At 33.8% G+C, this 128,183-nt stretch overlaps 5 protein-coding genes across 7 annotated transcripts in view; 3 read left to right on the forward strand and 2 right to left on the reverse strand.

Annotated features, from left to right (window-relative positions):
• Window positions 1-5,884: 5,884 nt before the first annotated feature.
• Window positions 5,885-7,391, reverse strand: LOC142973408 (SET domain-containing protein 4). The gene has a single exon (XM_076115078.1). The coding sequence runs from the start codon at window positions 7,267-7,269 to the stop codon at window positions 5,896-5,898; it is 1,374 nt and encodes a 457-aa protein (XP_075971193.1). The 5' UTR covers window positions 7,270-7,391; the 3' UTR covers window positions 5,885-5,895.
• A 464-nt stretch (window positions 7,392-7,855) lies between these two features.
• mad2 (mitotic arrest deficient 2) lies at window positions 7,856-10,283 on the forward strand. The gene is made up of 3 exons (XM_076115079.1): window positions 7,856-8,027; window positions 8,178-8,324; window positions 8,663-10,283. The coding sequence occupies exons 1-3, from the start codon at window positions 7,958-7,960 to the stop codon at window positions 9,067-9,069; spliced, it is 624 nt and encodes a 207-aa protein (XP_075971194.1). The 5' UTR covers window positions 7,856-7,957; the 3' UTR covers window positions 9,070-10,283.
• A 3,616-nt stretch (window positions 10,284-13,899) lies between these two features.
• vn (membrane-bound neuregulin protein vein) lies at window positions 13,900-80,670 on the reverse strand. The gene is made up of 5 exons (XM_076114850.1): window positions 80,124-80,670; window positions 18,826-18,994; window positions 17,348-17,493; window positions 16,345-16,444; window positions 13,900-16,179 (listed from the first exon to the last, which is right to left on the reverse strand). The coding sequence occupies exons 1-5, from the start codon at window positions 80,542-80,544 to the stop codon at window positions 16,065-16,067; spliced, it is 951 nt and encodes a 316-aa protein (XP_075970965.1). The 5' UTR covers window positions 80,545-80,670; the 3' UTR covers window positions 13,900-16,064.
• A 27,036-nt stretch (window positions 80,671-107,706) lies between these two features.
• On the forward strand, window positions 107,707-118,667 carry ABCB7 (ATP binding cassette subfamily B member 7). Of its 3 annotated transcripts, none has more exons than XM_076114851.1 (14): window positions 107,707-107,877; window positions 107,984-108,089; window positions 109,104-109,234; window positions 110,348-110,552; window positions 110,984-111,150; window positions 111,738-111,867; window positions 112,292-112,440; window positions 112,931-113,105; window positions 113,677-113,834; window positions 114,297-114,460; window positions 114,875-115,004; window positions 115,487-115,615; window positions 116,226-116,372; window positions 116,733-118,667. In XM_076114851.1, the coding sequence occupies exons 1-14, from the start codon at window positions 107,722-107,724 to the stop codon at window positions 116,961-116,963; spliced, it is 2,178 nt and encodes a 725-aa protein (XP_075970966.1). In that variant the 5' UTR covers window positions 107,707-107,721; the 3' UTR covers window positions 116,964-118,667. The 3 variants fall into 3 exon arrangements, with proteins under 3 accessions (XP_075970966.1, XP_075970967.1, XP_075970969.1); XM_076114852.1 differs by having other exon boundaries at window positions 109,134-109,234; XM_076114854.1 differs by having other exon boundaries at window positions 109,158-109,234.
• A 682-nt stretch (window positions 118,668-119,349) lies between these two features.
• Window positions 119,350-128,183, forward strand: part of LOC142973410 (uncharacterized) — an 8,911-nt gene continuing 77 nt past the window's right edge. Inside the window, exons 1-7 of the mRNA XM_076115080.1 lie at window positions 119,350-119,492; window positions 120,020-120,233; window positions 120,803-120,867; window positions 121,028-121,219; window positions 121,996-122,215; window positions 124,046-124,207; window positions 125,016-128,183. The exon at window positions 125,016-128,183 is cut by the window's right edge and continues 77 nt beyond it. Coding sequence (XP_075971195.1) covers window positions 119,443-119,492; window positions 120,020-120,233; window positions 120,803-120,867; window positions 121,028-121,219; window positions 121,996-122,215; window positions 124,046-124,207; window positions 125,016-125,951 — 1,839 coding nt within the window. The 5' untranslated portion in view covers window positions 119,350-119,442 and the 3' untranslated portion in view covers window positions 125,952-128,183. The remainder of the gene's footprint in view (window positions 119,493-120,019; window positions 120,234-120,802; window positions 120,868-121,027; window positions 121,220-121,995; window positions 122,216-124,045; window positions 124,208-125,015) is intronic.

Here is a 128,183-nt window from a genome sequence, read left to right on the forward strand (position 1 = left end):
AATATTATATATACTATATATACTAATATACTTAATACTTAATCTATACTATATTATATTATTTATTATTATTATTAATATTATAAAGCTGAAGAGTTTGTTTGTTTGTTTGTTTGTTTGAACGCGCTAATCTCGGGAACTACTGGTCCGATTTGAAAAATTCTTTCAGTGTTAGATAGCCCATTTATCGAGGAAGGCTATATATCATCGCGCTACGACCAATAGGAGCAGAGTACCCGTGAAAAATGTAACAAAAACGGGGAAAATTATGACCCATTCTCTCTTATGTGACGCAAGCGAAGTTGCGCGGGTCAGCTAGTATTCTATTTAGCTTTTTGTTAAATAGGTGTGTTTTCACCTAGAAAGCGTTTAATTCCGCTCGTCGCTGGTTTAGGATTCACACACCATTTCTCAGTTATCTAGCTTGTTGGTTAATTGAAACAGTTCAGGCCTGATTCCACTCTGCTATAAAATTAAATATCTACACTTTTAAAATTGACATTTAGAAGTTACACTATTTAAATGAAATAATTCCAAAGTGCTAGAAAAATAGCTTTCCAAGTATTTGAAAACAGTAAACTGAATATTTTTAAAGTTTATAATTCTTTTTTAATGTAAATTTTGACTTTATAAACGATTTTTTCCCTATTTGTTTACTACAAATGTAAGGATTTCGTTAAACCATTTCCTAACAAGATAGACAAGAAAATAGCATGCAATGTAGATGCAACACCGAAACGAAAGGTTCATGTATCTGTTTTAAACCATCCGCAAATAATTGTCCAATATGCTATATTTCCAACAGAAACCATTAATTATAATCTTAATTAAAACTAAACCAAACAGCAATAAACCCATTCATTTACAATACCAATAACAGTTAAAATTAAACTAAAAAATGAGAAAACACGAGATATAATAAGCAGGAAGTGATAAAAGTTTTGTGTTAAAGGTCCCTGCAGGCAATATCACATTTATAGTTAGAAACAGTTCCCCCAGGGAGGTTATAACTGGCCAATGATTATTTTGTATCGAGGGGGTATTCTGTTAGGGTACTATGGTAGTAGTGGATTGAGTTGAGACTGTTTTTTGTTAAAAAAAAAAAAATGTTATTCGTTATTATACTGCTATTAAATCAATTTATAAGTAGGTATTATTATTAGGAAGTTAAAGATGCTGTTTTTTTGTTATTTGTAATTCTAGTTGTCATTTTTTTATAATTCTAAAGTACCAGTAGCGTCATAGCCTATATCACATAATTTTTATGTATTTTTCATACTTTTTACCCATGTGTATACAAATTCAAGCCAATAGGAACTATACCAATCCTTTAAATTCGAAAGTGTCGTGGTGATTTGCTTCTCACGTCAAAAGCACAGTGATAATTTGAACAAATTTCCCAAGAATTTTTGTTCGGATGAAAAACATACAGATAATCATTAAATAAATAAGTCTTATCCAAAGACAATTCAAAATCAACATCATCTGTAGCAGAATACTCCCTCAATTCCACCCCTCTTAAGATGCTCATAAACATGTTTTTCTCGCAATAAAAATGATAAATCATCCGCTTTTTTATATGGTCAATCAGTAGATACTGTGTTTTTCTATTGACAGATAAAATCTATGTGATCACAGTTATGTGAGGAAACTCATGGGAATGATGGATGATGTTTTGATATGATACCGTTAATGTTTTTTTATTAGAAAACAGGATGATTGGAGTGCGATTTGAGTGGGAGTACAGAGGGGTCCGATTTTTAGGTATTGGAAGATGTTTTACTTATTGTGTGGTCAAAGCTATATGGACCTCAATGTCAAAAAAGATAACTACTATGCGACAGCTGCAAATGACGTTATGAAATAATCGGTAGAAAAAAGGTAAAGTTTCGAAAAAATAACTCGGTCTCAAGAGCACCTTTAGGTAGGTACTTTGTTTCCAACAACTGTACCTTTAATTTATTTAGTAAACTAGGAACTAGGAGATGAAGAAGTCATGTAAAGATACGTATATTATTATCTTTAACTCTTGAATTACAGATAGCAAGTGGCAATAGGTATATAAATAAATAATAATAATATCTTTAGGAAGTAAGCATTACAACTCCAAAATAATCCTACTATTTTTACCATTCATAGTCATAGATATCTTCACGCACTAAATAATACCCATTTTTTCATTCTAACTGCCTTATTTTCAGGCAATAATAGATTACTTATGATTATTATAAATTATGAGGGCTATTCTGCTAGCAAAGCTTACGTTATGCCTTATTGAGTATGCGACGAAAACAGTCGATGAATTATTGCAGAATACGACCGCAAAATAAGCCTTATATCATATTTTCTTTATTAATATCATGAATATATTTGCTCAACTTTGTTTTTGGGTAAAACTTTGATAATAATTGGATATGTCTATATTATTTTTATGTGGATATGATATACGATTGGTTTATGATGCAGTAAACAAATCGTGAGACTGAGTAGTAAGACTTGTTAAATATCTTTGGAACAATGTTTTCTGAGAGTAAATTGTATGAAGAACATGTCATTGTGCAGTTTTATCGTGTTTTTTACAACTCGAGAAAGAGGAGCTACCACAATATTTTTTGTCTTGCCTCATCGCACTTTAGTTTAAATTTCTACTGTTTTACTGTAACACAAACGGACTGATCGAAATCACACTTTTTCTTGCCTAGGCAATGTTTAGAAGCTTAGTGAAGTGTAGAATAAAATGCCTTCCGGATACATTTAAACTTTCGCGTCGCATGATAATTATAATATCTTAATTATATATATTAATAAAAGAATACGGGAATGCAAACACTTATTTTCCTTTGGAATACTGAAAGTTGTTTAAAGAATGTTGAAAATTACCTGACGCTTCGAAAACCTTTACAAATTCTCGGTCACAAGACTCAAAATACAGCCAAAACAAAAAAATACATTAGGTAGGTATACAACAAAATTGTCAGCCCCACATTTCATTGCCTACAAACAAACCAACTAAACTCCGTAAAATAATAGCTGGAAAAACAGAATTTTGTTTACACCCACCATAACCCGGCCATGTTTTTTCCAACCATACTAAAAATATATTTGCGTTCCAAACAAAAACTAGTTAAACAAAACGATACAATAAGTCTGAACAATAAACACCAACAAAAATTAACTGTACATCCCTTTATTATTTATCCGCTATTTTGTTTTCCAAATACCGACTCTGTGTTTCACTGTGTCAAAAGATTGTTCGACATTTTCGAATAGGCACTGACACTGTGTTTATGAATTTGTTGTGTGTGTTGATAGGAAGCGTTTACATTATGGTGTTGAATTCGGCGCCAAGTTTTGATGATCATGGTTTTATTAACCAATATTGGTTGACGGAATTTTGCAGGGGACGGGTTTTCAAATTTCGTAGCTTAGCTCTACGTTGTAGATGTTTGTTGATTTGACACCTTACAATACGCTAAAAATTTTCACTTCTCTTTATATGTCTTTATTTTAAGAACTTACCTAAAAACTTAACTTGAAAATTGCCTGTCATTTATTTGATAGACTCCTCTAAATAGTTACAAATTCACCGGGAAACAAAATCGGATTCATTTCGAAGAATCGTAAGCATAATCAACACATACTGTTCACCGTTTTTCTCAACTAAAAATCCTTCCTTACCAATTACTAATATATTGAAACGTAGCGTTACAAGTCTACTTCTATGTTTAAACTCCGTTTAATTTAAATCAAACCTTACAATGGTGTGACTACCCATCATAAGGTTCCCAAGAGAGCGGCAGTTAGTCGCGGCGTCGCCTCTTGATTGGGATCGTCGTAAACCGATCCGCAACTATAGCTGTAGGGATTTTAACTATTACATGTTGTTTTAAACTTGTCGATGAAACTCATTTTAAATTATAAACTTTAATGTAATTTGCCAGTCGACAATTTTAAAATATGGAGCATCAGGCGCGTCAGTTGAAAAGCGCGGTATCTAATGTTGATGATTAACAGTACGGAATAAAAAAATAAAATCGACACGAAGATCTATTAAAATAATATGTATGATTACATGAAATCATCTCAGTGATGGAATAAAACATAACTTACTATAAATAGAGAACTAATAAGGTATGTTAATATTGAAATAGGTTCTAATTGGATATTAAAATTATATTATAATAAAAAATTGCAGGTATTAGAGAATTTCGATAGGTGTCGAATATGTTTTCAATATTTTTAAGCACTATAGGTACATGCCTAATGTTACACGACCGCCAAATTACCAGGAAATGTCTGTCATCCTCTTTCTAAGTAAAAAACCACAGAAAATTATTCAAGAACTGAAGTATCTACAGTTTCCTTAGCGAATGAATTCGCATGTAAAATCTAGTTAATTATAAAAACATCGACTCACCACCCAACACTATTCACAGCTTGAACCGAGGTAGACATTTTTTACTATTTACACTGCGCGATGTTCGAGATCTCGCTGCAATTATTAGTTTCTGCTTTATCACTGTTTTTTGTTTCTCGTTATCAAGTTGGATGTCTAGCTGTTGTATAGATGAATGGGAATATTTTTAGTCTATTTTTAATCTAGACTGTTAAGCAGCTAGTTTTGCAATGTACAACAACAATTATATCTAAGTATTGAGCTCGATTAAGTACATTTTCCATTATTTAAACTTAAAGTCTACCTTGTTGGCCAAGTATGGGTTGACTACTTCACATTCGATGTAGAACCTAGTCACTCAGCAGTCGTCTTTATTCCTCATACACATATTATGAGTAGGTTAAAGGTGTTAAAAAGAGCGAGAAGAATAGTAGATGGACTACTGGAAGCCTGATTTGGCATTATCTGTAACACTTCTATGGGTTTGCCCATGACCACGGCCGGTGTAACTCGGCCGACACGTCGGGTATCAAGAAAGGTACCGTAATTTTTAATCGTGTACTGGACCCGTTCAAAGTATAACTATTTTATTTTAAACCGTATCCTAGTCGTTTCCGTATCGTCACCAAACACACTAAAAACCCAATTCCTACCAGTGAATATTCAAAACAACCTATGTGTTTTGTTTGACAACTTATTGGCGCAGAAACTGTTGTGTTCGTTATTTGTGGCTCTTGTTTTGTTCCAAGTAAACGATTATTACCACTGTAGGTAAACAAGTTGGTTTATTTAAGGGGTGTAAAAGTGTTGATTACGGGGCTATATTTTGCTTGTGTAAAGTTCTCGTTTTAGTCGCTTTTGTTAGTTAGATTTTAAAGACTTATTTTGGTACCTACAGGAACAACGTTAGTCCGCACGACTTCAATCTAATAATGTAGGGACTAATAATATTACGACTTCCAAGTCCTACTGATTTAACTATTAGAGAAATTAATGACTTTGAGCCGCTTTAAGAAAAAGGTAATAAGTATGATCATAGGCAACAAACAGAACTAATACGCTCCTTAAAAAATACTGTTTTTGGTAACGGACAACGAACTTAAAAATTGTAAGCGCAGAGCTGCTTCTGTTCTTTTGGGTATAATACTGAACTGCTGTCAGTAGCTCACTCTATCGGTAACTAATACAAGTACTTTAAAATTCTGTAAATACTGCCATCTACATTAGTCTTCAGCATCCAGTCATAATTTGGGAGATCTTAATCGCTGATAACACAAGTTTACTAGCAAAGGGATAGATGGCGTTGTACTCAAATATTTTTCTTGACAATAGCTGCTATTGTCAAGAAAAATATTTGACTGCTGCAGTCAATTAGTTCAAGCACATTTTCGTTGATTATAACTCTCTTTACATAATTATCTAAAGAGTAAATAAAAATATTCCAAACGTGAATAAAACGTCTTGGATTTAGAAAATAAAACAAGCAAACACATTTATATCTAACATTTAATAAATTTCTCCAATATTCTAACATACTGACACATAAGTGCTACACAATTATTTAAAATAACACACTGATTCTCATTGCTTAATTTGTTTAAAGACTCTTTTATACTGACTAGTTTATCATTAACCATTGGTGTTATTATTTCATTCAAATTTCTATCATTTGAACAAATTGCTGCAGAATATATCAACCGACTCACATCTGTACTATGATCGTAGTAATATTTGACAACCATCAATAGACCGTAAAAGTTAAAACTTAGGCCTTTACAATCAATATACAAATCTTTATTCAAACCATGACTGTTTATAAAAGAAATCTGCTCCTGGGATAGTTTCATAGATTTCTTTGTCAAGAATAAGTCGACATCTTCAAACGTAAATGATACATAGTCTAAATCATTCGCTGGTAAGAAGAAACCATACTCTGTGATCAATTTCAAATTATGACTATCACCATAACATATGAATACTTGTGTATAAGGATCAAAATCATTTTTAGTGTATATGGAAAAGTTGACATCACAAAATAAGTCTTTATTTAATCTATTCACATTAATATTTTCTATATTTCTGCTAACCAAAAGCTTGGTCTCATTCCTTGCGTTTGGACTGTGGTTAATCATATCTAAGTACGGACATAATGATATTTTTGTATTATCACATATAAGGTTAATAATTGAATCGTCAATATTATTTAAATCAATTACTTTGGATAAATCCATAAACACACATCTTGTGTTTACAGTGAAGTAGGCCCACTCGTATACACCCAATGAGAAATACTTCCTAAACTCTATAATAGTTACATCTTTGCTCAAATTATTGCTTAAAATATTTTCAAAAACACTGTAAGAAGAATCTATGATATCTTTTTGCTTAGAAACTACAGACAGGATATCCTCATCAATATTTTGTTTTAATTCATTTGGCAAAAAGTACGGAACAGTGTACTCCTTTGGCAAACTTTCTAAGTAAATAAACCATTTGGTTTTTTCCTTCTGGTGCCTCAAAAATGTTAAGTAAAACGCCATCAAGGACTGAAATGACACAGATTGCTTATATTCTACCAAGCATCGTTTGGAATTCTCTAAAAATACATTAGAAAATAATTTGTCCATCAAAATTGTAGTTACATTAATAGTAAGGTTTAAAGGTAAATTTATAAGTTCCTCGCCGCTTTGGATCTTCCTCTTTGTCAATACTCCACGGCCGGTGTCGTCGAATACAGCTAGAACTAGCTTATCGTTGCGACGCATACCGTTTTCAGCAAGCCATGAGTTTAATAAAACAATTTCTTCCTTCTCATCACAAGTGCAAAAGTCGCGCGCTTTTCTTAAGCTCCGTTTCCGCCGAGTACGGCCCATTATTGTTTTCGATGCTTAGGGCAACATGGTTCATTCAAACGACACCAATGTCATATCCATTCTGCTACAAACCAATTTTTATAAATTATTTTGTACAAATTAGCCCAAAATGTTTGTTGACATGTCAAATAAATTGTTTTTAATAATTTAGCATGCCAACGTTTTGTTAACAGTTGCTGCTTTTACATTTTGACTTAAAGTCGTATAAAAAGTTAATTTATATGTCTTTTGTCTGACCCATATTGTTATTGCGAAAAACAGATTTTTGTATTATTTTTGTTGACTGAATTAAAATGGTGAAAGTATTACAATCCTCACATCAAACATAGCAGCTACAAAACGTGAAAATCAATAAAATATTCGTTCAAAAACGTATGAAATTTGTTGCATGAACGTAAATAATTTATCAATAACTTAAATTATATAATCCTTAGTATTAATTCATAAAATTCCTTAAATCTCTCCAGAAAAAATAAAAGATTTGTGAATAAACTATTGATATTGATTTACGATAACAATAATAAAGCCATTTTTTTCGTTTTTTCGTTCAACAATTGATATTACATTGTGTTTCAAACTCCAACAGTTCAACAGTCAAACGGTTTTCGAAGTACTTGTCGTAACTTGATAGTTATTATTTACCGGCTCGATTTTTTGTAATAAATCGATTAATATTAATTAATCAGCTATGTCTCAACAGCAAACAAAGAACTGCATAACGCTGCGTGGCTCTGCGCAGATTATTTGTGAATATTTGAGTAAGTTTGGAACATCGTTAGACTGCGATCATCATGTTTATAAACTTTTATTTCATGTTTCGGCGTGGTTTTCCTTATTATTCATACACTGTGTATATTAATATAAAGATAAACTTGCTCGTTTGTAACAAAAGCTGTTATATTTTTCAGAATTTGCTATAAATTCAGTTCTATTTCAAAGAGGATTATACCCACCAGAGAATTTCAAGGCAGAACAACAATACGGTATCACATTACTGATGTCAGAAGATCCACAGATAAAAAGCTTTTTAACTAATCTACTGAAACAGAGTGAAGGTAATAATTGATTATTCTTAATAATCTTCTTAGTACCTATATTACTGATAAAACTAGTCTCAAACATTTATTAATGTTAAGATAATTACTTACATGCAGCATCATAATATTTATAATAATATAAAGGTGCCCTGCCAGAACATAGTGTTATTCAATTTAATCATTTGTTGAAAATCTCTAGCTTAATCCAAAATAAATTTCATATTTTTCTTGTACTATTCATGCCATTTAGTTAAATTTTTTGTGTTAATGTTTATTAATCTGTAATTTCATCAGGTTTGTGCCTATAATCGAAGATGCGAATATTACATTGCTCAAACCCCAATTTAAATTTTCAGAATGGATAGTCAACAAAAAAGTAAGCAAACTCTCACTCGTAATCCTAAATGTCGCAAACAAAGAAGTCCTTGAATGTTGGGACTTCAACGTGCAATATGAAGATGGAGACGCAGCACTATCAAAAGAAAAAAACGAAACCGTTGGCAGTAAAGACTTGAAGAAAATCCAGCAAGAAATTAGAGACGTTATGTTGCAGGTAGCGGCTACAATATCGTACTTACCATTCTTAGATTGTAGATGTTCATTTGACGTACTAGTTCACGCTAAGACTGACTGCGATGTGCCTGAAAAATGGGCTGAAGCGGAACCAATTGCTATAGCCAACGCACAAAACGTTCAGTTGAAATCATTCTCCACTAGTCTACATAAAATGGAAACGGTTGTTAGTTATAAGCTTGCGGATTAGTGTTGTGATATTATGTTAAGTTGTGTTTAAGTAATTTTTCAGTTTTGGTATGAAGTATAAATACTGGTTTGTTCTTTAGATGGGTTTTGGATAGTGTATGAAATTATTCTCAGTCTAATATTATGATAAACTACTTCCTAGAAAGCTTTGTCATGAGCAGTTTATCTTATAAGATTGAGTGAGTTACTGATATGTTTAGTTATGAAATTGAGTTCTATAACACTAACTTACTTTATAAAATAGAGCATGATGTTGCATTCATATTATCTATTTGTCAAATAGCCTATCCAATTCTTATCTAGAAGTAATGAATCTAGTTTCATGGTGGCCTACAAAGTATTAAGTAATACATTTTTGTATCTTGGTGTGTAAAATTATTTAGTTTTGCTAGATATGTGTCTCTGCACCCTTGTTTCCATGATCTATTTGTTTGCCAGGTTTCTTTAATTTACAATACTGATACATATTTTGGTCACACTACTTTGAGCATCTGTGAAAGTACATTTAAAGATCCAATAGTCAAAATGTTTGTGCTTAAAAGTCATTCAGTGATAGTCGTTTCATTATTTAATTATTTGGATTCAATATTGGAATTTTTAAAATAAAATCTCAGAAAACGATATTGTGATTGTATGTAAATAAAATAGTAACAATCAAATGTGGCAACTTTTAGAAACTAATTGGACCAAAGCTTTGATAGTTTTACTCTTAAGTTTATATTGGTCTTCAGCTCTACTCTACTCTCATCCAGTGACATACCTTTATTAAGCTAAAAAAATCTAAGCATACCACAAAAAATCCAAATGAAATGTAAAAATTTTGCTAAGTATGGGTTTTGTCATTAAATAGTAAATAACATTACTGTCATAATTTCTCTACAGCTAACTTTTATCCAAGGTTGGACTTATTTGCTTTAAATTGTAGCTTATCTAAATTTCAGACTGTAATTTTTCATTTTGATAGGAAAAGTAAAATATATTTTTACTTATTTTAAAGGGTTGTTACTCCTTATCAGTTGTATCTAAACATTCCATTGAGGACAGATGACCTATTCAATACAGGTCCTTAGAATAATGTGCCTTGTTTATAGGTCTCACTAAACCATAGTTTTAAGTTTAGTTTTACTAAAGTAACTGTAGTTTTAGTAATAAGTAATTAGCTTTTGTAATGTACATTTTTGGTGTAGTTTTGTTTTAATATAAATCATAGACTTGATCAAAGATTTTAATTTAGAAACCTTATTTAGAATTTAAACTCTCGACACTTACCCAAACTATTTTCTTCACAACCCTTGCTGTTTGCTTAGGTATAAGTACACACTAGTACAAAATTCGATTACCGATGAGAGTATTGACGGCCGCCCTAGCCCAGTGGTTAAGGCATCGCCACGCTACCGCGTTGGAGGTCGTGGGTTCGATTACCACTCGGGACAATAATTAGTGCGATCCACAGACCCCCATGCAGTGTTGGGCAAAATTTAGTTTGATCGATGATTAAGATTAAATTATTTATTCATGCCTAATGAATAATGACTAAAAAAATTCAATCATGAGTCGTGATTGATGATTAATTAGTGTTAGTGTTAGTTATTCAATCATGACTAAAATTTTTATGACTGAAAATAGTAGTTAAATAAAATAAAGCTTTTCAAGTCTAGGTTCCATAAATGTTGATTTGTTAATCACAGGTTTTTAATTAAAGCTAGTTTTACAACAGAATCAGTTTTTTTTTAATTTACACAGGTACACATTTGCAAAAATAAGTTTGGGCTAATTTAGTTTCAAATAATTTAAATTGCTTTTTAAAACCTCGCGGTTTTCAAATTGTTCATCAGACAATCTATGTGATTTAGGTAGGCTGGTCATTGTTGCGTATGAAAACATACTTTCTACAGGACCAGAAGATGGCATGGGTATATTATACTTCAAAAATATTTTCTATTATAATATTTACAATAGAAGTAAGTATAATCTAATAAAAAGATAAAGAAAATCAAATTTTATAAATAATGGAATTATCTTCTTTCAGTCAACTTAAGGTGGTGATCAGTTATAGTTTTATAGATGTGTTGAATTAAACTAAAATTAAGTCACCTGACTTATTTTTTTTAGTTTAATCATCATACAAAATACAATAAATTAGTCATCAGTCATTTAATCATTATATGACTGATGACTAATTTATTTAATCATGATTATGATTATTATTTTTACTCATGATTGATTCAATCATGACTAAAAAATTCATGACTAAATTAGTCATGAATAATCAATTGATTGAAAAAATTAGTTGATTGACCCAACACTGCCTCCATGATAATGTATGGCATTTTAGGGCGATGGTGTCTTTGGCATTGTAGATGTGTTTGGCAAGAATTCGTACAAGAATTGAGCAACATTTGCTGTTGTGATAATATTCAAGTTCAAGTTCTAAGGTAAAAATAAAATCCATGACTATATTCACATTTCATTTATTATATAACAAAGCACTTACAATTAGCAGTTACAAGCTACAATAAATAACACCTATTCAGCAAATAATACTGTACATGACTGTTAATATAACTTAACATTCTTAACTAAATAATGTCACAACTAAGGAATATCAGATCTATTGACAAATTATAATTCTAAGTAGTACACGTGAGGTGATTGAAAACACAATAAAAAGATAAAAGAGACCGTTTTTAACCTTTCGACAATTTTGTATGGAGAATATGTCAGCGCCCCTAGTGTGGTTTTATAGAACTAAATGTTGAAAAGTCCTGATAATAGTCTGAAGGTGTCTTCAGGCTACTTTAATGAGTTAATCTAAACGTCGACATATTTAATGTTCAGAATCAAATAAAAATGAAATAGACGTTGATAAATACTAAGTACAAAAAGATAACTTGAGCGTGTAACGATTTTGCGGTCGCATTTATATGTGTAAATGATCCTATCTCATAAATCTTATAGTCGCCTCACGTGCTAGTTGGTACTAGTGGGTAGTAACTAAATTCACGTGAAATATTTTAATTAACCGTTTTAAATCAAAGTAGAAATTATATTAAACTTCCGGCTGTTATTTCAGCAACTTGTTTTAACCTTTAAGTTCTGGATAGCGTATTCCATAAATAGATAGAAAGACAGAAAATATCAGTAGCAAATACCTTCTGTTAAGCTAACCGATAGGTACCTATCTGAAGGTCATAAAAAAGCAGTTTAAATTCGATGGATAAGTAAATCTCAAACAAGCATTCTTGTACCTATACTGTGTCCTATCTTAAGCATTTTGTTAATTCGTTTTATTGGAAATTGTTAAGTCTTTTACCTACTTAGTATCTTATTATTAACTATTGTCACTTTGTTTCTGTCAGTCTTCATTTTCAATTTGCTTGACACCATTCGTTTAATGTTCATGAAAACAAGAAAAAAATTGTACTAGTTTCAAATCTGCTTTTGTAGTAATAATTTAAAATAGAAATTCGTGTGAAACCAGTTTGGAGATGAGAGGATAAATATGTAGGTATCTAATACCTCCTAGACATGTCTGCTTAGGACAATCTGCATAAAATTACGTAAAATTTCATATTAATAGTTCATTCAAATTTAAACAAATTTCGCCAAACAATATTGAAAAGAAGTGTTTGTCTTACGTAGCTAAGCGTTACCATTCAAAATATAGGAACATAGAATGGAATAATTTTGTCAATAAGTCACCGTTTTCTCAAGCACCACGAATATCTAATCCTATATTATTATACAATGAAAATATTGGTATAAATACAAAAGTAAGCCTATCTAAAGCGTTTTAACGGCTTGGACACGATACTTTTAAAACTTAATTATATTACAGATATTCTGGTTTTGAGAGTTGTTAAATTACACTTTATATCCAGTGTAAAAGGTTTAGAGTTAAAACCATTTGAAATACTTTTAAGTACACCCTGTTTAGTAGAGTCATATAACATAATCAATTTGTCAAGAAAATCTTGTTTTTCGGTACTAAATATCTTTTTTTAAACATTACCTATTATGTAAATTTTAAACTATGTGTGCCCAAGCCGTTCTTTATAATAACTATAATGTATAAAGAGTATTTTGTTACAAAAATGTATAAAATGTCTAACATATTTGTCTTAGCCGATAAATACGATGACATAAAACATTTTTTATTAATAATTTTATCAAATTTCATACAAGTGATTGAATGTTTATTCCCTCCCGTTTACTTAGGATATTCCCATTAGTGCCCTCTGGCACTGTCCAACAGGGTGACAACTGGGAATTTTCTTAGTAGGTATACTTTCCCAACTGTCACCCACGCGACAAAATTTCCCAAATGTTTTCTTCCCATTTGTGCAAAAGAAGACTACTAGGTATATACCGTTCATTCGCTAACTCATTTATTTTACATTTATTTGATAAAATTATTACATTGGCAGTAAAAGTTAATATTTTTCTTCCCATAATATTTATAGGCATAACTATCAACAATCGCGAATTGCCTACATCTGATTACATAAAAATGCAGGAATGCTTTTTACTACAAAAATATCAAACTTGGCGTTTGCTTGCCCCTAAAATGGTTAAAGCATGGCCGTACAAAATATACAACAGAATTTTAGTACAATTCTGATTTAGGCCACAGATTGATAGTATACTAATGCTCAGATTCCCATTAATGCTTTCCAATATGCTTCTCAACCCGGTGACGAACAGTCTGCGTAGAAATTGTAGACAATTTTCTTCAGTTCACAAGAATTTTTGACCAAAATCTTTGAACCTACACGCCCAGGCCGTTGCTCCTGTTTTGTCACCAAAGCGGCTCGCCTTTACCTACCAACAGAAAGAAAGGTTATTTTCAAATTTAACGTTTAATATCCACATGCAATGTTATATTCCTACGTTATTGTTATCTCACAACAAATAGTAAGTAGTGAAGAAGTTTTAGATTATTATTTAGATACATGCGTACAGCATGCTTATACCCTTCTATATTAGTACCCACGTACATAAAAAGCATTAGTAAGACTAAGAATTTTGAATGAAAAAATGTAACGAAACCAAGGAAAAATACAAATAAAACGCAAACAGTTACATTTTTTCATTTCTCTAAAATGAGTGCGGATTGTTAAACGAGTGCACGACATAAAATAAATTTCGAATATACATACCATTTCTGATTTTCGAATTTTCCACGTTCGTTGTCGTTAAAGGATTTAAGGAATATGCAAATGAATAAAAAAATAAAAACAGAACGTTGTCGCCTTTCTGTTAATTCCAACACTCATTCTTTTATTGTGATTTTGGTATATTCCATTACATTGACTTAACATGATGTTCGCGCCTTAATATTTGTTGTGAGAATACAAAACTCAAGTAAAAAATGCCATGACGTCATTCAAAGAAAATACTGACACTGTCCATCGTACAAGTGCACTAACAATATGGTATTTATTCAATTAAAAAGCTTTTAAGTACTTGAATTTTATTAACTTTAGCGAATGTTTGGTGACGAGTTCGGAATTTTCGCGAACGACGTCATTTCACCTTAACGTATAAATGCCCTAAAATCCTCAAAATTTTATTAAAAATAAATAGTCAGTTTTCTACTTTAATTACATAATATAAATAGTGAACTTAAATTCGTAAGAACTTTATACAAAATGAAAAGAAAAACAACAAAAAATAACTATTGTAAGTTTCGGTCCCATATAGCGAGTTAGGTGAAAAAAAAACAGAAATAAAAAAAAATGTTATCGCTATATCCACAACCATCCGTCCGATTAGCCACACTCGTAAATTATATATAAATTAATTAATTTATTTCTACCTAGCTATAGTTAAAACTGGTATTTGACTAGGTGATGTATCGGACCGGCGAAAATATGGGAAATGCCTTTTTAATTATATTTTTGGCTTTACCTGCTGTGCTTTCAAATCTCAGTCCTAATGAAAAAGGATGCTCAACAAATTGGTCTCACTACTACGATTTTCTAAGGTATTTTTTCTACCTAAAATTGTTAGCACAGCAAGCAAGCGATGCTATTTTTAATTGTATTTTTGTAAAAACCCTTACCCTAATAGATATGTACATAAGTTGCAAGTCTCTTTATCATAATATTACATACTAGTAGTTATCAAACCTTACAGTTAATAATAACAATAATAAATTGCAAATATTACAAATATGTTTAAAATATTTACATCTTCAATAATAGAAGAAAAAAAAATGGATTGCAAATTAAGGTTATCGCTCAAGTTTTATAAGTTAGAGAAATAGCATTATTTGCAATAATATATAAAACGGAATTCATCATAATTCGGCTATCACCAATAAAATTTCGATAAAATTCGTGAAAAGGAAAACTCAGTTCGTTTAGAATTATAATTAATATAATTTTGGAACTGTTGAATGGAAAGACTTAAAAGTTTATTATAATCTCACTGGGCTATTAACATAAATAATTTAATAATAATTTAAAGCTCCGTGAAGTTTAAATGTTACCGATTTATAGTGATATATAACTACATAAAAGCGATAGATAGCGTCGAGTAAAATCAAGTTAGAACCTGAGGATTGAAGTTCAGGTTCGAGATTCGTAATCATATAAAAATATTTACAAACGCCATGCACGAGGCTGGCAACTAAAAACCTAAGTATTCAGTATTGACTGTTGCAACATTTGCAACAGTTCGTTATTTGCAATATATTCTCGTAATTTTCCTACAAGCGTCCGCGACCGAACCACTGCTTCTTAGTCTGTGAAAACTATAAAAACGTCCATAAAACAAATTGAAGAATACCGAATGAAACGCGGTGGTATCAGCATAAATTATAAAAACGTATAAAAAACATTGATAATGTTAAGAAATATGTAATTTAAAAAGTCTACAAATAGATGGAAATAAAAAATGAAGTTTTCACAGAGCAGCCAGTCGCGAGTCGCGAGCTAAAAATTTTAAATTTATAATTGGAACGAGGTGGGTTAAGCGCCGGCGCATCTCTGGCTAGCAGTAGTATGAATTCGAGAGGCCCAGTTTACACGTGTAGGAATGGGACATACTGCTTCGATTTGAAATATCCTTGTTCTCGCAACGCTGTCCGTTGAAGCCTTCCGGACATCTGGAAGAAAAAGAAAAGTAGAGTTAAAACACTAAAATATGTAACATTTATGCTACTGCATTAACGAATAGAAGTCCAATCGCAAAAAATCATCAGGACTAACTATTTCAATTAAAGATAACTTTGATATTTCACGAGGTTAAGATAATGGGGTATGAAACTTACTTGCACGCTTGCTCCTGAACAATTTCGAAGAACAAGCAGGTGCCTCCATTGAGGCAGTAGGACGAGGGGTCGGGCATCGGACATGGCGAGCCCAACGATGCTGTGAAGAAAAATAATAAAAAATTAAGTCCAAGATAAGTAAAGATTTATCAGAAGTCTTCGACCAGCTTGAACAAATATTTTCAAGAAGTACGATATCGTGTGTATAATATGCGTTAAACTCTAATCAAACGATTAAATGAAAGAATGGATACAGACTGAATGAACAAGAAAATGAAAAACAAAACTGCAACATTGAATATACAACAGCCTAGATCCACAAACGCTTTTCAAAGCAAAGTAACCCAAACAAAAGTGTATCACAATCGGTTTCAGTAACTGATTCAATCACAAAAACGGATGATTGAACAAACAACTCATTATACAATGTAACCGATCACCCTATTGGCCTGTATAAACACATTGTTTTATACTTCGACGAACCACCAGTAAAAGTTTCCCAAGTTACCGTACAGTGTGACGGTAAACATGACACGGTTCTTCTTGTTTAGACTTACTGTTGCTATAGCAGTTTGCAGAAAATTTGCATTTCAATGTTCCGTTCAAACATCAGGAACATCTAAGCGATTGTTCCTTTTGAGGACTGCGGCTGCAACCAGGTTGCAGCTAGTCGTTATAGTCCGTTATGTAGAAAAACTTTTCTCAGAGGCAACTGGCACTTGGATAAATAAAAGCCTCTATTGGAGTACATTTGGGCATTATTTTTCTATTTCCTTAGTTGGTTGACAAGAAAACCTAAAGATTTCTGAGGACACTAGTAAATCGTAACGAAGATCGTTCTGGGATTGGGAACGCTTTGGAAAAATCTACAGCGACTTTGTATCCAAAATCTCTACTGAAATTAGTTGTAGCAAACAAATCAAGTTTCTTTAATATTATATTGAAGCTGGGAATGGAAAGATTATGTAGCATTTATGTCAGAAGAATAGACCAGGCTGCTTACAGTCATCATTCGTGTTTGTGACTGGAGGTAGAACGCTGACGTTGGCGCTGGCTATCGCCGGGGGACCGACGGCACCTTGCGCTCTGCATTCGTACGACGCCGAGTCTTCACTCCGTGCGTGCCTTATCACTAATACCGAGCGCCTCCTGAAACACACCAGAAAAAAATATGAATTACAGAACGTTAGAATGGTACCCGTTTTGAAGCATTTGTGTTAAAACTTTGCTAGACCATTTTCATTTTGCCATGCTTGTAATCCCCAACAACAAAATTCCAAAATTTTATCTCAGTCATAGACTCTTATATAAAACGTTTTAAAGCGTAGCTACTCCCCGATGTTATAGTAACGCGTCATTTAAATATAATTTATATCGGCGAGTCTAAATAATCTAACAAATCATCTAAAATACGTAGATCTAATGCTTCAATAACAATTCCCGTACTATTTCCAGCCGTTTGATTCATTTGGCAAACGTTCGCGTCTTGTGCAAAATATCTAAATCATCATCAAATACCCAACGACCCGTGAAATTGTCCGCCCGCTCAATCATAATAATAATTACTTCATACAATTGCATTTTAACCTTGGTAACGAGATACGTGAGGTATCTATTGCAACGGATTAAGGTTTAGATTTGAGTGTTTGGGGTGTAAAATGTTTTGGAGAAGTATCTGCAGGTCAATGACTGTCGCTTGCAATTGAGATTAGTGCAGTAATCGTCGCGCTATGCACATTAATGCTCGCACCATACGTTCGCAAGCCTCATTTGATAGCAAACAACATTGTTACTATTGCATTCATAACATGATCTAGTTTTGGATCAAGATCAACATTGCTGGTACCAGTCAACTGGGTCATTATGATATCATTGGAAGATATGTTGCACAAGCGCCCGATAATTATTTATAATTAATGTGTATCATTACGCTGCCGTTAATGAATCACATTTGTATTAAATAAATTCGTGGTAATGTTTGGTTATTTATCAAATTATCCACATCTTGCGGTTTTGTAAATATCTGAGTTACCTGAGTTTTAATTGATAAGTAGCTCTTGTGTTAATATATGGCATTCTCTAAGCTAATGGTACGACGATACACGTACTAGCAATGGTTAGAAATGTAGAGCTTAAAGTTAAACTTAGCGGTGTGCTATTAAAGACCTTTGTCTAACAGGGAATAGAAGGACACCCAATTTCATTTGAAATCGGCCACGGTGCAGGACTTTGTTTGTAGTATCCAGGTGCTCTCCGAATCCCAGAGACTTTTTGGCCCAACCCAGGACTCAAACCCGTGACGTCTGCGCGGTTCATTGAAACCGGCCAACGGTGCAGGACTTTGTAGTATTCAGGTGCTCTCCGATGCAGAGACTTTTTGGCCTAACTCAGGATTCAGACCCGTAACATCTGCTCGGCAGTCGCATACTACGGCTGCGCCACAGAAGAGTTTAGACTAATATGTGAATGATAAAACCTTACCTAAAATTCTGCACCCGGAATCTCCTCAACGCGATATCAGCGACGGGCTTTCCGTCCTTGTACCACGATATGCGTGGCGGCGGTCGGGCGCTCGCTTTGCATTCGAGACGCACCCTGTTGCCACGTGTCGTCCGCACAGACTGCATTGGTTCCACGCGCGCTGGGCTACCTGGGTACAGGGGGATATTAGTTAGATAAGTTTGTTAGCACTTACATAATAATATACTGAAAAACTTAAATTAATGAATAAATCTTAACTGAATGAAGAGAATTCTGTAAGGTAGCTTTTTCATAAATTACTACGAGACTATTTGTCACAACTATGACGTCAACACTTCGTAAGCCCGTAATCCCTTCGGCCATTAACGTCGAAAAGAGCATTAGGTATGAAAAACTAAAATGAACTACAATTATAATCGTAAAACGGCTTTTAAATTTTTACAACTTCTAAGAAAATTAATAAGAAAAACTGAGACAACGAATCCAGATTTATATACCGTCGTTAATTCTACTTCCAGTGCTCTAGTGTCCCAGATTCTACCACATCAAAAATAAGACGGGCATGTATTAATTGCAAGCCGTGACTGAAGATCACGAGAAAATCGGAAAACTCCCTATATCTGGTGGCACATCACAAACACTTAAACAAGTCGCCTTCAAAAGTCCCGGACTAAAAATAAGCCGCTGTCATTAGGCCAATGGCCTTATTATTTTGTGTGACGAGTAACATATGTAAGAACCGAAATAAACTCGTATTATCTAAACGGGAGTCATTCGTTTGGACAACATCCCATCCACGGGCGACGGAAAAAAATTGGCCGTGTTTCAGTGTGTAAAGTGTAAAAAAACGAAGAGTATCGGTAGTAAAGCATTAACTATGTCTTTAGGATGTGTCATCCTTAATGTCTGGTAGGAATAGGTTGCGTTGCGAAAGCTCCAACATGTTTTATGTTGGACATATATTTTTATATTAATTCGACTTCCATGGTCCCGATGAAATCTTTATAACACAAGATATTGTAAATTTTGACCAAACGTTAACAAAATTTGGCACTGAGCCGCATTACGTGGAGTTTTGTAACAGGTGCATACGTTATTAAAGAAGCCGCAATTAGATTTAATTCTAGACTATAATAAAATACTTAAAGATAGACCTTCAATGAGAGAGCGCTAATAGATAGAATCAATGTCAGTATCGTGGCTATTAGACTCCTACAAGACTGTTGATATGACGTAAATATCTCCACTTTCATGAGGGTACTTAAGTCTGAATGGGCTGAGGAAACAAAGCCTATTATGATAGGCATTATAGCTAATAGCACTTACCACCGCCTACGTCCATGACAGATGGGTAGTGTATTTCATCGAACCCCTACAAACCATGAGCTCATGTTGACGTCATCCATTCAACCTTCCACCCACTCACTATTTCATTCATAACTTTGACGCCTCAGATTTATGATGGCGATTCTTTGATCGCTCTTTTATCAAAATCGTTTTTGCGTATAGCGTTGAGATGTTTATTTCGATTCGAGGAATACATTATGTGATCTTTTGTGTCATTTTCGACATTGGAAATGGCACAGGAAGAAGTCATTTCAATGCTTTAATGTTAAACTGTTTCGATTCTTCGTATTGATAAGATTGAACTTTTTTTCGCCGCTAGACCTGTTTCTTAGTGAGTCAAGGTTATTTCATAAATAATGTCAGATGTTTATGTAGATACTACCACAGAAACAGTTTTCTCACGGAGTCAAATACCTACCTGTAGATGTTTTTCAAAACTTTCAGATAAAAAATGCTGTTTAAATATGGCATCAGATAGAATATAACGTCACGGCAGTTTTCGAGACGTTTTTAAACTTCACGTGACATCAAGAAATACTAATTGAAACACCACTTGTCAACACTTAGAAATGCGTATTTGCATCCTAGTTCAAATTCCCGAAAAAGCTTCCTCACGTCACATGTTTGTCAAAAAAACGCGTAGGCGGTACAATTCACTTAAGGTTCAGTGGCATGTCTGTAATGGCATATGAATGGAGCTAAAGCGATGCCAATTCCATTACGTCTAGAGTATAGTGACGTCAGAAGGAACTAACCAGGAGTTTTGGATTTATGAATGGATGAGTGAGTTCCATTGACGAAAGAATCTTTATTACTAGACGTCATTGCCGAGGGAAGAAATGAAGTAGGTCCAGCCTATGCTTCATACAAAAATGAGAAGGCACATAGCTTTTGAAATGAATACGATAATCTAAAGACAGTTGATGCAGAATGTTGATACACATTGCTTATAGCTACTGAAAACATGAAACATAAATGTGTCAATAACACGAAACTGGGACTTGTTTTAATAATATTGTGATTCTTAAGAAAACATTAATCTTTGAAACTTGTAACAGTTGAACAAGTTGGTTATAATTTGTTTTGAGATGATGCAACGAACTGCAATTTTAGTTGAAGGTTATTGACTGGAGATGGCTGGGCTATCACTGTTTAAGCAAAATACTTAGCTGTTTCAAGAAGGAAAACATCGAATAAATAAATGGTTTCAAATTACAGAAAAATACAATAAAAGTTTCCAAAACTCCTATGACGCTTACATCACCCTCCAACAATACAGACACTGAAAAAAATTAGTCTACGAGCGTAGACCGTGGCTAATCAAATACATCGTCACCTAATATAAATAGTCTCGGAGCTTGGGACCACATCCTGAACGGAAGCTGAATTGGAACATCACAGGTGAGGTGAACTGGCCACCAGCCAACTGACTCACTCCACGGTGTCTTTGGCGACGCTTGAGTGACAAACAATTGTCCAATAATGTGAGGAGGCTCGAGGTCGCCGAATTCATTACCTGTAACGACTTTGTACCCGTTAATTGATATTGCAGAGCTGAAAGGCATTTGGCAATACCTGAAGGGCTATTGTGATACTTCGACGACTGTTTAAAGAGTATTATCTAGATTTATTGATATTCTTACCAGAATTACTTGCCACAATATTGCAAGGTGAACGAAAGTGCAATGATTTCATTTTTACGCGCTCAAAATTTGCGATCACGTTTTCATAATGCACGATTCTTACGTGGAAAAATCCAAAGGTGTATATTGTTTGGAATACTGAATGGTTTACGATGAAAAGTATTATAAACTAAATCGTATTATGAAACTGAAAGATCATGCAAACCATTTTCGCGATTGCTTCAATTCGATAAAAGATGTCGTAAGCATTATTGAATCTGTTCTCGAAGAAGCGATAATCAAAAGCTTTTCTGAAGAGAGTATGATAGATTGATATGTTATTCGTATCAGAAGTGACTATAAAACAATTTGTTTATCCAGTAATGAAAATAAGGGGCGTTAGTGTGCTTAACGCCTGATATAAATAACCAACAGTAATTAAAGACACGCAGACGGGCCGACGGATTGAAAATAAACTACTTTTTTATTTTTAACCCTGCGCCACAATAGATGCAGCTTAGCCAGAGTGTTTGTACGTCTTATTTGTTTGATGGTTATTTGTTTATTTTAGTACTCATGTGTTTCAGTGCAGATAACGTGATGGAGTGGCGACATCAAAGATTGTGTTAGTTATTAAGTTTTGAACTTTGACTTTTCGTTTTTTGTCTGGAGAAAATTTTATTGATTGTTTGGACATTGATACTTCAGAATCTCTTAATCTGAAACGTAAATATTTCGGAACTATCAAAGTATTTAGTAATACATACATTTTAACGTCTTATTCAATAAATCAAATTGCATTTGAAAAAAAGATACTTATCCATCTTCTACAGGTGTCAGGGTATGTTTTTCTTTTAGGAAGCTGTGTCAAGAAAAGATTTTCTTCAGATTTTCCTTAAACAAGATTTAATTATTTCGCCCCAGTTGTATGAGTACTTCTGCGAATCATTAACCTTTTTATAAGAAAAAGCTAAGTTGTCTCAAACGCCATCTTTACAAGTCACGTCTTCAATAATTAGATTAAGACGTATAAGGTAACGATTACAAACAAACACGGAACTTCTATGAGTACTATCTTATTAGTAAGCTGTAATGATTCCATGAACCATTCATCAATTTACCTAATTGATGCACATAATGTTTCACCGAGACTTAGTTTAATTCTTAGGACACTCAGCTCTGTCACTTAAAAAGATTAAGTTAAAGGAAGATATCCTAAACACTTTGAAATAAATTACCATATTTTCACTTTTTTTCATGTCCAATGGGTTTATCTATGAGCTAAACAGCTTGATTTAATTCTGTGTAATATTTAGGGGCAGAGTTTTCGTCTATAAAAGACTTGATTCGAAGTATATTTTAAACTGTAACTGAAAATCGAAAGTTAACTAAAAGTAATAGAAAGTCAAAATCTAAAACAATAACATTTCGCCATAAACGCTACCATCAGAGGTGCGGCGTATATTTTTTACTAAGTAATATAAAATTGATAGCAATTTTACTCGGGGTCTGAACCAATCTCACGTCGCATCGTGTGTGTTCCTACAAGAAATCTCGTTACAATTCCCATAAAAACATGTGTTTATATCTTCATCCCGGGTATACCTCATTTTATTGCTAATTCATAGTTTCGAGTAGTTTTGTTTGCGGGTTCACTTTTCTTTTAATACCTCTATTAAATCAATAACTATTATTTTCAATTGTCGACTTTTGAGTTCGTTTCATTTTGGTCAAATAAATCCTTATCTTATGTATAAAAGCGGAGTTTATTTTATTAGTTATGCTAAACAAATGACAGTTACATATGTCAAAGTTTTTAAACTATCCCGGTTTGTACTTACACGTAATACAAAATTGCAAACGGATTTTAGCGAGAAAACTGGCTACTCACAATAAAAGAAAATTGTAAGAAATATTACGAAGAGTTAGGCTGTACTGTTGTTAAATAATGACACTTGATATCTCAATTTTGGTTAATAATATTGACTTATGCATGTTCCATTGTGTTGAAAACTGCATAAACCAGACGTTTTCCGTCACTGACACTTTATTAAACATAATTTTCGTACCAATTGTTTAAACAAACTTATACAATAACAATGGCGAACCTTTAACTCATCGACAGACGCTACGTCTCCATATAAAATACGTCGGTGGTCGCTCCAGAGGACTCGTAATAAAAATTTAAGTGCTTTCGTAATAATTCCATAATAAAACACATCATTCAATCATGGACCAACACCGGCTTTTTCATTATACTTATATTTATTTTTAAATGAAAAATGGCCATAAAATTCAGGTGGATATGTACCACTAATTTTATTATACCGCTCCCTTGATATACGATTATTTGTTTGTATTTGGAAAGAAAACTAATAGTGCTATTAATTTTATAACCCCATTGTTCTGCAAAACTCTTGTGTTTTTCGAATTCTTGCCAAGAAATGTTGAAAACGCCATTGCCATTCTGAGAGTTACCCTTTTCTGTTACGGCGAAAGATTCTACTTTAAATGTTTTACTAAGTAAAAATGGTTTAACTTATTTGTGATTTCGGTATTTCTCAATAATTTTGTATTCTGAATACGCGTAATTATAGTGACCGATTGCTGTGAGAGTGTTGGCCCAATTTTTTACATTTCAAAATAGTTCACCCACTATAGGTAGCGTGTCACGACAACAGAGTGTAGCGTGCGTAAATTTAAAACGTAACGATCTCAACAATAAAATACATTTGTGTGAGTCACATCTTTCCTTGAAATCGTTCGATGCATGCTATATTTTTTCTTGAATATACACGAATAAGCTGGATTTTCCCTTGAATTTTCTCGGCGGTGCAATGTTTCCAGAATATTTGTTTTTCATCAGAATTATGCAACCAGTGTACCTACAAAATGAAAATATAGTAGCTGTAGGTAGAATTTTCCACTACCTATTTTCAGATGACTACTGATTTTCTTTATTTACCTGGGATAGCCGGTGACTTGAACACAAAAACAAGCAGCACAAATCCAAATATACGGCTACCCATCTATAGAGTAACCACACCTGCGATTTCGTGACACGTCATCGTTTTACTAAAAACCGAGTGCGAGAGTAATAGATATCTAACACACATTTTTATCCACCGAACTTGACTCCAACAGAAAAATATATTTCATAACAAACATAAATTCTTTTCCAACGAAAATATTTTCGTGACACGAAAATGATGTGCAGCTAAACTATAAAGTGTAGTCACCGAGTATTTTGTAACGTCAATTTATGACTGTCAGCACCTGGATTAAGGATTGTTTTCACAAAATGTTTAAGGTTAGTGCACTTTCACACCCACGGGAAAAAATCTTATCAACAAGTCTTTAAAAAGCGTTTAAAATGTTGGCAGTATCGCAACCCTATTAATTATGTTGGGATCATCGAATTCGGTTTCAATTTCGGTATTTATTATTAAAAGGGCAGATAAAATGTCGGATAAGTTTTATTGCACAACATCGAGACTAATTTGCTGACTGACTCACTGTTTTAGTATTCTCTCATTAAATGCTTTAAGTTGTGTGCTCTACAATATATGCATGCCTGCGGTCGTGAAATTAGGTAAAGACAACATAACGCCACTTACTACGATTTATACGTACTTATTTTGCTTCGTCCACATTCACACACGATCGCCATTTGCAGACTCTACTATGCGTGTTTTGAGTAAAGTTGTAAAAAAACAAAAATTGTGAAGCTACACTTCAAAATACTAATTATTTTGTTACTCTTTAAGCATATATTTAATCAGAACTACCCGAAAAAGCTCTGTTGCTACAAAACATAAAATAAATAAATAAAACAAAAAACTAATTTTGTTTTAAATTTGCTTCAATCTAAAGTCATAAAATTATGCAAAATTTTCCAGAAAGTTTTCTTAAAAAAGCTACTACAAACCATACGGCAAGCGCAGTTGCGTTCGCTTTGTTTACGCTGCGCGAGAGACGGCGAAAAAAGCACGTAGTACGCATGCGCGGCGGGCGAGGGGAGGGGAGGCATTCTACTACGCTACGGCGCGGCGGTGACTTCGTTTTTTACCACATTCGGGTTTCCTTTTGACTCGGGCGTCTGGTTTTTTGGTTAGCGCCCAGTTTGGCGTAGCAACTCCATATACAGTTACACTCGCGAGGCAACCCCGCGGAATTGTTTTTAAATGATGACTGCTGTGCGCAGACGACGCGACGCGCGGTGCGTTATAGTGCACCTTTTACATTTTATACTTTGACATTTTTGGTTGACTGAAAGTTTCCTAGGAAGTCTGACTTGGTGCTTAGGTATAATAACCTTTAGGATGTGGAATGTAGATTAAATTGCTAAATGCGTAGAACACATAACTAGATCACTGTATATCTTTGCTAAGTAACTTGTTCATGAACAAAACATCTACACGTAGGACATGTTCAAGTGCGGTTAGTTTGCCGGCATGATAGTGTTACATTTGAGAATTAGCATTTTCTTCTTAACATATCTAATAAGCCTTTCAGATCCTATACAAAACAGTAAATAATCTATTGCTTTTGTCTGTACAATGTGATGTAAGATTGCCAATGGGTGATCTCTTTTGATAAAACGTAACATAAAGCGATAAGTCACCTAGTATTTTTGAAGGTTTTTCAAACATTAACATCATCACATAAAAAGTTAAGTAAGTATTAACGTTTATATGTAAGTAAACTTAAAAACCAACAATTGTTCTCCGTGTGAATCCCACCTAAGTTCGCACAACAATCCCGCGCATGCACTGTAGTCGGCAAATAAATACAATCTTTTGTTCATCCCCACATGGTCTGTAGTTACGATAAGCGAGTCCATATCCCATCCCGTCCGAGGACAGTAAAAGTATCCATTTATTGTTGTTTTTTCATTTATTTCTACTTGCGTTTTTCCTTATTTTGTGACGATGTCATTTTCAAATCGATTACCTATGTGAGTTTAAAAGTGCCATTAGATATTTTTTGCTTAGAATGTTTTAATACTATCTTTCGCAGTGCTAACCTGTGCTTAGGCCTGTTTGGTTTCGTAGTAAAGTATTCAACCAAGCTATTGTTTATCTACAAGTCTTATAGTATATCAATATTATTCTCGTTATATCAGTAGAAAAATATGGCCAGGGTTTCGATTTCAAACCCAAATAGGTTTTACTTTTACGATAGACGATCCTTACTTTGTTGCTTGATGTAATGATAATGTGTAAACATTTATTGAAAGGACGCTGCAGGGCGGTTATAAGTTTTCCATCGCACTCCCGGAGGTCTGTGATCGAATGGCACTTAATGCGGCCGATTATTCTGTATGAGAGAAATGCCAGAAAGGTCCAACTCTCACATTAAATTTAAATTAACATCAGTCCTTTATACGAAACATGAGTTATTATTCTTAAGTAAAGCTCACGATAAGGCCGAATTAAACAAATTATCGCCATTATAAGAAAATAAAATTTTATACGAAATTATGCGAGTGGTCACCGAAATATTTTAAATTCACGAACAATAGTGCGCTTCAGGCGGTTTAAAATTTAAATATGTATAGGGTATGCGTGGTAGCGGGATCATTGTATAATTTTTAAGAATGCCAGCAATTTTATTGTGTCTAGATTGTGATCGCGTGATGCCCCGATGTAGTTATACCAGGATTATAAACGAATCAGGATTTTGGAGAATTTAGGATTAAATTCTGTTCAAGAAATTTCTGTGGCAGGTAAAATGAAATTTGATTGATGTTCGAATAATTTACTATTTAAGTAGGTACCTACCTGTTACCCGATGGCTAAGATTTCGGCTCCTTATCGATATTATTTTTAGAATACCTGTCGTCGTATAACTGAAGTCAATAAAAACAGAAAACAACATCTCCATATTGTTTACTAAAACAATAACTCCCTTTTTCTAGAACAACAAGATTTTCCATCTAACTTTTAAGGTTTCACTTTCACTTCACAGGACAGTCCATTTCACCGTCAAAGATTGGCAACCCCACTGGGTACATTAACCGTTTTAGGAAACATTCAAAGGTTCGATGACTTCTGCTTAGAGGTCAATATAGGTTGCCAGGCAGCCACAGGATGTAAACGATTTAGAAAAAACATCGAATATGCCACGAGACACCTGCCTTCTTTTGACTAATGATTCCTCCCTTCTAACTAGTGGTTGTCTTGAATTTAATCACAAAATATGAATTGCTGATTTCGATAATTCAGTGAAAGCGAAATATGATATGGTTCTTGATATGAAATTGGTTACTGCTAATTTCGCATTTGATTTTTTTTTAATCTTTTAAATTATCATGTTTTTTATTCGATGTCTGCATAGCTTGCCCACTTAAACTTTGAAATTATAGAACTAAATTTTCTGCATATAAAAACAGGGTAGCAATCAACTTCTTTTATTTTAATTAGTTGTAGTACTTATTGTATTGTATTGATCAAAGAACTAAAATTGTATCGGTGATTTTGGCAAACGCACATAGATGAAAGGGATTAGTGCCAATATTTGACCCTGCCCCTGATAAAAACTTTTCAAATTCTTTCATTAGTTTCAATCTGAACTAATTCATTTTTTACATAGAAGACATCAATTTAGAAACTTTTGCAGCAGTTCTTAATTGTATATCTGCGAAGAAATTAATCCATAAGAAAGACCGATGTTAGACATAACTAACACTTTAGTTTCTCTAGCACAACTTCTTTTTTCCTTAGTCTGTTTGAATGTCCCACTTCTGGGCAAAGGCCAGTCCACCCGTTCCTTTCAAATCACAACCTTAACCACTAAAATTTCCTCCAGTAAGAGAAGTATAAATCTAGGAAAGGTATTACCAAACTACCAATACCATTTAACAAAGAAAATCCACACAAAAATACTGGATCAAAAAGCTTCAATCAATAAAGATGTACAAATACTGTTACCAATAGAAAGTTTAGAACACACAACAGATATAAATAACGTTTTAACATGTTTAACGTGTCCTAATTTGAGCGAATTAGATACAGCGCGGACAAGCGCCGATACATTTAATGTGTGAAGTGATTGCTTTAATGTAATCGGGATTAACGTGGCTCTAGTTTTATGGTTATACTGTTATAGATTTTGGCATGAAACGGTAGATGAAACCTGGAAAAGTGTTGTTAGGTACTTATTTTCCTTAATCTAGATCTCCGAGTTTGAAGATCCTTTGCAAATAACTAGACTTAAAGCAGAATTGACAGTGCAAGAAGTAAATGTTATAGAAGTTTATTGCACTGAGACATTAGACGACATCTATTTTTAAATGATAAGCTATTTTACAATGATAACTGTAACAGTAGTATTTTAATAGATTCTGATGTATGTATTAATAGCGGGAATGTTTTGCTCCACCGATGCGATATTGATGCAACAACACATATTAAAAATGTCTCTAATGATATACGTATTAATACAGATGTCATCGAATCTAAGGAATGTTCAGCAACCAATTGAACAAATAAACAATATACATGTAAAAGAAACGAAACAACCATACCGGCAAACATTATAAGTGGTCGGTATTAATCAAAAAGCCGAAGCATTCCTAATACAAACAACTAGTATTGTCACAGAAAACCTTCACATGGTAATGTTTGAACAAAATTTGATCACAATACTGAACCTGCTGTATTTGTTTTCCACGTGGATTGGGCATATTATAAAGAAAGAGATGAAAGTATAGATATTGATGATGATGAAAAAGGAGGTGAGATAGAAACACTTGAGACTACAGCGGTCTGTGATGAAAGGCCGGTTAGAATACAAATGAGAGTTGGTGACAATGCATTGGAATCCAGAGACGGGCTACAAGTAGGTTAAAAGGTGAACATGACAGCTATTACTGTAATTAGAGGTGTGTTGGCATAGTGATGCAAATGTGCCTATGTAGAGTTAGGTCGAAGCTCGCGTGTCATTCTACTAACAGGTACCAGACATGTGAATAATTTTATTAATAATGCGCGCAGGTTGATTGATGTCGAACGTAATAATTTTGTGTCATGGGAACGCAAAGTTGATGCAGACGATTCTAGAAACGAATTATATTGACTTCTAAAACAGTAATAGGAAGGTGATAGGAATTTTGTAAGGTTAATTTCAGAGTGGTCACAGATATCAATACATAAATTACTAGTATAAGATAGATTGGGCAGGGATTTGGTTAAATCTAGACTCGTCTAAAATTAAAGTGAGCAACCTTTACTTAGCACAAAAAACTCATGTTCCCAAAAAATCTCGTTTACATATCGATCATCTCGAGGACGTTACCACTCCGCTTAGTAACTAAAAGGTTAGTAGCAACGATTAGGAGAGAACAATAACCCGATTTTGATTCCACCGATTTGCATAGATTGACACGCAGCCATGCACTTATTTATTCCACTCGATATAAATCGTCTGCTGACTTTAAATATCCAAGCAAAAACTTAGGATTCCATGAAATCTTTGAGTCACTTCAACGTGATTTGGATGTTCGATAAAATTGAGAACGATTAACCTTATCGAAGAACCACCTATTGTGGCAAATACATTTCCAAAAAGCAGCGCATGAGCTCTTTAATCCTAACAAAGTTTCTTATTCGGATGCATTTGAGGACATTCGAAAGGTCTAATTAAACAGTTCGGTGTTGTTTTTATTCGGGACACCATAATCGGCCTTAATCGGTCGGTAATTAAGGCGATTGCTATCGAATCGACGGTGGGAGATGCCGACACGAAAGAACGGTCTGTGCGGCCCATTTTTTGAACTTTCCTCGACTCCGAAATAGCAAATGGCAAACTTTGTAGCATTGGTATTTAGTCTTTTTGTTAGAGAACGGTAAATGGTCTGGTTGATTTTTAGTAGACTGCGGGCATTCGGTGCAGACCTTTCACAATGCACTTTGCATATATGGTAGAGATTGCAATTTTGTTTAGTTCTGTTTAGAAGGCATGCGCTCAAGATATTTCGAACTTTTTGGTCTTTGTTTGAATAGCATATTGAATACTTATTATATACTTTTTTATTTCTTTTGCACGTAATAAATTGTACAGTTTTTCTTGCGGTACTAATTTATTAACCTATGTAGCATTAATAAATACATCAACTAAATAAATATTTTTTTTTTTATAACTTAGGTATATTAAATATTTTTAATTAACAATTAGTTTTTTTAACCAGAGAGATTTGGCAACGCATTCAACCGGAAGTAGGGAAGCAGACAAAATCAAATAAAACCTATTTTTATCAATAGCAGACACAATACGAAACCTTGGCACTACGGTGATATTCATTTTATGAACTAAGCCAAATGTGTAGCAGATAGTAAATGCTGTATTAATAGAGAGTTGTAAAACTTTACGAAGTGACTATTACCATAGCTTTAAACAAAGAAAATAGTATTTTATAAGACCGATTTTTGAGTATCAACCTACATAATGTGTCTAAATAAAATTTATCATAGAGTAGCTAGATTATAAACGTAACGTAGTTTTAAATTTTCGAAACATTAAAACACACACAAGTAAAAAAATAATAGTAGGTACCTAATTTTCCCAAGTTATGACCGTAGTCATAATCACCAAAATCTTTCTCTATAAAACCCATTTCCATTTCAAACGTGCTCATTTCCCTACATTCCAAACACATTCAAACTAAACCAATATTTTCCTCAAAGAAAGTAACAAAAGCGTCTATAAAAACTAACGATCACATCTCACTAAACTTCAGCTTTAGAGATCTAAAACCTTCGATAAACATAATAAAGTTGGTCGGTATTGTGAAACGACTGAAAGTGGTGAAAACGCTGTCAAGATATATATATCTCATTCAAAATAGTGTGGCCTCAATATCTTGGACGATGGCGGAGTGAATACAACCTTGACACCGCGTGCATTGTTTTCTGACCTCATCGAAAAAAGTTTTAGCGAAAATATAAAATTTTATTTGAGTGCTAGGTCATATTTTCATGGTATATTTGAAAAGTTAGTTACTTAGCTAATGCTGTATATGTCAAAGATCTCAATGAAAATAATTAAGCGTGATAATTAAGCGGAACACCTGATTTAGTTGAATAAATTACAACCCTTTTATGATTATAAATGTCCCTAATAAAACATCTAAAACAAAACAAAGGCAAGTAACAGATTTTTATCGTTCGAATAAAGCATCTTAACACTTCGTTTAACATTCCTTATCCATCATCATAAACAAAATTAATTACATTATTCAGTAAGCCAATCAAAATTTTTGAAAATATTACCCAATTACAGACACTGGATGCGTCAAAATATAATACAATGAACACGGCAAAAACCTCTTATCTTTATCGTTGAATCCCTAAATCAGTGATCGGGATCTTTTGAACATCAGACAAAATAAAACTTCGATGTATTGGACAATAAAATTGAGATACTGTTAGTTGAGCAAAAAGCATTCCGTTAGTCCTTGCCCACGGCGCCTGCGCCGATCCAACAAACTAAATGTCGACAGTGATTTTTTATCGTTAAGGGCTAATACTTCGTTTAGATTAGAATTAACTTATTTTGGTGATTGGTTCAAGTATTTGCTATTAATGTTTATGTAACTCAACAGTTTAGAAGTTAAGTAATCAAATCTTTTGCTGTGATTTTAAATTTTATATGCCGAAGTCTGAGAAGCTTAATAAATTATTCTTCTAATTTTCTATAGTCGATCAAAACATTTATCTTTTAGATTGAAAAAAATGTTGCTATCGAATGCAATGGGTAGGTTTCGTTGTAACGAATCTCTTTTTAATTTGAATGCATCATACAAATTATCATGGTGATATCACATACGAAAGCGTCTTACAATTCGATAAAGTAAACTTTCCCCTCCCACAGTTTTTTGCGAGCTTTTGTTTTTGGTCGGTTGTGGCATTTTCGGAATTCAGCCATTTACATAAATACCGTGGGGGTCTTTGTAGAGCCGCTAAGGCGCCGCTGAGAGAACAAGTTGCGTACGCAAACCGCGTATGGCAAGAGGTCTGTTTGTTTTCTGTTTTTGCCAGTTTCAAAAGTTGCGACAGTTGTTTGTGTTTGTTGATGAAAGTTGTTGAAAGTTTCATTGTTTTCGTTGTGATGTTGTCTAGTTGCATCCTGTGTGTTTCCGTTAGATGCGCTTTCCTATTTTTTTACCCCCTTTTAAGCTGAGACTGGGGTGCAAAGAGTTCTCAAGTTTTTTTCCTTTTTATTCACACTTTCATGATAATATTTTATTTAATAACAATTAGTGTGAACTTTGTTTATTCTGTTATCATAATATTCATTCGACCTTTTTAAAACTGCTGATGCTAAGCATCAAAACTTCTTAAGATTTACACTATAAAGTTGAGACATAACAATCAAAATTCTAATTAGTTTTCAATATATTCAACCCAGGAGTCGAACCGAAAGAGGCCATCAATCTTAAATGCCGTGGCGCCGTCTTTTCACTGACCCCAACACCCCATTTTGGTATAAAAAAAATCAACCGACGCTACTATAAAGAATGGGCAGCAAAAACCATAATACGGTTTGCAAAGTTTTATTACAATTAGACAAACGAAAGTGGACCTAAAGTGGATAGCAGTAAAGTTGTTGTTGGTAGTAAATAAAAATCTAAAGTTTGGTAATTAGATTCTGACAGTTTGGATTCGCCAAAGAGGCCGACTGTCAAAGAGTCGGCGCCAGAACCAATGTGTTGTAAATAAAATATTGCAATTCGAAAATTTACGATTTTTAACTTTGGCACGTTCTGTTTTTAGAGTCGGATTTTATTATTGTATTCACACTTTTTTGCCCTTTTGGTTTATGCTTATCTATGTTGGCATCGGCTTCCGTCTGATGGTTGATTGCTAGGATTTGCATAAAATGTCTGATCCGCAACCTAATTAGGTTAGAGATTAAGTTAGATTGTGTTATTTATAGATCATAGTTGTGCTAGGTGGTCTATGAAGCTAGGCCGACCGACTGTTTAGCATGCTCATATAGATTTTTCTTCTTTAAGATGCCAGCGATATTTCACGTACGCAGAAAGATAACCTACCAGTTTCCTTTCCAGAATGTATTTTCTATGTACTTCAACATCTTAGTATGCAGAAAGATAATTATTGTCTTTAGAGAATCTGTGTATTTGTTTTACACTATAATCCTTACGGCAATAAAAACCTAAATAATGTTTTGATTTTAATAACAAAAGTATATTTTAAAGTAGAAATCAGTCAAGATACTTTACACTTTTTGCAAGACTTTATTCATTTTCTTGTATGAGACGCTCATTTCATACAATCTATACAAAAATCAGCACAAACTTCTTCAGTCTTAGTATCTTACGTAAATAACATCATCAGACTTGCCAATAGATTTTCTGTTGTTCGTTTTTCTATAATTACGCCATTGATTCATCCGCCGGTGTTGCCCAGAGGTTGTGTCTCGTAAATAACTAACAATGTAGGTGTTATTGTATTTTCAAGATCATTTAACTATGTCTAATGAATGTGGAACGAAGATTTATAGTTTTATAAATCGCTGTAAATACTGTTGTTGTCACTAAATTATTTGAAGGGTCATTTGGGTCGATTTCTTTTAGACATAAGGTTTCATTTGTAAATTGTGTATTTCTTATTTTTGAATGACAGGCTACCTACATACTAAAGCTACATAAAATTTCGCTATGTTCCCATGGCTTCTCGATTTAATATGAGACAACTACAAAGATTTTTACTTATTATGTTAGAAGCTGCAAAATTACGTTTAGCAAACATAGTTGTTAAATCTTAGGTATAGTTTCAGACTAGCCACTAGAAACAAACTAAAATAACTTTTTAATTCTACCTTCCTTTTAAATATTTCATCTACTTAGAATTGCTAAACATGAAATGTATGAACAAAATCATAAAGAACAACATTTAAAATGTAACACAAGCGATAAAGAAGATTTTCGAAGCAGTCTTCCTAAATCCCGCACATTTACAGTTCACTAATCCAAGCGTACTCTACAAACACATTTGCCTACATACAAATAAAATACAAGTTTTGGCATCGCACCCGATACAAATCGGCCATTTACAACGTTTCTTACTAGTACGTAAAAACTTAAGTGCACTGAGGAAATAAATCATAGGATTTTCAGAATTTTGTTTCAAGATTTTTGTCTAAATTATTTTTCTCTTTTCAGAATTGTCTGTTTTAGCCGTTGTCAGAGAGGTTGTGTCTGATCTGTCTCGGGTTCGAATCCACAAACAGGTAAGAAAGAGCCATTGAATTCTTTTCTGTTCATCAAAAGTAGAGTTATATTACATGCTTGATACTAGTAATATTAAATATAAGTTATGACGAGTTAGTATAAACGAAAGGTAGGTGAATTTAAAAAGCCCCTATGAGAGACCGCACATTAGTTACCGTGCGGCCTCGCTACCTACACTCTCGCGTTTTAGCAGCATGATGTTTTGTATGTAATTCCTTTTTTTAATATCGACAAATATAACAGTAAAATTAAAAAAGATTGCACACTCATCTAAATACTAGAATAACTATCAATACTAACGAAAACGAGTACCACGACTATCATAAAGATGTAAGGTCTAACGAATAACATAATACACGAACTCGCACCTGCCATACGCACGGTCACTACGCACTATGACCACATGTCTTGCAAACATGTTCCACAGCTGGTGTTTACCCCTTAAGGGATGAAGCCTTATCGCTATTTGCTTTTAGTTCTAGATATACAGTATACAGGTACATGACTGATAATATAGCCACTTGCGTATAGCTGTGCTTGTTGACGGTGGAAATTATCAATTATGTTTACTATTTCTAAATACTTTTTTCGACTGCCTCTGTGGCGCGGTTTTTCCGACTGCTGACCACAAGGTCCCGATTTCGGTGCCTAAGATACAGAGTGATATTAGGCTTCTTCTAATTTTATGTTAGGTTATTCATAATAGTAGCTCGGAAATTGGTAACGTACCCGGTGTATAGAGGAAATAAACTCGCCCTCTATTACATGGGAGTAACAATGATCCACCTCTGCCCACACCTTAGGGTATTAAAGGCATGATATTTTGTTTTTCAACTGACTTAAGTTTGTAGTAACATATTTAAACCCTCTTTGGTTGTAGTACTGTAGTAAAACGAAGCTTTAGATAAACATCTTTTAGTCAGGAGTTACTTTATTATTCTAGCTCAATATTTTGCTAGTTAGTGTTTGCCTTTTATTTATTTAGTGTACGTCAGTATGAATACCAATTAGGATAAATTTTAAACGGTAATATTTTACTGGATAATTCCGCATTCTCCCTAATCATAGTAATGTATGATACATAAATTAAAAAGCTGTACTTAAAACATATTTTGTTATGAAATACGAATGTAACGTGTTGTGTTTACTTTCAACGCGTCGCGAGGCAACGTGTAATGCCTGTAGTATACGATTTTCTTTTTATATCGCGTGAAAAATGTGCAGTTTTAAATAAAATTATATCATACGAGATTAGTCATAGTGTTGTTTTAGTGTTTGTATGTTACTATGGTGGATTTTTCCCGCGAACTATTAAAATCTTGATTGTTTTATGGATGTTCTTTTTGATAGTGTTGTGATTTTGTTTTTTTTTTTTTTACTTCAGTGTGGTTTTAAAGAACTATCTGGTTGCATATTTGATCAAGATGATGATGCCTATTTATTATGTTTAAACTGAAATCTTACAACTGATAGGCCTGTAGGTACTGGATATAGACATGTAGAAAATAAATTAGATGAAAAGTTCAGTGACTGTTCGAAAGACTTATTTTTTTATCAATGAGACTGACTGAAATAGTGTCTTTGCGGTAAATTTATTTAATATTTATTATAGAAAATCCCACGGAAAAACGTAAGTTCAGCGTTAGTGTATAGAAAAAAGAAAATAAATTAATGGAAAAGTTAAGAATTAAATACAGTACGTATCCAGATCAATTACAGCGGGAAAATGACTAAGAGTATCATTATAAATCTAAGAATAGGTAAAAATAAATAAGAGGCAGACGTCCGATTTAGGTTTCATCGGTGAGTAACCATCGGTAACCACTTTCCGCGGAATTACTGACTCAGTAACAATCTTGTGTTATTGAAGACGGATAGCTCGGCAGGGTTGCCAGGGAAATTAATTAAATTAACGCCGGAATTAAAATATTGCTTGTCTAGACTTGAGGCTATGAAATGCCAGATTTGTCATTAAGTACTATAGTTTTAGGGCGAAGTATTATATGAAGGTTTTATAAAACGTCACGATAAACAACATATCTTCTCCTGCGAATCTTAATCATATTTGTGATTCACAGTTCTAACAATTATTTTGATTACCTGAATGGTAGGTACATAAATATTATGCACTCACTTAAAGGTACATTTCCTTACTCGAACGTTACTTCCTAATCGGTACTTTCTTTTATTTTGTTGCAATATTATTCAACATTCTTTTGCATTAATAAAGTAACAAAAATAGTAGCCCTAGGTGTGACCCATCACTTCCAGTATATAAAATGACTAAAGACCTGATATACGGAGACTGACAGCATCAATCACAAATCATAGCTCAAAAATAATTTATTTTCTAACAACCAAGTCTTAAGTTTCAAAAACAATTAGTCAGAGACCTGTCTAGAACAAAGTGAGGAAATATCAGTTAACAGAAGGACCTAGTCACCTACGCAAATGAAACTATTTTTGTTTGTTTTGAAACGGAATGAAGGTGCAACACACTCAAGCTATACCTTTAGTTTTCTATAAAAATGGTTAACGGGTGTCACTCTTTAATCGCCACTTTACTTGCCCTATCTACCGGAAAATGAATCCAAAGCTAGAAAAGTTACTTTCAGCATTTTTCTCAGAAAAGCTAGGCTATATTTTAGCTTTTACGATAATAGTAAAAAGGTTACAATAAGTCCAGCGTTTTTTTTGGGCTCAAAAGTTCTACACACCTTTACACAGAGTACACCTTTGTGTCAAACGTAACAAACCGTTAACTTGAAATAGGGTCCTGATGAAATGTTTTGATCGCATAATTCAAAGTGCAAATTAAAAATAATAAATGTTTTGTCAGCGGTACAATCACCAAAAAAATTACATAACAACAATAAATTTTCATTCATAAACATTCTATTCAACCTGCAGTTCATTCCGTTACCGCTCGGTCAGACCAGACGGGTATATTTAGACCGAGTGACTTTTTTCGTCGCCCGAGTAGGTATTTTGGTTGCAAAATACCGTTTCAACTCAAAGTGAGAATGCCAGCCGGATAATTTATAGTGTCATACTATGCCTCTAAATTAATGTGTAATAGAAAAAAAATAATAGGGAAAGAAAAATTGCGTGACTCTATTTTTGAAAGTGTTCAAATATTTTATGAAATTTTGCAACTGTAATAATCGTAAATTGGATTTATAATACATGTAATTGTATAATATTTTTAAAATTTTCAAATGTATTGGTATTATTTAATTCTTCTGTGTCGTTTGATAGGGCAATAGTAATAATTTTGCATATTAACGTTGCGAAATATTTTAAGAAATTTGACAGCTGAGAAAAGTCATTGAAGTACTTTGTACGCGTAATTGTATGAATGTGATGCATGAAGTGAAAGTGTAAGAAATTTGTATGTATGAAGATATTCGCAGTGACCTGAATTTTTCAGATTTATTCATCATGGCTGGAGTTTCGGGAAATAAGTGACGTATCGTCGAGTTATTAATTTTGTCAAATATATCAGTGGGACACATATTTAAGAGGCCTAAAAGGTGGCTTGTTTTCATAAAATATGATGTCATTGCGAATTTGTAAATCTGAAGTATTTATGTTATGAAAAAAGGAAAGTTATATGTTTGAGACTTTTTTAAATGGCTGTCACCACAAGCCCTGATGCGTAATATTTTTTCTGATGACGTAGTATAATACTTTTCAATATCTACTAATTATGTTGAAAACGTAAACGTAGCTTGGTTACATATAAGAAAGCTTATTACTAAGTACGTAGTAATTAATATTCTAAAGAAAGTTCGAAGTTAAATTAGCAATTTGTATTTCATATGTCTTTTTAGAGTGAAACTCTGTCTGCATACCAGCCGATGTATGCGGAATATTTACACTACGATGACCCTTCTTCAGAAATTATCGTTTACTCAAACTAACTACTTCGAACCGTACAAAAAATATAAATTTACTAGCTGACCCGCGCAACTTCGCTTGCGTCACATAAAAGAGAATGGGTCAAAATTTTCCCCGTTTTTGTAACATTTTTCGTTGCTACTCCGCTCCTAATGACCGTAGCGTGATGTTATATAGCCTATAGCCTTCCTCGATGAATGGGCTATCTAACACTGAAAGAATTTTTCAAATCGGACCAGTAGTTCCTGAGATTAGCGCGTTCAAACAAACAAACAAACAATCAAACAAACAAACAAACTCTTCAGCTTTATTATATTAGTATAGATAGGCAAATTGCAATTAGTTTTTTTAATTGATAGAAATATAGTAAAATTAAGTCTATTTTCTATCACAAGTCTCAACAGCCAAATTCATTCTAAAATGCTTGCAGAAAATCAATAAACTTTAATACTAGATGACACAATTCATGCCAAATTCAGTTGAAACTTTGTAAACTTTCATATACCCATTTATAATTTAATTGATGTATCTGTTTATTTGCAAAGACATAAGTACACATACTAACAGCCTAATATCACATGTTCTTATTGACGTGTATTTATTCAATAGAGTGTAAGTGGACACCCACTCTCCTAATGTTTGTACGAAAGCACGTAATGTCTCAATTCTAATATGCACTATGGGGAAAAGAAAGAACTTTGGTACAGACAGAAAAAAAAAAATAGACTTTTTTGTTTAGATTTTTTTGTGTCTGCTATTTATTTCAATTACGTTTAATTTCCATATCTAACGTTTTAAGTATTATTTGAGGTTTATTATAAAAAAATATATATCATTTCGCTAAAGTAAAACCCAAGTATAGTTTTTTATATAGATACGATTTTAGAAATAGTAAACTTGCTGAAAGCTACAGCAAATCCTTATTTGAAAAAGACTGACTTCTCATGTAGTAACGCAGTAACTGTAAGCCAGACTTAATAATTTGCCAATAGTATAAACAACCTTTAAGAAGAACAAAAATTGAAACCTTTTACAAAGTCGCGTTTTCGCAAAGGTTATCATTGTAGCCAAATTTACCGACTACACCAAACACAGTATAAAAAAATACCAAAAAAGCCTATCTACTATAGTTGAACTTTGAAACAATTTCCATAATTTCCACAAACATAATGTGCGGACGCTACAACTCCGACGCGCCGTCTCGGTCACTCTATTTCTGGCTGCGCCCGCCCTGCCAAGTTTATTGACTCGGCTTACCGCTCTACGCTGCACCCGGATTTTACAGCCAAGCCTCACAAGCCAAACGGCTTCACGTGGAACTGAAACTACCCATTCAAACACTTACGTTTTTAAGAACTTGAAACTGCCTATTCTATCACTGGCTTTCCTTCTTTTTAAAACCATTTTTATAGTTTTTACAGCCAAGCCTCACAAGCCAAACGGCTTCACATGGAAATGAAACTGCTTATCTATCTATGAACTAACTAACGTTTTTGAAAACTTGAACCTTCTCTTTCTAGCCATTATACACATAATAACAACAGTAAAGGAATTCTCGTTGTGTCGTTCGTAATTCTTCATATTAAAAACGTTCACACTATCATTCTCTACTACAGTCGATTTCGCTCCAATCTAATTCAATTTGAAATTCTGCTTGATCTATTATCACTGTCAAAATTTGTGCAGATAGCCCCAAGTCTATAAAGTGATGAAAATTAAAAGTAACTATACGAAAAGAGTGTAAATAATATGCCAGCAACGTGAATTCAGAAAAAGCTAAATATTCCTCGTTGTTGACCATACTTTTTTGTTTTAAGGATTGATATTTCTTTAGATTGGTGAGTATGGTGTTATTATAAAAGCAAGACATGATTTTTAAATGGTTAAGTATCTTTAATTGAGTTAAAGATAAATTAACACATTCTTATTAAGCCCATTAGTTGCAGCCCTACGCCTCAACAGAACCAAATATTGAAGGACTTTTTTTCGACTAATAGCTAATTATCGCTCATCTGAGATATTTTCGCCATTTATTTATAATCAAAAGTATAAAAGTAAATTAGGTCGAATAACAATCACGACTTATTTTTGAATATCACCTCCAAAATTCTGGGAACGGAAGAAATCGGGAATACACAAACCATTTCAATTTGGAAGTAAATAAAAATGAAAAAGTCGGCTAATAATGTCATCATTACGAACTGAGTTATTACGTTGAAAGTTAAACAAATAAATCAGTGAAATGATGAGAGAAACGCAGTAATAACGTAATTATGACGTTTGCTGACGTCAATGCTCAACACTTGGGTTCGTTACTGTACGTAGGATTTTGTGAATCATGAAGATATGTAGTATTCAAGCTTGGTAATGTGATGTCCTCCGATGATTTTAGGTGGTTTGCAGAATTATGACCTTCAAATATTAACTGTATCTTTGATAATTTTTATTTCGTCAAAATGAATAGGAACTTTAATACTTAAGAGTTAAAACAAAATATAAGTTGCTGAAGCTTTGTAGCAAAATTAGAAAATGTTCAAAATAAAAGTGCTTATTAAAACTTAAGTTAAATTATATTCTAGCTGAAGAGGTTTAATCATTCACTGGTTTCATTTTAAGGAAGCTAGCACAAAACTCGGTAAGATGTGTTTTTAGCGAAGGTTTTCTTCCATAACCAGCGTTCAAAAGTATCAAGAAGTGCCCTTAAATTGTTCAAATGAATCCATATTATTAAAAGAAAATAAAAGCAAACATACAAAAGCTCACATTACCATCAGTAACAACACAATTATGACGTCACGAAGCATCGACGCGGTTACATTTCGCGATCGATGCGCGCGCAGCTGCGCTAACATCTGCCGTGCGCACGCGACTACACGATTGTATGTCTGTTTGTAAGTGCTTGCGTTGAAACTGATGGACCGATTGTGATTAGATTAGTAATTGGATAATGGTAGGTGAGTATTAATACTTAATGATACGCTTTTGAAGCTTTTTTTTTATTTTAATCGACGAATGCACTGAAAAGCCTCCGTTTTGATTTGCAACTTTTCAAAATCAGTGTACATTTAAAGACTTTGTAATGAATGCTAACAACTGATGCTGTCACTGTATCTAGTAGAAAGGCTCTGACGGAACAATAATTAAAAATGCAATTAACTTATACTTTTCGTACAGTTCTTTCCTCTTTCGTTGTGTATTCTAAAGACAATTTTGTAAAGATAGCGATTTAATTTCCTTTCAAAATAGCGTAACTAAAACGATTCTATAATGTCTGTTATTAACAGCTTAACTACCCACTTTTTCTACTAAAAGCACTAATAAGCATAAAATAGCATCTCGATGCGCGCGCGCAGGGGGCGTGGCCACACCTGCGCCACCTGGCGGCGTCCTACTTGTACAAATTCAACGGGTTGGCAACGTTCAGGCCTGTTTATTTATTTACGTACACTTTACTGAGGCGTGTTATTAAATATTTTGGTTCAAACTGCATTGTGGGAACGTACTCTACTTGAATCTAAACAGTTTGGGTACTGTTGGAGTAGAAATGTTACCTATGGTCTGTTAACTAAGTTAACTCATTGCCTAATGTAGAAATGTTTTACCCTATATTCGAGGAATTATTGCTATATTAGGAATCGTTTGTTATGTGCTTTGCTGGTAAAAAAATCAACAATTTAGGTGCCCTATCTAATTCTTTTCCCTCACACGTCGTAGAACGGATTAATTTAATCACGGATAACTTTGATATCTAAGACTCTTTCTAATTGTATCAAAATCCTAAATCTGCTCTACAATTTTCAACGTCCGAAAATTTAAAATCTAAGTTTAAGTTGTCTAGATGCTACTTTGTACTTTCTGCTACGAAAAACATATTTTGTTTTAATTTTAGCGGTATATTATGACCCGAATTTCTATAGTACTATAGAATAGCTTACGGTTAGACTACTATCTCACGGTGGAGTCAAACCCAACATAGGCACCGTACAAATCGGCCTTATAGCATCAACGAACTTAATTAACACTAACCAGTGCAAAGCAGTTCTTGCCTCCATTGTACATTGTTCCCACGACAGATATACATAAGAAATATTATATATACATATATTTTTTATTAGTTTTTTGTCTATTCTAGTGATTTTTCGTTAATTGTACGATCTCATGAGTTTCATTGAACTTTTGATATGACTTGCCGTTTTTTTTAATTACTTCCTACCATGTTGCGAGGAAGTTGATTGCATAAAGTATTGTAATATTTAGGAGACTTGGCGAAGGTATAGTTTAGTGAGACTGAGTGGGATAATAAAAGGTTTAAGTCTTACTGACCTTTGTAAAGGAGAAACTTAAATAAACGCATTCCAGGAGAAAAAAACAGAATGAGTCTTAGATAATTTTACAGTGGGTAATCATAAATTAATCTCTCAACCCGCCAATTCAACAAGATTTTACGTCTGGCTCCTAAGTAGAGCAATACTAAAACCTGGAAATTTTGTTATATTATTGATATTTCTGTAGATTTCAAAAGACTTCAAGACAATCGAAGCAGACTATTTAATACTCCACAAGAACCATGCGGTCCAGACTGCTTGTAAACAGTCATACCATGATAGTATTACGAAGGTTTACGATACGTATTAAAATCTTGATGGAAACGCTTAATTTTCTGCTCCATATGGACTGTCTGGAAGACTGGAACAGGTCAATGACATAGTTAAATTTATCAAAAAGTTAGAAGTGATACAGAATTTACTGGCGACAGTAGAGGAATTCTTGTGTTCTATAGTTGGTTGATAACAAATTGCAAATGATTACGATGATGATCGATATATGGTAGTTTATCGTGAAAACCCCAAGAAAGTTGCTTGAATTTATTCAGCTTTACAGTATAGATGTTAGTATAACTTTTTGAAAGTCGTTTAAGTTGTAGACAAACATTATAGTACTTGCAAAAGCCATTCTGATTAAAAACGGGTATTACAAAAACGTTTGAGAATGCCCTCCTTTTTTGAAGTCGGTTAAAAAGCTTATTTTTTATCAATATAAGTATGACGTACAAAAATAGTATACCAAACGAGTGCGTTTTAATTTAGCTCTATTCCAACTGCAATCCAACTAACAATCGCTTCATATCGAAACACATCCCCTTCTCGCAAAGCCCCACGAAACACGATACAGAGCACACAGACGGCTCTTCCACGTAACGTAGCGTTATTGCCAATAGTAATTAGTCGTTATAGGTCAAGGTTTCAACGCCAACTGATCTGTTTCTCTCAAATTATCTTCAATTTTGTTTATTCTTCACTTACAGTGGTATTGTATGTTTTTTGTCTTGATTTTCTTTATTTAGAACTTACATCTAATTGGCTTGTTTAGGGATAAACCTTGAATGTATTATTGGGGACTAGATTTTATCTTGATTTACTAATTTTGTAAAATTTTAACCCATACAAAAATTAAATACGAAACTCTATCTATCAGTTTTTTACGCTTTTATGACTAAACCGCTGAACTGATTGACTGAAATGTAGCATGAAGATAATTGAAGGCTTGGTATCAAACAAAGCCTTTTTTACAAAAAATCCCCCCTTATGGATCGTAATAGGGGATGTACTATTTACAAAAGTTGTGGTGATAAAAATTACAATCATGGCCTTATAATGATATAGATAAGTAGACCACAATTTAAAATCAAATCATTCATACACACTACACGGACTGAGTTGTAAAGTTCATAGAAACACACAGTTATTGTTGTACTAGTAAATAGAAGTTTCGTTGGCAACTTGCCACACTCGGTATTGACACTTTGTCAAATTTTAACCGGACTTTACACTTTACTGTATTTTGGTTTTTATACTGTTTGTAAACCTATTTGTAAAGTGCTTTGAAGGTTTATCTTATAAGTCTTATCGAACTAAAGGCTTCCCTTTGACTTGAAACTTGGGACTGTAAAAGTATGTATTTTGTACTATGCACACTTGATGAAATAAAGTGTATTGTTTAAACTGTGGTTTGAAAAGTGTGATGCATTCATTTAAGAAACGAATTTTCAAGACTTTTAAATAGTTACTTTTCTATCATTTTCTTTCTTGTTTAATGTGTTTAGTATGACAAAAAGCCATAAAAAATGGATTGGTATTTTACACGTTAGCAAAAGTGCAGTCAAATTTAAAATATTGCAACAATATTAACACATTTTCTGTTTGTCACTTAATTTGTCACTTCATTTGTGCTTAATTACCTACATATTTATTTCTACATGTATGAAATATGTATGTATTTACAGTCTAGACTACCGACAGACAGGAAATCACGGTGTGTCATACAATCATACAAACCATTTATCTTGTTAATATGATACCTTACCACAGAGTACTGATTACAGTGCAACAATCAGTTATGTAATTTAATATTATGATGCGATATGGTATTTTACCATGTAAAGTGTAAAGTTAATTTTGCTCATTCGTATATAACGTAATATAGCTAAAATTAAATAAAGTTTGTTATCAATAATACTGTTAAGCCTTTAAAAGCCTAAATACCTGCTTTGTTAGTTATGAATAATTACAGGATAGCTTTTTCAGATAAGTAAAATATATTTAGGGTATAAATATATTTTTAATAATTTATTTAAAAATTGCCCGATTTTGACACTCAATGGAAAGTATCGAAATAAATTGTGAAAATTCTCTTTTATGATGATAAATTAATGAACAAACTTTAAGTAGCATTGTCAGTTAGTTTCAGATTTCAACTTTCCAACTATAATATAAAACTGTGCAGTAGATGTTTTAAATTACTTAGTCTAATAAAATAAAAGGGTGTTTCAGGCCCCGTGAATGAACACATATTTAAATAAAGTAATTAAATTGTACTCTTACTGAACATGGTTATAATATTGACCCACTGTTTTATTTACACTGTACAATAATCACTGGACACTCGATATGCATTCTTCAGTTTGTTTACAATCTTTATCAAGTTCCGAATGTGCTGTAGGTACTACCGTTTTTAATCGACGTGACGTCATTAATGAGGTTCAAAGTTGACTACTGGATTATTAATAAGTATATTTTATGAAATAGACGGGTATTTTGCCACTCTGTATTACCTACATTGTAACGAAAACCGTAAATAGAAAAATGGATTTGCCCTGCAGATTGATGACATGATTAAGGAGTAAAAGAAGCAGTTTAAAATCGCAAAATAACCAGAAAATAAAAGATTTTTACGTCGCTTCAGTACAAACTACGTTCGTATCAAACCATTTTTAAACTTGAAAAATAGTCATTTTTTAAACAAAACAACCACTACTGACGTCCAACAAAACGTGCTTCTCTACCAAAAACTACAAAACTATCGTAAAATTTGCACGCCAAAATCCACAGTGCATCAAAGTTCAGCGAACTAGCACGTTACTTTAATGCCTACAATAAACGGATCTCGGCGAGACTGATTAGACGTTAACGTCCACGGGAGGGGCCAATATTTTTGTTTGTTTTACACCAATTGTATAAATCTTTGCTGTAATCCCCCGTTAATGGCTGTCTTTGATGCTTTGCGTCGGTGAATGTGCGTGATTTGTTTGAATAGGATAGTTGAGGGTGATTTTCTATGGTTTATTTATGGTGACAATGGCGTCTTTTGTTATGATGCGAAAAAGATTTTGCTTTGCCTTAATATTAAGAAAAATATTTCTGAAATTCAAGAGTAGAAGCGAAGCTTATGTTGTAAAACTAGACATAATGCAATAGTTAAATTAGTTTAAAACCTACAGTATAAGATGGCTGAAGATTGGTTTCTTAATTCTGATATCCACTGATTCTTATATACGGCTAAAAAAAAGAGTTTTAATCTTGACTTGTGTGGATTTTGTTCGGGCATAATATATCTGGAAAAGTTCTTATCTTCAAGACGGTTTTCACTAATTGGGAGTTTTATTCCCCGAAATAGTAGCAGTGGATATCAAAGGTTAAGAAATCGTTTTATCACAATACTTTCAATATAATATATCTAATTTTCTTCTTAACTTCTTATACCGCATTCTTCGCCATAATTACGTTCAATCAAATCATCGACATTTTCATCACTACATACATTAAATCCTTCTACGGACTTTTACGTTTTACATTTGATTACTTTAAAGATCGGCATATAAATAACGTTATTACCTAATTTACGATGTGCCTTATATTATTTTGATATGTTTTTATTTAACTACATACTTGAGGTGTTTGATAGATCGTAATAATTTTATGTCGTATTTCATAAACTGTTTATAGTAAGCAATTTCAGTTCTCCGACGATTAATCTTTGGTTAGTTTTGTGAAATGATGGATTGCGTTCGTTTATACGATGTCGGTATTGGTAAACATGTTTTAATGTCTAAATAATATGATCTGCCAGTAATTTCTTGGCACTTGGTAGTATAAAATTCTCTTTGAATTTGAAGAATTTTAACATTACAGCCAATTACATTTATAGTTGTTGCTATTATCGAGTTTGTTTATAAAGATAGTATGAATTTTTAATGTACTCAGGAGATATTTAGCTCCAGGTTCATGCCAATGGAATGTGATTTTCTCTATTTACAAAGCTCATTGAAGATAATGATCTCTATTTTTTGTCGCAAGCTTATTTTGTACAACTTTAAATACTAACATGACAAGTTCTATGGTAACGTTTCATGCTTTGCTTATGTCTGTATAAGGAGCCACTGATAAGCCTGATATGATTATACAGTATGATTGATCATCTGTATATTTTTATTTACAATACGATAATTAAAACAGCCGCAAAACACAGGTTACATTAATCAGTAATTTAAATATTCCACAGACAACAACATTCATGTGTAGTAGATACTGTAAGTGTAAGGTGAAAAGTGGTAATAAATAAATCCATACTAATATTATAAATGCGAAAGTAACTCTGTCTGTCTGTCTGTCTGTCTGTCTGTCTGCTACTCAATCACGCCTAAACTACTGAACCAATTTGCATGAAATTTGGTATGGAGATATTTTGATACCCGAGAAAGGACATAGGCTACTTTTTACCCCGGAAAAATGACGCATTTCCCGGGAAAATTCAGGTGGCGAACGAAGTCGCGAATATACAATACAATAATGACATTAAATTAACAAAATTCCGTTGTCATGGCAACTGTTTTAATGGCGGATATGCCTTAGCGCGACTTCGTTGTATTATGAGATATAAATAATTTAAAGAATATTTTTCGTAAAAAAAAAGCATATTTTATATCATCACGCTACGACCAATAGGAGCAGAGTAACAGTAGAAAAGTGTTACAAAAACGTAGAAAATTCTGACCCATTCTCTCTTATGTGACGCAAGCGAAGTTGCGCGGGTCAGCTAGTATATAAATAAAAACATAGGTTATATTCATCGCCTAGTTCTCTTCCACGAGTAGACTTATTAAACTAAAAACAATATAAAGATTCAACAGACAGTCCATCATCAAAGCCGAACCGTGGCAACCAAACCTAACCTTGAAGATCTCATGATAACTCCGAAAGTATTGAATAAGTCGTAAAACCTAGAACATATCGTTCCCACGAACAAAACCTGTTATGTAAGATTCTGTGAAAACATCAAAACAATGTGTTTCAGTTCCGTTTCTTGGCAATTAGAATATGCTTATAATATACTTGGTTAATGCCTGCATATGTGATATGAGTTGGATAAATAAACTGCTACGGTTCAGGGTTTGGTTCATGGCCGTTGCGGGAAATAAGTGGCTTGAGGAACTCCCGGATTTATTAATTAAGATGAGCATGTTGATAGATCATTTTTAATAAAATAGACTAATATTACATCTACTTGACCAGAAAAGAGATCATTTTTTAATGTCATGGAATGAAATGAATTAAATAAAACCATTTAATGATGATATTAAACGCCTTATACTAAATTAGGCAATAATTTTCTAGATATTGAACTGGACTTAATATGTTGGACCAATTCATAGTTTTAGGATTGTAGTTCTAGTCGTAATTAGCAAAACACACATTTAATTACTAAACGAGAGAATCACTAACATAAATGACCAATGATCGTAGATAAATATAATATTCAGTAGTTCAAATAAATTAAAGTAGCAGTTTATCCCATCGCACTAACAACAGCACTAATACAACGAATATCTAATCTTAATGAAGGTGAACTCTTGCTCTTGAATGATCAATGATTCACGTCTCGAGTGCCAGAACTGCCAGACGATATCGTAACGAATCAACGAGCCTCTTGAGCTACTGTTTGAGTGTTGAATTTGTTGAAGGTGTAGAGATTTAGATAATTTTGATAAGGGTACTTTGGGAGATGAATATTTGAAAGGTCATGAAAGTGGTGTGTTGTGATAAATTAGTTTTATTTTATCACGACGAATAAAAGGGTCATTTCATAGTATAACAATAAGAGTTTATTTCCAATATATAAAGGAATAAGAGTATATTTTTAATATAGGCAATATAAGAGTTAAATGATGAGTAAAATGTTGTCAATGTTTGAGATTTTTGGCATTAGCTTTGGTTATGAGACGTGGTATAAAATGAACTGGGTGATATTAGAATTAAGTTTTATAAGAATATTGAGAAGGTAACAAGTAGTACATTGTTTAAACATATTCATAAAAACAAGAAGAAAAATGAAACAAGTAAAACGATTGTAAATTTTCATGACCTGAAACTGAAAAGAAAACTACAGAAACATAACAATGCTGAATTCCCGACATTCGTGTAGGTCATGACAATTCAAATGAAATAAAACAAACCAAATTAAATACAAAAGAAACTATTAAATCAAAACCATTACTTGTTTTTGTACAAGAATCATTAATAATGGTTATATCAGACAGTGTTTGTGTTGCTAACGGTGTAAAAACTATGGGAAAAAGCATAAATATTGTTGATTTTGATGCTCCCCTGAATAATCGTTTGTAGGAATTAAATACTAATGATGAATATGACCTTACTACTGATAGTACTGAAGGAATAATTATAGAACAATGATTAGATCTGGCATCATATAAATCAAGTTTATAATTCGAAAATGTTTTATAAATGCATTGTGTGAGGATAAATTTACTCAAGTATCTAGGAGATGAAAATAAACTGATAAATGTTATGTTACATGGGGACGTAGAAATAGAAAAAGGATTTATTTTAATGACAAATCAAGGTTTAAATCCTTATATCCAATGCTACGAGGGATTTACCATGATCAATGATCTTACATTCGCTAAAAATGGTTATATTTCCGTGATGAGTTAAAAAGGCATACAAACACAGTTAATTTACGTCTAGTAAACCCTTACTACAGGTAAATTAAGTGTGTTTGTATGCCTTTTCGTATATACCCATGTATGATATATGTACGAAAGAATATAGAAGGAAACAAAAAAAAGAAAAAAAAAAGACAAATCTTTAACAAATACTTCCTAAAGATAAAACACATAAAATTTGACCAGCGTATTACATAAAGGTCTAGTCTTGTTGTGACTGTTGTTTTTTGTATCGGAAACGACCGTGACGTTGACTAACCAGCCGTTCGTCACTAATGATTCAGTGTGGCGCTAACTTAACATTTAATTGACGACTTGAACTCGCTGGAACGATTTTTGTCGAGATGAACTCCGATTTGATACGTTTTTTGTTGCGACAAAGCCTGTAATTAGGTTTTGTATTTGAATATTTTAGAATTTAAAGACTCGGTGATTTTTGGCAGGTTAGTGCCAGGACTTTTTGTTTAATAGATTCGAGTTAAGCTTCATTTTATGATCTGCGGTGAATTCAATTAACTATTTATTTTTTAATAGTATCTCATGTCTGTTTGCTTCATTTTTTTTAAACCTGTTACTGTGCCACTGCCGGCAAGAGTCTCCTTCCAAACGAGGGAGAGGCGAGGCTTTGAGTCTACCACGCTGACCAAAAGAGGGTTGGAGACTTTGCATGCCCTTAATAAATGTTTTAAACAAATGATAATATATTTTTTCTTTTATATTTACCTTTTGTATTTAGTCTAGTCTTGATTGTAGTTGATTGTAGTGAATTTTATACGTATATATTTGGTAAAGTAGCTTCTATAATTTATAGCAATCTTCACCTTGCGCTCGTAATTACAGATCCACTAGATTTTCTTAGAACCAGAAGGACGAACATAATAATATCGAAGTGATGTTTGAGGCCATCGGTTTTGATAATATTTACGTCATATCAAAATAATATCGGAGTAATGCATTCCTCGCAGTATTTATACGGGTAAGTCTAATGGGCTGGTATTCATTAAACACATAAAATATTTTTTTTACACTTTTTTATCTTTTAAACTATACCTGTAAAATTAAGTTCCAAAGTACAAGTAGCTATAAGAATGAAAAACCACCTCTAGAAAATATGCGAATGCTGAAGTCTTAGATAATCTAAGTAAAATAACTGCTGCAGACAATAACATGAAATCTATTTCTGTAGATGAATACAAAACTCATAAGGGACAAACCATTAATCTTCAATCAAGATATAAACAAACAAATACAAAATACAAATAAATGTATTGTTTCTTGTGGGCCTAAGTTTTTATGTTTCGGTAATCAACGTTGTTGGTGTGAACGAAATCGATAGTCAATGCGGCGGACCGTGGAGGTGCAGTTTTTGTTAGAATCATGGTACAAGTTGGGTGGTTTAGCGATTTTTGTAATAAGTTTGCTGTAGAAAAGATTTTGTTACGAAAATTATATCAAATAGTTGTAAAACGTTTGATATTTAGCTGCGTTTTGCCGAAGTAATGTATGACTATACCTCCGCTCCGGTTTCTGAGATACATAAAGCAGTAGTTTCATCTATTCAGTAGTGTTTAAGCACATATAAAAATGACATGAATAGATAAACTACCACTAAATGTGCCTCATAAACAGAGAATAATTGAGGTTCAATTTTAAAAGGAACAAACATTGCACTTGCCAAAGTTTATGTGAAGAACGCTTCACTTTAGAAGAATGCAGTCAAAGATTTTTCCAGGACTTTAATAGAATTGTAAATCATATTATTATATTTCAAAAATTTATATAGATGATCATCATCTCACATAGAATTTTAAATACAGTCAAATATTTAAAATGTTGATATCAAATGATACTTAATAGAACAAAAACAAATAATACTGTTTCCCTTGAAGGTGACCACTGTGTAAGTAAGCAAATATAAACCTGTGATAAATAATTAGACTTAACAATAAGGCTATAAAGAAAATGCTACATTAATACGTACTCTCTTTACGTCATACAATAAATATAATCATTACGAATATTATTAACTGCCTCTGTGAGAAGCGATTACTTCATTGTCGTTGAAAAATAACTATTACCTACATTCAATTATGATAATTAAAATATTAAGAAAACAAGTTTTCATTCATTTATTATAATTCATTCATATTACAGATCATTCATTTATTGTAATTCATTCATATGACCAACTAGCTGACCCGCGCAACTTCGCTTGCGTCACATAAGAGAGAATGGGTCAAAATTTTCCCCGTTTTTGTAACATTTTTCGTTGCTACTCCGCTCCTATTGGTCGTAGCGTGATGATATATAGCCTATAGCCTTCCTCGATAAATGGACTATCTAACACTGAAAGAATTTTTCAAATCGGACCAGTAGTTCCTGAGATTAGCGCGTTCAAACAAACAAACAAACAAACAAACAATCAAACAAACAAACAAACTCTTCAGCTTTATAATATTAGTATAGATTAATTTTTGCTCGCGACTACCTCCGCATGAATCCGTATTTCTTGGGGTAGAAAGTATCCTTTGTTTTAACCTTGATATATAGGTGTTCAAAATTTCGTGAAAATCCGTCTAGTAGCTTTTGCGTGAAAGAGTATGGAGTTATGGACCATGCTTATAAACAAATCTTTCCCCTGACCCCTTCAATAATATTATTACTAGTATATATGAAATAACTAGTTTTATTCTACAATTTATTAAAATTAGTCGCTTGAATATCAAAGATTGCACCATACAACACCAATTAGTACCAAAAACTAGCATACTTAGCAGTTTTTGCACCAAAATCAGTTTAGACATTTGATGAAAAAACTTCTTGTTTCCGAGAAAATCTACCTTATAATGCTTAAGTTTAGTGTAAAATGTTTTTTGTTGCTTATTCACTGGCTGTTATGAATAATGAATTAAAATAGAATACCTATTGTAGTAGAATTATAGAGAATTATAATTGTGTTTGTGCGCTGATTCGGATATAAAACTATGGGGTTTGCTAATTTAAAATGTTAATATAAAATTACATTCATTCATGGTTTGCACGTGATTTCTTGTTTATTATTTCCTTCCTTCATTTTTAGAATATGTTTTTTATTGTGTTCCAGATGTTTCTAAATTTACCTATGTATAATTGTTAGATTGTTATCTTTGGTTCATTCAAGACCAGCTTTAATAATATCTAAGCCTGTATTATGTTCAACACGTCTTTTGCGCGTTTTTTCGCCGACTGGCTGTACTAACAGGATAAGAAATTATATTTTCACTTGACTAGACTCAAGTCTTCGATTTTTATTCCTTCTTAATCTCAGATTATAATCGTGTTTTTTGACATTTCTCATAACGCAGACAACAGCATAATAAATTATCTCCTCTCTCAAAAAATCTTTCTTAAGCACCCCTATCACTAAGCAACGGTTGCCTACACATTTGTCTGTCACTTATCATAAACTAAGAAACTAGCTCTAAAGTGCAATTTTCAGCACAAAAAGGTGTGTAGCACGTGGTTGTGATAAGGTTAGGAATGTGATGTTACGCACGTTACGCACTCGCTTTGATCCATCGTCGGCACATAACTCAGGCGGCTCGGCGCGGTGGGCGGCGAGCGCTTCCAAAATTGTTCCAGCACTGTCTAGTAATATAATAGTTGACTTTTCTTTCGGAAGTAGAGGAATTCATCAGTTTTCTTCAACTTGTATGGCTTCACTCGCATCAAATTTGAGTGATTTATGTTTTTTTTTTTATAGAAATAGTCTATGCTTGGCTCTGGGTCTGCAACTGTCTACATACCTACGTAATTTCATCAGTAGTTTAACCGTAGTAGACTAATGCTCGGTTTCTGAGTATATCAATAGCGTTTTTTTTATATGAGTTTCAACACTATTGAATAGATAAACTACTGATCAATGTACCTCAAAAACCAGGGTTAATAGACTGACAGACGCACTTATAACATTTGTAAGCAAAGCTTTTGTTGCATCGATCATGTCATCAACTTACCTATCTTCAGAGTGAATAAATTAACGTTTCAATACTTAACAAATATTATTATCTTCTAAACAAACGATCTTTGTAATATTTGCAATATAATCAGATGCCATCATCACCCCATCATTTACCGCTATCGTTAGGCGCCACTCTTATATTACGTCAGCCAGGTGTATTTATGCACCCACGTGTTCGGTATAAATCTATATAAAATTCTGAACAATTTCTGCACTACAGTTGTACATGGTCATTGGTAAGTGCATAGAAGGTTATGCTTGTGGATGACTAATCTAGGATGAGAGACATTTATGATGATGTTGAATGATACCAAGCACTGCCAGATGATTATTGGCTACTTCATGATGAAGATTTCGATATAAAATTATAAGTTACGTTTTGCTTGACGATGAAGTTTATACGTCCTTGATATTTAATACAATTTGAATACTATTACTGATCACATTGATGTCATATGCCAGAAAGTAATTCGTAATCCACACGTTGGTCATCATAGAAGAAGAGTCTTAGGTCTTGTGAAAAGTTTCCATTTAGTTATTTCTAAGAAGATATCGCATGATTTCTAGTAGGCACTTGAGTAGGTGTCAGACTAAATAAAACGTCAGCACGCATGTGCTCGATACAAAAATTGATTTAGGCCTCTTGTTGGGTGTTACAAATACAATAGAAACAAAGTATGAAAACATTTACTAACACCGACTTCATTGTGTATCATTACAACAGATTGTTCAGAAACTTCTGGCAGGTGGATATGTGATTGTACGAAAATTATATTGGTAGCTACCACTGTTCATATTCACATTATTCGTTGTAAAGATCACTTCTTATGACATGTTTATGAATCCCCAAAACACTCTAGCAAATCTATACGTGAGAAACGCTCCCTCAGAAGCTACTTAATGTCTCGTAAAATCCTAGGCATTTTAGTTTATTCTCGACCTAAGACCACGTGCAGATTTTTTAAAATAACATGTGAATCACTGTATTTTTCTTTGATTCTACGAAGATATAGAAAAGTACGTACAAACAATTTTCCCGAACAATTGTCTAAACAGTTCTCAATGGCGCCAATGAAAACTTTGATCCTAGAGATACAACTATAGATTTTGAAGTGCGTGTATCGATGCTAGAAGATGTTTTTTTAATTGTTCTCAATGACATTAGTCAGAGTACCATCGCAAATAAAACAAGTGAAGCATTGGCAAGTGCAAATTCAACAATAGATGAGTTACTCACCATCACGAATGACTTGTTAGACTTATTATTAGATTCAGTAGTAGCTTTAGATGCGTTCGTGTATTTTTAGCTAAGAATGCTGGTTTAGACGTTCGTTATACCGATACCCTTACGGTGTAAGCACGCGTTCAAGAAACGCTAAGAGTTGAATAATAAAAGTCTGGAGAAGAAAAACTTTTTTATAGTTTTTAGATCGATCAATGTGTAAGATGAAAGATGGGATGTATTACCAGCTGCATAATAGTAATAAAAATAGTGCATCCAGAGTATATAAAAGTCAGTTCATTCATCATAAAGTTTTGATGGATTTATTATATGCATCATTTGTGTAAAAAGTGAAGTGTTTGAATATCTAATATTTGAAATATACTTAAAGAAAACTATTCAGTGGGACTTATTAATCGATGAATACTAGTGAAACTAAACTTATACGAGACTACTCGTTCATGCGAAAAAACCGCGATTTACTCGATCAGACGGAAGCAAAGCAATTCCAAAAGCGAAGTGTAAACAACAAAACACTTGCAAATCTATTTAAACTTATACAAATCCGCACAAGAAATAATCACTAATGTTCATAGTAGAGATACTACAGCAACTAACGTAGCACAAAAAACCGATTTTAATTTTAAATATTCATTGAAAATTGTTTACAAAACGTAGCGTTTCACACATGGTACATATTCTCAATAAAATATTATTATCGGTTTAATATATTAGTTGCACGCAAACTGCAGACATTATGCGCTCTATTTTAAGATGGGGGAAAATCATGTGCATTTTCTTAGTTTTAATCTATTATATCTTCTTTTTTAATGGTAAATTAGTTTGGCTTTATGCCAATACTAAATAAAAAATCGTCTGGAGTCTTTGCGTTAAGCGTTCGTTGTGATTTGATATAATTTTTTGTATCGTCTACTAGATCTATCGTCGCGTTTATTCTTGATTTTTCTTCTGAGAATTTACTATTGGAGTAAGCGGGAGTGTCGTTTTTGTTTCTATCGCGATTATCGTTTAGTTTTTGTTTGATATGTTACTGTCATCACTTCATTGCTTACTTCATAAATTGACAATGTTGTTGTAGGGTTCACTAAAGTATTGATAACAACGGTATTGTAATTTGACAAATTGTCTTTAATCTATTGCTGATGTGGAATTGTAAAATTTTTGAAAATTTTAATTGTTAGAAACATGGTGACCTAACTGTGATGTTGGTTGCTTACTTATTATTGACTTACAGAAGTAGAGTTATAAGCGATATCTGTCTATACATTAGGAAAAAAAAAACATGAAAAAAGAAACAGGTCTGTAACAAAAGATCTACTGAAAAGTTTACCTTTTGGTTACTTCTGCCAGCTTCGAATAAAATAAATAAACCTAGATCCAAAAAACCAGTTTCAATATCTCTTCTCAAAGTAAAACACCTTAAACGATCATAACTGACTGATCTTGGGTTAACTGTTAACCTTTTACAATATAACCTTCGCCTACTTGCGGCGAAGTGTGTAATTCATCACACATCAAAATTACCCCGTATTATCTTGTTAACGTACCAGATTATTTATCTGGCTGATTTGAATATTATCGGTGAAGAGTTATCTGTTCTTGTAGTAATAGCAGTACGCGCAAGCGTTTGTTTATCAGTAGGCCAATAATTCTACTAGTGTTTGTCATTTTAGCAATTTTTTTTGTATTTATTATTTAATATTGACCCGTGATTGGAATGTTTTTTTACTCTTCCTTGATTTCAAGAAGTGGCCTTTTCAATGATTAATTTATTTACATAAACAAAAAATATGCGTTCAGGTGTTGACTTGCGAAAAAAGCCTATGTTTGAATCTGTTTTGTCAGCTCTTTCAGTTTCTTTGAATGCTAATCAAAATTGGTATAGCAGTTTAGCCGTAAAACATTACAGTCGCACATATACAGACTCTTGCTTTTTAATATTAAGTGTTTGGATGATATCTACGTAGACAGTTGACAGGACATCAAGCATTTGAATAAGACTATGATTGAAGTAAATAGATGTATTATAATCGACTTGCAATATCAATACAGTTTTAGATATAAACGATGACAGTGTCCAGCTCATAGCTATTCTTCTAAAGTGACGTGATGGGATCCAGTTCTCAGATAATAAAATATGAAATCGTGCCTCGATATTATTTAAATTAAGGTCGTTTGTGAAATCAACTATAAATATAGTGTCTTTATGCACTTATCAGGAAGTATTAATTATTGTAGTTAATAATCAATTTTATATTTACTATTGGCGCACGATTTTGTTGTTACATTTTCTTTTATTAGAAATTGTGTAATCCCGGAATGAAATCGATTACATCAGCAATCTTCATCCGTATAGATTTAGCTGTTTAATTGTCAGTGTTATCATTGTCCGACATACTTTCTTTATTATTAGTATGAATGATTTCAACCATCGTGTTTTTGTTCTTAATTTATTGCTGATATTGTTGCACGGATCTAACAAAATAACGCAAAATTATCATAGTTTCCGAGAACATAACAATCAATTTGATCACAGAAAATAATTCGATAGAAACAAAGTCATAAGTAGAAGCTAGTAAATAACGGTCGAAGGTGATCCTTGCACTTAATCTCAGGGCTGTCACCACATCAAAAATGACATCACCCATGTAAACGATTTGCAAACGTCTTTATAAACAGACAATCAACTCAATGATTTATTTCCTTTGTTTGAAGTTTCTATGAAAAATAACGACCTTATAAACGTCTAGTACAATGTAAATAATATCGTAGTTGACTATATAAAGATAAATGGACATAATATGCGACAGCATTTTATAAATTCTTGAAAATTTTTCTTTCATTTCGGTCGATTCCCACGGTGTATGTACACGTGTTTTGCTTTAGAAAATAGGACATACTTTGTCATACAAGACGTTTAAGATTCATAGGATCGGTGCCTCATCTAGCACATCAACATCATTATGCTTAAAAAACAATTAAGTATATCGATTTACTATTTCATTTAAATGCTTAATTTGTATATTTGTAAAGTTATAAGTGGTCATGTATGACAATGTATCGATGTAAATGAGGCAAGGGAAGTTTGTAAGGATCAAACGAACTAGAGATTTTTGGTCTTTGTTTACTCCTATGGGAAAAAGGCGTGATTGGTTGATGTAGGTATGTTGTAAAGACATCCATGCTACATTAATAGTACCTAATAATAGTGGCGCTATATTTTCCTTTGATGATTTATTTAATCTGTATTTTAACCTAGATTCACAACATAATTGAAATTGAACTACCACAAACGACTTATAAATGGGTTCAAGTCGGCACCTTAGATGAGCATTGTTAACCGCAAATTGCGGTTGTCGCAGCGATACGACTCCAAAAACAAATGACCAGGTCCATTAACCGCAGTTATTGATTCAAATATAATTGTTTACCTAGATTTTCCTCGAATCACTGAAAAAGCCGCAGACTACTTGGGAATTTTGAACAAATAATGCACTTCCGTATTAAAGTTACTCATACTATCCACTAATGGAAAACAATAAACAGATGATTTTTTACCTTTGATGTAGGTACCTGGAATCATGATTTGTTATGACTGTTATAGCTAGCCTAAATTCTAAGGACACTACAAATATTCCGATCTATCCTAAAAGAGAATTCACCTTTGGAATTTTTTTAAATAATAAACTTTAAACATGTGCGGTGTATTTTTTATGTTGTACGCTTATGGCTTGAACAAAGAAAAGAATATAAACTAGTGTATGAACTTTATCAATTACTTTACTAACCCTTTTAAAATTATAACAAGATTCAAACCTATCAATTTAATTTAATACTAAAGCCGTAACTATAATTGATTCAAGTACACGACCGTGAACACGTAAATATTATGTAAAATTTTACACTAGTAACAGAAGCAAACGTTATTGATAACTTCCAAATGAATTCTAAATATAATGTTTTTCAATTACTTTATCCCTATAAATACTTTGTATTCCGGATATCAGTAGGACGATCGTCGGAAATATTTCCAAACATTTACAATTCCGACCAAATTGACTCATAGGTGAACTTAGTATACGTAAGAAAGTTTTACATATTCAGGGAGTCAAACTACTATCAGTATCGTAGTATGAACCTCTCATGACATTATTACGTGAATTAGTTCACCTAAAAACGTAGTCTAGACTATGAAGGAACGCAAGTTTATATATAAAGAGTATGTTATTTAAAATGGGTCTGGTAAAGTAAACAGTTGGGTCAATGTATTGTAAGAGGTTAGATTCTGCGAAAATTCACGTAGATGTTTCTATTCAGACGCGATCGTTTGATTCTTATGGTACTGTCAGATGACGTCAGTATGGGAAATGGAAACAGGAAAATGATGGATGCTGAATGACTTTTGTTTTTAGACAATTTTGAGGCTTATTTGGCGTGAGGTAGTACTTTGACAAACGGTACTTTTAGAGTTCAGTGTAAAGTAGTTATTGTATATAAATATGAATTTGCTATATTAGAAGTTTTAAATAGAGTGGTTAAAGGTAGTTTTACAGTAATAATGCAATAAAAAAAATACTTTTAGTAATATAATAAATAGAAAGTAATTTTACGCTCCACTTGTGCAATTGAATCGCAGGAAGTATTAAATAAATGTAGCTCTTAGTAAAGAAAATAGTGACGTAAAAGATCTTCTGATTCAAAACAATTTGCTCAGTCATGTGGCTCTACTATTAACATTCTTGTTTCATACACACTCTATCAACAGCTTCTTTTTGATATTCCACAACGAGACAATCAATGAACTGTTTATTTTCATAATGAACTAAGTTTAAATTAAAATGTGTATTTAAATTACTATTCTCTTCTGGCTTTCTATCTTTCATCACTCTTAATAGATATTTTTATATTGTCTAGTTGAGATCATAAATCAAATTATTTTATGTCGGTGCCGGAAAATTGGATTACAGTAAGTGCTTTAGAATAGTGTGTATATGTCACTTGTCACCTTTTAAATTTCTTCGCACTACATAAATTATATCATTATTGTTTCATCTTAATTTAACATTACCGATTCAATGCTATCGGACTGATTCATATTTTCTAAAATAGATTACGTATCACTTCACATTACAATTTTATTGTTAGAACTCTATGCACTATCAAGGCCGTATTTTTACGTATTTTTATCCTCAAGAAAGTGAATGTTAAAAACAAAACGATGACAATAAAGCAATAACAAGCGAACTCGACAATAACAACAGTATAATAAATCCATAACAAGTAGCGATGGACCAAAACAGTCTTCAGTTTACATGCACAACAAACTAAAATTATTATAATTGATATCCCTAGTTATGTTCCCAGAAGCTTTGGTTCACCGGCGCCAACATTCTATACGTGAAATAAACAAACAGAATAGGCCAAACTATCAATATTCAACGCAGACGAAAGGTGCGTTCAGTGAAAATTTTTAGTTATCTTTACTTTAGTATATGGAGCTGATATTAACAAGTGCGTCACGGTCTATTTATGGAATGCTTTGTTTTTATTCGTTAAAGGCTTTTGTATTGATAAAGTGGTTTAAATAGGAGTCAAATTCAATATATTATTAAAAATATCACAATATTATTAGAATCTACCAAGATTTCGGCGATGAAAAGCTTAAGATAGGGACCGCAAGAATCTCCAAGACTGGTTTTCAAACTTTTGGAAACTGGACCCATACTAACAAAGTTTTAAAGTGTGTAATCGCGTACGGAAGTGCCAGAAAACATTCTTATAATAATATAAGAATACCATGACCATAGTAACATGGATCAAAATAACAGACAAAAATGATAAATAAATGATAATGACACTTTTAAAAACAAAAGCATATTCAACTGTAATAATAGAGAGCGAATTTTATATAAACAACTTTCAATTATTAGGAAAGTAAATACCAAAATCGCGGTAAATTAGGCAACAGATACACGTGCCGTTGCACTCACAAATAACACATGGCATAAGGGTAGGTGTACGATGATGTAAATACCTATTCCATTGTAACAGTGTAGGTAGTATTATAGCTCAGTGTATTTCAGTTCAGATAATCAATTAGTATTTACACTACTCAATGCAAACATACAGCAATTGGTTTAAGAGGTGTCAGTTGAAATCTTGACTTAACTAGGTTTCAGTACATATTGCGAATTGAAATTTATGATCGTACAGAGTAATGTTGCTGTGAAATTTGTTTAAAAGATTAAGGAAATACTGCTCAGTTCTGAATTTGTGGAAACTGTGTGAACTTATTGCCAAATTATGCATATTAAAATACTTCATATTTTTAATAAGTGTTTTATGTTTATAGTAATTACTAAAAATCACAGTGCTAGTTGTATTATAGTTAATAATATTGCTATTAAAGAATGTTATATTAAGAGTCAGCAATTCTGTTCTTTTATAGAGTACGGAGATCGCTAGTCTAGTAAACTTTTTGCCATTATAAAATAAGATAAGCGCTTTTAGTAAATCAAATTTTTATAACTGGTCCTAGTATTAACCTTGTGGCATACCCTAAGCGAAAAAGACCGACGAACAGTCAACAACTATTGATCAAAATACATAAGGTGCATACCACCGATGTAAAGAACTTCCCTTTGTTTGTTTACATGTGAGATGCCGCGGGTCCGTCTGTTTAGTCTAGTGTTTTGTAAAGTCTAGATGTCAGGAGGAAGTCGAAGAACAACGGATATGAATCGAGACATCCGTGGAATTGTACTGTTATTACTTTTAAAGCTTTTGCGTTTTATGTGAACCTTTGACGCGGACATTCCAAAGACGCTACTTTAGGTGATAGGTGGTCTTTACAGATTTAGCATCTCTTTGCTTTACGGAGCGGGTTAAAATTTGTTATCGATTATTTTTGCATGAGATAACGGTCGTTTAATTTTGTCCAAGGCCTTAGCATGGTCTGAATAACTTAGACAAGGTTCTCAATGCGGTTAATAGGTAATCAAATAATTTAGTATAAAAGTAATATATAGTAATATAGTAAGTTATTTGGGAAAGCATCGGAGTCTCGTATTTTAATACTCAAAACTGTTTTTAAGAACATTGTTCTAAATGCAGCTTATTTTTCAGGGGAGTTTATCGCTACGAGAAATTGACTTCGATTGTTTAGTTTAGTTTCAGTGTTATATTGTGTTTTGCTTTTTAAAAGTAAGTATTATTTATTGCTACTTAGAGTATTTTAGTCTGTAAATATTATGCTGATATAGAAAACTTTCATTGCGATAGTTCAATGACATGCAGTAAAAAAATATTAACTTCTTCATTTCTTATTATCATTCATTTTAAGATTAAATACATACAGAAAATTACGCCCATTGGAAACAATAATAAGGGAAGACAGATTTGATTTTGATTGATTTTGGATTATTAAAATATGTAAAAATTGTTATTCAATAAATATCAAAATGAACAACAACACATTTCATATTCGCAAATTATGTTTAAGATTACGTAATGCCTTTGTTATACTATTCAAATAAATAACAGAACCACTTAACACTGAAGCTTCAATCTATCTCATAAGTAAGACGTTTCATTAGGATTTTCAAAATATGCTACATTTTCCTCAGCCACTATTAATCTGTTAATATTAATATTCTAAGAAACATTAGCGCTAAATAAATGACTCACACCCTTATGATACACCGATGATATTGATGCCAGAATGTAATAGCGCCACCGAGTACCGAGAACTGTTTGTAGGTCTACCAGGTATAGAAGAGAGGAAATCGGGAGTGACGAATAAAATATAGAAAAAGCTATAAGATTACTCATTTTTATGCTGGTATTAGTGAAAGTACCTACTATACTAAGCACGAATACAGTGTCATAGAGCAAGTCAATCCAGAGCATAAGTTCTGATTATGAAACGATTTTGATAATCAGAATAAGATTGCTGGTTTAAATGAAGTGTAATGAAATTTAAAAAAAAGGAAATTAATGTTCATTTAACCTTAGGTTTAATCGCCTATAGATTTTAGATTTATAGCCTGTGGCAGAAAAATGTTTTAGATTATTTGGTCTAACGACTGCGACTTATGGTCACACTATTCCCGCTTTAATTTATCGAAGATTAATTTGGCTCGACCTTTGTAAATCGTATCATCGTTATTTAAGTACAACACTCAACATTACAAATTTAATGCCGCTACAAATCATATTCCCTATTAATTATGGCGCGAAAACCCTTCTAAATGTATTTTCTTAAGACGCGAACGAGAATTCACATTCGGATCAGCCGTGAGTGCAAAGCCGGCTGTAGAATATTCAGCCTCAATAAAGAACGTGTGCGCTATTTGAGTGTGTTGCTATACTTCTGAGAAGTACGCGGCACACTCCACTCAATATATGTGCTTCATATCATTACTTTGAGTCTATATGATGATAACGACATATTGCCTGAACTAATTTTGTTTGTGGAACCATTATTTGACTATAAACGTATTGAAATGAAGTGTATCTATATTAACTTTGTTTAACCCATATCTGTCCTACTGCTGCGCAGAGGTCTCTTCCCGAACGAAAGAGAAACGAAATTAAAGTTATTCATCAAATTTATCTGCCTGTATCTAATGCATCTCATCATGCAACGGCATGGGAGGACATCATCAAGATCAAAGAACTGTGTCGCATTTCATCATCAATTTTATTTGCTACTCAATTCCTATCCAACTTCAATAAACTTACCAGCACTGTACAGATCACTTGATAAATCAAAGTACGTATTTGTAGTACTGTCAATAACACCTCAATTCAAACAAACCATATGTCAATGGGTGAAAAATACCCAACGCTTATTGTCGGCGAGATCAGTGAGCAATGACAAATAAACGGTACTTGTGTATAAAAGATTAATGTGTTAATGTCAACTTGTGACTCTATAAACGTTAGATTGATTAGGACGGGTTGTGGTGGTCTAAAACATAAGCGAGAGATTACTTTTGAACTACTTTACCTACTTAATGTTACAAGGAAAAAGTGCAAAAAATGTGTGCTAAGTTCATCGCCACTTGTTGACATGGCCTTTAATTTGCCTATAATAAATAAAAATAGCAAAGACAATGTATTGCAAAACATTAATGAGTAATAGTAGACTTTAGTCTTACTTTTGATTGAGTTAATCATAATTAATTAATACAACAAAGTCGAGCAAAACAAATAATATTAAAATACTGAACAAAGAAGACAACAAAATGTATAACAATTTTTACTAGTTATTAAATAATAGGAATTATCAAATATTTTCAACAGATTCTAAAGGGGATACCTCAAGGACACATGTTGGGACCACAATAAAAAATGATAGAAGTTTTTTAAGGACTTTATAATCGCCTTTTCCCTCTCTTAGCACCACTGCGCAGAGTAAACCGAGGTCGGCCGTACATATTAGGCGACAGACTATGTGACGCGCGTCGCCAATGAGCTACTACGAGTATGACCGGTAGGCGTGTTTACTAGATCGGCAAATGCTTGATTTACTTCACCTTTACTATAGTCGTATAGAGCAGTTCGTGTAATAATCGTAGGTAGTTTTGTTCTTGCTTTGATTTGTTCTTTTGCTTAGACTTTGAAATAAAGGTAGGCGTTTGAAATAGGTAGTGTTCTGATTGATTTATTTCATGACATATTACTTACATTTTTATTTGCAGCTGTCATACGTTTATAGTATAACGCCTTGTTTTCTTAAGGTTATATCAATCTTTATCTTTGACCCAGCTTTTTGTTGCATCGTGTACCTTTTTGAATTGTTTGTAATTTTTGATAAATTCTAAACTATGGTGTATCTTATATTATAGAAGCCAAAATGATTCTGTTTTTACCAACGAAACAGTTGAACCAATTTGGCATTATATTAGATTATATTTCGGGATCATGCTTACTTATAATGAGGACTTATATGATGATTTTTAATAATTAAGGTAGTCATCAAAAATCATTTGATTACATCATTAATCAGACCTATTGTAAAGCTTTTTACTTCGATATATTCTGCTTTATTTCTATGATATAATCCACTTTACCCTAGTTGCATGTTTGTGATACGCTTGCAATTAGTTAGTGTCAGCAACTTATCTCTTTGACAGTTATAAACACTGGAATGTGAAATTAAGTTTAGTAATTGAATTAAATGGCGGTAATGTTTTACTCTACGTAATATGATTGGTTAATTAGTTGATTTTATCTGAATTGTACTACTGAAATAAAGAACTCGTTTTGTATTAAATTGAATGAATGCATACGAAACCAAAATCACGTCTTAGTTCCTTCGTTTTTCAGAACGAAGTCCGCTTGAAAATAACTTCCGATGTAAAGACGTCTTAGGGTCCATCATCCAGGTTATAAAATATCGTTGTACACACTTTATATTCATCAAAGACTGTTATGTAGTTTTGATCGTGAGTGAGTAACAAAAATCAACAAAAGCATTAAACTATCGCATTCAAAATTATTGTAAGATAGAGCATAGTATAGATAATCATTTGCGTTGCATACTTAATCGTCTAAATTATTCTACCTATTGTTATGTTAGTTTTTATGCGACTGTGAAATTCTGCAAATGTTACTATCGTTACTAACTACCGTTCTATAGGCTGATGACCCCGTGAAAGTTTACTTCACAATAGCTTGTTTATTGTTTACAAACTGACAACTGCACCTGTCTTTATAATAACTTAACAAGAATTATAACAATAACAACAATTATACAACCATTTTGTTTTTAAACCGACTATAATCATTATATAAAACTCTACAAATTTAAATGCCTTAATGCCACGATTCACAGCGGGTTTCAATAACCTATCGTAGTTTATACAAACCTATCTAGATTTTAATTACCAAACTGGCAGTCTTAGGCTTTTTTCTGTAATTAAACAGAGCCTATGTCTGAAGTTATGTTATTATCGGTAACTAAGAAACATACATTTATCTAAAGACAGGTCTATTTTAATCTCAGAAACCCCTAATTACAAAGAGATTGCACTTTCGTCGGCATTTTATTATTTCGGTCGACATTTTCACTCGTTCGCCGCGCCCTGCAATTAATTCTAAATGTCATATGATTCGCCCACTTTAATTTTAATTTAAGTTGTTTGCTTATAGCGTTTTTATGATTAACATTGATAGGAATATAGTGGAGTAACTACGTTATTTTCCAGTTATAGTTGCTGGGAGTTCCTTGCCACATCTTATTATTTTAGCCTTTCAGAACTATTAATTGTAGTATCCTGTCATATCGTATGTATCTGTATTGTAATATGTTTTTCCTTATATTTTAATAGAACTCACCACTGTCTCACCGCAAGACAAAGTTCTCCCAGAATGAAAGAGGGATGAAGCCCTCTGTCCACCATCTTGGTCTAGCGGGTGTTTGAGATATCTTTAATCTTTGTCAACCTTAAGCAACTGTTACGTAAGTGCTCTTTGTCACTTTGACGTGTATCGTAGCGACAGAAATACTTGTGAGCATTAGGTACATGCCATTATTGAACTATGGTCTGCATACGAATGTAATTCGCTACTTTCTTTTCTCGTGTACCACAAGCAATCGCCCTCGACATTTGCACGCGGTAAATTTTACCGAAACAAGCCGGTCAGGTCACTGGGTTGCGCAATATGTCGTTCAAAATCCTCATTTGCATATTACGTACGGAAAAGTGCACCCGATTTATTGACATCGTTCATTTTCTTTTTAAATACATTATTGGCAGGTGTAATGAGTACCGATGGTTATCTCGGACGAAATATGAGATAGGATTTTTTATTGCTTGAGGTTAAATGTTTATGCAAATTTAGTCGTTAAGGAAACTGAGAAGTTCGATGTAAAAGCTAAAACTTGCTATAGTTTCTAATAAGCCTACAAGATAATGTGGGATAATATGATTTTAAAGTTTAAGATAATTTTACTTGTTTCACTCCAAAAACATTTGAACATAAATACTTGATGATTTTAAATACAGAAAAACGGATAGAGACTCTTAACTAATTTAAAATACATTAACAGCTTATTATTTTTTTTTAAATAACAATTCTTTATACAGTAGTTGTTTACAGTCGCCAATATCCTTTTTTTGACATTAACTACTAACTAGCTTTTAACAAAATCAAAACATCCTTTCAAAACGCTTACCCTATATTACAAAAAGGTCCAAGAACGTTACAATAAATTACATAATAACTAAACACGACGCCACCCGAAGTCGCCCGATGATTGCCGATTACGCATTCGTACAGGTGCGCGCGCGTCTCATTATAGTTCGCGGGTGGCCGCTAATGTCCTCTATACCTCCCTTGAATTTAACTGTCTGGAGGGAATTCTACACTGTAAGTATAACTTGCTTGACAAGTTTATAAACTAAATAGTGCATCAATATTACTGGATGATGTGACAGACAGTTAAGATGGATGATACGTTTGTCTTTTTACTTTGCAAAAGTCTGTTAAAGCTATTTGCTAGTTTGAACACTACGATTTCGTTTGTATGGTTTAAATTAATCTTCGGAACTACTGTTCCGAACAATGTTCAATTTTATGTTCCTACAAATTTAATTTGTATGTAAGTATATTGATATTTGTAAGTCTAAAAATGATTCTTTAAGGCTATAAATTTCCTCTACTTCATAATTTTACATTCAGATTAGCTGTATCAAACAATTCAGATGAAAGACCGACACTAAATACTGTCAAAGTGACTGATTCTTTATTTATCATCAGCTCATGAAACCAATAATTTGTCAAAATGATTTTTAATCACCATATTTCTTTCGAAAGGTCTGCCAATTCCATTGACGACAAGTCAGCTCCATCATTAACACTACCCAATACATCAATTGAATAATCTTAACCTTTGCGAGATGTATTGAGGTCTTTCATTCTGACCTTATGTACTTTATTGCTAGTTTTTATTATACAACGTCAGTTACTTAATTAATGAGGAATAGCTCTTGACGATTGTGAAATTCTAATGCCATGATTATTTTATGAAGCTTTACGGTCTAGATATTATAAAATTCAATAACCAATTTGATTAGGAGTCAAAGTAGTTGCCATGGCCGAAATTGGTCGGGTAGATCGATCAATATAAAATGCGAAAGTTTGTTCCAATAAATTGACGTTCTTTACTCTTAAACTCGTAAAAACTACGGGATATAAGTATTTTAGTAATGTCAAAATGTGCCGTGACTATAGTAAACTCTGAAGCAATGGAAAATGTTATCCGTAACTTTTAACAGAATATTTTAACGTCTGATTTCATTGAATATTTGATTGATCAAAATATTATTTTTAAACAAAAAGCAATTTGAGTAGGGATGTTAGTATGTATACGTAACATAATTAAAAACTTAGTGTCACCGTATCATATGATGGAATATTTTAATGTTCGTTCACAATTGAATCAGTGTCAAGTGAACGAAAGCACGAAGTACCAAATATTGTAACATAATTCTCACAGATAATAATCGTAAAGCGCTTGTTACTCACTGTTGCTAAGTTTAGAGCTTCATCAGTATTGTACCAGAGAACTTGAGATGTTTATGCACAGATGATTAAGTAATACAATGAGTAAAGCAATATCTGTAGTAATACATGTTATGATCTTATTATACAGGGTGTCCCAAAACTCAACGATGATCTGAGACCGGATGAAAGGCCAAGTTATAGCAGTTCTGGGAAAAATAAAAAAAACATTCCATATCATTTAGTTCAGCAACAATAGACATTTAAAAAAAAAGTTGAAATTCTACACCCTCGGTCGCATTTTCAAGTCCTGTAATCACCAGTATCACAATTTCGCTGTGATTTTTTTAATTTCGTAATCTTCATTAAATATGCTATTAGTTTATATAGTTTTGAGACACCCTGTATATGTGAAAATGATTTAATTTGAAATGCAATTTTGGGGAGAACTTAATGAGACAACTCGATTGAATAAGTTTTAGAAGTTATATTTTTGTAGGGCACTTAAATCTTGTTATTAAATCACGAATAGGGATCTTGTTACACTATTAGACATTGTTATAGAATATACTTAAAACAATGGCATAAACTTTAACTAGATCTACAAGCTAAGTTGTGCGCAAAAAGCTATAAATTAACATACCTTTCTTCTGCTATATAATAGTAGTAGTTTATTATAGTCGTTTTAAAGTACTTTAGTATAAAGTAGTAATAGTAATAGTTCAAATATTCGTTCATCTTCAACTTTTTCATCATTAACTTCAAATTCTTCATCATCTTTACCTATCACATCATCATAAAACACAAACTTAAAATCAGTAACATTTTATTCCAATGTTAGGTCGCACTGTGAAGACATAATTTTCGTTTCGTTAGAAAAACCCGGTCCTGTTATGGACCGGCGCCATTCTCTAGTTGAGATCAGTCTGTACGTGAGTCGCTTATTTATTTTATTGAATATGGATATTGGCGGAAACTGTATTGTATTAACATGTGTAATTGGTAAGTGAATGCATCCGTATTTTGAACAACAGATTGAAGGTTAGAATATGTTATAGAGCTATTGTCTACGAGATGTAATCAATTAATGATGTAAGATTTGAACTAAATTGAGGGATAATTTTACTGAGGTTATAGTCCGTCATAGTAAGTTTTAACATTTGGTTTCATTAACCGTTTTTTCAACAAGATTATTTTTAAGTATTTATTGTTTTTGCTCGTGATTTTCTTTATAGAGTGCCCCAGGGTATAAAATGAAATAATTATTAATTCTTGTTACTTAAAGTTACTGTTAGATATTCTAAAAGTGTTTTCTGACGTCTCAAAAATAGCCGTCTCGTTTTCGAAGATCAAACATTGGATTCGCGTTAACTTTGCCTTAAAACTTCGTCCTAGCTTTAATTATAACACAAGTTGCGTAACATCTGAAGTGGTTGGAAGTGAATATTATTTTAGGAGTTCAGACACCGTGCTCTCGCTCCCTCTCGTATTCCAATACCGACCTTGTTACTTATGTGTTACAGTTTATATTTCATTGTTTATGTGGACCGGTGGTTATGTCCTTCTAGTTTTGATGTACCGTCACATGTCGCATATCACTCAACGGCGCGCTTCCTTTTCGACAATAATAAAGAAAAAAGTTTGAACGTTCAGATTGAAACTGTTTCAATAAAATTAAAAGGTGATAGATGGAATGTTTGAAGATTTGGATTTCTATATTAAATTTTGGTATGAAATGCGATAGATGTACTGGTTATGAAATAAGCGTTCTCTCACAACAGTCTATCTTTAGTCAACAACTTTACTAAGTTGGAAGATTCTTATCATCTTCCGATTATATCCTGGTATTTAATGTGTGTCAATCAAGAATAATGTTGTTTTTTGACCTTTATATAATATTTTTTACATTTGTTTCTATAGTCCCAGTGGCACAAAGTTTACATTCTCATAATGTTCATAAAAAAAACAAAAGTGTATGTTTACAAGAGATTGGCGCCAAAACTACTGAACCAATTTCAGTATAATTTGGCAAAGATCTTTGTGTGTCACTAAACTAAATTGTCCGATAATTTGTGACAAATAATAAAAAGCTTGTCCACAGTGAATAAAACGTTTCCTCTGGAGAATTTACATTGTAGTTCTTAGAAGAAAAGTAGGTCCAACTGATGAAATCACTATAAACAATACAATTTTTTACAGAAAAAATCATTAGAATTTGTAAAGAAATCACTATATTGATATGAAAGTTGAGGATACAGAAGATAAGAGAAGATAAGAGAAGCCACGATTAAATAAATGAAAACATATTTTTAACTAGTTTTACACGATTATCTGGTTTAGAACCTGACAGACCTTACCTTGCGGTAACAACTGAAAACAGCTTGTCTTCTTAATTATATTAACGAGAATTTAAAAAGAGGAAGAATGAAGATTCTATCAAAAACTGCATAGCTACGAACATAACACATATCAAACCTATAAAATAGTAATACAATTGTGACCCAATTATGTAAAGAAGAAAGCGCACTAATAGTTCATTACAACAAAGGTGTGATAGATATTTGTAAACCAGTTGCTACACAGAATCCTACTGACCTCGATAATCGAAAGTATTTATTTAAAAGATCTATTTTAAATGTGTTATCGTTAGAAGTAAGAAATAAATATCACCTAGAACGTTTGGCGTTTATATCATTATCGGTTTTGTAGATTGTGATGATTTTGTAGTGGTACTTAGCAGTTACTGATTCATTTTGGATGTCATGTTGTCCCATGTTTTCGCTTCGTACTGGAGACTGAGTTAAGTTTTATAAAGACTATCACTAATGTGTATAGTAACTTAAGTAAAAGTACTGTATTAAGGTATTATAATTGTGAACTATACCAAAATGGGAAAATTCGTTAGTTAATGTCGATCTATTAAAAAAAAGAAGGCAAACTGTTTTCGTTTCAATTATTTCAGAAACTTTGTTATTCATTACAATCTGATTAAAACAGTCACAGTATTAAGTAAAGTACGTAACAATCAAACAAACCATTATAATTTTGTATTATACTTTCATTACTTTATCTCACGCTCGACCAAAAACAATTAAACAAAAACGGTGTCAAGGGATACCTCAAGGAACAACCATAGGTCCCTTTGTGAAACAGTCCGAGATGGCAAGTAACGGGCCCACGACCGCGACAGTATGTGTGGCAGACGCGCTTGCAAAAAGCAGACCTGCCAATGTTGCCATATTCGTGATAACGATTATTATGCGACCGCGCCAACCTTATCAAATGATCGTGTTCGTTTGATTTGACTTGAGATGTGAGGATGAGGAAAATTCTATCCGCTGCACAATAAGTTTTTAGATTCTTCCTAGAATTGCAAACTTGAATACTTGTAACATAGATTTTAATAAAGTGAGTTTATATATTTAGCTCAATGTTCTCAATCATGTAGAATTATCTTAGCCAGTAGTATTCCTAATTTTAATACGTCCTCAATGGTTAAATATGATTCTACGTGATGGCTCCTGATTGTGACATGTTTTGTTTAAGTATTAGATGTAATTCGTCAATATAAACTAATTAGAATTTAACATTCTTACTAGTAAAGATTACAATTAGCCCAATGATGCTAGAAAACTAGCCGTACTTCTTGATAATATTAAAGATAATATGTTAATTTAAACTGAGGCTCAGACAAGAATTTACACCAGACAGTACTGACGTAATGTGACAGATAGTTATCAAACATTTTAGCGGTCAGAATTGAGACATAGATAATAAATAGCGCTGTTGAACCTGTCAATTGGACTTAATGGATAAATTGGTGGAAAAAACGTCTCCCAGGACAATTATCCAGTTGGTTTTTTATTGTACTACTGCAAGAATAGTTTTTTGTGAATGCAAGTGAAGCAGACAGTCGGACGACATTCATTACGTAGTTTTTTTAAATATAACTTCATCATACTTGTTAGGAGACGCAAGTTTCGAACTTTGTTTTCATGCAAAACATCATCTGTTTTTTTTTAAATAGAGGCTGGTAGATTACGCATTATAATATGTCTTGCTTTTTAACCAATGCGCAATGCAGATTTAAGGATTTCAAATGCTTTATAAATATTGATATTAATAAAAATTAAATAAACCTTATCAAAGGTCCGTCTTCATTAGAAAATATATATCCAGGAGTCATTCCCAATCGTGTGTTTAGCAACAAGTAAAATCCTACTTCGCCATTTTCTCAATATAACTGAACTAAAGCTTTGCTCAACCTTTTGCATGACGCAATCGTCACCTATGGTGAGTGATGAAGATTATTCGTAGCCGAGACTAAACTGCAAATAAATATAACCAGGCATATATTATGCATGCCGGTAGTAAATTCTCTAATTGCCACCGTGTGGACATTAAAACGGATATTTGAATTTTAAATACGAATGCGTTTTCTTAGAAGTTTTGCTTCTATGTTCATTGTTATTAATAGATAAGAGGTACAGAGAACTTAAACTTTTCTTTAAAACTGTGACTTTATGCCACATATTGAGGAAAAGTCTGTAATTTTTCGAATAAATTCGTAAATCTATGATAATAGGTATCTTCAGTAAAAGGACTTAATCTAACAGACTTGTTTCTGAAAGCTTTATTGTACGTATTAACCATTTAAAACATTGATCATTGCATTCCTTAACTACGTATCTTAATCATTCAAAACCCTGTCTGTCTAAATCCAAGATAATCCTTTAAACTAAGAAATATGTATTTCACGTTACATCAAAAAAACATCACAGACGTACGTAAAACGTGTCGGGATCATCGTAGACACCGCGCCGTCTAATTGCTATCACCAAAATATCTAGACGATGTTATGTGACATATAAAAATTCCACAATTCCGATATATCGGTCTCGACGGCCAGTTAAATACTACGTAATATCCTACCGAATTGAAATGCTCTACTTCTTTATATCAAAGGATGAATTTGAACGGATTATAAAAATAACAGGGTTATGTAGAATGTTGGTGATGACACCACGTGGAGTGAATTCGTTTCATTCATTTGCAAACGCTAGTTGATAAAGAATATTAAAATGTTTGCAAATTTCAAAACTATATTTATTTAAAGGAAATTGCAAGATTTAAAGCATTTTTGGCAAAGCATTTGTGATATCAAGTTATAGATAACTCGCGATCTAATTCCGCTACTTGTAATTCTATCAATTATAGTAACTACGGAAATTATTATTGATTTGGATTAAATTAGGTAAATAAGTTATCAACTTATTGGTGTCTAATAATGCCGATTTTTAGATTTATTTTAATTTTCACCAATATACAGTTTAAAGTGAAAAGTATCTTACATTATGCAAGTATGAAGACCATAGTATTTTAGATAATTTTCGTATATTTTTCATAGTAGATGTCTGCAGGCACATTCTTATCAAGCAGTGTTTTTTGCCTGTATTTTACTAGACACAGTATATTTCTCTAGATTATAAACTAGCTATTATAGTCTGATCTGACCTTATAGTATCAGATGCATTTTCATTACATCCATTCATATGAGGTTAAGCAAGCAATGACATACAAACTCATACAATTAGTGGTAACCAATAGGACGGGCAGGTTCGTCCTATATTGTGGTATTCGACCTAAATAGTCATGATCGGTTTTTAATTTGAAGAACTATAAGTTATTATAGACTGTCTAACATTTTTTAAATCTGAATGATTATTTAAATAGATATTGTTAGTACCTAACTATTTAGTTGCTTCTCACCTTAAGCAAATTTTTCTCTGAAATTTTGTTATTTCATCTCTATTGGATCAATATTAGTCTCTTAAATAGAAATAAATGAAATATAAGATTATGTTTTTTTGACACAATATTTAATTTTTGTTTTAATACAATTAGTCCTTTTAATGATTTCTCAAAATTTGTTGTAACTCATAAACCAACTTTAACAATAAATCCAAAAATAAGCTCAAAAAATAACTTAAAAACGAACTCAAAACGCAGACAGTGAGCAGGCGCATGGCGCATGGCGCTTGATCGCAGGGCGGGTGCGGATCTACGCGTTAATTGCGAGGCCACCGTGCCCACGGCTCCACACCATTGCGGAGGAACGACGACCCATGGATCAGTAAACAACTGTTGCTATGAATGACACTGTTCGTTTGCGTCTAATGTATTAGTTTGGATACAATTTTAAGGTTAGTCAAGTCTTGATAGAGTTTTGTTGGAGAATAGCAAGACGAATAATTCTAAAATGAATTTTATATTACATTTTTTGTATTAGAATTCGGTAGTGTTACTGTGATCAATCATATTTGCCAAGAACATTGATATAAGACATAAGATATTGAAATGATCTTTATAAAATTAAATGTTCTTCGTAATTTAAGTTATGTGCTTAATTATCTTAAAAGTTAGTAGTAGCATGGAAAGTTGATTCTTGAAGGTGTTCTTTAATACCTTTTATTTTACTATGACAAAGTTTTACATTAAAGAGTAGATAGCTGGGAAGATACCTTCTTCATGAATGAAAACCAAGTAGGTATACATTGTTAGCTTTTTTCTCCAACTTTTTTTACTTAAATGCGTCTTATTATCACGTGAGATGGAGTAATAAAACTTCTTTGCAACAAATTAAAATTAATTGCTCAAAACACTCGGTTTAATTGTTAAATAGCTTAGTTATAACTTGATATGAAGTCATCAGTGAGAAAGTCGAGATCAAGCTTATATTATTCTCAGCAACTTTTTTCCGTGACTTCAAAGATTCACCGGGTCAAAAAGTATCCTATGTGTTAATCAAAATGACATGCTAGTCTATTTTGTAATTTTAGCTTGTCAGTTTAATGTATGAGGTCAGCTTTATGATAAATCAGAAGCCCAATTAATCGAACATTTTTATAGGTGTTTGTTTTCTGATTAGAACTTCAGCAACGAGATACAATGCTGCTTGATCTTAGTTGTTCGCAAGTTACTCAAAGTAGCATCCTATTTTTTATGAAAACTAATAAGCTTACAATCTATTTAAAATTGCCTCGATTAATAACTTTTTATTTTATTAACCTTTAGCCTGAAGCTTGAAACAAAGTGTGTTTTACTTGCATCGTAACACATCGTGCAAATTATTGAAATTAATTTATATAGTAAATGTAAATGTAATCTATTCATTAGTAATTTATTTATAACGAGATTATTTAAAGAAAAATCTCTTATTATACGCTATTCTGTGTATTTCTCCATTATTTTACGTAAGTTTTTCTTGTCTATGTAAAAAACATTTAAGACAATCTGACAAAGGCTTAGAAAAAGTCAAATGCAAAAGTTCATAGGCAAGGGTCCTAAAACACTACCTTGCGTAATACCCAACGAATTATACCATCCAACGATAACAAGTACACTAATGAACTATCTCACAGTGGTGATCGTAAAACGTAATAATTGTACTATGTTAATATATGATAGGACAGTAAAGGCAACGGAGCGCAACAGCTGTAATGGAGGTGTGGCAGTCCGGAACGATATGTTAAGAGCGTTGTTAGATATACTAAGACCGAATTTTTTATCATTAATTTGTCTTTGAGCCGCTGTAATTAATTAATTTGTCTTTAGATTTTAGATAGTGGGGTTTGAAGGTTTAAGTAACATGTTACCGTTAAGATTTTTGTTTTTTCTAAGTTCATCAATCATTGGTGTATTTTAGTTTGGAAATGTTAAGTAGCATACTATTTTACGAGTGGAGTATAGTGGTTTCTTTTTAACCTATTAATGTCCCACCGCTGGACACAGATCTCCTCCCGAATTTGAGGTAGAGCATTGAGTCCAACATGTGGTTTAAGTGCGGATACGAATAATATCGATTTATACAGTCTATCAGTCAGTGATTTAATTCATTCTGTCTTGATTTTTGTTTTTTAACTTAGCTTAGTAGTCCGAATCGTTATTTCGACCCCAAGTTAGTTTTCTCACAAACAAACACTAGTACAAATACACAAACAACTTAAGATGAGACAATCAATAATCATTTATAAGCAAATCGTTTGACAACAAACGGTTCACAGTCATTACCACCGTTAAACTAAAGGTATTACTTAATATACATTTATAAGGAAATAATTCGATTTACATGCGCATCTCGCTCTTCGACAGCTCAAACGTCTTTAAGCTAAGAGTCACGATTTAGATTTTCGCATCGAAACTTAAATTTATGTTGACTAAACATTGCTTTTTGTCAAATAATTTGTATCGGACCCAGATTTGGGATTGCTTTATATTCTACGTTTTGGAAGTACATAACTCTTTGTATTTGTTGTTCCTGTGTTTTCAAGAATGCAGGATCTTCGAATTGTTATTTGTGTGTCTTTCCTTAATTTATTTGTTAATTCAAGATCACCTTCAATTTGAATATTAGCTTGACTATCTTATTTATTGACACCTAAATATTGTGTTCAGACATATTATTAGGCCTATTATAAATTAAATCAATAGGACCGTTCTCTATAATTACACATTTTTAATATAAAACTCTGATCTGTCAACAAACCGAATATCGTACTTTGTTCATAATTAGATGTAGTTGATTCATTATACCAAGTTAGTCAGGATAATTCTGTCCGAGTACTTATGAAGTTATTGTAGATATACGCTTTTGTAGGAGATTGTAAGTGGTAGATTGCTCTAAAAAAGTATATTTCTGGAAATCTGTTTTATGATTTTGCAAATCAAATGTTTCCAAAAAGTAATCAGAGGTCCCATAATAGCCACAACAATCTAATCAATGAATCCTACGAACTACTTGAGATGCAGTCACATTTCCACACGTTCGTAATAGACAGACACATAGACAAAGACACATAGAATGCTGAATGTAAACAATTTGACTAAGAACGTTTGAGAGTAAACACTACTACAGTAGTTACGTTTTAAGTTCGACTATAAATTATGATGATAGAGTACCATATCATTTATTCTAAAGATTCCGCATAGAGAGAACTTTTAAGAATTCTACGTGAGGCATCTTTTGTATAGAAAAGAGATCAAAATGATATAAATTCAAGGAAAACTGTTGAATAGAAAAAATGGGTATATACGATTGGAAAAACCACACAAACGAAATCAAATACTTGTTACAGATTTACAATGACAACTTTCAAAATTGTATGTTCGTGAGACCAAAGTTAGTTCCAGGTAATTTATTTCAAAGGTTTTGATTTATAATTTAAATGCTTTTTAAACGTTCTGATCTAGAGTGAATGAATAAATTTACAGATCAGTAGCTCAAACATGAACAATTCGCGAATAGCCAGTTTTCGAATTTTACATCAAATCTAAAGGTTCGTACTGCCGATTTTTAAAACTTCGGAGTTCCGTCAAACTGACAAGTTCTCGGTTCGTTGGTAAAGTGAAATATTTCATCTTCATGTTTCAATTAGGGCGCTTGTTTAATTCCATACAAATTGGTATCGAATTAGAGACGAGCACTCCGCTAGTTTTGTGCTAGAGTTAATGTGTAGTGTTCGTGCAAACTTGAAACTGAAGGACAGAGACCTTGATGTTTCGTCAAATTTTCGTGCAAAATGTTAAAATGTGTTATTATTGTTATAACAAAACAGCTGCGAGTGCTGTAACGCTATTGACAGGCAGCGACAAGTATCAACTAGAGCGTGCGATGACGTCACCCATTGATTGCGCCGCAACGGATCATCTGCGTTTATCATTTTATTGAATTTGGATGTTCATGACTTGAACGAATTTTGGGGTGACCAGAATTATAGGATGGAATTAAGATTATTTTTTAAGTTTGAGTTTTTCGGTTTTTCAAAAAAATATTTTTTGTACCAGTGTGTAAGATATTATTTCTAAAAGTTTGAGTATGCAATTGGTTTTGGAATTACATATATTTCGTTTCTGGTTTTGTTATTTGGATTTGATAAATAATTACTTTTTTGAGAGTCATAAAAATTAAATTTTAAGATGTATCAAAATTATGAGTTTGTGAATAAAGTCGTTTTGATAGATAAAAGAAAAATTGATAAAAATACAAGAACAGTAGGTTGCATTACGTACGCATTATTAAAAATATTATTTGTTCGTTTGTAAAAAACGAAAACCTGAATAATGCATCTTCGAAGATAAAGTAATAATTCCAAAGTTTATGAAGACAAGCACGTGGACAAAGGTGTATTGTGCAAAATTAACAGATGACGAGTCTATCGTACTGATCGTGTACTAGTAGAACTCGTTCTCTTAGTTGACAAGCGGAATAAGTAAGCAGCTGATGCCATTGTCGCCTGCTGCGATCACTATCAACATTACCAATGAAAATAACATTACCAGTTACACTCATTATATCCATACTCTTTGTTTTAAATTGACCATTCCACAACATCCCATCCCTAATATGCTATTTTTTTCTTTTTTTCTATTTTTTTTTCATTCACCGGCCTATCCCTCCTTTGTTATAGTGTTCCACTTTCAAATATTAATTGCACACAAACTTTCGTAACTCTTTTCTTTTTGAATCAGCACTCATTTTTCGTGTTTCGTTTCATAAACAAAATGTGTCAAGGATTTGTTGTGTTTTAAGAAACTGGAAAACAATGTTACAAAATATTTGTATTATAAATAAAAGTTATGATAAATGATGTGTACGCAAGTCGAGTCGAGCCGGTACAAAGGCTCCGTATCTATTTCCTAGCCACCTGACCGTTTATGAGGGGTGCATAAATGAGGTTGCCTCTGTAAGTGGCGTGCGTTTAGTATGTTTTGCAGCGGCGGCCACGGTACTCTCGACCACTATTCACTACTGAGCCTAAAATGGACTCATAATGGCTACTTGTTCCTACGATACACCTGCTGCCATCGCATATTTGTTACCAGTATTTATTCGTGTATTAAATTCTATTCGTAAGCCTCGCACGGCCCACGTCGCGCTCGATACATGGGAAGTATGGGAACTATGATACTATCAGCATGCACGGTGGCCACATGGAATCTGACCGAACGTAGACAGACCGATGGATTATCGATAAATGTGATCTCTGGTACCTTACGTGTCCTCAAGTTCCATGTGACCGGCTCGCCGGGCGGCTCGTTCTAATAAAACACTGAACACTCACTGTAACCAGGCTTGTAGACGGCACGTATCCTCTTTATCAACTTTCCGGTCCTCTTGAGGGGCGGGCCGAGCGCGACCGCGGAGTGGCCCCGTCTTTCCGCGAACACGATATAGTTGCGTCTATTTTTCAACGGCACTTCGAAACGGGAGGAGCAGTCCAGGGGGTCGGTGGGCAGCTTGAGCCGGATGACGGCGTCGTCCCGGGGCCAGTGGCCCTGGCGGTGCAGCACGCGGCGCACCTGCACGGTGGCGGCGTCGCTGGCCAGCGACTGCACGCGCGCCTCGAAGGCGGCGGGCGCGCGGTAGGCGCGCCACGCGACGTCGGCTCGCTCGCAGTAGAGGCGGCGCGGCGCCGCCAGCCCGCCCGCGCAGCACAGGCACAGCAGGGCCCAGCACAACGCCGCGCGCCCGCGAGTGCTCATCGCGCCATCGCAACAGCGCTCGTCGCTCGGTCGCGTGTCGTCGCCCGCAAGCCGCAAGGTCGCTCCTGTTCGCGCGCTATGTTTCCCCGAGAGCGGTCGGCGCGCGACTGGCCCCACTGCACTGAATCATTCCGCCGCCCACACCGAAATAGTCGCGGTACGGAGCGAGCACGCGTCGCTGATTTATCTCGTCCGATGATTAATTTGCGCTTGTTATATGTAATTAGTGGGTACCATGTCGATTGTTTGATTAGCGGTGCGTTTGGGGTGCGCTATCCACGCGCACCACGTGACCGATCGGAGCTTTTCAATTATTATTTTATAACTTTTTTGTAAAACTTAGATGAATAATTATGAAGGAAAATTATTCTAAGAAGCTTTTCTTAGTACAAAATATACTAAACGGTGTCACCACTTCGATATAGCTTATTTGCGGTAAATTTTCTCTACGAAAATTGTAATAATGACCCTAGTGTATGTTGTCTAGTAAAAGACAGTACCTACTGTAGCAGAGATTTTCAACTAACGACTTTCGCTTCGTAGCGACGTCTACGGAGACGTTGTAGCGCGTAGACGTGGCGTAGCTTTGACCTCAGCCGTAGACCCTCGACCTTGTGTTAGTTTCAAAATTGATATTTTCCACGTATGTATGTTATGTCACTGTTCTCACTAAATGTCAATTCTGAAGCTTTCGGCAAAGCTCTATCTTTTAAAGAAGATCTTACCTGTCTGCTCTCGTGCTGTTCTTATTGCAGACAATAAGTTAAACACATTACAAATATATCTACCTATTATCGTTCAAATCATTCAGAACTGCCCGACAATAGGACGTCTAGTAAATCAGTTGCTTTGACATGCGACTGTCCCTGATCAACGATCAATTCTAAAATCAACAATATAATATGATGACTAACGTTTAGGTTAGGGTTACAACACACGAGCCAATACAGGTACAGATAACTAATACAGATAATCTGGTGCATTTCTAAGTAGATTACGTACTTTTGGTACTTATAAAAACGTTACATATCTACATACTTTGGAAAAGATTTTATTATCACAGCCATCATTACTGCCCTTTAAAAAATACTGTGTTGTTTTTTTTTCGCATGCAATATTTAAAGGTATTTTGAAAGGCAGCTCATATATCAGTGCTGAGCCTAGCACAGCGTACGCTGTAGCCCTTTATTGCATATGAATGTACTGACTAGATACTCAGTTCTACATTTTCATGACTCTTTTTATATGAAACAATAATAAATGGTTGAAGTTGCTTTCTTTTTAACAATCCTTTACAAATTCTACATATATTAGTTGTAATTGCAAAAATACCTTCACATTAACAAAAAATTCCTCTCTCAATACCTGGAATCGTCGAAGGAGTGTTTCCCACAGGAATGATTGAGACCTAACGGTGAAGACCAATTGCCTCATATCCGGTCAAAAAAACGTAAACAGTGTACCGACACCCTTAGGCAGGTAGACTTCATTCATAAACGTTATGAATGACCGCTGTGGGTAGAGGTCTGTGGGCTAATGAAAAAACGATGATAAAACTGGCTCAGATATTTAAAGGTGTGTTTTGATACCGATTTCTTTTTTTAATATATTGTTAATGTGATGCCGCTATGAGTCGCTATCATTGCAACCAATTGACTCTCATCAGTTTGATTTCCACTAGAGAAATACTCTTGAACTTAGATTTTACTTTTTCCGTTACAATGGAGAATGTTAACGAATTTGGATTATTAGTTCTCCATATTCTCTGTTAAAAATAAAAAATACTAGTGAAAGAATTACTTTGATACGTCAATTAGTTTCCGATTTATAAGTAAAACAAGTTGTAACCGCACGGTGACGGTGTGACGTCATTGTACATTACGCTAAGTCTGGCTCACATAGTCTTTTTTAATAATATTTACTATTATTACACTTTAAATGTAATAAGCAGACGAAAACACAACAAAATACTGCATAAGCTATTACATCTACGGCTGGAGACTTGATATTAAGCGGAACGCGGCCTACGCGGCGTGGTGTACTGTGACGTCACGCTGTTAGCGCGACTCGATATTTTTTTAAACTTTGAATGCTTGTAAAATCAAAACTACTTCGTATTTTGACTAAAACAAAAACTAGTTTTCATGTACATGTACAGGCTTTACTGAGTCAAAATTTCAAGCGATTTGGCATACCTAGTAACATTCTCCATTGTAAAAATGTTCAATATAGTTTTTGACAGAAAATATTTAATGTATTAATAAAATCTTGACTTTAGTTTTATATTAAATTAAAAAAACAATGAACACACTGATCTAGATTTTAGGCAGGATCGTGTTTTTCGTCATCACAATTTTATATTCGCCCTTTTTATTTACCTGAAGCAAATTCTATATCATGATAATTTTTTTCTTTATTATTCTTGCATACTTTTTCTCCCCTATTCATGTTCAACCTGGCCGACAATGCGTATAATATGAAGAAGCCAAGCCTATACTAATGATATTAAATACATAAATATCAGTTACATTAATACGGAACCCAAGATCTAACAGAATTCAAAGAGATTGGTTAACAAAAACCGTCGGCCCCGGTGGCCGGAACCTACCTTTTGTCGTGCAAACCTCCATTGATGCAAGCACGTGCGTACTACGACGAACGTACCTGTTACACCCTAATACATGCTGTACTACTGTGGGAATTTTATAGCGAAGGTAGGAGAAACTGTTGGGAACAAATTTGATAGACTTTAAAGTGTTTAGTGAAGAGTGTTGACGAATTTTATCGTGAAAGTAGGAGAAATTGTTAGACATTTAAAAGTGTGTAAAAATCTTGCAGAGTTTTGGCACTTAGTGGTGATTTTTGCATCATTACATATTTTAAAAGTGTCCAGTTTTTGATTCTCATATAAAGTAGGGTTAAATTTGGTATCCCTCTAACATACATACATTAATTGTAATTTCATAGGAGAAGGCAAAGATAAAAAAAACGCCACTTGCTAATTATGCATTTATTTATTTTTATAATATTACCAACTAGTAGTTACCTATCGTTCTAAGCTGGAATGTTTTATACCTATAGCAATTATTTTCTACACATTACGCCAATATACTCAGAAATACGTTTCACAGTACCTCACCCATTTACCTACTGAGGCTACCATCTGTGCAAAAACAAAGTTTGCCTGTAATAGCAGTCATAAACCCTACCTGTCCTTATCTCTAAAACTAAACAATTACACCAACACCTTGATCCGACACAGGTGCTACATTTCTTTAACAAATTCACGAAAATCTTTCAAACCTTAAACTCATAAGCTTCGTTAATTACAAACAGGTGTTGCAACAAAAAGTATTAAAACAAAAAGATAATATCAAACAAAACAATAAACAAATCCCGTAAGCTTTATCGACGGGTTATTGTTTGACAACACGTGTACATGGGAACGAAGCAAACAATGAAATTGTTTGACTATAACGAGTTTTGTTTGACCGTTCTGACTTTGGAATATTGAGAAATGGATCTGCTTTGATCTGCGCGAATATTGTTCTACCGTGGCTGGACACGGATCTTCTGATAGAATTAAAAAGAGGCTTATATTACTGTAGATATCAAAATGTATCGTAATCCTATAAGTAGTTATAGAAATGAATATTATCTTCTAAACATATTCTTCTAAGCCTTAAATATTATTAGAAATAAAAATTGAAATCCGTTCAAATCAAAACTAGCATCAAATATGTACCTAACAAATATTACTTCGATAACTATAACTTTTTTTATAATCGCCTATTTCTTAAAGAGATAACTTCTATAATTACAAGCTCTATCTATTACCAAACCATAATTTACACATGTTTTAAGCTCTATAAAGCCTTAAAACCTAACATAATTAAGTTTATTGACCCACAAGCTCCCAGCAATCACATAAAAAAAAGATTGCACAAAAAAGTCGGTGGTTCGCGTAAAATGGTCCAGATGGTTGTTCCCGTGATGTCTTCATTACCGTGTGGTCGGTAGTAAGTCATCTTAATGCAAAAATGACAAAATAAATTATAATGTAGCGGGCGCGCGAAACTTCAACGTTTGGTGTGTGCGCATGAGATGGAAGTGGCTCTACTTTGTGTTTATTTTAAGGACTTTTTAAGAGGACCGTGAGCATGCATTATTTTTGCTTCTTTTTGAACAGGGACTATAAGTTTTGTTATTAAACTAAAACTAAACGGACGGTTTTGATACTCTCTGGAAATGTCGAATATAATATAAATTTGGTCATTCCAAGAATCGAAATAAGGACCTTTAAGACCTGCAGTCGCAATAATTGTCAAAGCGTTTTGCTATTTTTTTTTTCCAAAACAACTTAACACTGGGCCACAAGTTAAGATTCACAGGATAAATCAAGGATAGAGCCATATTTCATGACACTAATCTAATAGAAATAAATTTTATCAAACGAGGATCAGAACAGTGAATAAATAAATATTCGGCACACAAGATCAACTACGTGCATACTACGTGTCCATCTTTCATTGTTAATCGTACACTAATTAGCATAAATTAACTATTTAAATATTTATTCACATAAACACCGGTTAAACGTTTCATTATTTTTATCTCGACAATCACAAGATCCCAGTCATTACGGTATCCATCATTTTGAAAAAACAACAATGATTTTATCTATACTAATATTATAAAGCTGAAGAGTTTGTTTGTTTGAACGCGCTAATCTCAGGAACTACTGTTCCGATTTGAAAAAATATTTCAGTGTTAGATAACCCATTTATCGAGGAAAATTATAGGCTATATATCATCACGCTACGACCAAAACGAGCAGAGTAACAGTAAAAAATGTAACAAAAACGGAGAAAATTTTGACCCATTCTCTTACGTGACGCAAGCGAAGTTGTGCGAGTCAGCTAGTAAAAAAATAATATTGAAGGTATTTGACCTAGACCAAACGTGTGTTTAATTAGTTTTAGTGTTAGTTATAAAATACCTAGTGCTTATTAATTAGTGTGTGTATTTTGATTTATTTACATACATTCACACGGTCGGTAGACTTAGCTTTTGATGGGGAGACACCTGTTTTTTTGTTTGTAGAAGTAAATAAATATTTGGTTTTTGATTCGGATATTCTTGGTCTTTGTTTTTTGCGGTGTTCTTATGAAGTGACCTATTTTTAATATGCAAATATTTGATTGAACTTAAGTTTTAGATTTCTATGAGCTAGGCCTACGTCTTTCAAGCGTTGTCTTTCGGCTGCTATGAGGACAAAATGTGTGGTCTTTAAGCAAATTGTTCACCTTTTCACTAGGTGGTAGAATTTAGGCCAAGAAAGGTCTTAAGTCTTGGCAACTTACAATCTCAAGCGAATCATTAATTTATAAATAATAGTGTGTTACATTGCATTTTTTTTCTGTTACTTCCTTACTTTATTTGCTCTATGAATTTACTGCTTACTTTAAAAGCATACATGTAATTGTTTTATTGCTCTTTTTTGTGTTTTGTAAGTCTTTTAGCTGAAAGCATTTAATAAAATATACATTTAATTAATAATATTAGGCTATATCACACACACGTCATTATTTTTGTAATATTAGAACAATAGTCATAGAAAAAAGTTATACTTACTTATTTTAGTTGATATAATCGTATGGTTAGCGATCTACCTAGTGTCAAAGTTGTTCAAGTCGCCCGAAAAGCATTTGGCATGGCTTAATGACTATTATCTTAGTAGACAACAGCCGGGATTTACTTTTTGCGTGCCCTCCAAAGCACGGAGACGCCCAGCTCAAATAGCACTAAGCGGTCACCCATCCATAAAATGACCGGGCCAAAGTTGCTTAACCTACAGATCGTTTATCAGAGAATGCAATTGGTTATGAACAGTCGCTTATATTATGAAGTTATTATGTCAAAGTAGAGCCGCATTGCAGCCATTATGTTCTTGGGCCACCCTCAGTGACGCCGTCGTTTCTCGTTAACCATATAATTGTTTAAATTGTCATAATTTCGCCCGCATAATGGCACGACATAAATATTTATTTATCGGCGGACAACTGATAACGATTATTGTTGATGACCACCGACCTCATTTGATTTAAGCCTTTTTGGTATATTTATTTTATTTTGATTGGTGTTCTTTGAGAGTTTTAAGATAATGTTGTAGTCATAGGAATAAGTATCAGTTTCGTAGTTTTCGTGTTCATTTGAGTTTATAGTTGGTAAAATAGATTTTGAAGTCAAGGATTAAACTGAACAGACTTTTTTTTTCTAGCTGTCCTCATTGGCGGGGTTAACCTAAGACTAATAAATTTACCGAATTCTAAATGAAACTTACCTAAAATAGCTTGATTTTTGCTTCTTCTAATTACACCTTCTAGAATTCATGGTTAGAAGTCATTGCTCATAGAAATATTACTGTTAAGGTTGTAAGATAAACAAGAAATTAAATATAGATGTAGGAAAATTGGGAAATCCCCTGACAAAAACATTATTCGCCAAAAACGAGATAGATACGACTATTTCATTAATTGTATGTACATTAGCATCGGTTCTCCATAATTTACTTGGATAGTTTTACAACAAACAAAAGACAGTAATAACTAAAATGTCTCATGTTCTTTGGTAAAAGAGAATTAGGTAGTGTAGTACAAACTAGGTTATATTAAAATAAAGGAAGGAACTAATCAGTGATATCGGCTTAGAAACAGACGTATCAAAGTGTTCCACCTACATGCCGGCCGCCAAAGTATCGACAGTTGTGCTTGGTTTGTTTCTCTCGCGCCCCGGAGTAAATATAACTCACATGTTACGGGTGTTACTGGTACTATGGGAACTCGATTGGAAGTATGCGTGTGATATTTTGAGCCATCAAAAACATTCTGTAAAAACCTCAAGTCTCGCTGTAAAAAGTTGTGAGATCTATATAATACCAAGTCGATTAATCTATTTAGTCTCTACTTAAAGGACCTTCTGTCTTAAGTTATTACGTATGTTATTATCATGCCAATTAAAAAAAAATACCTCTAAAACAAATAGACCGACCTGGCCATCGCATGATTTGATTATTAGTATGTATCACACTACACAGCACGACGAGAAGTTAATGCTCCTGAAATATTAATGGCGAATTTGTGTTTTCTTGCGATGACCAAGTCGATCTATTTGTTTTAAAGGTATTTTTTTTTAAATTGGCATGATAATAACATACGTAATAACTTAAGACAGAAGGTCCTTTAAGTAGAGACTAAATAGATTAATCGACTTGGTATTATATAGATCTCACAACTTTTTACGGCGAGACTTGAGGTTTTTACAGAATGTTTTTGATGGCATCTCACTTCTTTTTGTAGAGCGAATAGAGCAAAGATAAGTCCAATTTGTATGGAAAGCCGTATTTTTTTCATCATTCAACATATTTTCCTATGGGAATGTTGTTCAGTTTCATGGGCTAAACACCCTTACCCACCCTATACCCCCTCCCGTTATGTCTCATATAGTAGATACATATTTACACCTATTTATTTTATTTTCTACAGTAATAATAATTCATTAACTGCAAATGTAACCTTGTAATCTTATACATTTATATGGGATTACAAAGTTATTGTTGCAGTTAGTGTATTTAGAAAACTTGACCGAAATTAGAAAATATTGAATTTTTCCCATGATTAAGACACTAAACCCTATTTGTATTCTAAATTTTAAGCTTCTAAGTCTGCTAGAAGTACCTTAGACTTTTGATGATCGGTGAGTCAGTGAGTCAGTGAATCAGTGAGTGACAAAATTCAAAATTTTAACAAGTTGTCATTCTTAAACTACTGGTTCAAATTGACTGAAATTTTAAATATACCGTGTTTATACAATGACTGATTAGTTTCTGAAAATCCAGGCTTCTTGTTTTATCCACTACGAAATTATAGGGGTGTCAAAAATAGCCCGAATTGCTTCGAGAAAAGGATGTTAGGGCCGTGCCGCTTTTTTTTTGCTCGACTTGCGGGGGCACTTCCGTGCCCCCAGATTCGAATTTGGGTGAGTAGTTTAAAGTTTAGAGATTACAGTGCAGTGTGTGATGGCGGTTGGAGAAGTCAAAGTTTAGAGTTGACTTATTTTTTTATTTAAATGTTTGGGTATTTAAATAATGTTAAGTTTGTTTTTAGTTTATTTTATGTCTCAAACTTACAGTGTTTGAATTAACTTATTAGCTCGGTAACAATTCTTAGTAATTGTTACAGTCGTCATCTTGACCGCATTGCATATATAATTTTTTATTAAAATATTAACTAACATTTTGTCCTTTGCAAATCAAAAGATATTATTTTATCCAATCGTTTAGCTGCGTATATTGGCAAGTATTATATAAACCTAACTGGTTTATTATTTAAGTCAAGTTTTTGTGTTCCAAGCATCTAAATCATAACTTGCAACAAAATGCAAGTGCGACAATAACAGGCTTAGAAATTATAACAGCCAATATTTCTACAATGAACATTGCAGTGACAATACTACAAATCCAATCCCAAATGAAGACGGGTATGCTACTCAAACTCACTCACAACTCACAATCTAACCTCAATCTACAATCGAGTAGTTAACCAATGGTAGAGTCAGTGCTCTCACCTTTACCCGCGTGACGTAGTGACGTCTATTTTCACATAACATTCGTTAGCCATATCTGGCTTTTGAGGGTTTAGGAGTTAGCACTCGTATATTACTGTTATGTTCTTAAAGGAAGGGCTAGAAGCTTTTGAGATTATGGATAAGTAAGTTTGTGATAAAAGAAGATTATTATGTTGAATACAGAGTGTTTTGTAGCGTAATTTGTAGATCTATTTTGTTAGCTCTAATTTTTATTTTAAAAAGGATACAATTTTTTGAACCCATATTTGCCAGTGAGTCTTTAGGAGACTTTGGGCCTAATTTCTCTTTGTAAGAAGAGTCTACCCTAGCTGTTAGACAGTTGTAGTTTAATTAGAATGATTGGTCACTTTTCTTGATGTTGAGATTTCCTTTTATCAAGATTTTTCTTTGATATACATAATTAGAACTAGTGCATTTCTTATTATTTAAGTGCGTGAAATTATATTACTTTAAAGATTCCTTACAATAATAGATAGTATGTAATCGTGGGGCAGAACCTTATATCTCTACTATTTACAAAATAATTGTATTTCTCTATAAAAAGACAACATTTTGTAATTATTAATAAGTATGAAATGCAAAATTTTATCTAAGTACTCATTCAATAGCCAGTAACACTTAATTTAAAGTCCTCCGTACGTTTTCACAGTGTGTAAAATATAAATATCGTTATTACTAAAAGATCAGACGTTTAATTAAAAAACAAACGCTAAGGGCGGCCACAGACGCATCTGCGCTCGGTCGCGTGTCGCACCGCACCCGCTGACTTAATTAGACGGCTAGAGAAATGTGTGGAGACGCCTTAACTTTATAATTTTTGTTTTGTGCTTCATTTGTCGAGGCGAGTGTTGCGGTTCCACATTAATATATTAATCTCCATTATTGAAGAGTCAGTATGCTATTGCTTATCGAGAGATCGTTCCGTCAGTTCCAGTATCAAGTAAAGCTTTTCGTTCTCACAATTCCTTGGCTAGGAGTACCTGATAAATAACAGTAGGCCAGGCAAACCTCATAAAGAACAACTGCTATATAATTTAATAAAGCACTGAAATACAAATACATCATCTCATTGCGAAAACAGTTTACTCACTACGCATATACATTAATTATAATAATCATGATATTATAAAATTAAACTATCCTGTACGACAAGATGTTTGGGTGTAAATAAAGGGAAGTTTGTAAGAATCGATCCAAGTAGTGTTCTATGGTCTCTACCTATTGCTATAGGAAAAAGGCGTGATTTTATGTACGTACCATTGTTTTTAATAGTCAATTCTGAAAAATGTCGTCAAAACTAAAGCTTCAAAGGTTGTCGAAGACGAATGGGTCGTCTCCATTCTCGCCGCTGTTGCAAACGGTCCCCGCGCACCTGTACGTTGAATGATGACGTACTCAGTCGCAGAATGTACTTACTTGTTATAATACTACATGTATGTCCGCATACTTCACATATTTACTTGAATTATGTAGTGTAAACACAATGTGATAACCTTTAGTTGTATTCGAAAGGCACACAAGTTTAAACTGGATAAGAGATTTTTTTTAACTCGGTAAGAAAATATTTTATATTTTATCTTTTTTATGAATCTGTATCTCACTACATGTATAACAAATGGACATGGAATATAGACACAAGTTTATAGAGAAGCGGAAACTAGTAGGACGAATGGCTTTTATACCCGTAGATATCGGCAAATGTAAAAACTTACTGTGTAGGTAACTGTAGTGCAAAAAGACATGAGTGAGTGTGAGGTTTCCGAAGATGATGTCCAGCAGATGTGGAAGAGAAAAATCAGGAAGGCTGACCCCACAACCATATGAGATTCATAGCATGGAAGAGACAGAGAGGTAGGTATAGGCAAATGTATTTGAAATACATCCCATGTTAGAACCATGGAATCGAGGTGAAGCCTTCTCCTACATAGTGGCTAAGTAATTTTATGCGAAGGTACTTTTAAAAAAAATTAAAGAAATTGAGAAGATCCAATTTTGCTTGACTCGGGAATCAAACCTAAGAACTTGTGATTTGCACTCACATTCGCATCGAACACATAGACAGTTGTAAACCTGATACATCATTGTGTAAGTAAATTACATAATATCAGAGCGATTACAATCAATTTAATATTATGACAACTACCGAATCTCAAACAGGTAAGGACAAGTCGCGACCTGTCTGTATTAAACAGGAAATACCGCTATCGATATTCAAATGTATTGTAGTTTTTTATTGCTCTAGGTCAAGGTCTTAATATGACGTGACCTTGGATTGTGACTCAGTTATGCTTTCGAAATGTTACGACATATTTGAAATGTGTGAGATATATCATCTATCTATCATTAGGTAATAATCATTTATCTAGTAGCGAACAGGAATTAAAATGAATATGTAATTTTTCTTGGTTTTCTGGACGTTCCGGCGTAGATTACACTGGATGTGGTCGCAAATTTGAAAGTTATAAGGGCAAGATAAGTAAAAACAAAGGTATGGCAATGACCATTTTGAAATCCAAAATCAAGTGATAATTTGAATAATGAAAATGCCTGTAAAGGAGGTAGACCTATGAACTGTTTTGATAATTAATGGAAAAAACAGCATCTAAATTGGCTCATTCAGGAGTGTGTTGCAATGCCACAATCATACAAATAAGCATGTTAAACTTTCAATACACTTCTCTCCGCAGTCGAAGCCTTAAAAAATGAGTTCAATATTTACTTATTAGGTTTGTATGATACAAACTATACAACAACCTCCTAAATAGGTCATAATTGCTTATTAAATAAATACAGGCATAGCAAAACCTATATTCATTTCCATACAAACAATTTTATTTAATCCTTTACTCCCGCATACTGACTCAACGAAGTTTTTTTTCATAAAAAAGCAATAACAATAAAACTATTATTTAAAAACCCACATCACTTTGACACTAGGCATTAATTAAAATAACTTCTTTGTTGCCAACGGTATAAATCTTTAACATTTTAAGTGTGGTATCCCAAAAAATATGGCTGGGTTCAACATAGGTGGCAATACTTCTTTTATTTTGGTTTTTAATCAAATAACATGGCTTTGGAAATGTGCTCAATTAACTAGGTATAAATTACCTATTTTGGGGCTGAGACCTAAAAGCAGCATTTTGATTCCTTTAACTTTGTCGGTGGTCCCGGTAGTAGAGTTTACTTATGAATCAGATGTATCACAATACCTTACGTTATATTTCCATGCCATGATTGAATTTTGTTCTCAGGGTTTTTGGTGGACCAAGTACCAGGGGGACCAGGTGGACCAGGGGGTATTCAAGGCTCAACAACTCCTTCAATTCAATCAATATCTAAAGTTCCGATTGCTGTTTCTTTGTCAGGCAAGAGTGTCCATCTGGAATACAATACGCTAGGCAATGCCAATTCAGGACTCTGGTTCTCCAACCAACAACTTGGACGTCTAACGAAGGCGTAATTAAGGTACAACTCTCAGTCCGTAAGCAAACCCATGCCCAACAGTAAACAAGCTCAACAATGGATTTTTACTTGACTTAAAAAAAAACACTCCAATAATCCAATGATTAGCAGTCTCCATTCTGAATCATATCCCCGTTATACCTCATTCTTCCCATTCAAGGAAACGTTAACGTTATGCATACCTACATGTATCCAGGGAATGCGTGCGACGGAATGCGCGTATAATGGACTTAGTGCTGCTCCGAGTTCTAGTCTAAATCCATTATTTACACCTTAAAAAGGTCTGTCGTGTCTATCTCGGGATTTACTTTGTTCGGTTTAAGTTAGGAAGTTTGTGGTGGTTCTTTGAACGTGTTGTTTAGCTACGAAAATTACCTTAAAATTGTGTTAAGCGAAGATAAAATTACATAAGAACGGCCGTTTTGTAATAAGTTTATTATTTGAACAAGTTGATGTTATATTCTTTATTTTTTTATAGAAAAGCGTTTAAAAAGCGTTAAAGTTACTTGCGCGAGATTTATATCCAAAACAGCTTGTAAGTGAGGCTATTATATTCTGTCGTATGGTTAGTGGACAACCTGGTGTCTAAGTTGTTCAAGCCGCCCAAAAGGCCTTTGACATGGCTTTAAGCTATGCTAAGTAAGCAGGTAATGTCTGTTTGAAAATTATATTCTCGCATGCATTACCGGGGAAGGAAAACCTTGCAATAACCTACGTACATGATAGTTCTATAGGTATTCAGAATTTATTGAGTCATTATAATACATCTTCTTACATATAAGGAATGATCCATAAAGTATGTAAGTATGTATATGGAAGAATTCCAGGCATAGTATTAGGAATCAGAATTAAAACCTAAACTAGGTCTCGTTATTGAGTAATAAATCTTTCTTATTTTTATCTTTTGCATGCATGCATCAGTAGCTGTTAAGGAGAGGCTTCTTTACTTCCAAATCCGCGAGCATTTTTTTGCTTGGAACGATGAATATCAAAAATAAAAATAAAATCTTCGTAGGTACCAAAAGGTCTCTGAAAGAAAAAACTCAATTATGCAAAGGAAAATTTTAAATTATAAGTGACAAATTTGTTCTAAAAAATCTAAAAGGTTCTAATAATTCTAAATTTTTATTCGATTGTGAAACGCAAAGTACTTCTTTAAAATTATCAATTTGGCCAGAAAATGTTTTATAAAATGATTTGGTTAGCTGGCAAAGGAATCGAGAGTATTAGCGTTAGTAACTATTAGTGTTATAAAGAAGCAAGTTATCGAAGTATTCTGTTCGTCGCCTTAACAAACAAAGGTTTAAGCCGAACAACAAAATGCATATAAAATGAGTAAAAATAAAATATGCCGAAATGCGAGAGGAACGCGTGGGAGCTCGTCCTCGCGTCTCATTTGTAAAATATATACCTAAATTGGTTATTTATTGGAAAGTACCTGACTATAGGACAAAACTACACGCCAAAAAACTTTGAATGTCTGAATATAGCAACAAGCTTCTGTACAGAAGGTGAAAATATGATTTAAGAGACTTATGTAGGCAAGAAGTATAGGTCTTTATAAAAGGAACATCAAAACTTGTCATTCTCGTAGTTATTGATTGCTCTACAAACTGATAAATGTCATGCTGACCTCAACATTCATCCATCGATGCCCTGAACATCTTCTAACCATCCATCTAGGAAAGCGTCCAAATCATCCCGCTGTCTCCGTCTGGACCTCCATATCGCCGCCGAAAAGATACTACAAGGTTCTAAATGTGAAGAAAATTTTCAATTGTACGAAATGTTTTCATTCCTTACACGAGGCAAACCAATACCGGATAATCGAACATCGGAAAATTAAAAGCTATCGCACATTGAAATTTTCATCGCCCATAAAGTCTCGCTTATGTTATGCTAACAAGAGTTCGATGAGGAAAATTCCAATGAATATTTTGACTGTTTGGATACCGTAGTAGTTAAGAAGTTGGCAGTCACTACAAAAGCTTCTAATCCATCACAAATTCATCGCTTAAAAATTATGAGGAAAAAAAACAGACTAGGAATTTGACCACAATACAATAGTACAATAGTGAATACAATAGTATCGAGTACACTAAGATGAGTTTCGTAGTTTTTATTCATTTGGATTAAGAAGTCACTAAATGAATAAAACTAATTACCAAGTACATACCAGGTTTGCATCACAGTACAGGAGGTTAGAAAATTTGACTAATATTTTACAGGTATTAACGGAAAACAGGCATTTAACTCTGTCTCAGGTAGCCTACGACCACGACTATTACTATACCGAAACGTCAGGCACTCCAAGGTTAAATGTATCTTCGCGTTTTTAAAAGTTCGTATCGTTTGTTTGTAAAGCTACGCAAAGTTCTAAAACGCGAATGGTAAAAAAATTGATAGAAAATCTAATTTCATCAGTTTTCTAACTGCTAGCTACCAGGCTAGTAGCAAAGTAGAAGAGGTGGCGATTAAATTGAACGAAGAATTTGTACGGTCACGGCTCCTCTGTGACCCCGCCACGCACCACAGCGCTCGCCCCCAGAACCCAGACGCACTAATTACGTATGCGATAACATCCACCGTAGGCAGACACCGTAACGGCATCTTGATCGGACATGTGAAAGTGTGATTGAAGCTTTTTGTGTTTATGTTGGTTTAGTATTTTAAGGATTGCTTAGTTGATGAAACGTTTTTGGGCATCCAGAGATATGCATCGTTCATATTTGGTTTTATTTCGTCTTCCTAGCTGAAATTTTACATCTTTTTTGCGACTTCTTCTGGCGATTCTATCGTGCAGTAGGCAACATTTAGATGCAATAAAATAATTGATTGGTTAAAATATTCTATAGGATAACATGCCTTAATCTGGTTAGTGTTAATTTCTTTAAAGATGTTTAGCCAGAAACCGGCTTCTGGGTCACGAAAACCCTCAACTCCCATTTAAAACGACCAAAATGTATTGATTACTGCATAACAATTAGCCATCACTAAGAAATTAACAAACAAATTTGACCAAACTCCAAAAACAATTCGAAGTGAAAGCATCCACCCCTATTGTTCCATTGTGTTGATATCTTTATTGCAAATCTACCCCTTGGACGCAGCAGACCGATTCGCGATATGAGTTGGCAACACGATCACGATATCGTTCTATAATTATTGTGTAACTAACTGACCGACGCAGCTCCGCTTGCACCAAACTTCACCCCCTATTGCAGCCACTTTTAGAAAAGAGCAAAAGCTATATTTAAAACTAGTTTTCCAGCCATATCTTTACTAAATTGAAAAGAACAGTGAAATCGAAAGAACCAAACCGACTTGTAGACACTCTTATTCGTACCCGTGGATGCTAGAAAATAAACTAGCCTATGTTTCTCTGTTTTTAGCTATCTCTATGCAAATACAAAGCGTCACATACAAACAGATTTTCGCATTAATAATAATAGTGCTCAGTATTATTGTGTAAAGCATGCAATGAAGGCATGGGTAAACAAATGTCTAAAGTGCCATTTTCTTGAAGAATCTTGGCTCTTAGTACCGTGTGATCATTTCTGCAAATAGATGATTTTTTTACTACGATTGCCGAACATGGATGTCAGCAATTTAAATTGTTAACATTCCATCAATGTTAGTCGGCTTTTAATTCGGTTTCATGTAAATTTCGCGTTACTATTTTTACGAGAGTTCATGAGTTTGGTTTATTTTTAATTACCAACTCATCTTTGGAGTTTGAGGGAGACCTTTGCGAAACCGAATAAACAAGTTTTGTAAAGCTTTTCTTGGAACACAAACAAGTCAAACTACTCTAGTGTAAAAACGCTTACCCATCTCATTCCAATCCTCGCCGCCCGTCACTTAACCTGTTCTAACTACCTCGTTTTATGTCCCTCTATCGTTTGTTAATGACGGTTGGCGCGACAGCCTCCGCGGCGCCGGCGGTTGCCTAGCAACCAGGCGCCGGAGTGACGCGTCGAGTTTACTGCCTTCCTTCTAGACGCTGGCGCTAGACGATAAGATGCTGGAAGTGGTACTCGTATAATATTGTGATGGAAAACTGATACAGGGCCTAGATGTAAAAAAATTATAATTTCTGTTTTTTTAAACTACCAGAGTATTGAGCCTAACGAGTTGTCTGCTTTGGAGAAGCAATTAAAAAAAAATACTATTTCGATAATGATTATGCAGGCTTATCTGAAGTATTTCTTACGATTTTTCAAAGTTCTTGTCAACAAATTTCGTTAAAGAATACGAAAAACTATTAGGTATTAGATCAAAGTTTATTGCATCAAGGTAAAATTTGAAAAGACATTTCCCAGGCGAATTTCAAATATACACAATATCATAAGAGATCGACAAGCCTCTTCCATCAAATAAGCTTCTGATATTACGAACCGCCGTACTACGAACATTATTAGACATTTAAACAGCAATATACACCGCGTAACGTTCCCATAATGTCGACTAACGTCTTAAAGCTGATAGCCGGATACATACTTCTAACTGAGTCGATCATTTGACGAAGTTAAGGAAACTAGTTTCACATGAAATTTAACTTAAAAGTTGCATTGCGATTTGCGACGTATGCATAATTTTTACTATTATTATTTAAAAGCTTAGACCCGCGGCTGCGTCCGGAAAGCTTTTTTCGGGTAAAAATGTCCTATGTGTTAATCCAGGTTATAAACTAACTGTGAACAAAATTTCATTTAAATCCGTCCAGTAGTTTTTTCGTGACGGAGTGACAAACATCCATACGTACAATCTAACAAACTGTCGCATTTATAATGTCAGTAGAATCTTCAAATATTAGTGATATTTTCTTGACAGTACCTCGAAACCTTCAAATTCATAGGCATCGAATCGTTAGCACAAGCTCTTGCAGCAATTGCAACACAGTCGCTTAATAAGATTAATAAATAAAACTAGGTAGGTAACTTATTACAATAATGTTTTTATTCGCTTGCTATACAAGTAACAAAACTTACCTATTAATAATATCGATACTAATAAAGGTTAATTAAAGGTAATTTGTGTCGATAATTCAGGAATGTATTTACCACTTATATTAACCAAATGCCAATAAAATCGTTGGTGTAATAGGGAATAATTAATAAATTTGACATTGTAATTAAATGATACGAAACACGTAAAGTTCGAGAAACACACCTGCAAAGTCTAACCCTCAGTTAGGCAGCGCGGACTTATGACTTAAACACTCTCTCGTTCCAAAATGTAATCTGTATCTTCGTATAGCATTGAGCTCCTGTCTTTCGAACGGCAAACTGTACATTTTATCATCATCATTCACACTTTTTCTTTACCCACTGCATTACGTAGGACTTCTCTAAGTAACGCCAGTCATCCCTGTTTTGTGCTATTCTGGTCCAGGACTTTCCAACAAACTAATTAATGCCAACGGCCTATCTTGCCTTCGACGTTTTTTGTTCCCATTCTCTGATATCAGTCATGTATCTCAGTTGATAACTTTAAAAGCCACTATGCTATGTACATTCTTTTCTTCCTTAGATTTCAGTGATTAACACATTATTTCAAAGATTTGACGTACTAGTTGCCGACTGACATACATGATATGCATACTGGTCAGCCATTATACAGTCGGGAGTCATTGACACAAATAGAAGATTCCTTTTAAAATTGCTGTTGCGAACTTTCCTTAAATTCCCAGTCCTCGAAAAACAACCTTAAGTTTACATAAAACGAAAACTTTCCCACATCGCATGTGGCAGTGAAATGCTCAAATTGGGCAAAGCTGGAAACGGCCCGACCACCCAACGCCATTGTCCAGTGTCGCTCGACCAAGCAATTTACACTTGTGTGCGTATGCTTATTGGAGGTGAGGCCGGTTTCTTCGATCATTTCGATAGCGAATATTATGATTGTGGCGAATTTTGGATTACTCCTAAGTTTTTACGCTTGTCTACTAAGCTTCTTTTATAAATTGGGTTTGGCTCTTAGCTGGTATAATATCTTGTGCGTTTCATAAAGAGAGCATTTTATTTGTGTCTCTGATTATTTTTTACAAAAGCACGTGCAGTCAGGACTTTCAATTTCTAAGAGCACTTTAAGAGATTCAGATCCTAATAAACCTGACCCAAGAGTCACCAAAAAAATATATAGCCAGAATTGTATAACGACCTTAATACGAAGCATCAGACTATTTCACTTTAATAAATAATTTGCAGAATTAAACAACACAATAACACCTACAATTTTCACCTACTTAGTAATATTCAAAGCGATATTCGCCATCAACTTGACATTCGCTAGCACATCGAAAGTCATCAGCGCAGTGCAAGCCTCCTGTATCGTGGGAACCAACAGATTCCCTAAGATTAATCCGTCGCTCGACGCGTTCATTCTGCATACTTTATTTATGTCTCTGTATTACTACACGCATTTACTAGATATTTGTCCTGTTACTTATTTACATTATGATCTAGGTATGGAGTAAGTCCTTTTTACAAAATCGTATTACTTAACTGATGGCAAAGTTGTTAGTGAAGTCGCCACGCCGCTGCTCCCGTATTGACGTCTTATTATTGTGCTCATCGGTCGGTAAACGATCTGTGGGTTAAGCAACCGTTGGTGCGGCCATTCTATAGATGGGTGACTGCATAGTGGTATTTGAACTGAGCATCTCCGTGCTTCGGGGGGCACGTAAAAAGGCACGGTCCCTGTTGTTGTCAATTTGTTAGAGAAGTCGCCACGCTGCTACTACCGCATTGAAGTCTTAGATTTTTTCCAACCTACATAATATCACGCCCGTTGTACCCGAAGGTGTGTGAATTATACCCGCGTTTCGCCATTACAATTTATTTTTCCTCCCACGTTACCAACCTCCGGGCTACTATTGGTTAAATCAATATAACTTAAAAATATACCATTTGTACTTTACTCGAGCTGGAAATCGAATCCGAGATCTCACGATCAGGGAGACACATATTATGAGGAAGAACTTTATATGCTACTAACAGTTTTTTCGAGATCTAATAGTTGATAGGTACAATACATGTTTTAATTGGAAAATGGTTGAATACTTACTTATTCTTATTAATCACTTACCGTGTATGGCTATATTAACCAGCTTCTATTCTATAGAAAAATGAATAGGGCCGATAATTGATTCACATTTTTCCTTAAATACCCTTAAGGGCAACATTTTATAATAAAAATAATTTAAATGTCTTTTAATCATTAAATAACGATTCCGTCAGCTTCTGTGTTTTTGCTTAGGCACTTTAATTGATAAATCGTAAAACTTCAAGCTATGCTTAAACTTATTGTTTTGCCTAAAATAAACAATATTATTAGTTTAGTTTAAAGTCTAAGCACTATTTATTTTTTATATAATTCCTAAACCATATTTAAAATATCAATTTACAATATCATCCTGTTGGAATTTGTCGAAGACTATAGTTACAAGTTACAACTTATAAATTATATCAGTTTACGGCATAGCATATACTTAACCCAAAGTTAGGATCTTTTAAAAAATACATTCTTTCCGTTGTGAGTTCCTAGTAAATCGATTTTCTTACATCTTTTATTCACTCGCTACTTCTTGTACATCAATTAAAATCGCTAAAAGACTTAACAAACAAACTTAAATACAAATAATATAAAATAATATCTAAGATATCGACATAATGATAGTTAAAAGTGTTCACACAGGCGGCTATGTGGCACAGAGATCCCATAATCCTTCACTCGTCTCAGAGCTATTTAAAGTCGGCCCTTACACCGTAGAAGCGAATATTGCATTCTTTGCATACCTGACGATTTGTGGCGAACTATAAGCGATTGGCGATATGAGACAGTTTTTAAGTAGTGTGTGCTAGATGGGGAAATGGAATGTCTTTTTGTAATTATTTAAAAAACGTAATTTTGATTAAATATGTCGAAATAATGGTATGGTTAGTTACTTTAGTTAGATTGCTTTAAAACAATCTTCTTGTTACGAACAGTGGCGATAGACAGTATTTCTTATTATTATATAGTAAGTGCATCTATTTCAAACTTAATACTATGACTTTTCAAGTATGGCAAAACCTTGACTTAAAAATATGAAATAATAATATTACAATGCTGCCATTTTTGGCTTCTGTTTTTGTCACGGCTCTACCTGGCTCATATCATATTTCTCTGATAGATTAATTTTTTTACTGACGAGATTCATAACAATTTTTATTTATATGTTACATTGACCCTGCATGATATGTTGCACAATTTATGAAACAAATTTATGAAACCTTAAATAAATATCTTTCCCTTGCTTTAGTATTAATTTACTCTATTCCGCTATTGCTTACATTCTAACCCACACCATAAAACGGCCGATGTGAGAATTTGCATCGAATGGAGTTGGGACGCAGCCTCTGGGACACAGTTCGTATGTATTGTGTGTTATATGTACGTGTATACATATTATTATATGTGACGGGAATGTTTATGTTGTGGCCGCTGAGAAAAATTGGGTGAGGTTACTTCGACTATTGTTCAAAGAAATCTCTAATTGTCATACTTTATATTGTTTCAGAAACCAAGGTTGCGTACTGACAGATAGTTTACTTACGGTTTTCAATAATCTGTCCATCTACCGTCTGCTTACTTTAGATAAGTTTTCAATGTTCTTGGATGGCAATCTTTACCGAAATTTGCCACCTAAAACCGCTAGCACAGAAATCCATATTACCGTGACAAGTTCGATCGAAATAATAGTCAATATGAATTTGATCACAAAAGTTGCCTAAGTAGTCAATCAAATTTTTGGTCCAGCAATCTAAATTCCCAATAGTAGCCAAAATGATAGAAGGTCTTTGATGTATAGTACGTAAGACTGCAAGTTTTTAGCTTAACCTTAGCTTTTCCTAGTAACTTAGATGCGTAATTTGGGTTTATCTTGCATTTATCTCAGGTACCAAAATTTATATTTCTATTCTAGTTTACTGAAGAAAAAGTATTTTGTTAGTCGTATTAAATCGACTATCAATAGCAACGACTATCTTATACAAAATTAATAGTACCATTACATTCTCATATCAATTTAAAATAGCTGAAGGACGAAACGTGCGAACGTAACTACGTGTCTCCACCTACGTTGTCCGGATTAAGACAAAATAGCTACCCTACCGAGAACTACCCTTGTGAATAACAGAAACACGTCTGTATTGTGCGTTTGTTCGTTTGATGAGGGTCCGCGTTTGTCGGCAGTCACGAACTAATACAAGTGAAATTTACGTTTTTATATCGCTTCTGTACTTCCCGTGATTTGGAGAATGTGTTAACTGTGTTGGGAATTATTTGGCGATTGAAAATTGAGTTTGTTGCTAGCTTTTGATAAACTTATGATTTACACTCCTTTTTGAGCTTGTGGTATTAAGTAATTGTAATGACTATCGTAAGAACTATGCAACTGCTTCGACTCATTAGGAATAATGTAGCATTCTATTTTGTTTTTTTTTTAATTTTATGTGTTCCACTGTTGGGCAAAGGTCTCCCTTCTTTACTTCCAAATCTGTCTGTCTCGTGCTCTATCGCAGCTATGGACCTTCAATTGCTGAAAATATTTTGATTTAGGATTTGAAATTCGGAAGTTTCAAGGATTGCTTTTTACGAAGAAATAACAACAGTTTACCTTTTTAACATGTCAACCAATCGGTATACAGCATGCGCCTCACATTACATTAGAAGTAACATAAATAGTTGTCGTGTCTGGATGTTAAATAATCGTATGAACACAATTATTTCCACGGGCTCAATATACCATTACCATCTACTCATCCACTGGTCTAAATAATATAAAGATGCCATACCTCTAAAACAAAGTTAATTAGACCAATTACGTAAGTGAGTTCTAGAAGGTGGTTGTAGCACCTATGCCTTAAGGTCCAATACGTCGGCTGTGCAAATTAATCGGAGTTCACGTAGCCGGGCTCGTTAGGTGCGGGAGACCACCGCGCGCGCCGCTCTGTAATATGAGTGCGACGGACGATTTTGTATACGGGACTTTGTTCATGCACTAATATAATGGGTAGGGGGTTTATTTTTGACAGAATGGCTCAGGTTTTTGAGCTTACGTCCATATATTAAACGTGTTTGCTAGCAAATTATTATTTATTTTTCGTATTGCCAAAAATAATGGGAATAGTTTCCTCAATCCGCAATTGATCTAGAATTCAGTCTTAAATATAAATACCTAACTTAGTCCGCGTATTAGACTCACGGCATGATCTCTTCTTAATTCCGGTAGCAAACAATTGACAAGTGAGATTATTGTTATTTTTTTATCGAATTCCACGGAAAACGCCGCAAACACCAACTTTAAGGAAACAAAAAGTTTACGTACGTTACGTCTGTTGCATTATTGTCGTATTATGTTATTCGACAATAAAAGTTATTTCTGTGCTTTAACAGATACCACATACATCTGTCAATAACGTAATATTATTCTCAAACTTAAGTTATTTGACTATACCACCCTTAAATCATCAGGTTAGCGATCCCGTTTCGCAGCACACTAACAAAGGCCCGTACACATTTTTTTCAACTTTATTTCCATCGCGTTGTGCCTCCAAAATTGAGTTGTACGGCTTTCGCGGACTTTTTGTGTTTTTTATTTTTGTACTTTTTGCAACTTCCCGGCGGTCGTCGGTAATCACTTGTATGTTTATTTATTAAGAGCGGGGTAATGATTGTGGGGAAGTACTCTCTAGTATATTGTCAATGTTGTGATGTCTGACGTAGCGGTTATTTGTGTGAGAGACTTTGGGAAGGTTTTGGTGCGTACTGATTAATATTTTAGGGTTTTGGGGTGTATGATGTTTTACTACGAGTATTGGGTATGTTTTAGTAGTCAATAGGATTGTTTTCAAATGAAGTGTTTTCGTTTTCATGAGACAAAAGTCTACTGGTATTTAATGTCGAGAAGTCTTTTTTAAAGATCATCATCCCGTAATCTGCAGATTCTCATTAAAGTAGGTATACCTACCTATACGACGTTTATGGTAGGTATTCTCCTCCTATACCACGTCTCGTTGTTGTAGAGATTTTGTGTATTCTTTATTTTATTCTTGATAGATACGTTCTTCTTCCGTGGAGTTTCTTTCAGAAGAGTCTGATGATGCCAATGTCTTTTCAATTCAACTACATGTGCGGTCGCAACAAATTCAATTCTACGTGTTCAATAGAAGCAAAACAAAAAGGACATGTTGTTCAGATATCGCGACAATAAGCAGCTTGGCGCATCGCCAGCTGGCAGGTTGATGATCTCGTTATGACTGTTATGATATTACATTATGCAAGTTTATTACTACATAAGAGTTATACGTATGTAATGTTTTGTGAGATGTGAAATTTGTAAGGGATGGTTGGTTCTATAGACCAGCCAGTGTGGGTCTCACTAATAACTATGTTCATACTTTTGATGATATTTTGTTTTAAGCCTTAGAGTTGGTTGTGTGAAAGATAAACATTGCATGAATGCTTTGAACGGTGGCCTTAAGGATCAAAAATGAGTTGATTGTAACTTTATTGATAATACCGTGCCTGAGAGTTGAAAGACAAAATCATTCTAAACCCGGTCCTGGTGATAGACTCAGAGCCTCACGCTTCTTCGATTCCAGAAGGCCAGCAGTGAAACAGTTAATGGGTCCAATTTATTAACTTATTAATCAAATTCAGGACCTTAATCATTAGCTTTCGCTTTAGACCACCGAGGCGGTATGACGCAATAACTGTAACACCAGCACACCAAATTAAAAGTGTTCGAGACCCCGAAGTAACGGCAAAGCTAAATTATATCGAATGAGATAAAAAAATTAAACAGACTTATCACCGTAACAGCGCGATGTTGGTGGCATTCAATGCACCTTTTTTTTGCATACAAACAAATGTACTGGTGAGGAGAAAATGTATTCCCTGGATCGAAATTTCTGGAATCCTTTGGCAGTAGGTATGACCTAGTAAATTTTGGGATGTTAGATATGTCTACTACTTATATGCGGTTATAATGTATATCTTTTAGTCTTCCACTGTACGTCTTTGAATAAAGTAATAGCAACAAGTTGTAGATCAACGTTAAGTAAGTAGATAATGACATCGAAAATTGAGAATCCTACGAAAAAGATTGTGAAAGAATAATTGAAACCTGGTGTATTAACTAGAATAGGTAAAAGTTAGAAAATTTGGACTTAGAAAGGTACTATAAGTCGAGTTTTCTTATGACTACATTAAGTCTTTTCGATTCTCTAATTAGGACGAATATACTAAGCCTAGCGTTAAGGGAAATTCACGAGCCTTAAATAACAATTCCCAAGCACTTTACCCCTTACAAGTACTTTATCGGCGAAATAAAAAAAGGTTTCTGGTAGACAGCTTCCACCCTCCCCGCTGCAAAGCAATAAATCATAAGAGTAGTTAATTATTTTGATTAAAAGAGAGGCCCAGTGAAATTGGTACCGTCGACTACCGCCTGATATCTGGGCCACATACCACACTCGCAAATATTTTAAGGGCAAGGCTTTTGGTATTTGCTTTTTAAAGATTGCACGAGAAATGCTCTCGATTTAAAGGTTTTGAGGCTGCTGTGGGTTTGTGATGCTAGAATTACGTACGCTGCTAATTGCGCACGGATCAAAATGAGTTGATATTTAGGTGCTATGGTAAACTGCTTTGACATAGTTAGTTTTTCTAGACTTCTTGTAAAACTTAGGAATTAGGTTGCTGATGAATTAATATTAGCTTACACTAGTTAAGATTAAGAATGCTGTTGCCACCAATGATTATAAAGGACTTATAGTTCGTCTTGCTTTAGAGGTTTTTAAGTAGTTTTTTTTTAATGAGAATCACGTTTAGATTTACACTATTTTCGTATTCTATGAATACTGACTCAAATATACCGGAATAGCATATAATAATGAATGAAACCAGGTATGATAAATAAACATTCCAGAAACACCATTAAAATTTCATCACCGCTCACCAATCAAAAGGCATACCGCACACATAGTTCCTTAACCTCGATGATTCACCTTCTAACTCATAACAGCACTCAGAAAATCGTACCGTAACAAAAACTGGAGCCATAAAAAGACCGAAATAGTTATAAGGAACTAGTAGTGCATGCATCGTTAACGCACCGGTGACCCGATTCATTCAGCTCGGCAGAAATAGATCGTATCATCTACACCTGAACTTTTCTTTGGGCAACTTTCTGATGAGGAGTCAATGGAACCTCGATCTGTTTTTGGGTTGCATGAATGCGTAAGGAGTTAATCCATTGAAAAGGCAAAGCAGACTGCAGTGTAAAAGGTAAACTGATAGCGAATAACTAAACCTATTATGCTGTAGCAAACGAAATTGAAATCCGCAAAAAAATTACTGATTCTTATCCAATTCACTTGAACTCGAACAAGCTGTTGGATTTAAAGGTTTCAGTGAGTTAATTTCAGTAGCGCATTAAGTGCGTAGAATTAAAGTAAAACTTAAACGTCGATTATAACTTTAGAAATACTGAACTAAAACGCAAAATATAACAAAATATTTTGACTATTATCGGAATAACACACATTATGTTCCCCAAATATTGAACTTCATGACCTTTTTATGCCTCGCGTAATGATCTTTGTAGATAAAATATTACATTATTAATGTATTTTTACGATAGGTACATCTAATATTGGACGATGTTTCTGAATATTCTGTAATTTTGCTCTGTTATTTTCATTATAGATTCTACTTAGTTTAAATTAGAATCTAGTAATTCCAGTGAAAGCTGAACATTTATTTTCTCAAGTCGCATTTGTCAATCATTTTATGCTTTTTGCATACCGACAGTGATTGATAGCAGGAGATTTTGAAAACATGTTTGAAAATTAATTTTTAGACACATTTGCATTCTTCTTTTCAAAACTTTTTGCAATTTGTTACTTAGCCTTTGTGGGTAGTTAGGCACAATATTTCGTTATGTAAGGCTAATCAGCATCTGAATAAATGCCTACAGATTTATTAGAACAAAGTCCCCGACTTAAAAGCAGACAACACACAGGCACACTTTCGATATCCCCTACAATTTATCCTTAGCTTAACTTAAATCAATTGCGTGCTAACTCAAATCGAAAACAAAGCATGTATCCACATGAATCAAAACCATTGATATTTTACGAGTCCTATCATCGTTTAGTCACTACTCAGACGCACGTAGTAACCTGTCTGACTAATATAACATGTCTCAAAAATCTAGGACAGCCATCTAAATATATCTCAAACGATCAAAGGGTATTACGCGGATGCGGAAGAATTGCATATAGATATTTTATCGAGTCGACAACGTAACAGCCCATTAGCGTATTGGGGTTCCTTGGGAAATAATCTTTTGTTATTTTTTCGGTTAAAGTTTTGATGTGCTTTTGTAGCAAGTAGGGGCTACAGAAGTATTGTCAGTAACACAGTACACAGAAGTGAGCATTGGATAAGGGACTGCAAGTCGTGCAAAAATTATAATAATGATTTATCAAAATATTGTGTAATAAAATATGCACTATTATAAGTAAATAAAAAATTTAGTAAAATTATTGTAGAGAAGTCATAAAAATAAGAAGACAACTGTAGCCCCTCATCTCGTCTTCATCCATCGCGCTCTCTTATGTTATATTTAATATGTGAAGGAACCTGACATAAAACTCATATTCATGCTTGACCGATTTCCTTATTGATACCAATGAGTTCCATTATGATTGTAAATATTTTGACATTGGAAGTGGATAGTTCCAGAAGAACACTTTTTGAAAATATTAGTAAGAAGACGATTAATTATTACTATTTTTAACTTTATGCGAATTTGTATATTATAAAAAATTAAAAGTAAAATTAATGAAGCAACTCAACGGCAACAAGTCTATTTTTATGAATAGGTCTGAATTATTTTAATTTATTGGATTATAAACAAAAAGAAATAACACTAGGCTTATTTTTTGTCCGTCCTGAAAAGTGGCAACACTTTCCTTATCTTGTCAAGTGTCATTTTGTTGTCAGTCTGCCACCATGGCGGCCGCGCTGCTGTCAAATAAAAAATTGCATAAATTCATCAAAAACAATGTAAAATTATCGAAGTCTTTATCAAATATCCAATCAAATATATTAAGCAGACCGCAACTGAACTCAATATGTCGAGAATGTGCCGCTGCCAGCCATTACAGGGTAATTTCTTAAAACAAACAAACTGTTGATAACGAGACGTATTTTTAATGGTTTTATTGGTTTTTCTTAGTGAAATTGTGTTGAAAGTGAGGTTATATTGTTCTAGAATTATTCTACTACACCGCCACCGGCTGGTGGGGGTCCGGACACGGCGAAAAATGTATTGGCGGCAGTGTTGGCAAACAAACCAAAAACTGGAAAAATACCAGTTGGTAAGCAAACTACGACATTAATAACTTCTCAAAGGTACAACAGAGACCGCAAATATAAGTTTTGAACACTTTCTGAATTAAAGATTTTCCAGGAAATGTTAAAGTTACATAATATTTCATAATGACCTTGTTGGGAGTGCTAATTTAATCGTTGTTGTCGTATCTTATGTACCTACTATCAAGGTAACTGAAGGCTGAGGTATAACAGGTATCTACTTCCAAAATAATTGGTCAAAAACGGGTTCGATCCCCATCAAAACAAAAATTATATGTAAATTTTTAAAGACATAATAGTTTCCTTTAATGATAATACTCATTTACATCTAATTCAAGTAGAAAACATAGTTTTTTATATTCCTGATGTATTGCTCATATTGCCACTATATTCTAAAGCTAGAAGTTAGATTTTTGTAAACCTTACTCATTTGTTTTGTTATAGAATAGATTACCTTGTTTTGTTAAACCGTAAACCGCATTGCATTCCTCTATTTTATTTGCTTCTGTGTATGTCTTGTTTTTTTCTAATTCAACACTATACTTCACAGGAAACGTAGTAACACACAGATGTACATAGAACGTAAACACGTATTATTTCTTACGCTACTTACTATGCATTTTTTGTCACTAATACTTGGTTGGAACGCAGCTCTTTGTTTTATCCTCTCATCCGTATCCCGCATGTGTCCTAACCAGGGTTCGAAATCACTAAGATAATTATTTTTCCTTGATAATTATCTGGCTAATATTGTACAACATGTACATTGCTTCATTTGGCCTAGCTATAACAAGATTTTGTGATAGAATTTTTAAACAAAAATATTTTTGAAAGGTGAAATTTTAAGCAACTTTGTAACTAGGTATATGTTGTATATACCTATTTTATTATCAAGGAATATTTATTAAAATATCAATGGTAATTATCACTTCGAACCCTGTTCCTAACCGCTTGTTTTCTCCCTTAACGTAAACACCTATCCCGTTAAACGTTTCCTGACGTTATTCTCCCCTCCTTAGGTATCCAAAAAAGAGACTGCTTTCACCCAGGTGCGTCTGTTTTGTCTCGTGAAGATATTAACCTGGGGGATGCGAAGCCGGTTACCGGGATGGATATGATAAGGGGCATGGCGGAATATGTATGGCCTAAGGTAAGATATTGAGTTTATCTATCTAACTAATGTGTTTTTAATAAGAAAACAAATGAAATTGACAGCTGTTATAAGCTACAGTGAAGCCTAAATAAAATTAAACATTACTTAAAGGACTAGATATAATGAAATGTAATATAATAATGATTATATACTGAGTTATTTTTGCAATATATTTACTTTTGTGTGGTTTACTTGATATATGTTTATTTTAACTTTAATCAATGAAATTATCTATAAGTGAAAAAAGTAATTAAGATAACTTATTCAGCCATTAATGTCTGTGAATGAGACTGTAAAATGTTATTTAGTTGTTAATAATACTTGTAAATAAGTTTTTTCAAGACATAGTTTCAGACATACATATTAAACTAATGTACTTGATCTAGAATTTAACTTATCTATCAGTAAATTTAAAATCCTTATCAATAGAACAATTTCAACACCTTATGAAAATGATCATACAATCAATAGTGAACAGTACAATTTGCAAGTCATTATTTACTTTGTACATTTGGTATATTTTAACTATCATGGTGTAACTAATTTAAAGTAATTTATTATGTATTTAACAGAATTCTTAAGCAACTGGTTTTTAATCTTTATTTGGTTTTAAATACTAGTATAGTTTTGTAATTGTACTAACTAATTATGTAAACTAAAATAAATACTTTGAAGTCTAATGCTTCTTGCATTTTTGCTTATTAGAAAATATTCTATCATTGATGACAATATTTATGCTGATCATAACAATTTTATCATACATTTTTCTTTCATATTTTGGGTTAGTACACATACAAACCTGTTGGTTCGTCATTAGACACCATACATCTTTGTTCCATTAAGTTATTCTGTAAGCATAGAATATTGTATTGCATCTTAAGTGTGTACATTACTAAAGAGTCTTTCCATTTCAGTATTCATAAATAAGCTATAACTTGAATCAAGACCCAGTAAAAAAAATTGTTATATCCCATCAAATGGTTATAAATTAGCCTAATTTGCTTACAGTTAACCACTAGAGTAACATCTACGACACATTAGAAGCTTTAGCTATAAGCAATTTTGACTCAAATAGCAACAGCCAAAACTAACTCCATCCTACTCCCACAGGACAACCAAATGATCCGCAACAGAGTGATGCTGTCCCTCTCACTCCTGTTCGGTGCGAAGGTGATGAACGTGACGGTGCCCTTCCTCTTCAAGTACGCGGTGGACGAGGTGAACGCGGCCAGCGTGGCGCATGGAGACGCGATATTGGGGATGGCGACTGTACCACAAGCTTTAGGCACTACCGCGTTCAGTTTGTTGTTGGGATGTGAGTATATTTTAACTTAAGTGTAGGTTTTGCTACTTATTTGGATAGACCTTATTTTCATATTGCATTAGGTTATACCCGAATGTGTATTAAACACGCAGGCTTTTCGTTATTTACCTGATAGCCTTCTAAAAGGTGAACTTTAGACTTTTCCCGAGCCGGGATTTCAACCCGAGGTTTAGTGATCAGCAACCCAGATCATAGTGGTAGTTCTCATAGTCACTTATTGATAAATTAAAATTTGTGTAATTTTGCCGCCTAAACAAAAATAATTCTTATCTAATTTTGTAGCAAGAATTGTAACATTTTTTATGTTGAAAAACAGAACCAATGGTCACTTTTCATATTATTATTATGTTCTCTATAAAATACTTATTTACATAATATTTCTATCAATATGAAAACTAAACCAAACCTTCATAACATTTCAGATGGTATAGCCCGTGCCGGAGCGGCAGGTTTCAATGAACTCCGCAACGCCGTCTTCGCTAAAGTAGCCCAGCATTCTATTAGGAAACTAGCCTGCAATGTGTTCATACATTTACATAATTTGGACCTTAGCTTCCATTTGGGAAGACAGACTGGAGCACTTTCTAAGGTAAGTTTGTTTTATCATTTTAGTATAGCAAGCATCCATATTTATGCAGTAATAGCGAACTAAGAGAAAATTTTATTTCTCTTTTCACTACTATTTCTACTAAATATCAAATATGAGAACATCGACTTTATATCAATATAGATTGAATTTTAATTTCACTGATTGATGTCATATGAATAATTGTCCTGTATACAAAAATCATTCTAAGGATTGCTACTGAGACTCGTGTAGTTTAATCCAGTCAATTAATTTACCTTTATTTATTTGTTCTGACAAATCGTAGTACTAACCTCTTACACCTTTTCCTCGCCTTTTGGCATATCAGCACGCCTATTGTATCCAAGGGCAGAGGTAGAGGTTTGTGAAATACACACATGTTTTGCCATTAACAATGCAAGTTTCATGTAATACAGGCAGAAAAATATTCTAAACAAAATTAGAAACGAGCAAAAGCACCTTGCTCGAACCGGGAATCGAACCTGTAACCTCGTGATTAGTAGTAGTATACACTACCAACCGCGCAGAGGCAGTAATAAAGAACTTAATAGCATACAAACCTTGACAATGTCTTCTTCTTTTACTTACAGACAATAGACCGTGGCTCCCGCGCTATAAACTTCGTACTATCAGCCATGGTGTTCAACATTGTACCGACCATCTTTGAACTGACGCTCGTCTCCGCTATATTGGGATTGAAGGGAGGACTCGCTTTTACTGGTAAGTGCATATTTATATAAACGTACATAAAATTACTCCCGTTATACCCGAAGCAGTAGGCAGGGATTGATATTAAATAGATCCGCATTTCGCCATTTACAATGTTTGGCCAATGTAATAGGGGGCAAGCCTATTGCCATATACTGACCTGACTTTTATCGCAAATAGTTTTATATGTATAAATTAGTTAAAAACCAATAGCACTTTGCTACCTTGGAATCAAACCCAATGGTCAGAACTCGGATGCACTAGTGCACTACCAACCACGCCAAAGAGGCTTTCAGATTCCATAGTTAGATCTTCATAGTAATAAATATATTTGTAACTACTTGTCTTGTATATATAAGATATGTACAACTCACACACAGTATATTATGTATGTATTATTGAGATTCAATTATTTACCTACTTTGTTTGTTTTCAGGTCTGGCATGGGGTTGTGTAGGCGTGTACGCAGTATTCACACTAGCTATCACACAGTGGCGTACGAAATTCCGCGTGCACATGAACAAGGCGGAGAATGAAGCGGGGAATAAAGCTATCGACTCTCTCATTAATTACGAAACTGTGAAGGTAATTTGACTATTGCTGTTTCTTTCTAGCTTGTGAATGGGTTGTGTGTGCGAGGTAGATGTCAATATTATGTTAAGTAAGTAAGGAAGGAAGTTATCGACTTTCTTGCAAAAGGACTCTGTTAAGTGTCTGTTAGTTCGGCTTCTGTGGCGCAGACGTTAAGGTAGTCACCACGCCATAACTAGCGTGTCGAGTGGTTGTGGGTTCAATTCCACAATGAACAAATATAGTGTGACCCATAAATAGCTGTTTCGGCTTTAATTGTTCTTTGTGTATGTTTGTGAAAGTCCTCTCGACGCAAGAGCAATTCTCAGTGCGGGATATATGACTTAAAAAAAACTATAATAAATATTAACCTAAGACTTGAAGCTTATATTATTATTATTCATTTATATTATTTTCATATAATAAATAATGTATTGACCAAACTAAAGCTAAAATTTAACTGAAACTCACGCAATCATTTAATATAATCATATTTCAATTCCAGTATTTCAACAACGAAAAATACGAAGTGCAAAAGTACGACGATTCGCTGAAGAAGTACGAGTTCGCATCTCTCAAGACCGCGTCGAGCCTCGCGCTGCTGAACTTCGGACAACACGCCATCTTCAGTGGAGGACTTAGTATCATCATGATCATGGCTGCTAATCAGATAGCACAGGGTATGTACTGGATATGTTAACTATAGGTTCGTAATGAGGCCGTTACTGTTCGCTTGTGGCTGCTGGATTGGATGGCGTTGCAGTGTACATAGGGTGGTAAAAGGTCAAAATACATTAAGTATTATGTTCAGTCCGCCTCCCTGGCGTGTTAGTTAAGGTGATCGTCACGCTACCGGTCAGAAGGTCGAAGATACAGTGTGTCGGAAGGTCGTGGGTTCGATTCCCACACAGAACAAATTTTTGTGTGTTCCATCTTGTTGTTCCGGGTCTTGTTGCACTTTATGTCAGCTATTTGTATTTTCATAAAACTCCCCGTACTATCCCTGTACTGCAAAAATTTTGACTTGCTACCAGATTCTCAAACATTTTTTTTCTTAATTTTTCTATTGAATTATAAAGCTTCGCCTAAATAAATTACTATTTACAATTATTATGGCAAGCTTATTAACACTTCTAAAAATCTACCACATATCTGTTTTTAAACTCATCTTATTCCATTTCTACTATTTGTTACTTAAAAAACTCTTTCTACATCACTTCAAAACCTAATTTATACCATTTTTTCTCGCAGGTAACATGACAGTAGGCGACCTAGTGATGGTGAACGGGCTGTTGTTCCAGCTGTCCATCCCGCTGGGCTTCCTGGGCTCCGTGTACAGGGAAGTGAGGCAGGCGCTCATAGACATGCAGACCATGTTCACGCTCATGACTGTACAGTCCAGGATACGGGTGTGTGTTTGTTATTTTAAAGAGTACAGTTAAAAGATTGGTGTTAAAAGTGTCTTAAGTGTTAATCTGTATCTTATGTGTTAATCTGTATTTTATGTGTTAGTTGTAATCGATGTATTAAATTTCGTCTAAATTCGTCCAGTAGCTTTTTATTAAAGAACTCGTGAAACAACGAGAAAGACACGTTGTGTCGATCGGGTTCCTCTAAACGTATTCAGTTTTGTCGCCCGTATAGTCTGATTAATGCCGAATCGCATTTGTGTTAAGCAAGCCTTACGTAAACAATTCAAAACTCTTTAATATAAACTCAGGCAACATTATTTTTGGTTTGACCGGCATTCGAACTCGTGTTTTCTACACAGAATTACATCTTAAAAAATATTTTATTTGTATGGTGAATTATTAATCCTATCGGTAATCTATTACACATAGTTTTTAATATATTTGCCTTCTATTTTCTAGGAGAAATCCCAAGCGCCAGCATTGAAAGTGGACCCGAGCACAGCGACGATAGATTTCAAAGACGTGAGCTTCAAGTACATTAACGGCAAGCCGATATTTAACAACTTGACCTTCAGTATACCGGCCGGCAAGAAGATTGGCATCGTGGGTGGATCGGGCAGTGGGTGAGGAAAAATATTTTTAGAATAAGACTAACTAAATACTTACATAGACTAAAGACGCCACTTTTTACGATACCTCGAAGCTATTTTCTTTCTTTAAATGAACCTTAATTGATGACCGAATCATCCGAGCTTTTTATAATAACGCATAGTCTACGGATTTGACGGGGTTGATGACCTCCGTGACGCAGTGGTTAAGGTGGTCGCCACGCCATTGCCAGTATGTCGGGAGGTCTTGGGTTCGATTCCTACACGGCCCAAATATTTGTGTGATCCACACAGTGAGCCAAGACAGTTGGTCAAACAGAAAAATAAAAGAGGGCCACATTGACATGTGTAATTATAGTTTTAGATTTATTTGTTAATACATTTCTGTTATATAAGTATTAATTTAACGTAATCTTTTTAATGTTACAGTAAATCAACAATGGTTCGCTTACTATTCCGTTTCTTCGAGCCACAATCGGGATCTATCTCCATAGCGGGACAGAACATTCGAGACGTCGATCTAGCGAGCTTGAGGAAAGCTGTCGCTGTTGTACCACAGGTGACAAATACTTTATGTTGCTGTAATGTAGCTGCTATCAACACTACTGAACACACTTTGGTCATAACATAAATTAAATCAATATATTAAGGTGCTAATAAACAAGATATAAATAGTATTGGAGGCATGATGGGAGCATCTACTTACATAATATAAGTATTGAAATCATAAGAGGCATTTCAAGTACATAAGGTGGTAAGGAAATACAGTTAGCGAAACGTAATTGCTGATCCCATACAAACCTTGACCCAGCAGTTACAAGTATAATTATTATAATGAACCTATATTTTCCCACTGCTGGGCATAGGCCTCCCCCAGCTCTGCACTGCAAACGATGTCTGGCAGTTTGTATCCATTCCACACAAACATAATATAATAATATGTTATTAAAAAAAAATTGTTCTTAAAGAATTGCGCGTGATAACAATTCGGTGATCTATTTATATTTATCTAGATTTTGACAATAATTCTGTGTGTTACAGGACTGTGTGCTATTCCACGACACGATACTCCACAACCTGCACTACGGAGACCTGAGCAAGCCTAAAGAAGACGTGTTCAAGGCTAGCCGGATGGCTGAACTACACGACTCAGTCAATACTTGGCCTAAGGTAACAAAAACATCCTTACATTCTCCCTACTTGGCAACTTCACATGCCTTCATATCTCGCCGCATCACTTCTGTCCACGTGGTATTGAGGCGCCCTGTTGGCCTATTTCCGGGACTACGAAAACTACGGCTTGCACAGTTTCTGCAATAAAAAAATAATAAAGTTCAGCGGTATGCGGAATATCATAACATTGGTAGCCTAAAGTTTGGTAACAAAGTAAATTAACTAGGGTAATCTTAAAAACCTTTTCTTTAACGTCACTTACCATCAGGTAAGGTAGGAGACAAATACCTTATCTCAAATTGGAAAAGAAAAACCGTCCCTAATAAACAGACTGCTTATGTCTCTCAGTTCGAGAACCTATTTTTTTAGACAACTCCCGCACTTAGAATTACTCTTGTGTTGCAGGGAGTTTTCAAATTTACAAACAACGAACAAAAAGTACAACCATACCGGAAAGAACTATTTGTGGATCGCACAAATAATTGTTCCGTGTGGGAATCGAAACCACGACCTCCCGTCGCAATGGTAGCGGCGTGGTGACATTAACCACTGCGCCACGGAGACAGTCAAGAACCTTCTATTAAATATAAGTGTTATTTTGTTGCAGGGCTATGAAACTCAAGTAGGTGAGCGTGGTTTGAAATTGTCAGGCGGTGAGAAGCAACGTGTGGCCATCGCCCGCGCTATACTGAAGGATTCACCTATTATTGTGTTTGATGAAGCTACGTCCAGCTTGGATTCTTTGACTGAACATGTAAGTAAAAAGTTCTTTAGTTATATTGAAATAAGCCAAATTTACAATTATGCCTTTATACGATTTAGGAACATGCAATCTTTGAAAGCTTAACAACAGAAAATTTATGGAACTCGAAATGTCTTTTTTAAAGTGGTCTTAAAAGAGATATTATGACAATCACTTTTAACTGTGTAAATAACTTTAGAAAATCGTTCTTAAGAGATCTTCTAACAGTTTTCAAAGGAATACATGGTCCTCAACAAACTTGGCAATTTACTGAACTCGAGTAGCCACTCCGTTGCCCTCTATCTAAAAGTGGAAGCAAGAGAATATGTGTGTAACCCTCATCGCTTGAAATACATTTAAATTTATTCCCAGGCCATTTTGCAAGCCCTAAAAGCCGCGACAGTGGGTCGCACGTCCATCTGCATCGCGCACCGCCTGTCCACGGTGGCCGACGCCGACGAGATCCTCGTGCTGGAGCGCGGCAACATCTCCGAGCGCGGCACGCACCAGCAGCTCATCGCCAACCCGCAGTCGCTCTACAGCCGCCTGTGGGAGAAGCAGAACAAAGATGTGCCTATACTACCTACCAACAAGCCTAGTTAAGACTGCTGTTCATACGATTAGTGATTGATTGTGTTGAAAGAATTTATATGTTGTTGGCCTTACGATGCTCTGTTCGTGTATTAAGACGGCCTTATATTGGACGATTCTGATCTGCTTATGTTGCTGACACTGTTTATTTTATGAAAACATAATATAACTACATCGCATATACACAGATACAATAAATTGGTGTTACCATCATCAAAAACAACGATGAAATTATCAAAAAACAGTAATTTGGTATGGTAACACTCAATTTATTATGTGTAGTTACGTCACTTATATCTAATTATGTTCGAACTATTGATTATCAATACTAAAGCAAATCTATGTAGTTTTGAAACAGAGCTCTCTGGCTTATAAATTTAGTATTGTATTGTAAAATTTCTGACATACACAATAATATTTTCGATCCGATACTCGAACCTGTCACCGTAGATTTCGATTATGTCCGTCGATTATTGATAATTTTATATAACACATCACTTCGCCATTTTAAACGAAACGAAAAATGTTTGAAAATCATTGATCGTATGAATTAGAATATTAGATAATACCACAAGTGTTTTATGATAAAATATGTATCTAAATTAGTACATAATTGTTATATGATTGTTTTTATATTGTTATTCGATTGGGTTAAAAATTTATGAAAGTCGTGGCTTGATCTGTCCTTTTAAACATTAAAAGATTAGAACATGTCATCTTTTCTTACCAAAATGATTTGAAAAGTTTACAAAATGTACGAAAATAATGTCTATTTAATTATGTACAAAGATATTTATTTACATAAATTGAACCTAAACTGACCTCTTATACTAACAATTTAGTGAAATAATAGGAAATAAATTGTGACGCACGGAAGTGCTACAGCCAAGTTACGAAATATTTGTTTGCAAAAAAGATTTCCAAAAATGTTACAGAATTGCGTTATGTATGCAAAACGTAGTAAAGAAAATTTTGAAGTTATTTATTTCACACAAGCTTCGGAGTGCAGCTCCTCATTTAAGGGTTAAAAAAACTGACTGCATCTTTATTATCTTACTGTATGAACTCAGTTGATTCAGTTCCTAAGCCTTAAAAATCGAACACACAGAATTGCTATTGTAATTATCGAAATTTCTTTTGTTAGTTAAAAGCTACGAATATTATTGGTAATTTTCGAATCGTATTTTTATTTTATTGCGGTAATTTCACAAATATTTGATAGATTTAAAAATCAATACCAAAATTATTTAGTTGTATCAATATGAGTCTGAAAGACGTTTTGTTTTATATAGTTTATTTTTTTATAATAATGTGTATTGCGTTGGCGCCTTAGCGTAAAAGATAGACTTACCTTATATTGTTGAACAGATAGATAATGAAACTAATTATTCTTCAACGATTCAACTTCTTTCAAAATGTATGAAAAGGTCAATTTATAATAAACATTATAAAAAATAGAAAAGATAAAATAATTTAGACTCAAGGTGAACCTGACAATACATTTTTGTCTCTTGATTACTAACCGAAAAGTTAGCAATATACCTTATATCCTTCTTTTTAAATAATCAAGTTGTTTTTCAAATGACTTGGCTGTATTTTACGCAAGGTCCAGCGCAAAGCACTGACGTTGACGTGCAAAATGTAATGTAAATACAATGTCGATGCGCGTCGTGTACAGTAACTTGTTGAATAAGTATATTATTTTGGTTACTATAACATTTGTTTTATTTATTACCTACACCTATACATGTGAATAAAGCAACAGGTCTCAACCTATACCCGTTGGAAAAGGGCGTGCTGTAAGTACGTACAAGTTAAGAAACCACACCCAATTTTTAAAGTGTCACCACACGCGATATGGTTAGAAAGATTTTTCATGTTAATCAATTAGAATTCGAACCCACTTTGTAATATAGAACCCTGAAATTCCGAACTTAACCATATATAAACTTACCGCGCGATTGAATTCGAAATTACGAAATTTTGTCAAGCAAGAAGCAGCACACAGACATGCTGAGATTTAAGATATAATTTTTTAAATAACCTGTTCCAAACGTTTTTATATAATTGGCATTAAATAAGATTGCATTTCTAGTAGAATCGGCTCTTGTAAAATAATAAAATCACGAGTAAATATAAAATTCTACCGTCGTAATATCCAAACATTTTACTTCTAGGTAGGTACTTAGGATGTTCTTACAAACACACGTCTGACTTTCCGCAGCAATAATAATGGTAGGACATTTTAATTCTCCAATTCCCTGAAACTAATCCTTTTTCTATCAAAACCTATTCACAAACCATGACACAAAAAACCAATGACACAAATCTATAATAGATAATAGTAATCCTATTCGCGATTCGAAATCGATTGATCATTCCGTTGTCATGGCAACGACATAACAACAAGGTGGAATAAAATAATAGTGAAAATAACTGCTCGGTTTTCGAGCTTATTTTTGTATACAATGGTCGTTTTATTGTGAATCGAATGATGTCAGTTCTGAGTTTGATTCCCGAAGATAAACGGAAAGACATTCGGTGAGTGTGAATTTCTTTGAAAAGTTTAGTGTGTGACAAAAGATTTTGCGTACGTCGACTAAATGCAGTATGTATAGGTTAGGTTGGTTTTGGAGAGCGTATGACATCAGGATAATAGTGTTACTTCCACTGTGTGAATGTGTGCAATAGTTTTGTCATGTGAGAGGACACCCATGCCTTTTTATCAATTGAATTTTGCCAGACTGATTCAATTCTTCCTTTGTTTCTAACTTTCCCGTAAGACTACAACAACCTGAAGGTCAGAATGCCGAGCATTGTCAACCTATTTCTGTTTCAAACTAGTCTGTTATGTGTGTAACAAGAAGGTAATAAGTAGGTACCAAGTATATGGCGCCAACAGAATTACCTATGTAGATGATGATCAATTCCTTTTTGGTGACGTTTAAAACCCTTGAAAAAGAGCAAGAATCCCTAATGTAGGCACCTAAAAGGCAAAATCCTTTACAGAAACTAAACGCGCCACTTTGATTCCAAAATTACTGTTATTATGAACATCTACCTTACAGGAAAGAATCCCTAGAAACAGTCTACAGCAGCAACTCTCGTTTGAACCTACTAAACAAACGTAAGCGTCTGAACCCATTGACCATGGACCTGTCTAACCCATCGCTTAACAAGTCTGGTGGAGATAGATACGTGACGCAGAGAGTGTTGTCTGCTAAGACTCATAGAGTAAAGCAGCTGCAGAACCAGTTGGCAGATGCACATTACCACTTGCAGGTATTGTGATAAAAAATACTAGACTAGTTTTCAGTAGGTATTAACAGATAATAATATAATGCAACGGGTCTTATACGCAATTGAAAATTTAAAGGTTAGGATACCGTATTTGCTGCCCGACGTTTCGATCGAATTACATCGACCGTGGTCACGAGCTGACGAGCTGAGCAAATAAGGTATCCTAACCTTTAAATTTTCAATTGCGTATAAGACCCGTTGCATTATAATATTATGTGTAGGTACTAGTCGTGAGAGTTTAAAAACGTTAGGTACTAACAGATTTCTGTTTTCGTTAAAACCTAAAAGTTGCTAGGAGGTTTCTTCAGAACTTAAAAGTACCTGACTTTGACATGGTAACAGGCTGTAGTATTTGAATGTCTTAAACACGCGATTCATTCAAGGTTCACGCTTTTCAAGTCTGAACCTAGCAAGAAGGAAAACTTTAGTTTCAAACGGCCTGCACTATGGAACGTCAAATTACTTCATAGCAATGATCAAGTACTCTAATCATTGATAAAGTAATTTAGAAATGTCAGCACTTCTTAACTGATGTTGAATGTTGTTTTCAGGAACTTAGTAACGAGAACAAAGTATTACGTGCCCTTCAGAAGAAACAGGAAATAGCGTTACAAAGGTGAGTTTTCTTCCTTCAAGAAAAATGCAAGATAATAAATATGATCTTATGTTCCTTCACACATTTTATTAAATAACTCCAACTGGAACCACACTACACACAGCAAAAGTACTTGTAGCTATTCTTAAACTAACTTTTACTAGTCATAAATTTCCCCTAGATACGAGAACTCAAACGCGGAACTACCTCAAGTCCTGCACTCTCACACAGAAGAGCTACGCATCCATCAGACTAAATACAAACAACTGAAACAGCAAAACAAAGAAGTGGTACAAAAGTTGAAAGAACGAGACATGCAGTTGCAGCAGTTGAGAGATGAGCATAACCATTTGTTGGAGCTTAGTAGAGACAGGTAAGGCTTTTTTCTTTTGGAGTATCAATAATGATATTATGAGTCTTAAGTTTGATAAACAAGATAACTATTCCTTGAGTTTTCCTAAAAATCTGAGCGAGGGCTAAATAAATGCGAGTTAACAGGTTCTCGATTCGGGCAAAATGCTGGGTTTTCCAAATTTCCGTTCCTATTTACCATCCAATTACCATGTAACTTGCAATTTTGATAACGTACCGATATGATATGACAGCAAGCGAGCGCTTTTTTTTTTAACGTCGTTACTGTCGTATTTAACGTCTGTCATATTGAAACAAAAAGTATTTGAGACATGTTTAAGTGTCCTTGATAATTGTGGCGAAACATCGCAAGATTTGCACACCACAAAAATATATTTAATATGTCTTTGTATATCAAGAGGCTCTACAACGGCACGAACGTGCACATAAATAACTTTACACATGCAATAATCGAGCACGCGACTGAACGAAAATGTTTTGTGTGACGTGAGGCTTTGTCTTTGTCTATATCATCTTCGAATGCGGTGCTTCGATATCTACTTTTAGCTTTTCAAAACTTTTCAATAATAATCCAAAGTCTTTGAAATCTTATTGCCGATGATAGCAGTACCTCCTATCCAATATACATATATCCTACACTTACGTCGCCTTTACAATATTTGCGGATTTAATGCCTCAGGCATCTTCTGCCCATCTTAGAGCACTAATAAAACGAAGTAGATACTAATCAATAAATAAAAAATAATAAAATATAATAACAACATTTTCAATCCCCAGAAACCTCCTAGAACGCGAAAAACTTCAAGCACAAGTGACAGAGCTATCGAACAGAGTTCAACAACAGAACGAAACTATCACAATGCTACAGCGGCGCATCGCTCTTGAAGCGAAGAACTTCAGACATCAGTTGCAGAATGAGATCAATAAGCATAAGGACACGAGGCATGATCTAGATGTCGCTATTAATAATGCTGATAAGTTGACTACTATTATTGAGGTGAGTGGGCAAGATTATGTTGTTAGTGCGAATGTTTTTATGGTCCTTGAAATAATAACTTGTTCAGGAGCAAACTAGGGAATAAAGTAGGTGTCTGGTGTAGGTATGTTACTTAATGCTCACAGTTTTGTAACGGTTTAAAATACTTAGCTAAGCTATTAAATTTATATTTTCGAAATGAAGTTTTTACTTTGAACAGTAGTCCTTAACTTTTTGATTCGGTTCAGATACATCTTCATGTCTAGAAAGTTAGATAGAAGTGTCATAAAAAATATTCTCACAACCTGCGTAATCGTGAATAATGATATGTGATGATATGAAGATATCAAGGAATGATTACCCTCGGATCTCGTATTATAGTCAATTCTTCCGGAAGTTATAAAAAGCAATAGACTGACATTTAAACTAATGACGTAAATAAAACATCATAATAAGAGGAATATCTCACGTCTCAGACCTTAAATCACACCTACGCTCTCCGCGTTTTCAGATTACTCCAAATTACGAGACCCTAAGTAGCCATTTACAAAAATATCCAAAAAGCCTCATTAATTTATCAGCTTTCCCTCTTCCCTCTCCCTCTTCTCTCTAAACAAGGCTATCGTCATTATCCTGCCTTAATATTCCCTCGTTGCAATTAATTAAAAAAATCTTTTCCTTCGTAACAAACAATGGTGGAAAGCTTTGTTTCTACTTTTCTTTTAATATGCTGCTTTTGGTGTCGTAAGGAGAAAAGTAATTAGGATTATTAAAATCCCTGTGCGTATTTAGATGACAATCTTACTTTTGTCATTCCGAAAAAAAATCTTTGAATTGATACGACTCTACTTAGGTACGACAATTACAATCTGCAAGGATTTCGACGAGAACAGTCGGATAAACTGTTTTAACTGATTTTATTTTGTACCTACGCCATAAAACTACATTGATTTTTCTTTGTAATAAATAAAGACTGTTTGTTGTCCTGGTTTCACAGGACTTAGATAAAATTCCATATTTAGCTAAGAATGCTTCCTAAACCAAGATAGTATGCGGTTTTTTCGACTTTCCTTGAAGGTTCAAGGAAAGTCTGGTTTAAAAACAGTGTGAATATTTAACTCTAAGAACGACAATAAAAACCACCCAAGCGCAATTCCTTCCTTAATTCATAATAAAAATTGTACCCAAAACGTTCACAGTAAAATGAAATCTTCCAAAAGGCTATTAAACATTGTCCAATTAGTATTTTCCGAGTCATTTGTTTGCGAAACAAATTCTAGCTTGTAGTTATTTCAGTTGTAAATGTTTATTAACCTGGCTTGTTTTAATTAGGTCTCTGATGGATCTTACTTAAGTTGTAAAGGTTAATTTGAATCTAAGTTAAGCTAAGATTAATTTGAATCTTGGTGAAATGTTTATCAAAGTACACACACTGAAATAGATTAAAAATTATATAAACAATTGTGACGCGTGGCCATCGCAGCCATGAAATCTTGTTTTGTCACTCATATGACAATTAGGAACAATTACAGTAATAAATTGTAGTACAGTAATTGATTATGAATTTGATTTATTTACAACTATAGTTGTAGGCTTATGTGGTGTGTATGTATTATGTAACTAGATGTGGTAGCTGGTGTGGTTAAAGAGGTGCTCGTAGCATGTATTTATTGCTAAAGTAAATTGTTGCGTAGATATGCTATGTTGAATACTTTCGTGATTCGTAACATAATGGAACTAACACTATTATAAATAGAGAAACGTAATTGTATTTCTTACCCGTTTGGGTATAACAGGCGTCATTTTCTTCCTAGCCTTCCCTCTCTAGTTCACGATATATTTTTTTTCTAGATGAAAGAAAAGATGCTAAGTACAGCAGCGAGTAGAACCCTCAAGTCACCGGTCAAGACGCCTTCAGGCACAAGCATCGCGATATCCAAACAGACCGGCAGTTATAAGACGAGTCGCTCGGAAACTGATGCCAGTATTGCGAGACGAGATGAAAGAATGAACGTAAGTATTAAGTGTTTTTGATTGTGGAAACATGTCTATTGTGCTTTTTTGCTTGCAATTTAATAGTATAATCTATTACAATCTTGTTATTATCTTATATTATAATGTCTATTTCAATATATGCTGCGCACTACATCGATAGAGCACTAAACATAATTATACAGAGCCTTCATTAAGGTTTCGCGTTTTGCCAGTATAAAACAGGACATTACTTTAAGTTTGCCAAAGCAACTATAACTAATTTGATGAAGACCTAAATTATGTGCCTAATTTAAATCACAAATATGTTTTTCACAAAAGTTATGATTTAATTTTTAGGTCGTAAATCAAGAGAACTTAATAAAAAGTACACCTTAAGTATCGCGTATTTTGCAATAACATCTGCATCAACGATAGCCGTACCCTTTATCCGTTACCAATCCACTGGCCAATTAACTGGGGTCTGACTTTGACCAAACTTTTGACCCTGCCCACTTCGATAATTGACTTTAAGTTGACTTTTGATCGTTTCAAAACTTGGTTATCTTCACAATAGGAATCCGTCATGTGAGTTTCATTAAATTCTAAAGATTTCCTACGGGATCTCCTTTGTGTCTAGCTAAACTTAGAAAACCCGACGAAATATTTATTATAAGTGAGTTCGTTCTTGGGTTTTAGGATTGTGAGACGTTATCTTGCAAATTGAGGCTTTATTTCGGATGTTATTTTCATTAATAATTAATCTAAACTTATATTCATACATAAAAAGTAAGAGCATTATCATTTCGTAGCACCTAATAAAATTTAATTATCTATTATATATTTTCAGCTTGATCAGAATATACTAGCAAAACTTTGCGAGAATTCCCGCAACGTTAGCAGCGCATTATCACACGAGGAAGACACTTCATCATCCACCGAACCTCGCTCTAGGTACGGCAGGAGTCGCACCAATTCCACCAGCACCCGTTCCACTCCCAACCCTGGTACGAGAAAAAACTCCAAGAGTTCACCCGACGAAATGATGGAGCTTGCCAAAACGGTACAAGATGGGATGGCAGACCTAGCCATATTTGATGATGACTTCAAACAACCGCCAGAAGAATTACACAAGAAAATGGAAGTAATGAAAACGGAATTGATGAAGAAGATAAAAAGTGATGAACCAGGATCTAGGAAACCCAGTGCTTTGAGAAGAAAGTCAACTGAAGAATCTATTGAAGAACAAGTTGAAGCTGAACAACCTGATCGTCCAAAATCTAGGGGAAGAAGGAATTCAAGTGTTTCGTTCTACGATGATTCGCCGGTTGAAGAAACTGTCACAACAGTAGCGATACACGAAGAAGCGATTCAAATGAACCTCAAACGAGAAACCAGTTCCTTAGACCGCACAATAGGAGGGAAACCTTTAGACAAATACTGCAAAGACATAATCCAAGATATAGAGAAAAGCAGCAAGGTTATCGACAAACACATGAAAAACTTCCACCAATCTAGATTTGACAGTGACAAATTAGTGCAACAACTGCAAGCTGTGGACAAAATAAACGATTTTGTTAACGCTGCAGGTGAAATACCAGATGCTGCGTTATCAGAGTTGAATAATAACTTTAAAATGTTGACGGAAAATGTATTCTCCGAACCTCCGGCTGGAAGGAAACGATCTATTTCAAGTAGAAGGAATTCGAGAGATTCAAGAACTAATTTGCTTGCAGACTCCATGACTAATCAAGAAATGTTAGAAGATTTGCTCGGAAAGAAATGATATTCGGCCTTAAGATCCGTTTATTCTTACGACTGATGTTCAAGGCAGTTTGCAATAACGGATTTGAGCCGGATTTGTTAAACGAATTCGAGACGAAAATAGTTCTACAGTTTAATTATGAATGTCACCAGTTCGAAGTTCATTAGCGTATATACATTTTTGGAATTTAATTTTGCCAGATTATCGTTAGATAAAGATTAGGAAAAGCTCATTGAAACGTGACAAATAATGTAAAAAACTTTCTTTGGTTGCGCGTTCGTAATAGTTACCTATCTACATATACGCAAACGTTTCAATGCATTTGCAAATTTTATACAACATTAGATATCATATAACAAACAAATTCGTGACATACATAACAGAAATTCTGAAAAGCTCTATCTTACATCACATTTAACGGGACATGTGCCCATTTAGAATCAAAACGATATCCACGTCGAATCATTTAGAGCTGTAATTGCAAATATTTTTGGAATATACACTGAATCGTTATCCTTATTATGTTCTTTTTGATAGATTTCTCGACATACCGTAAATTGTATTCGTCGATGCCTTCAGTAAGCAAAGCTTACGCAGAACTAATTCGACAAGCAACTTTGTTCAGAGATTATCCCCGTATTCCGGGACTCTAATATTTTCCCGGAACGAGAATTACACCGGCTAAGACCCAATTAGTTGTGTCAATCTCGTTAATTAAAACGTGACGGAACTATGTTAGAATAAAATATTACTTGTCAAACACTGAAATTTCGTAAACAAGATGTGGGCCGTAACGCATGAGCATTCCATTTAGCATTATAATGCAACGAGTCTGAAAATTAAAAGGTACGATACCTTATTTGTTTACTTGACGTTTCGACCGTGTTACACCGATCGTAGTCAGGGATTGACTAATGCATTACAATCTTGTTGAATACTTCGAAAGAAATGTTAGTGCTTATGGTGGCAAGAAAAACAGGAAAATTAATCGAATATTTATTATCGGTGAATTAAAGTAGGCTTCCCGAGCTAAATATTTGAAAAACGTATGAATCGGCTACGATGTTCCTTTTTTCAGATTTTGATGTATTTTTTTCTACTAGTTAAATTATTATAAGCTCACAATAAATACAAAATTAATTATACCTAAAGCTTATATCAAAAGTCACAACTAGATTGTATAAAGAGACCAATATTATATAATTTAGTCTTTAGAAATTTTAGATAAATGCCAATTTACACGTCATGACAATAGAAAGACGCATAGAAGTAGCTTTATTACACGAACAAAAACCCCTAATATTATTGATAAATAATGTCGTTCAAAACTTAGCTAAAATGCTATACAGTGCACTGTAAAAACGCACTTTATTTGGTAAAGAAATATGCGAGAAATATTGCGGCTAATATATTGTATTTAAAACGGTAAATAGTTACGATTTAGACGAACTGTAAAAGCAAGAAAAAAATGTTTGCTTTATACAATCTGTAGGGCGATTTCCTACACTCGTTACTGCCGAGTAGGTAGTAAGTTTTTGACATGATTAGTAAGTCTTTGACATTTGAAATGGCTTGAATAAATAGTTCTAGCGGAATACGCTAGGGGCGCTTTTCAAGTTTTCATACACATTTCTCGATAGCTATTTAGTTGTCGATAGTGATAGGGAATCGTCTTCTGTATAAAGATAAAGCATTGTCCATATTTTAAATATGCAAGTAAGTATAGCAAAAAATAACTAACCACTTCTTGTGTTGAGGGTGGATAAATTAAATGGGCTCTTACTTTGAAATAAATAATATGGACAATGCTTGAGATTGAGTTGCTAGTGAGAGTTTTGTCTTCAACAATTAAGTTACTGTGCATCATTTAATAATATAATGTGAAGGAAATAACAATGATATGTAATTAGACTTAAATACAGTGTATATTTTAAACAGTATATTGAGGTTCACAGTTGTGTTCACCGAGTATACATGCGTTCACCTCAATTATTTTTAAATCAATTGCATCAAATATAAGAACAAAGTTATGACTTGTAACGCGATTTCCTACCCTCGATACTACCGAGAATTTAAATAACCGACATTTTAAATAACTTGAAATAAATATAGTTCTTGCAGATTACGCTAGGGGCGCTGATCAGATTTTCATACTTCATAAATTGTTGTCGAAACTCCATTGTGGTAGGAAATTGCCCCTCTTTTCTTAGTGTTGAAGGCAAAATGATCATCAAGTTACTCTTTATATTGTCG

This window comes from Anticarsia gemmatalis, chromosome 5 (genome assembly GCF_050436995.1).
Source record: "Anticarsia gemmatalis isolate Benzon Research Colony breed Stoneville strain chromosome 5, ilAntGemm2 primary, whole genome shotgun sequence".
In the NCBI taxonomy this organism is placed as follows: domain Eukaryota; kingdom Metazoa; phylum Arthropoda; class Insecta; order Lepidoptera; family Erebidae; genus Anticarsia; species Anticarsia gemmatalis.

Excerpts from the sequence above, each read along its gene's own strand:
- LOC142973408 (XM_076115078.1), bottom strand. The coding sequence starts at position 7,269 with ATGGGCCGTACTCGGCGGAAACGGAGCTTAAGAAAAGCGCGCGACTTT.
- mad2 (XM_076115079.1), top strand. The coding sequence starts at position 7,958 with ATGTCTCAACAGCAAACAAAGAACTGCATAACGCTGCGTGGCTCTGCG. Across the intron at positions 8,028-8,177 it reads GATTATTTGTGAATATTTGA|AATTTGCTATAAATTCAGTT; the intron begins GTAAGTTTGGAA and ends TATATTTTTCAG. Across the intron at positions 8,325-8,662 it reads TCTACTGAAACAGAGTGAAG|AATGGATAGTCAACAAAAAA; the intron begins GTAATAATTGAT and ends TTAAATTTTCAG.
- vn (XM_076114850.1), bottom strand. The coding sequence starts at position 80,544 with ATGAGCACTCGCGGGCGCGCGGCGTTGTGCTGGGCCCTGCTGTGCCTG. Across the intron at positions 17,494-18,825 it reads TTCCGGGTGCAGAATTTTAG|GAGGCGCTCGGTATTAGTGA; the intron begins GTAAGGTTTTAT and ends GGTGTGTTTCAG. Across the intron at positions 16,445-17,347 it reads CACAAACACGAATGATGACT|CATCGTTGGGCTCGCCATGT; the intron begins GTAAGCAGCCTG and ends TTTTCTTCACAG.
- ABCB7 (XM_076114851.1), top strand. The coding sequence starts at position 107,722 with ATGGCGGCCGCGCTGCTGTCAAATAAAAAATTGCATAAATTCATCAAA. Across the intron at positions 110,553-110,983 it reads GTTCAGTTTGTTGTTGGGAT|ATGGTATAGCCCGTGCCGGA; the intron begins GTGAGTATATTT and ends ATAACATTTCAG. Across the intron at positions 114,461-114,874 it reads GTGGGTGGATCGGGCAGTGG|TAAATCAACAATGGTTCGCT; the intron begins GTGAGGAAAAAT and ends TTAATGTTACAG.